Source organism: Oryza brachyantha, chromosome 6 (assembly GCF_000231095.2).
Source record: "Oryza brachyantha chromosome 6, ObraRS2, whole genome shotgun sequence".
NCBI lineage: Eukaryota > Viridiplantae > Streptophyta > Magnoliopsida > Poales > Poaceae > Oryza > Oryza brachyantha.
In genome coordinates this window covers 11,920,411-12,064,589 of record NC_023168.2, presented here as the reverse complement: position 1 = coordinate 12,064,589, position 144,179 = coordinate 11,920,411, and the positions used below count along the sequence as shown (strand labels likewise).

Below are 144,179 nucleotides of genomic sequence, written 5' to 3'. Positions count from 1 at the left end.
GTGCATGTGAGCAAGAATCGGCTCCGGCCCCCACGTTGCACTATCCTCGACTTCATCAAACAGTACAAAGAGATCACCAGGTGGACAACATCCTTGGTGATATGAGAAAAGGGGTAACGACTCGATCCCGAATTGGAAGTTTTTATGAAAATTACTCATTTGTCTCATCTTTGGAACTAGTGAAAGTGGAAGACGTGCTTGGAGACCCGGATTGGGTAATGGCTATGCAAGAAGAGCTAAACAACTTCAAGAGAAATGAAGTGTGGTCACTCGTGGAAAGGCCCAAGCAAAATGTCATCGGGACCAAGTGGGTTTTCCAAAACAAGCAAGATGAGCATGGGGTCATCACAAGAAATAAAACACGGTTAGTGGCCCAAGGTTTCACTCAAGTCGAAGGACTTGACTTCAGTGAAACCTTTGCGCCAATTACTCGCCTTGAGTCCATACGCATTCTATTAGCTTATGCCGCTAACCATGATTTTAAGTTATACCAAATGGACGTCAAGAGCGCCTTTCTCAATGGACCAATCTCCGAATTGGTATACATGGAGTAACCGCCAGGCTTCAAGGATCCAAAGCACCCCACCACGTCTACAAACTACACAAGGCTTTGTATGGGCTCAAGCAAGCACCAAGGGCATGGTATGAGTGTCTTTGCGATTTCCTAACCAAAAACGGTTTCGAAATCGGGAAGGCCGACACTACTCTCTTCACCAAGAAATTTAAAGATGATTTGTTTGTGTGCCAAATTTATGTCGACGACATAATATTTGGCTCGACTAATATTTCATTTAGTGAAGAGTTTAGTAGGATCATGACCAAAAGGTTCGAGATGTCCATGATGGGAGAATTGAAGTTCTTCCTCGGCTTGCAAGTAAGGCAACTCAAGGATGGCACGTTTATTTCACAAACAAAGTACCTGAAAGATGTTCTTAAGAAGTTTGACATGGACGGCGCCAAACCCATCAAGACGCAAATGCCGATAAACGGACACCTCGACCTTGATGTAAATGGTAAGGAGGTAGGCACCAAGGTATATCGCTCAATCATCGGCTCCCTCCTTTACCTTTGCACATCTAGGCCCGACATAATGCTTAGTGTATGCATGTGTGCTCGCTTTCAAGCTGCTCCAAAAGAGTGTCACTTGGTGGCCGTTAAGAGAATCCTAAGGTATTTAGTGCACACTCCAAACCTAGGGCTTTGGTATCCAAAAGGGTGCAATTTTGTGTTGGTAGGCTACTCCGACTCGGATTACGCCGGGTGCAAGGTTGATAGAAAAAGTACCACAGGGACTTGTCAATTCCTTGGACAGTCTCTAGTCTCATGGTCATCAAAGAAACAAAACTCCATAGTCTTATCCACCGCCGAAGCCGAATACATAGTTGCCGGTGCGTGTTGTGCCCAACTCCTATGGATGAAACAAACTCTTCAAGATTTTGGATACACCATGACTAGGATCCCCTTCCTTTATGACAATGAGAGTGCTATCAAAATAGCCAACAACCTAGTCCAACACTCAAGAACTAAACATATCGATATACGACACCATTTCTTGAGGGACCATGAAACCAAAGGAAACATTTCCCTAACCCATGTGTGAACCGAACACCAACTAGCTGACATCTTCACCAAGCCCTTAGATGAGAAAATGTTTTGTGATTTGAGAAATGAACTAAATATCTTGGATTCTCGCAACATTGCATGAAAATCGGCTTAACTTTTCAATAGTTAAGTCAATTTCATACACATGTTAGAACAACATGAGTCTTCGTATTTCTAGAGGTCAATTCTTAAATAGGATTGGTCTTAAATACCAGGAGTAGGCTCAAATATTCCCAAACAAAATTTCAAAATTCTTGTTTTTCTAACTTGGTTGCGAAAATTGTTGAGTGCTTTGCGAAAACTTGATTTCTAGTTTATGAAAATGGTTGTTGACTTGAGAATCATAGTTTTGTTTTGATTGCTTGATCTTATTCTCAGGTTAAATAGCCAAAATTTCTTAGAATCGCTTTCGCTTCAGCCTTTTTTTTACTTCCACCCGAGTCCAGTCTGGACCGGACAGTCTGCCCCCAGCCGGACTGTCTGACCAGACCCCTCGGCCTGTTCCTCCAAGTCCCAGCCGGACGGTCCAGCCCCTCCCGGACGGTCCGGCCGACGACTTCCTTAACTGCTCCCAGGCTGAGCAGAGAGAGGAAATCTCTCTCATTTCCTCTCTCCCTCAAACACTAACTCCCTCTCTCCCCCATAGAGGCGATTTTGGGTTTGCACCGTCGAAAAGGCTTCGGATTCCATGTTTTTCACTACATTGGTGGTGAGGAACTCGCCCGCGAACGCGGATTCGACGTTCCCCAACTCCAAGTATTGGTTGCAATCTCTTTCTAGGGTTTTCACCTTGTTTTAGCCCGATCTCTAAATCTGTTAGGTTCTAGCATCTTTCGACCATAGAAAATAACTTAGTTAGATGTGTAGTTTACCGATCTACTGGCTAAAAACACATGCACAACCACCTGTTCTAACCCGGACAGTCCGGCCGGACCTCTCAGTCTGGCAGAGAACTTGGACTGGACGGTCCGGCCCCCTAGCCAAATGGTCCTGGTCAGCTTCTCTAAACAGACAGTGAGCTTCAACTGGACTTCATGTATATGACCGGACTATCCGACCGACAGCCTGTCATTGTATCCTTTGGCTCTACCTTCCACCATAAAATCATTTCTTTCATGATTTTTTGATTCTTGCACTTTGTCCTTAGTCATGGCTTCAGAGAAGAGACAGAAGGCTCGCCAGGAGCTCTCAACAGAAACAGCCAGTGAGTAATCCCCTCCGGTTGAGTTGCCAAGAGGGAAAACGACAAAAGGAAAGAAAGTGGCAACTAAGGGAGGAGGCAAGCGGGCTGCTATCCGCAAACGTTCCATGGGGATTGTGATTGAATCTCCATCACCTCCCCGCACTCGTAGTCAGGCTGGGCGAGAGACCGCTTCCCCTGTCTCTTCCCCACTTAAAACACTTCCTAGAGAGATTAATCGGTGGATCATATCTTAGAGAGAGTGTTTAGGCTAGTAAGTGATTGAGTGATTGTTCCTAGGCGTCGATGGATGCATGCGAAGTAGGTCGCCTATTACTCTGGAGATTGATCTCCTAGATAGATAGGCGTCGCCCGCGAGCCTCTGATTCGTGTGGATCGCCCGGGAGCAAGTTTGTGAAGGTTGTTGCCTAACCTCCGCAAGGAAATAGGTAAGATTGATAGTGGATTCTTGTGCTTTCACATAGAAGGGTGCAGGGTAGAGCGAATTGCAACCTAGGGTTGGGCAAGCCGCCTTGATCTTGACCTTGGTGGTCGATCAAAGGGGTTGCTAGTCCTTAGGTGTGAATTCGGAGACTTGTGTTGACCTTGTGGGAGGAAGCCAAGAGAGGGAAAGGATCGAGAGAGATCCCGTCGTAGGAGCGCCTCAACGGAGAGTAGGATCGAAAGATCTGAACTTCGGGATAAATCTCCCGTGTCATTGTTCTTGTGATTTCCGTGTTCGGTTTGTTCCTGCGATCTTTCTGCCTTTATATTCCACACAAGTTCACATCACGTTCCCAGGAACATCACAAAAAAGGAGATTGTCAAGTCTGCATTTTTCACTAACCGGACGGTCCGGTGTTCTAACCAGGACGGTCCGGCCAGAGCTCTCGGTGCAACCGGAGAGTGCCGACCGGACGGTCTGGCCATAGGCTCGGACGGTCCGGTCCCTGTACTAACCGCTACAATTTGGAAGAATTTTTTAGGACCCCTATTCACCCCACTCTAGGCTGTCTCTCTAGGACTTCAGGCGTGCGGTCTTCTCGCTAGCACCGCCTCCATCTCCTCGCCACCTCACCTCAATGTCGTCCCACCCACCTCGCCAGATGGCTGTCACACCCGGAGTTTCGTCCTAAGCCTAAATTGTAAAAAGAAATCCGTAAATAACAATTGGCTTAATTAACTCAGGAAAAATCCCTCTAAAAGGAATTAATTCAATTAAATCGAGGCTCGCAAATCGACTAACAGGATTTAAATTCAAATTGCAGAAGTATAAAATTTGGCCAAACAAATTCATTTAAAACTCGGCAAAAGTGGGGTTTTCCCTTTTTCCCTCCTTTTTCCTTTCTTTTTCCCTTCCTTCTCAAATTAGGCCGAAGTCCAATTTTCCTCCCTCTCTTTTTCCTTTCCTTCCCGGGCCGGCCCAGCCGAGCCGGCCCATCCTCCTCCTCGGCCGGCCCAGCCGAGCCGGCCTCCCTCCGCCCGCCAGCGCGCCCCCGCCTGGGCCGCGGCTTCGGCCTAGCTCGCCGCTCGCCCGCGCCGCGAGTCCGCGCCGCCTCCCTCCTCTCTCTCGCGCCACTGACAGGTGGGGCCCACCTGTCAGCGACTGCTTCGCCCGCTCGCCCGCGCCGCGCCGTGTCCGAGCCGGACTCCGCGCCGTCGCCGCAACCGCCGCCGCCGCATCCGCCGCCGCCGAGACCGCATCGTCGCCGAATCGGTCTCCAACCTCCGCCCGCCCTAGCCGGTTGCCGCCACCCTATAAATCCCCTCCGCCGCCGCGCCGTCGCGCACTTTCCGCCGTCGCTCGTGTCGCCGCCGCGCTGCTGCCTCTCGCCGCCGCCGCGCAACTTCGCCGTCGGACGCCTTCGCCGCTGCCCAGCCGCGTCATCACCTCCGCGCCGCTGTCGCCGACCGGTCGCCATCCTCGTCGTCGCCGGTGAGCGTCCCCGCGCCGCGCATTCCTCCGTCGCGTCATCGCCGTCGCGCCCGGTCACCTCGCCGCCGCCGATCGATCTCCGCCGCCACCGCCGATCTCTCGCACCCGCCCGCGTCGCCACCTTCGCCTCGGTCTCGCCGACCCGTCCACGCCCTCGCCGCCGCCGGTGAGCCTCCGCACCCTCCTCCCCTCTTTCTCCCCCTTTCCGGCCGACCGCCGCCGAGTCGCGCGCCGTCGCCGGACGAGGCCGAAGCCCGCCGCTCCCGCCAGCCACCGTGGTCGTCGTCGCCTCCGCATCGCCGACGTCTGGCCGCCGCCGTTGCTTGCGCCCGCGCGTGCCGCGCCGTCGCCGCTTGCCAGTCGTCGCCGCCGCTGTCCTTCCACCGTCTCCGTGCATCGCCGCCTCGGCCGTCGTCGCCGTCGCGCCGTCGCCGCCCGCCGGTCGTCGCCGTCGCGCCGTCGCCGTCGCGTCGCCGTCGCCGTGCGCCGCCGCCGCCGCGTCGCCCGCCGCTCCCACCGGTCGCCGCCGTCCGCCCGAGCCGCGCTCCTCTCTGTCCTCTCTCGCTGACGAGTGGGACCCACTCGTCAGTCGCTCCCCGCGCCCGCCTTCTCTCTCCTCCCGGGCCCAGCTGTCAGCGCCTCTCTCCCTCTCTCTCTCACCGACAGGTGGTCCCCACCAGTCAGCCGTCAGTACCCTCTCTCCTCGCTGACGTCAGCAGCCCCATTTATTGCGCAATAATTGATTTAGGACTTTTCTGTTTAGTTAAAAACCCAGAAAACTTCTAAAATTCATAAGTAATTCATCTAGTCTCCGTTTAGGTCCATTCAAATTTCATTAAATTCATAAAATTGTCAAGAATCCATTAAAAATAGTTTCTTTTGCTGTTTCAGTAGAGTTTGTGCCTGTTTATTTACTTTTGTGCTTTGTCGCTTAGATTCGAACCCCGCCGAAGAGCCGGTTTACTTCGAGATCGTCGCCGAAGTTCCCCAAGGGCCAGAGCAAGGCAAGTGACACTCATCCTTGAACATATTGAACCCATTATTGCAAATTCCCCACTTTATTACTTCAAATATGCATTGTTTTAATTAAAGTACTTACTTTATGCTATTTTCGGGTAAACCTTATTGGTATGCCGTTGTTTATCCAACTTTGTTCGTTGCTGGACCAGGGGTAACTTGATTAGGGTCAGGCCTAGGTTAATGCTTAGCCATGCTTAGAACAAATAGCTCATGGGATCACATATAATTATGCTTAGTTCTGAATAGCCGAGATAATGATTCACTACCCGGTTCGGGTTAATGTCAACTAAAATATTGATAATGGTGGGCTATGGGTGCATGGTTTTGAGAGTCGCACCCATGGCGATTAAGGACCGGTTCACGGGAAACCTTGGAAGTCATTAAGTGCTAACCACATGCCGAAATGGGTAAGGTGGGATTTGGAGCATGACTTCGAACTATTTGACGTACCCAGGCAAGGGTAGGCGTGATGGAGTATGGACGGGCAATCGTGGTGTAACGAAAGCTTCTCCCGCTTCCGGATCTACCAAGGCACAAGAGGGGACTGCCCGACTTGGTGTAAAGGAGGGGGTGAAACCTGAAGTGTGGTACGATTAAATAGGGAGGGTTGTGTAACGGGTCCTATCACGGTCTCCTTTCCGATATGCCGTGGTGGTATGTCGGCGCACGTTCAAGTGTAGTGGAGTCGTGTCTTGTGGGTACAGTAGTACACCTCTGATCAGAGTATAAACTATTCGAATAGCCGTGCCCACGGTTACGGGCGAGCTCCCAGCTTCACTGTGATTAGTGAACCTCTAATAACCTGAGTAAATTGGTTATCACTCGGGACTACTGCAACGTGGTGTAACGTTGAGTAGTGGTTGGGCCTGTTGCAACGTGGTGTAACGTTGGACAGTGTTGTGGTACTTTACAACTGCTTATTTTATTTGTGCTTCACTGCTCTTAATTACCTTTGTTCTTTAAGCTCTGTTATTTATTTAAACCGTTGCTTTATCGCAACTAACCCTAGCCTGTCCTTGTTAATCCCTATGCATCATTTATTTCCCCCTTGTCCGTGTTACTTGTTGAGTACGGTGGTTTGTACTCAGCGTTGCTTAACTTTCCCAACCCAGAGCTAGAAGCAGAGTCCGATGGAGGTGCCCCTCAGGAGTGACCTGTTCCGCCGTCGAAGTGTTGCCTGTGGACTGGAGCCGTACCCGCTGGAGCTAGTCTACCCCTTCGTTTCTCTTTCCGCTGCATTTCCGCTAGAACAAGTGTAATTTTCAGTTGTTTCTAAGAACGATGGTTATGTAATCAACATTGTCTTTTTGTGTACCCTGGCTGGTCCTGGACAGAGATTTAATACACAATTAAGTTCAGAAATTCGTGTGAGGAATTTCTGGGCGTGACAGCCTAGGCATGCGTCCCCGCTGCTGCCGCCCCGCCCGGCTGGGACCCATAGATGGAGTCGGCGCGTGCTTGTCACACCCCAAGTTTCTATCCCAAGCCATAATTCATTAAAGAAAATGTTAAATAATAATTGGCCTAATTAAAGCTCAGGAGAAATACCCTCTAAAGAATTAATTTAAATAAATCGAAGTCCGCTAAATCATTAACTGGATTTAAAGTTGAAATTATAAAAGTCGCCCCAAAAATTTAAATTAAAAATTTGCAAGTTGAGGCTCCCTTTTTCTTTTCTCTTTTGTTTTCCTCCTTTTTCTTTTTTTTTGATTTGGGCTGCAGCCCAAATCTTCCCTTTTCCTTTCTTTGTTTCTTTCTCTTTTTCTTTTCTTCCCTGGACCGGCTCGAACGCCACCGCGACCCAGCTCGGCCTCCTCCCTCCCGCGGGCGCGCGCGCCTCCACTGGGTCACCGACCCAACTCCTCCCCGTGCCGCGCCAAGTCCATCCGGCCTCCCTCCTCCGCCCACGAGCAACCAACACGCGGGCCACGCCTGTCAGGCCGCCTTCCCCCGAGTCTAGCTCGGCGCCGCTGCCGCTAATGCTGCCACCTGCCGTGATTTGCGCCGCCGCTTTCCAAATTCGTGCCACTTTCCATCCTCGCGCCACCTTCCATCCCCGGCGACCCCTTCCCCACTATAAAACCCCCACCACCGCCTTCGGTCGTCGTTTTCCCACCACCGCCCGAACGCCGCCACTCAAGCCGCTCCCAATCTCTGCCGTTCACCGACGAACGCCGCTACCGGACCCCATCATCATCATCGCCTCCTCCTCGCCGATGCACCGACGCCCCCGCCGCCGTCGCTAAGCCCCCGCATCGCCCTCCCCTCTCCCTTCTCCTCCTCGGCCGATCGTCGTCGCCCGTGTCACCGTCGCTAGCCGGGTGCGCCGCTCGCCGTCGCCGCCCCTCCCCACCATCGACGTCACCTCCGTGACGCCGTCCTCGAGCCGCGCCGGCCGCGCCCGAGCGCGCGACGGTCGTCCTCGCTGCCGCGCCGCCTCTCTCCCCTCTCGGTCGCCGCTGCACTGCCTCCTTCCTGCGTCGTTGTGTCACCGTCGTCATCATGGCGCCATCGTCGCCGCTATCGCCGCCACCACTGGACCACCGCCGTCGTGCCACCGGTCGCTCCCTACCCGAGCCGGTCACCGCCGCTGGTCATTCCCCGCCCTCTCCCCTGCTCCCTCTCTCTGGTTGGTGGGTCCCACTCGCCAGCCTCTCCCTCTCTCCCGCTCGGCCGGGTCCACTAGTTAGCCACCCCGCCGCCTCCTCCCTCTCTCTCCCCTCGGGTCCCCACCCGTTAGTCTCCCTCGGCCTCCAACTCTCACCGACAGGTGGGGTCCACCTATCGGCACTGGCCTCTCCTCTGGCTGACGTTAGCGAGCCTCTTTATTGCGCAATAAATCAATTTAGAACTTTTCTGTTCTTTAAAAACCTAGAAATTTTCTAAAACTCATAACTAATTCATCTAGTCTCCGTTAGGTCCATTCAAATTTCATTAAATCCAGAAAAATGCCAAGAATCTAGTAAAAATAATTTGTTTTGCTGTTTCAGTAGAGTTTGTGCCTGTTTATTTATTTTTGTGTTTTGTCGTTTAGATTCGAACCCCGCCGAAGCGCCCGCCCGTGTACTACGAGATCGTCGTGGAGATCCCTCCTGAAGCTGAGCAAGGCAAGTGGCACCCCTTTTGACCATATTGATCCTATTTATTGTCAAATTCTCGCTTATTTAATTCAAACATGCATTATTTACTTATAGTATTTTCTGTACTTTACTTTATGTTATTTCCTAGGTTCAACCTATTGTATTATGCCATTGTATATTCATTCTTTATTCCCGTTGCACTTGGGGTAACTGAAGTAGTATTAGGTCTAGGCCATGCTTAGCCATGCTTAGAACAAGTAGCACATGAGAAACTATAATCACTTGTAGACTGATTTAGTTTAATGATTCATTACCTGGTCAGGGTTAATTCCAAACTAAAATACTAATAACGGTGGGTCGTGGGTGCATGGTTTTTAGAGTCGCACCCATGATAATTAAGAACCGGTTCACGGGAAACCTTGAAAGTAATTTAGTGCTAAGCACGTGCCGAAATGGGTAAGGTGGGATTTGAAGCAGGGCTTCGAACTATTTGACATACCAAGGCAAGGGTGGGCGTGATGGAGTATGCATGGGCAATCGTGGTGTAGCGATGGCCTCTACTGCCTTCGGATTCACCAAGGCATAAGAGGGGACTGCCCGACTTGGTGTAAAGGAGTGGGTGAAACCTGAAGTGCGGTGCGATTAAATAGGGAGGGTTATGTAACGGGTCCTATCACGGTCTCCTATCCGATATGTCGCGGTGACATGTCGGCGCACATTCAAGTGCAGTGGAGTCATGTCTTGTGAGTACAGTAGTACACCTCTGATCAGAGTATAATCTATCCGAATAGCCGTACCCACGGTTACGGGCGGACTCCTAGATTCACTGTGATTAGTGAACTCTTAGTAACTTGGGTAAACTGGCTTTCACTTGGGAGTACTGCAACGTGGTGTAACGTTGAGTAGTGGTTGGGCCTGTTGCAACGTGGTGTAACGTTGGACAGTGTGGAAAAGCTTTATTTAAATGCTTTATTCTTTTATTTAAATACTGTTATTGTACTTATAATCTATGTTTTACTCAAATGCTGCTTTCGTGCAACTAACCCTAGCCTATCCTTGTGTTTACCTGCATTCATTTATTACTCTCTTTCCGTGCTGCTTGGTGAGTACGTGGTCGTACTCAGCCTTGCGTATTTTTCCCCTTCAGAGGTAGAGTACTGTTCTGATGGAGGCGATTCTGAGGTTTGACGCTTGTCCGCCTTCAAGGTGTTTCCTGTGGTTTGGAGCCAGAAGCCCTTATTTTATTTTCCGCTGCAGGTCGTTAGACTTTAATTGTCTTTTATTGTTGTTTTTAAGAACGATGGTGATGTAATCAACTTTGTCTATTGGTGTACCCTGGCTGGTCCTTGACGGGGATTTTATTACACAATAAGGTTTAGAAATTTGTGCGAGGAATTTCTAGGCGTGACAGTACAGCTGTCGCCCGTAGCTAGAGTTGACGCTGATGCCTACTCGTGCGGTCCCTGTCTAGGCGTACACCGACGCCGCTGCTAGTCCCCAGGGTCTTCGGGGGCCATTCCAGGTAAATCCACCGATCTATCACCATAGTCTGTGACATTGTTTCGGGGTCTTCGCGAACCCGATTGGGGCCGGGGATCCGCCGGGTCAGGGACAGGGATTGAATTCACCCCAGGTTCTTGTTTGGGGCCGGGGCCGGGGATGTATTTCGAGGTTGGGGCCAGGGTCATTCTTGCCATACCAGACCCCACCCGCCCCGTTGCCAACCCTAGCTCGTACTTTATCAAAGAATTTAGGTCCTGCACTTTAGCGACACAAAGACTCCCATGTCTTCGTGTATGACACGTCACAAGTTAGTTTTTCTCGTCAACAAGGGTCGATATAGTCTTTAATGAAATTTTAACTCTCCATTTCGAGCAGATATTATAAAATAATATCGGTGGGGTCCAATAGCTAATTACCATTTTTTTATAGTGCCCTGTAGCGAAAACGTGTTCTTGGGATATTCCATAGTAAAGAGTGCAAACTTTTAATGTCATGTAGCAAATTTTCCTATATTTTAGTAGGAAAAAATGTTTGTATGTTGCACCGGAGCAAATTAATTTTAATTGTGAAGATTAAAAATAAGTTTTGAAAAACAAATCGTGTGTTGAGTTAGGAATAGTAAATATGGTCAATATATAATTGCGCGCTCACTTTACCGATTGTAAATTTATATTGGACATAAAAGTCATAAACAATCACAATTATATTGGCAAGTAAAAGACAAAAAAAGAAATTTAATTTGACTTTGCTAGAATTTGAACCTAACACATCTAAATCAATTACCAATACCTTAACCATTGGGCTACGAAACTTTACTTTACCATTGCTTTGGACGGACAACTACTTAAAAAGAAAAGAGAAAAAAAACATAAAACATGCTACCCGCAAGGACCAAACTTGCGAGCTTTTGCTTACAAAGCAAACGCACAGCCACAGAGCTACATGCCACAATCCACTAAATGTAGAGCACTCTAACAAACGGAAGGCTTGCAAAGTGCGTGTGATGTGGGCGGCATGGCCTGACCGACCCAACTCGGGCAAGACGAACGGACGATGGATGGTGGAAACACTATTAGAGTTTTTATAGCAGTAGAGACAATAGAGATTTGGATTATAAAACATATATAAAGAAAGCAAATATTAAATGTCTATGCTTTGCACCGGGTTAAGTTAAATTTAGTTATGCAAATTAAAATAAGTTTTAAAAATAAATTTTACGTCAAGTAAGAATAGTAAATTGTGATCAACATATAATTGATTTTGGAAGCATATGTTTAATCGAGATGATTATAGTTGAGAATGGTAAATTGTGCTCAACGTTATAAACAAATTAAATAAGATGGTGGTCTTAAGATAGAGGCACACAAAAACATGTTATGTCATTTTCAACAAGTTATCTGAGTCTTACTCCCTTTGTTTTTTTCTATTTGATACAAATATTCAATTTTAAACCGTGCACAGTGACTGCAACTAAGAACTTTTAATTTTTAATTTCTTTCCTGATATGCCCCTAAATGCTAAGTTGGACAACTCAATGTGTGCCAACAACTCAACTACTGAAGAGGGCCAATCCGTTGCACCATTGAGAGGACCTATCACACGTAGCCGTGCAAAGAAATTACAACAAGAGGTAAACTCGCTCCTAGCTGAAACATATTTCAATAATGATGAGAATTATATACTGCCTAAGTCGAGTACTCTACTATTACTTAGGTTTACACATGAGGGTAGTATTTGGATTCATGGAGGACATGAAGAGTTCCTTGAGAAACAATAAGACTATTATCCAATATGAAAAGAGTCACACACGCAAGAATCCAGGTTACGCTGCAAGACCCTCAACTTCAAGCACAAGTCTGTACAAACCTGTCACGTTCTAGGGTGCATAATACATATAGTTGGAAAGCTAAACAAATCTACTTTCCAACGCAACAAACGGAACATCATTTGGACTTTTCAATCAAAAGTTATGGTTCAATTACTAAAGGCTGCGCACAAGACTAGAGCACGCGCGAGAATTCAAGAGTCATTTTGTAATACTTTACCACTTGGCCTTCCAACTTCCAACGTGGTGACTGCAGTTCATACTCATCTAGGAGGGTTGTTCCTAGTATAAGTATCATCTAAATACTACTTATGAAAGGATCTTTTGACCATTTGATGAATTAAGAACCTATATGGTTTTGCAGCCTAGTTGTTGAGTGCCTTGCACACCTTTGTTCTTCCCTGTTCTTCAAGGACTTGTGAAGAGATCCCTCTAGGATCCCCTAATTCGTGCTCTTGGCTTTCGGGTCTTTTGTGTGGATTAGTCTCGGATTGTGGTTCTGCGGTCGTTCGGAGATCGAGTCAAAGTCCTCAAGGTTTCGGTGTCTTTCTCCCCGTCGCTTGGTCGCATCCAACCTTGGTCAGGTATAAAGCAAGTTATTCCCGCTGAATTTTCAGCTAGCTGTCCTTCCCAAGTACCTACTGTCGTGAAGATTGGGCCATCCCCGGGTTTTTCCTCTATCATTTCCTTTCTCATTATTTTCTCTATTCTTATTTTTAATTTCTATTCGTTTTCGTTTTCTTTCTTTTTCTCCTTCCTTTCTTCTTCATTTTCCATTTCTTATTTTCCTATCTCTTCTTTACTCTTTATTCTGTCTCGTGCAAGCCCTTCTTCCCCCTAAACGTGAATATCACATCCTATTCAACCAAAACATTTGCTTGCCTTTTTCCTAGAAAAAAAGGTAGAAAAGAAATCATTGCGTTATTGCGATCCCGGTGTTATTGCTAATTGTATTTCTAGTTGGACTTTTTTTAAAAAAAACTAAAGATAAATTGCATTTTCACTTTACTGATTCCATTTGGGTGTCACCTATGTGAATGGTGCATGAACACTTCAACATATTATGCATATCTTATGGTGGAAGATTAACTTTGATCAAATATGTGCTCTCTGCTATGCCAGCTTCTTACATGTGTTCTTTGCAATTACCAAAGACAGTCATCTTAGCCATAGACTCTGCAAGAAGAAACTGCCTTTGGAGAGGTTCAGATTTGACACAGAAAAAGAAGCCTTTGGCATCTTGGAAAAAAAGTATGTTCACCGAAGAAGAGGGAAGGTCTTGGAGTGATCAATTTGAATATATAGAACATGGCACTTTTACTCAAGCATCTACAAAAGTTTTACACCTCCACTAATCTGCCTTGAGTTAGATTGATTTAGAGCACATATTACAATAGCAAAGTTCCTCATCTTGTTCAGGATAAAGATTCTTTTTTGTGGAGGGACATTATTGGTCTTGTTGATACCTTTAGAGCAATTGCTCAATGTTCTGTAAATTGTGGAAAATCAGTTACCTTCTGGGAAGATATCTTGAATGGACAAATTAAGTGCCAACAGTTTGGAGAGCTCTATACTCTACCAGTTAATAAATCTGACTCGGTTCAGGTTATGATGCGCAGAAATTGGCAAAAGTTGCTACAAGGCATCGAAAAAATACGTAATTAGCCGGTGTACACCGCAAGCTCATGAATTTGCTGCAGGGAACCATAAAAATGTGTTAATTAGCTATAAGGCACTCCAGCCATTTTTTTATTATTTTTGGAGTCTAAAATTCTAAAAATGACGAGATTGTCCTCGGTGGCCAACCCGTTATGTCGACTGGGTCCAGTCGAATCAAACCCAGTTGGTCTCGGTGTCATACCACACCCAAACCCTAGCCTACAGGGTGAGTGAGCAGGCGGCGACAGCGACGAGGGCGCATAACGGGTTGGCCACCGAGGGCAATCTCGTCATTTTTAAAACTTTTGACTCCGAAAATAATAAAAAATTGGCCGGAGTGCCCGGTAGCTAATTACAATATTTTTGTGGTGCCCTGCAGCAAATTCGTGATCTTACGGTGTCCACAAACTAATTACATGTTTTTTCGATGGTCTGTAGCAAATTTTGCCGCAGAAATTTGGAGGATTGCTTTCAGTTACCTTTGATAGTCAAAGCTTATCAGGAGTTTTTGATCTTGGAAGATGAGCTAAATAATCTACCCGCTTTAAATGACAATGGAGATAGCTGGTCTTTTATGTGGAATAGTTCTAAATACTCCTCCGAGAAGTTTTATGCTCTCAATTTCGTTGAGTCTTGCCCCTCCTAAGACTTTTTCTTGGGTTTGGAAATCTAAATGTGTTAATAAGTGTGGAATACCTCTACTAGGGGTATCCGTAGACTATACATATACATATAGCAGGGGCTTTACTGAATAGGAAAGCAATTACATATGTATGGTATCAACCGAAGTTTGGTAACCGTCGGATTGTATGCTGCATGTACCAGATCCAAGTTCTAACCGAATTAGGATAGATTCTAGTCTTATCAGATTAGGACTCTACCATAGATATAAGCCCTATCCGCTACTATACAAAGGGACAGATGCACCCCTCATGGGAGGACGAACAGACATACGACATATTCAGATCGGCTATTCTCTAGTTGATCTGCCTACAATCAAATACAATAGCCAAGCAAGAGTAGAGTATTTTCTCGTATACCGAGAGCCTGAATCTGGATAAATCGTCTTCTTCTTCATCCTAACCATCGAGTTTCTAGCTTGATAGCCATCCCATAGTTTTATTGCCGATCCAAATCATCGACAATAAGATAAGGGTTTTCATGTGGCTTTTATTGTGTGACCGGCTTAATACAAGGGATATGCTAGATAGAAGAAGGTGTGCACGAGAAAATAGCGATCTGTCCTGTGCTATCTGCAGAAGAAATTTGAGAGAAACAAGTAACACCTTTTCTTTGTTTGCCCCTTCAATGTGGCATGTTGGAACAGAATTGGCTTTCAGTGGAACAACAATGTCGAGGTACACCAGATGTTGATATTGTCTAGGATTTCTTTTGGCAGAAAAGGCTTTATGGAAATTGTGTCAATTGCGTGCTGGACTATTTGGAAACAGAGAAATGCTCTCATCTTTAAAAACATTCCTATCATGGTGGATAATTGGTTTGGGTGCTTTAAGCAAGAAGTTCTCCTGCATCTCTGTAGGATGAAAGGTCTCCTCAAAGATTGTGTTGCTTCCTGGTTACAAACTTTGTAATTTTAATTTTGGTCATCTTTTCTCTGTAAATATTGTTCTTTCCCTCTTTTATAAAATTTATACTACTGGGTAAACCTGGTAGTCTTTACACTTCAAAAAAAAAACATATTATGCATATTAGTTGTTTGAGTGCTTGCCAAAGCTAGTTCAAAATTTCACGCATGCAATTTTTTGTGTCATTTTGATAGTGTAATTTGAGGCTTTTGTTAACTTGCCCTACTGAATATAAAAAATCTTTCCACTTTATTGTAAAAAATGTGGAGAAGAAAAATGTAATTTTTATCATTTAATATCAAAACCTTCTCAACATTTTTTTAGATTAAGTTCTCTTTTTATATAAAAATAAACTTAAAATTTTCAACCATCTACTTGAAATTATATGTATGAAAAATAATTTCCATTGGTAAACTTTGTACATAAACAAAATATTTCTATTAATAAACATGATACATTAATAAATTATTTCCATTCATAATTTTTTCACATAAATATACATAAACTTTACACATAGATAAAACATTTCTTGTTATGAACTTTATGCATATGTATTCATAAACTTTAAACACAAATAAATTATTTCCATTCATATGCTTTATACACAAATAAAATATTTATATGTAGAAATATGTTTGCTCGTTAACTTTGTATAACAACGAAAATAATCTACCCTAAAATCACAATAATAATTATTTAATTTGAGAATTTATTTAGGTGAAAAATTTTTGATGTTAAATTTGCAATTTATTGTTTGATATATTTAACAATAAAAATATAACAAACAAATGGATTAGAATCCAAAAATAATTTGCTAATAAACGGACTAAAATCCAAAAAAAATTGCTCTGGGCCAGCTTGCTGCCAAAAAGAATTTACACATGCCTCTCCCGGAAGTCAAATACGGAACTTCCGGTGCATACAAGAGGACCTTGTCCACCGTGTCCGTCACCACCGTCGACCCTCACCATATCCATCGTCGCCACCGGAGTAGAGACCTCATCATAACGTTGACGGCCTTCACTATCAACAAGTGATGATTTCATCCTAATCACATCGTCCGTCATTGTTCAGTAGGCATGACATCTCCACATCAGCCACCTTCGTCACCGTTGAGTGGCGACATCGTCGCCACATCGGCCGTATCTGTTGCAGACTTCTAATGTCGTACATACATACAATTTCCTTCGCCACTATCAAGTGGGTATCTACTGCCTCCGTCGGACATTCACCGTCCCACAATCATTTGCCTTTGATGCTACCGTTAGACATCCACCGCCCCACAGTCAACTATCACCGCCGCCATCAAATTTTGTCGTCTCAATGGGCGATCGTCTTTGCCATTGCCGAGTGTGACCATGTTCTCACATCGGTCACATCTACCGCTACCGCCAAGTGGTAACCTCATCTCTACTAAAGGATGCATCCGCCACCAGTGGTGGCCTCGATGCCACATCGGCCCCATCCATCGTCGCCATCGAGTAGTTGCCTCGTCCCCCATGTCAACTATATTTTCATCATTTAAACAATGGTTGTCATCGCTGAGTAGGAACATCGTCCCTACGTCGACCGCATTCATCATCACCATATTGACCACATCCTCACATTAGCTATCAACGCCACAGTCGAGTACTGACCTTGTCTCTACGCAGGCCACACTCATCATCACCATGTTGGTTGCATCCTCACATCAGTCAGACGGTCACTGACATCGTCGTCAAGTGGTGACCTCGACCTCACATTGGTCGTCGTCGTTGCCGCCAAGAGGTGACTCGGCAAGCACTGAGCAACCAAGTCTTCATTTCTTCTTACCCGAATAATATAATTTTATTTTTCCTCTACTTTAATACCTCAATTGGTTCTCCATTAAGTAGTGAGTCGGGGGTTGCACATGTCATATCATGTTTTTATAAATCTTTTCAACCGTATCTTTCGATAACTAGTAAACTATTTGAATGAAACAAATTCTGACTATTAAGCTTAGCTCCACATTGAGTGTGTATCTAGTTATTCTCTTTTTTGCTTTTGTTGTAACAACTGTTTTTGCAAAAATGAGTCTTAGTCATATTTACCTTTTGTACACCCTTATGCATTCTTCTTGCATTGCATTATTGGTGGTTTGTTGAGTACAGTGGTTGTACTCAGTCTTGTTTCTCCCCCTTTCCTCAAAAGTGAAAGTTGCCTCCAACAAAGAATTGTTCAAAAAATAGGCGAGTTGCTACGCTCAAGTGCTGCCTATGGGTCTATGCCGATGTCATCGCTTCTCTGGAAAGTTGCATTAGTTTTCGTTTTTCCGCTGTGTTGTTAAGACTCTATTTGTTTATTTATTTATTTATTTATATGATGGATCTATACTGAATTGTCATAGTGTGTACTCAGGTTGGTCCTGAACCAAGAATAAATGTATACTAATGCTCAAAAATTGATGTAAATTTCTTAGGCATGACAATATATGTGCTAATAAATCTATATGCATATACAAAACATATACATTCATACATGGATGAATGTAGTCAAACCAAAAAATCTTATAATATGGAATGAATGAAGCACTTGGTAGTACTAACGCTAGATATTACTACTGCCTACTACCTCTATCCTACAATATTTGTCTTTCTTGAATCCAAAATTTGTTTCAAAATATTTATTACCATATAATACTACTAGTTACACCAATCATGTACCCCCATAATGCACAAACTTCCCATAATACACAAACTTATTTTATTCATCGAACAAATCTAACTCAAATTATCTATATCAAATCAGATGGTCAAGTTTTATCTACCCTCTTTCCCTTTACTGCCTCCTAGAAATCATGCACACTTTTCATCTACCTCTCACAATCTGCTGAATGTAGGCCATCCATCCATTGAACATCAACATATGGTTGCAGTAGCTCCACCAACTTGATTAATTAGCAACTAACCAGACAATGAACATATGTTTTTCTGGTGGCAAAATTTGTAGAAACAATATTTCAACAAACTAAATATGTGTTTCTCTGTGTATTGTTCCAGTAGAACAATATTAGTAAAAACCTTGATATATTATCTAATTTATAATACACAAACTCTCTTTCATTGAGTTCATATCCCAAACCATGGCCCTCTCTGTCGTGTCTCTTTGGGATCATGCCCCAAATCATGTGCCCTCATCTATTTGAGGTCGACTATCGCATGATGTCGTTGTCTATCTCACCGATGCCATCACCTTGACACCCACATGCAGGTAGGAGAGTGTTTATATCTACGATCCCGTTGTCTCCTTCAAACGCTATTTCCCTCCCTTTCAAGTTCAAGAGAAAACAATTCCGAACACGTCTAAGTTTCACAATGATAATAAACAAATTACAGGGACAAACCATCCCAACTGTCGAGATATATCTTCCACAACTTGTCTTCTAGCATGGTGTTGACGCTAAAAATTGAAAGTGCATCTAGCCCCTAAACGAAGTTTTGGATGATTAATGACAATACTAGACAAGCATGTCTTCGCTAATGAGTTGTGATTGCAGGGAAGTTTAAGGGATCAATTCGATTGAAGAAATACGCGACTAACTTGATGCTTATGTGACCCAGAGCGATTGGTTCTACGAAGATGAAGGGGATCGAAGAAGATTCTATTCTTTCGTTTTTGAGTCGTAGGAACTCCGTACTATTAAGAGTAGTCACCAGAAGCTAAACATGCATCCAAGAGTGGTTAGGGTTGAGTCTAAGTCGAGCGGAGGCTCGCTGCTGTTTTTCACAAGAAGTAGGGATCGGACGGTCCGGACTCCTGGCCGGACAGTCTGGTGGCAGGACGGTCCGGACCTTGGTCCGGTCCCTGCTCGGAGTGAGTAAGTTAAGTGTCGGCCGGACGGTCTGGCCCCCTAGCCAGACAGTCCGGTTAGGTTTCTTTTTCAACGGCTAAGTGACGTCTGCCAGCCTATAAAAGGGGCTCTTGAGATCTAGCTGTTGGTGAGGCTTCCCATTCGAGTTCTCTGGTTGCTAGGGCAAGTTTAGCACCTCTCAAGCCTCCCCACTAACCCAAAACACTTCCTAGAGAGATTAATCGCTGGATCATGTCTTAGGGAGAGTGTTTAGGTTAGTGAGTGATAGAGTGTTTTTTCTCGGGCGTTGATGGATGCATGTGGAGTCAAGGTGGCCTATTTCTTGATGAAGAGGGAATCAAGCACGAGTTCTCCGCTCCATATGATCCCCTCAAAATGGGATTGTGGAGAGGAAGAACCGAACACTTATTGAGATGGCTCGGACAATGCTTGATGAGTACAAAACTTCGGACGTCTTTTGTGCCGAAGCCGTCAACACCGCGTGCCACTCCCTCAACCGTCTATACCTCCATAAGCTTCTCAAGAAAACTGCATACAAACTTCTAATCGGTAAAAAGCCAAACGTATCCTACTTTCGTGTATTTGGGTGCAAATGCTTTATTCTTAGCAAACGGCCTAGATCATCTAAATTTGCATCCAAGGTAGATGAAGGTTTTCTATTAGAATATGAGGCAAATGCACGCGCCTATCGAATCTTCAACAAAACCACCGGTATTGTTGAAGTCTCAAGGGATGTGACGTTTGATGAAACTAATGGCTCTCAAGTAGAGCAAGTTGAAGTAAATGATGCAGTAATTGGAATTTCACGGGAGGATATAGACAAAGGTTGTTGGTGATGTGAGACCCCAGGAGGTTGAGGGGGAGCAAGAACAAGAACATGGCGTTCAACAAGAACCCTCAACCCAAGATGATCCCATACTAGTTGATGATGATGGTGGCAATAAAAACCTTGGGGATGGGATTGATGCCGTGGGCGCATGTGAGCAAGAATCGGCTCCGGCCCCCATGGTGCACTATCCTCGAATTCATCAAATAGTACAAAGGGATCATCCGGTGGACAACATCCTTGGTGATATGAGAAAAGGGGTAACGACTCAATCCCGAATTGCAAGTTTTTGTGAAAATTACTCGTTTGTCTCATCTTTGAAACCAGTGAAAGTGGAAGACGCGCTTGGAGACCTGGATTGGGTAATGGCCATGCAAGAAGAGCTCAACAACTTCAAGAGAAATGAAGTGTGGTCTCTCGTGGAAAGGCCCAAGCAAAATGTCATCAGGACCAAGTGGGTCCTCCGGAACAAGCATGATGAGCATGGGGTTGTCACAAGAAATAAAGCACGGTTAGTGACCCAAGGCTTCACTCAAGTCGAAGGACTTGACTTCGGTGAAACCTTTGCGCCGGTTGCCCGCCTTGAGTCCATTCGCATTCTATTAGCTTATGCCGCTAACCATGATTTTAAGTTATACCAAATGGACATCAAGAGCGCCTTTCTCAATGGACCAATCTCCGAATTGGTATACATGGAGTAACCGCCAGGCCTCAAGGATCCAAAGCACCCCTACCACGTCTATAAGCTACACAAGGCTTTGTATGGGCTCAAGCAAGCATCAAGGGTATGGGATGAGTGTCTTCGCGATTTCCTAACCAAGAACGGTTTCGAAATTGGGAAGGCCTACACTACTCTCTTCACCAAGAAATTTAAAGATGATTTGTTTGTGTGCCAAATTTATGTCGACGACATAATATTTGGCTCAACTAATATTTCATTTAGTGAAGAGTTTAGTAGGATCATGACCAAAAGGTCTGAGATGTCCATGATGGGAGAATTAAAGTTCTTTCTCGGCTTGCAAGTAAGGCAACTCAAGGATGGTACGTTCATTTCGTAAACAAAGTACCTGAAAGATGTCCTTAAGAAGTTTGACATGGACAGCGCCAAACCCATCAAGACGCCAATGCAAATAAATGAACACCTTGACCTTGATGTAAATGGTAAGGAGGTAGACACCAAGGTATATCGCTCAATCATAGGCTCCCTCCTTTACCTTTGCGCATCTAGGCCCGACATAACGCTTAGTGTATGCATGTGTGCTCGCTTTGAAGCTGCTCCAAAAGAGTGTCATTTGGTGGCCGTTAAGAGAATCCTAAGGTATTTGGTTCACACTCCAAACCTAGGGCTTTGGTATCCAAAAGGGTGCAATTTTGAGTTGGTAGGCTACTCCGACTCGGATTACGCCGGGTGTAAGGTTGATAGAAAAAGTACCACAGGGACTTGCCAATTCCTTGGGCGGTCTCTAGTCTTATGGTCATCCAAAAAAAATTCCATAGCCTTATCCACCACCGAAGCCGAATACACAGCAGTCGGTGCGTATTGTGCCCAACTCCTATGGATGAAGCAAACCCTCCAAGATTTGGATACACCATGACTAGGATCCCCTCCTTTGTGACAATGAGAGTGCTATCAAAATAGCCAACAACTCAGTCCAACACTCAAGAACCAAACATATCGATATCCGACACCATTTCTTGAGGGACCATGAAACCAAAGGAGACATTTCCCTAACCCATGTGAGAACCAAATACCAACTAGCCGACATCTTCACCAAACCCTTAGATGAGAAAAGGTTTTGTGAGGTTTGAAATAAACTAAATATCTTGGATTCTCGCAACATTGCATGAAAATCGGCTTAACTTTTCAAATAGTTAAGTCAATTTCATACACATGTTAGAACAACATGAGTCTCCGTATTTCTAGAGGTCAATTCATAAATAGGATTGGTCTTAAATACCAGGAGTAAGGCTCAAACATTCCCAAACAAAATTTCAAAATTTTTGTTTTTCAAACTTGATTGCGAAAATTGTTGAGTGCTTTGTGAAAATTTGATTTCTAGATTGCGAAAATGGTTGTTAACTTGAGAATCATAGTGTTTTATTGATTGCTTGATCTGATTCTCAGGTTGAATAGCCAACACTTTCTTAGAGTCGGTTTAGCTTCAGCCTCTTTTACTTCCACTAGAGTCCAGTTTGGACCGGACCAGCGCCCTTGGCTTGTTTCACCAAGTCCCAGCCGGACGGTCCGGCCGTCGACTCCCTTAACTGCCCCCAGGCCGAGCAGAGAGAGGAAATCTCTCTCATTTCCTCTCTCCCTCAAACCTTAACTCCCTCTCACCCCATAGAGGTGACTTTGGGTTTGGACCGTCGAAAAGGCTTCGGATTCCACATTTTTCACTGCATTGGTGGTGAGGAACTCGCCCACGAACGCGGATTTGACGTTCCCCAACTCTAGGTATTGATTTCAATCTCTTTCTAGGGTTTTCACCTTGTTTTAGCCCAATCTCTAAATCTGTTAGGTTCTAGCATCTTTCGACCATAAAAAACCACTTAGTTAGATGTCTAGTTTACCGATTTACTGGCTAAAATCACATGCACAACCATCTGTTCTTACCCGGACAGTCCGTTGTTCTAAGCCGGACGGTCCGGCTGGCCCTCTCGGTCAGGCAGAGAACTTGGACCGGACGGTCCGACCCCTTGGCCGGACGGTCCGGGTCAGCTTCTCTGGCCCGACAGTGAGCTCCGACTGAACTCTCCTATGTATGACCGTACTGTCCGGCCCACAGCCAGTCCGATTAATTCTTTGGCTCCACCTTCCACCATACTTCAATTCTTTCATGCTTCTCGATTCTTGCACTTTATGTCCTAAGTCATGACTTCAGAAAAGCGTCAGAAGGCTCGTCAGGAGCTATCTACAGAGACAGACAGTGAGGAATCCCCTCCGGTTGAGTTGCCAAGAGGGAAAATGACAAAGGGAAAGAAGGTGGCAACTAAGGGTGGGGGCAAGCGAGCTGCTATCCGTAAGTGCTCCATGGGGATTGTGATTGAGTCTCCTCCACATCCCCGTACTCACAGTCAGACAGGGCGAGAGACCGCTTCACCTGTCTCTCCCTCATCCCCTCCTGCCAAGAGCAAGAAAGCCAAGAAAGCTAAAAAGTCCAAGAAATCCAAGAAGCAGAAGGGGAAGCAACCAGTTGGTGGTAGCTCCTCTCGACCTTCCTATCATGAGTCGAGCGGCCGCCCCCTTAAGCTATGGAAAAGAAGGGTTGTGGTGCACTGTAACCAGTTTGAGACTCCAAGGAAGAGCATTGACTACATGAGGTGCATGGGAAAGACCAGAGTTGATCGCTTGAAGGCTCCAGAACAGCAGTACCTGTGTGAAGCGGATTACCATTTCAAAACCCAGGTGCAAGTGGATTGGTACAATTCAGTGTTCCTCGGCAGGACCAATTCCCTCACAGAGATGAAATGGGTGGATTGGGACTACTTGCAGGCTTCTACCAATCCGATAGCTAAGCAAGTGATCAAGATATGCATCGACAAAGATGTCAGTGGCATCATATGCTTGGAGAAGGATTGGAATGAGGAGTTGATTCGACAGTTCTTTGCAACTATATTCTTTGAAGAATCAGAGGATGGGACAGAACAACAGATGCGGTGGCTAACTGAAGGAGAGGAATACACTATGACAATGTCTCAGTTTGCTACTATCTTGGGACTTGATGCGCTTGACCTGAACAAGCCCAGCATACACGCAGAGTCCCCAATGTCTTCAGAGGTGGTTCGCACTTTGTATGCGGATCGGATGCCGGTTGGGGCACTTGGCTCGACCAAGGGTCTCGTTCCACATTACGATCTTCTCCTTAAGTTGCTGCAGACCACTATCTCGCCCAAGAGCGGCGACAAGACTACAGTCACTTCTAGGCACCATACCTTGCTGTTGTGCATGAGGGAGAATGCGCCTCCTTTTAGTATCATGAAGTATATTTGGTATGAGTTGCAGCAGATCATCTTGGATGCTTCTCATGGCTTGGCTTATGCTCCTTTTCTGCATCTGATGATTGAGATTGTTACTGGCCTGAGGTTTGTGGCTGACTGTGCTCATCGGAGTTATAAGCCCATTCTCCCCAAAGTCAGCAAAGCGAAAGGAAAATCCAGTGCCTCAGCTCGCCCATCCACCTCGTAGATTCCCGAGCGCCCATCTTCAGGATCACTTTCTCCTTTCAAGAAAGCACTCTCTGCTATCTTTGGGATCTGTAAGAAGACAGCAGTGAAAGTAAAATCCAACGAAAGAAAGATCAATCAGCTTCTGCGTGAGTCTGGTCATGAGATCCCCTCTAAGTCCGAGGATGAAGTTTATGAGGATCCTTTTGCTACCTATGAAGCGGCCCGTACCATCGTCGGTGACGCCGGTGCATCCTCTTCTCGCCCTGCTCCTGTTGACAACCGAGGAGTAGGAGTATGTGAAGGAGGGTGATGAGGAGTCTAAGGTACCTGCTGCCGAATCGTAAGAGGAGGCAGAGTCTGATGAGGCCGAGGCAACAGAGGATGAGGAGGTAGAAGCTCAGGCAGAGGGGGAGCCAGAGCCACAGGCAGAACAGCTGCTAGACCAGCCGACTGAGCAGGAGGCCCCCGAGCCTCTAGTTTCAAGTGGCCACACTACTTAGCAGGAGTTTGTGTTTGGTGCGCCTCAGATAGAAGAACCAGCTCAGCCAAAGGTTACTGCAGAGGCGGAGGCCACTGAAAGTGATGGGATCCAGACAGAGGACGACACTACGAATGTCAACTCTGGTGCAGCTGAGATTATCGTGTCAGATGATGATTGACCATCTCATTCCCCTGCTTGCTCTCTTTTCTGGTGTATTGATGCCAAAGGGGAGAAGTTGTAGAATTGAGAGGGGTCAAAATGTTTCTGAGTCTGTGTCGGCCAGACCGTCCGTCCTGAAGCCGGATAGTCCGACCCCTCTATCCTGTTTCCTGAACTTTTATGTCACTGGGATGTACTGATTGTACGATAGATCATACTTTTAATTCCCTACTCTTTAGTGTGTTTTGATTGTATGAACCTTGTTGCTTTTATGTTGCTTTTGGCTTAAGTTTCATGCATATTCATGTATCGTTGTTGGCATACATCTAGGGGAAGTTAGATTTATTGTATCTCTGCATATATTCTGTTTTATTGTCATGCGTTGACTAATATTGTCATCAATCACCAAAAAGGGGAGATTGAAAGTGTATCTAGCCCCTAAACGAAGTTTTGGATGATTAATGACAATACTAGACAAGCATGTGTGCGCTAATGAGTTGTGATTGCAGAGAAGTTTAAGGGATCAACTCGATTGAAGAAATACCCGACTAACTTGATGCTTATGTGACCCGGAGCGATGGTTCTATGAAGACGAAGGGGATCAAAGAAGATTTTATTTTTTCGTTTTTGAGTCGTAGGAACTCCGTACTATTAAGATGGGTCACCAGAAGTTAAACATGCATCCAAGAGTGGTTAGGGTTGAGTCTAAGTCGAGCAGAGGCTCGCTACTGTTTTTCGCAAGCAGCAGGGACCGGACGGTCCGGACTCCTGGCCGGATAGTCCGATGGCAGGATGGTCCGGACCTTGGTCCGGCCCCTGCTCGAAGTGAGTAAGCTAAGTGTCGGCCGGACAGTCCGGCCCCCTAGCCAGACAGTCCGGTTAGGTTTCTTTTTCAACGGCTAAGTGACGTCTGCCAGCCTATAAAAGGGGCTCTTGAGATCTAGCTGTTGGTGAGGCTTCCCATTCGAGTTCTCTGGTTGCTAGGGCAAGTTTAGCACCTCTCAAGCCTCCCCACTAACCCAAAACACTTTCTAGAGAGATTAATCGCTGGATCATGTCTTAGGGAGAGTGTTTAGGTTAGTGAGTGATAGAGTGTTCATTCTCGGAAGTTGATGGATGCATGTGGAGTCAAGGTGGCCTATTACTCTTGGAGATTGATCTCCTATATGATAGGCGTCGCCCATGAGCTTTCGATTCGTGTGGATCGCCCGGGAGCAAGTTGTGAAGGTTGGTGTCTAACCTCCGCATGGAAATAGGTAAGATTGATAGCGTATTCTTGTGCTTTCTCATAGAAGGCTGCAGGGTAGAGCGGATTGCAATCTAGGGCTGGGCAAGCCGCCTTGATCTTGACCTTGGTGGTCGATCGAAGGGGCTGCTAGTCCTTAGATGTGAATCCAGAGACCCGTCTTGGCCTTGTGGGAGGAAGCCAAGAGAGGGAAAGGATCGAGAGAGATCCCGCACGCAGGAGCGCTTCAATGGAGAGTAGGATCGAAAGATCTGAACTTCGGGATAAATCTCTCGTGTCATTGTTATTGTGATTTCCGTGTTCTGTTTGTTCCTACGATCTTTCTACTGCTATATTTCACACACGATCACACCACGTTCCCAGGAACATCACCGAAAAAGGAGACTGTCAAGTCTGTTTTTTCACTGATCGGACGGTCCGATGTTCTAACTAGGACGGTCCGACCAGAGCTCTCGGGCCAACCCGAGAGCGCCGACCAGACGGACCGGCCTTAGGCCCGGACGGTCCGGCCCTTACTGACCGCTGCAATTTGAAAGAATTTTCAGGACACCTATTCACCCTCCCTCTAAGCTATCTCTCTGGGACTTCAAAAATAATTAACAACATGTCATCCACGAATGCCTGGGAATCACTTCTCAGAACGACGTTCCAGTGCAGGACCTAAATTCTTAGAAAACCGGGCATGCCGGTTAGTTTAATCCTGTAACTAACAAGATATAAACATGGAAAAGAAGTTGAACCTAAACCTCTATTGGCCGGATAGCCGATACCGCTTCAGGACCCTAGTCAATGCGCTAAAGAGATGTCTTTACAAAAATTTCATGATAATGTGTAGAAAAATGCCCTATCGGCTGAATTATGAGTAAGATAACCACCAAATAGCTCAATCAACTAACTAATCTTAAAAGATCGGACTTAACCAAGACAGTTTTAAGGTTAATCAGTCGATCGAACCAATCTGGTTCTTATCGCACAAACATTTGGTAGCTGATAGGAGACTAAACATGGAATTCGAAGTAAAATTAGATTGCTATGCTAATTATTGACACAAAACAATAGCAACTAAACACATACGTACTCACGCTAGACCTAGAAGATCGAACCAAACCAAAACAATTTAGATCTAAACATAACAACGCATGAGATCAGTATAACATTGCAATACGTGAGTAATTAAATACCAAACTAGTGTAATCTATCAATCTATCTATTAATATTAGTCAATCGGATAAGCCCTATAGTCAGATCGGACCAAACCGAGACTGTATGCAGTCGGGCTCGATATAACTATAGAAAACGTGAAGATCGATAAGCTTAATAAATAAAACGATGAATTGCTTGAGACAATGCTAGCTAGAATCTCCAGCGATAAGCCCTCACGAGTACTTAATCCAATCCGATAGTACAAACCCATCTAGGGGTGGACAGAAAGCTCGTGACTCGTTAGTTCGCTCGACTCGTGACAAACTTGGCTTGGCTCAACTCGGCTCGTTTTATTTCTCTAACAAGTCGAGCTAGCATTTTAGCTCGTTAGAGATAATGAGCCAACTCGAGCTAGTTTGTGAGCTACTCGCGAACCTAATGAGCTAGACCAAAGACACGTGATCTGCCGGCGTTTATTGATTCCACCCTAGAATGCATGTGTTCAGTACTTCATAGGTTCACCATGTGATACGTTGGTTCAAACTTTAATATTTAGATAAAATTTCATATGATTTTCATGTTTGAACTGAAATTTTGCTTGTATAATCTATTGAAAAATTGTTTAGATTCACTTTTCATGCATGGCTCACGAGCCTAACGAGACAACTCGAGCTTTGTAACGAGCCGAGTTGAGTTGGGTTTTTAGCTCGTTATGATAACGAGCCGATAGACCGAGCCGAGCCAAGCTGGCTCATTATCCACCCCTAAACCCATCCAACTAGATTGATCGGACTAAACTGAGGCAAAATCAAGTTGAATAGATCTATATTGACAAATCGAACAAAGAACTCGCAATGACTTGATCGAGAACCTATCACTACTTCAACCAAGAATAGATTAAAGCAACAACAAGCCTTAGACAGATCATTGACCAGCTAGGAAGGAGATCGAACCAAATCGAGACAGTCTTGTTCTAGCCGATCGTCACTTTGACGAAGACAAACTATATTGCAAAGCTAACAAACGTCACGCCGAGACCTCGCTCTGTCAAAAAGGTTGGCGATGCGCCGAAGATGTATTGGATGAACTGATTGTTGTCCTTTACAAAGCCATGTGATACCCTATTTATATCCTAGAATCTAACTAACCTAACCGGATACGAATCCGTATTAGCAACTAACCTATTAGACACGGACCTTAATTAGATATAAAATCCTAAACAAACTCTGGTTACAGATAACTCTAAGTTACATGGACTCTTGATTAGTCCTAAATCTATCTCTAACCCTCTGGGCCCAATCGGACTCCAATCCTTATCCGATTCAGACCCTATCGGTTGAACCCGTATTGCCTTCGGTTTATCCCTCCGTCCGATTGCCCTTTTCTTATCTGATTCAGTCTCTAATCGTGCATTAATCCATAACGGCTATTTGCCAAAATCTGGCGTTAACACATGGACAACTTTACATTGCATTTTCTAGAGGCGTGTCAAGGGAAATAAAAACGATTTTGGCCAAACCAAAGAAAACAAATAGACCTCACTAGAAGAGCATAAAGAATATTGTGTATAAAAACATTCTCGACCAGTAGGTGAGGAATGATTTTGTAATTATTTATGTGTTGTGTAGAATATGAAGTCCATTGAAACAACAAGGTAGAATATAAATTGTTAATGCAAAAATTGTTTATAATTTAGAAATAACGACTATCATTTATATTTTTAAAGAAAAGACTGAGCAAATGGTACGAACATGGATAACTTATATTGCATTTTCAAGGGGCGTGTCAAGGGAAACAAAAACGATTTTGGCCAAACCAAAGAAAACAAATAGACCTCACTACAAGAGCACAAAGAATATTGTGTATAATGACATTCTCGACCGGTAGGTGAGGAATGCTTTGTAATTATTTATGTATTGCGTAGAATATGAAGTCCATTGAAACAACGAGGTAGAATATAAATTTTTAATGCAAATAATTGTTTATATTTTAGAAATAACGACTATCATTTACACTTTTTAAGAAAAGAACTGAGCAAATAGTAGATATCATGTGATGATAGCTAACATATCAAATATGGTAAAGGGCAGTATCGCACGTACCTACTTCTAGCACATCTAAGTATATATTGTTTTGTAACAAATGGATGATAACTATCATATTTTTATGATCACGTCTGAATCGCTATTTGTGTCATTCTTGCTAAAGTTACTCATGCTAAATTATATTTATCAAATATATTAGTGCAATTTAGCGTTAGCATCAATATATATTACTGATATACGTGTCTACTTGGACAGTCGTATAAAAGCAGGTTTCATGATCGGAATCGGGACGTAATGCGGAACGGGAACTCTCTCGTCCACCCCACCGACCGTGTGGGCCCCGGTTATCTCCTAGAGAGCCGTCGGGACACGCCATCATGGTAAGCCCATCGCATCCGTCCATCTCCCTCCAACCCTAGATCCGACGGCCAGAAAACCCCCTCCGATTCTCGCCGTCCGCTTCCACCCCCACTATATACGCCCAGCCGCAGCCCAGAGAAACCGCATACCGCACCGCCACCGCTCCCAATCTCGATCGAAACGCGAGGGTTTCGCATCTCTCGCCGCCTAGCTTAGGAGGAGGGGGAGGAGGATCCGCGCCCGCTAGCCATGCCGAAGAACAAGGGTAAGGGAGGGAAGAACCGCAAGAGGGGGAAGAACGAGGCGGACGACGACAAGCGCGAGCTGGTGTTCAAGGAGGACGGGCAGGAGTACGCGCAGGTGACGCGGATGCTCGGCAACGGCCGCTGCGAGGCCATCTGCGTCGACGGCACCAAGCGCCTCTGCCACATCCGCGGCAAGATGCACAAGAAGGTCTGGATCGCCGCCGGGGACATCATCCTCGTCGGCCTCCGCGACTACCAGGACGACAAGGCCGACGTCATCCTCAAGTACATGAACGACGAGGCCCGCCTCCTCAAGGCCTATGGCGAGCTCCCCGACACGCTCAGGCTCAACGAGGGCGTCGACGTCGACGGGCCCGAGGACGGCGGCGACCACGACGACTACATCCAGTTCGAGGACGAGGATATCGACAAGATCTAAGCTTTTTATTTTTTTCTCCGCATCTACTATTATGTTCTACTTAATAGTTATGTGGTACTATGTGGGCTGGCTGTTATGGATTGCTGGTTGCCGCTTTCATTATGGTTATGGTTTGAGGTGGTTAAATAATTGTTGGATTTCGTAATTATTCCAGTACACATGCATACATGCTGCTGCTGCTGATGGTTGTGCTATAATTGGGGTGACTTCTGGTTCTCCGACTGGTTGATTTCGCATACTTGAAGCCTTGAATGGTACGATTGATCGATTTCGACTGTAAACTGTCTATAATTGTTGGTTGGCCTTGAAGTTCTTTTTGTGCAAATGGTTGCTATTTAGACCTGATAGATTTTCTTTTAACAAACGGGGTGATTACAGTCGTTAGACATACATTTGATCCTATTAGAAACCACTCATCTTTTATTTTTCTATTGCTGGTAGAAATACATATGATCTAAATAGAAATCATTCAAAATTTCATGACTTCAATTTCAGGTCAGTCAATATTTGCTGATTATATATTCAGATTACAATGATACTATAGTGATGGGCATTACTTCCCTATTTGTGTGACACTTCCATGTTTGGATTACCATTCATCTTCCTGCAAGCATCAGCATCAAATAGGTTGTGGTGTAGAGGGATGCTGTTTGATGCTTATCTCCTTCACAGTGTGCTTTGTAATTTTTTGACACACAGGCTTGTTGTTTCTCTGGTTCTACTAAAATGTGTGATATGGCGGAAGATGTTGTAAATACATCAGTTTATTAATATGTTTACCCTAAGCTCCTTCAATGTAGCATATGTCGCTGTAACTTGCAATTAATGTTGTAATTTGTCTTAGTTTTGTTGGTTTTTGCTTTCAGGGCCAAACTGGGTTGTCTATAATCTGAGATTTAGCTCTTTCTGAGATATTGGGGACTTGGTCTACTATGAACTTTATGTGGTGCTACTGGCCCTGTGTTCTGTGCTTCCTACTTCTGGACTAAGAGTAGGGTGTGCTATTTGTTCAAAGAGTTAAGACAGGAAATAAATTGTAAATCTTACACGGATGCCTACTGAATCTGTTTCCAGTTTTGACGCAATACAAGATTTAGGTGGCTGAATATCTATCGTGCTTGTGCAGTTGTGTAATTAGTCATGTATTTTTTCTTCGTGGTTGATTACTGGTTGATTCACTGTCAAGGACTTGTGTTTATCATGCTTGCTTCACCTTTAGGACTGCCTGACCTACCTACCATATTTGGATTTGGTAGCTGGCAATGCTAATGGTTTATCATCAAGACTGATATTACCTTTACCTTCACTTCATGTTATATAGTAAGGTTTATCTTTATTGAGGTTAAGCTACTCGTGCTTCTAGTATGGTGGTAAGGGTTTGAAGATGGGATTTTTTTTTTTCTCTACGCTGCAAAGGATGGTGTACCTATTTCTTTGTGTTCTTGTGTTTTTTACTTGTGCATGCAGATGATCTAACTGTTGCCAACTTTGCCATATAACCACATTAAAATAAACTGTTATTTTTGTGAGAACTGGATCCAATTTTGTTTTTCACTCAAGTTGGCAAGCTCGGGATGAATTTTTTTTTCATCTTTACCTGTCTGTTTATCAACACCTTATTCAGGGTATCATGCTGTAAAATGTAAAAATTCGGATTGAAATAGTCAATAGGCGACATGGAAGTGTAATGATTTACAGGTACCTTTTGCGATATTACTCTTATCTGTTTTATATTATGTAAGCGTGCAGATATGAATTAATGTATATATGTTTATATATGTATCCATATAAATCTCAAAAAATTAGAACACCTTGTTATAATTGTAAAACAGGGGTATAGTGATAATCTGTATACATGGAATGAGTTGCAAGTGGTACATTTGAAAATGGGGGTACCTTAACATTGCTATCTCTTTTCATAATCTCTCATAGCGGAATAGGAGACTTCCTGATCCTGATTGGCTGTCAATTTCAGCTGCTTACTGGTTAATACACACGGTTCCTAATATTGATTTGCAAAACCAAGTCAAGGGACAGATTGACTCTCCGTTGCAGTGTATCGGTTGATATCAACAGCTACGGCATGCCACAGTTTGCTGGCCCACATGCAGTAAAACTTAATTTGCTCACGGTACCACAACAAATAAAGCAATGTTTACTATCCATCTAAATAGGCCCTAAATGAGTCACGGTTAAGTGTATACTTTGGTGCCCAATGTAAAAAAAAACAATGTTCTTTAGATGCAGGATGAAATAAGTTGACGAGCCAATGTCTATGTCTAGCGTTTAAACAGTATACGCAACGTTTTAGATGCATTAGACGAATTAGACACATTAGATGCCGTCTAAATGATATGCACTACGGATATATACATAAAATTACATGATAAATGGTAGCACCGATCAGATTTTTTAGTTCTCAAGTCAATCAGGAGTGACAAACATAAAAGCAATCGAAATAAATAGATAATATACCGATAATCGCATGTCCATGATGCCTTGATTAAATATAGCGGTTAATCATATTTTTATGTTGACTCAAACATGATGAAAAAGATCTCAAGCTCACCATGCCAAAATTCATGTATCATCAAGAAACAGGTCTAGACGCATATTACACCGACTAAACACACCCCGTGCTCGTCTAGAACACTCGTCTAGACTGTTTTTGACCGTCTGCAACCATCTAGACACGATTTATGTCTAGAGGTAACTAGGGCACTAGGGCTTAAACTAAACATTAGCCCGGCAGCCCGGCATCTTGCGTCTAAGACGCTAGATGACATGTGTCTGATAAATATTGCAAAGGAAAACCAAAAAGAAAAGAACAAATGTTTAATAATGTATCTCCGTTTCAACATATAAAGTATATTTTATTTCATTACGAGAAGAATTTTACCAACAATTATTCTATCATAATATAACTTTTGTGATGCAAAATTATTTTCTTTTGATTATACTTTTATCACATAAACGATATATAAATAAAGTGATTATTGATCAAAGTACTATATCTCTTAAATGAGATTGTCTGGTGGTCGGCATGGATAGGTTGGATACATGTTGGCAAGATAGCAGCTTTCAGGCACAAAATGACTTTCAAGTTCCGAATCAACAATAAAAGAACAATATATACTATTAAATATCCCTACCTATCTATTGAGCATCTGCTCGCAGCATAAATGAGAAACAAAGTCTATAACCTAAAACATGGTTAAGAACTACACAATTACTAGTGCTTTTACACCTCGGCCAAATAAGCAGTATCAGCGCTACAAGGTAGGGTGATTGCAAGAAACTGCATGCCTGTTTTAGAACTTGAACAAAATACATGTTGGCAACTTGATGGTAGAATTTCACAGCTTGGATAGATGGTCAAAGCATACCATAAATGAACATTTTTCCCATGAATAATCTAAATCAGCCAGAATTCATGCTAACAGAGGTTAAAATACCTCACACGAACTTCGATGCATTACACCCTACTGAACATACAGCGTACGACTCGTGCCTCCAATTTAGCCTGAAGGAATGTCATCTTGGACTGCACAATAGAAAGTGGGAAAGTCTTACATCGTTTCCATTCTGACAATATGAAAAAGGAACAAGAATGAGAGAAATAAACTCACTGCTAAGAATAAATCCCTGAAGCAGGCTCTGAGCTTTGTCAGCCTGCTCAGGGGTACCAGATATTCGAACAACCTTTTCCGTGACTTCGGGCCTTTCATCAGCAAGTGTGACAGTGGCACCAGACATCTGTGACCAACAAACAGTTTAGAGGGTAATAATAGGCTGTCTGCCCTTTGCGCAACTAAAAAAAGACAGAATATACAGAACCTCGCTTATTTGAGCAAGCTTGCTTCCAGCTCTCATAGTGAGGCTTGCAACAGCACTCTTTGGTATGACAACTTCTAATGTGCTTCTTGTCACTAGAGGAACAGCAAATCTGACGGAAAAAGAAAATAAGGTGGTCATGTAAAAACCAAACAGAATAAGATGGTAAAGATTCAAACCTACCGTTTTGCAGAACTTTGCCTCATATCGTCATTAATGTTGCTCCCTTGCTCAAATGACATATTTGCACCGCCTCCGCTGTCCTGAGATATCAAAAATGGCATATATTAAGTCCAACTCTAAAGGCTCCAAACAATGGCTAACTTTATGCAATTACAAGAGCAATATGCATCAAAGTTCAAATATTTAACATCCTACAGCACAAACTTTTTTGCATATATTCCAACCCTTTACGTCACTGCCAAGTTTTGTCATGCACTTTATGAAAGGAAACTTGAGGCCAAAACTGAATGGCCCACAAAGATAAGAGGCCAGGGGTAAAAGTTAGAGAAAATTTTCATACATATCACAAAAGTTTTGTCAGTACCAACAAATAATAAGATTTTATATAAATGTTTTTTTTCTGTATGGACTGGAAAGGAAATTGAAGTACTAAAGAGATACCTTCGAATTCCATGAAGCTGGGACATGGGCTTGTTGGTAGGGTGGCATTGAAATATCATTTCCCTGGTATAGTCCTTGAGGTGAGCCTTTTGCTGGAGAAATGGAGCCATGAACCGGCATGCTAAGTTGGTTTGGACCAGGAATCTCGCGGTACAAGTAACTTCGTAATTTCGAAGTTACTTGCACAAGAGCATTCCGTGCAGCTCTAATCTCTCCTACAATCTGCAAGAACAATAATGAGCTAAACCACAGAAATATGGGAAACGAATTTTAAAAAATCATTTATGTGTGCAACCAAGAATATAGCAGTAAAAAGAAGATAGCATGCCTTGATTTGAACACAAATTCAAGTCAGAAGATAGTTCAACTCTAGCTTGGCTCAATAAGAAAAGAAGCAAACACATTCTAAATTGCAAATATATGGTGGGTCTCTGCCATATAGTTAAATCCTTAAGACAGCAAAAATGAAGATTCTTCTGGGAGTGAAGACAGACCTGTATAAGCTCATCAGACTCTAGTGCACAAGATGGAAGAGCTCCCCTTGGTAATATCTGTACATTTGCATTAGTCTGTCTCTGTATATCAGATAATGATCCATCCCTTCCCTCGAAACAAGAAATTTCACTTGAAGGGACAAGTAACCTTGTTGTGATAATGTTGTCTTTATCAGGACCAAGGTCTACAATATGAGTTTGGATGTGTAGCAATGCTTCCTGAGCAGGGAAAAGCTCATGGTCTGGGCCCTATAACAAAATTGAAACATGTCAGCAAAAGGGCAAAAGGGAGAGGGGAGGGGTAGCGAACCCAAATTGCAGTGGCAACAATGATGGTTGATACAAATAGTAGCAAAATCCCAACAAAAAGAATAACACAAAGGTTCAAATAAAAACATCATAATTGAGGCCAAACTGAGGTTACATGCAAGTAGGCACCGCTCTAAGCCTTCTCTAAATAAAGCCTAAGATCTGAATATTGACTATGGTATAGGTATTGGATAATCCAACTAGCTAAAATTTTCCTGTTTCATTCACGTAGGTTAGACAATCAACTTACTTTACTACTTAAAAAATTGGACTGCCCAATCTAGCTATGCAACTTTAGATTATTGAATCAATGAGTAGATCAGTAGTATCTCTTACGGGAAAAGGACTAGCCATCTGGCAAAGATAACTTTGTATCTATATCTATATTACTCTAAAAAGGAGTAGTAGTTCTGATAAAAAAAAGAGTTGTGGTGGTGGTGAATCTGCCACCACCCCAACACCAACTCCCATTTTTTAAGGCGGTGGCAATATATACATGAATTAATATAAAATACATGCAAAATGGTAGTAATAATGGGTTAACGATCATTTTCTTTAATTAAAAACCAGTTGAAACACACAGGCAATATGCTAGTACAACAAAATGCTGCACATCGTAGCATTGTTTGTTAAAGCGGCAATTGTACCTTCGAAAAACCAACAGAAACTGTAACCCCCACCCCCTCACCCCTCGCAGGGGCGCACGCTATAACTTACAATTTTTCACATAACAGCAGTAGTATGGAGAGTGTTACACTAAAAGGCATAAGTGAGTCTGTATTACCTCTCTCGATGTGATGATTATGATCCTTTCGTCAGAGCCATCAATAGAATCAGTAAGCCTAACATCAACACCAACATCTTCCTGTAGCATATCTATTACTCCATCACGTGTTCCAACTAAACTGTTAACCTTGTCATTTGGGCAAAGAATTCGAAATATGATGTCATCGTACGGAATTTCAGGATGGTCATTGATCTTGCTGCCATTGGAATCAAACTCATACCCTGGTGGCTCCATGCTAGTATTATTTCTAATTTGATCAGGTCGGCCATAAGGTTCTTCATATGCAGGCATCTGCTGTGCACCGAAGTATTCGTCATCTTGAGGAAATCGATGCTCTGGTGAATTCATCCGTCCACGAAAGGGACCACGATCACGGTGTAAGCTTTCTTTTAGGCGATCAGTGATTATCGCTACAGCCTTTTTAACACAATTACCCTCACCAACAACCTGTAACATCATGTCATGACAATAATACACAACAGTGAGAAGTGTGTCACAGTTAAACAGGACTCTCAAAGGGGATGCCATTTATCCTTTCATGCATCTATAATCACAATTGCAATATATGTTAAGAGATATAACTTTATCACGTACTCTCTCCATGTTTTAATAGATCATGTTTTAATAGATCACGCCGTTGACTTTTTGTTATACCTTTGATCATTCGTCTTATTAAAAAATATGTAACAATTTAAGTTATAATTAAAATATGAATCCAATCACAACAAAATGAATGATGATTACATAAGTTTCTTGAATAAAACAAATAATTAAACGGTGTCATCTATTAAAATACAGAGGTAGTATCACTTATAACCTAGCTCATTTCAGATCATCAGAGCAGTTTTCAAACAGCAATCTAAAGCTCTTTTTTCAGTCCTATTTAAAGTTGACATGAGAGAGTTTCATCCATTCTGGAAGACAAATCTGGAACTGTCAATCTTTAGTGTACACATTCAACCAGTAATATTTGAATATAGCCTCAAATAATAAGTCGTTCCATATACATCAGTGAGATCAATAAACCATATACGTTCAGCATAGATTATTGTTATATTTATTTTGATGCAAGCACTCAGCATTAAGCAAACATAACATTGATAAATCCTCATAAACCAAGCAAAGACTAATTTCACAAAGTGGTATTAAGTCAGTTCCATAGAGGAACCAAAATCATTAACCTATCAAAAACTGGCTAGTTTAAATTAAATATGTTTGTAAACAAAGTTGAAGCTAAATACCGCTGACCAGATTTCATGTAGAAAGTGTAAATCAGTTTCGCTGTGTTGCTTGCAACCAACTACACAGTTAATGAACTAACATTGTGACATTAAGGGCCATTTTGGTTTTATGCCCTACCATGGTTTGGCACTACGAATATTTTGGTATAGTATTAATTCATCTAGTATAGATTTGGCAAGTATTAGCTTCGATCCAAGAATTAAGAATATACTATTAAAGTGACCAAATAATTGGTAGGGCAAAATTTGGCTTTAAACCAAAGCAGCCCTTAATCAGATTATAACGCCAAACTCAGTCTCAAAAGAAGCTAAAGATATGAACAGTAAAGAGATTAATGGTAAGCAACATCATATAAACAAGTTAACGAGACAACGGTCTAGAACCAGTTCACGTGTACTAGCAGTTCTTGAGGACATCTTGGAATGACGGCCATAGGTCACCATAATTGTGAGAGCTAGTAGGAAAGGTAGTAACTGGAACTTGGAACATTTCCTACAATTTTCAGATATATTTGGAAAAATAATATCAAATTGTAACGCAATATTTTCTACCACTTATGCCCAGTAAATAAATGTTGCTATGAGAGATTAGTTCTGTGCAACCAGCAGTCGCAACAACTTGCAAGCTGTTTCTGATCTGATCCTAACACCCCCCCCCCCCCCCCCCCCCCCAACAAAGCCTGCTCTGGTCCAGGAACCATGGCAGCATGTCCAATAGCATGCACATTGTCATTCCCAAGTCAATGGAAAACAGAAGGGATGGAGTATGCCCAGCCTACGTGCCTGGCAACAGCACCATGGTTGGGTAGATGCCATCACCCCCATGACACACACACAATCAGGCCGTCTCATATCCCTTCCGTAAAATGTGTTTGCCTTCCATTGCATCAGTTGCCATCTGAATTTGTTGCCACATATTGACTTTCTTGAGCTATTGACATCCAGAAAGCAGCTTTCACCAAAAACTGGCCATGGCGACAGTGCTACCATCCAAAAATCTTTGGCGTAGGTAAGCTGCATACGTGATTAATTTAACCAATGAGTTCAGTTTCGTCAGCCAAGAGTGGCATGGTTCGCCCCCTCCAGCCAACCCCCCCCCCCCCCCCCCCCCTCAACAAAAAGCAAACAAAAAACAAAGAAAGCAAACCTTGATGGCATAGTAACACAGACTGCCTGCAAACTTGTGGAACTTTAGGTGATATTAAAGTAAACCAAGAAAGGTAGGTAATATATTACTAATGCAGGTATCTTTCAATGCTATAAAACCATTTTTTGTTATATATGCTTATGTAGATTTTTGCCTTGTCCCGCTTTTAGCTTTCCTGCTTGATTTGTGGTTGTTCTTAAGCCATTTTTTTTTTACCGTTTGCATCTGGCTGGGAATATCCAGGTTCGTTCTGGAAATTATCCTCATACATACACATTTTAGTGAAACAAATTTGCTCAATAACCCAAAGCAAAGTGACTAATCATCACCATATCAAGAAATTTCATAAGGAAGAACTTTACAAACTCTTCAACACAGCAGTACTCGAATGCTGAATTCTAGCATCCCAAGTATTGTCCAACATATAGCATAATCAGTGTTCACATAGACAGTAGTCGCTAGTAGGAGCCTAGGAGGGGTACCTACTGACTAGCGACTAGCGATCAAGCAGGAACTAGGCGGCGACTAGACTGTGGCATGTTGCTGGCGACTAGCAATTAGTCACCACCTAAGAGCATAATCTGTTTAGCTAAGTTTTGCTTCCCCCCTTTATGTGTACACTAATATAACTATCAAACCATGTGATTATACCCATAATTCCAAGTTATTGTACATTGTCAAGTAACAAATGAATCTTTTACCAGATTATTACAAGCAGCAGCATACCTGTACAACCTCCTCCGATAATGATACACACCGCGGCGTGTGCTGGTCGCGCGGCAGGATCCTGATGTGCGTTTTGGTCTCGACCCTCATCTGCTCAATGATCTTGCCACCCTTGCCAAGGAGGCACCCAACATGGAGCCGCGGCACAATGAGCCGTGTGGTCACCTTTCCTCGGTCACGGGCATCCTTTGCCCTGGGCCCATACTCCCCATCCTCATCGCCGTCGTCGGGTTCCGTCTCCAGGATCCGCCGGTGCACCATAAGGAGCGCCTCCTGCGCCGGCGAGAACGTCGGCGGCCGCCCATCCGCCTCACGCCGCGCGCCGTCGGCCGTCTCGATGACGCGGACCGCGTCCCCCGGGTAGGGCGGGTGGACGGTGACGAGCGCGTTGCTGTCGTCCCGCACCTTGGCGATGAAGCTAGGAGGGAAGCCGTAGGCCTTGGACTGCGGGCACTGGATGCGGAAGGAGGTGGTGAGGCCGGGGCCCCCGCCACCCGCCGCCGCGGAAGAGGAGAGCGAAGAAGGCGGCGGCGGTGGGGGCGGGGGCGGCGCGGAGTCGGGATTCAGGAAGCCGCCGCGCCGGTCGCCTCCGCCGCCGCCGGGGGGCCCGCGGCGGTTGTAGCTGGTGTTAGGGTTCGGGCCGCCGCGGCGTTCGAAGCGGGGCTTGGAGCGGGGCGGCGGCGAGTCCTGGTCGTAGTGGTAGCCGCGTTTGGAGGAGCGCGGGCGATCCATCGCCGGATCCCGAGAGCTCTCGATTCGTTTTCCTCGTTCGATTTTGGTCCAAATTCCGGTTGATTTGGTTTGATTCCTCGGTTCGGATTAGGGTTTAGAGCGCCATGGATCGGAGGCACCACCCAGGCAGAAGCCGGCAAGTGGAGGAGGGAGCGGTATATGTGTGCTATTCCCGATTGTGCGATGCCGATGCGCTCAGGTCCGAGTCGAGCTCTCAACCAGAGAGCGTATAGGTTGGTCTCTTCGTAGATACAGATATTATTTTAACGTTTCTGTGCGCATGTTTTTTGAACTTTTAGATGGTATATTCTTTTGATGAAAAGTTTAGAGCGATGCTATACTATAACAATTTTCATACTATGATGGCGGTTCAACATATGCGTATGCTCAGCGCACCGTGAGTCTTACGCCGTCCGTGCCAGTGCCGTGTGGGCCATTTGATTCATACATGGATTGTACGAACATGTTATACGCGAAGCTATTTTCAAAAGTTTATATAGATGTTTATCATCTCATAATTTATAAGTAGATAATCTCATTTTATCATAGCCATAATGGGGTGTTTAATGTTTTCAAGACCGAGTATAATAAGTGACATAAAGTGGGTTCAAAAATTATCACATCATATTTATACCAAGAAAGAAATTGGAAGAGAATAAAAACAGATTGTAGATTTGAAGCTATCAAATTCTAACATAGTGTGGGTACGTGAGATAGACCATATATTAATAATACATAAGTAATATAAGGCCACCTCCCATGAATCTCTATAAGATATATTATATATTTTTTAATTTTTAATAGAAGAGAGATAAAAGCTGAGATAGTTTCTTACACATATTTTAATGTCAAGTGAAAATGAATTGTAGTGTCATTTGTATTATGAGTTATTTGCTAAGAGCTAGACTATTGAGAATAAGTTGTCTTTTAGAATATTTAGAGATATTATGTTATCATTATTGTTAAAGGTGGCCTAAATCGATCATATACTAGTTCTTAATAGTTCTTAATAAGATAAACATATTTTGGAGTTAGTAGGTAGGTTTTTTTTATTAACCTTCCTTGAACAACAACTTCTGTTCGAGTAGCTCTGGCTGAATTTTGTCATGTCAACTTGTTGAACTTCTTTTTAATACACTCTCCCGTTCTAAAAAAACATACCTATACAAACCATAGAAACTAAACACCTCCGCTCTTCCAGATCATAATGTATTCGTTCCTTATTTTCTTTAAAAATCCCAACGTATTTGTCCCCTACTTTATTAAACTCTAATGCAATAATTGTTTAAAAATAAAGTCTTTTTACAAATAGAAGGAGCTAAAATGAACTTTTTTAGATGGTGGTAGTACTATGGCCCCGTTCGGCAACCCACATAAGCTATCTAGATTCTCTCATTTTCCACGCGTATGCTTCCCGAACCGTTAAACGGTATACTTTTTGCGAAAATTTTGTATAGGAAAGTTGTTTTAAAATATCATATTAATCTATTTTTAATTTTTTATAATTAATTAATCATGTACTAATCTATACTATGTTTTTCGCACCAGATAACTTACCTCAAACCCCCATCAGAACGAACGTGGCCTATAAAGTGTTACTTGTTGTATTTATAACTACTATATACTATGGGATGAAAACGGTTCGGAATCTTTCCGGATTCCGGACCAATTTTCGGAAATGGAAATTGTCAGTCAGAAATTTTTTGAAATTTATCGGAAACGGAAACAGATTCGGAATTTTTTTCTCGGAGACGGAAACGGATACGGTAAGGGCACTATCCGTCGGAAATCGGAATGGGTCGGAATTTTTCTCGAAAACTTTCCGGAATTTTTTTTGGACTTTTTCTGCAGGCCTATATGACATAAATTCATAATATCAACCAAATGGTCCAGTCCACTTCAGCAAGTTAGCCTTAAGTCCTTAATCAAAAAACATATAAAATCACTTTACTTTGTATCAACTTGTATGACACATATTTTATTTTATAATATCATATGTGAACTTTTATAATATGATATGTGAGCTTTTATAATAATATGTGTGATTTGTATTTACTATAATAATTTGTAAATTATAGCTTTTATTTGGTATTTAGACAATCATTAACAAGTTGACTTAGGAACTTGGTTGCAATGGTAAAAATGTTGTGGTTAGTTGCTAATGTTTGAAATTTGATCCATTGTTTTAGAAAAAAATTGAAACATCGGTTTGAGAGTTTTTATAATACGATAAATATCCGTTACCGTATCCGCTCCGATACGAATTCGAGCCGTTTTCGTATTTGATAATATTTGATTCCGTTTTCGTATCCGAGGTTTCCGATTTCGATTTTGATTCCGAAAAATATGGAAACGGAAACGGTAAAGGTGGCTTCCGACCGTTTCCGATCCGTTTTCATCCCTAGTCTATATATACATGTGTTTCACATTATAAAATATCTTGTTCCTTCTTAAATTTATATGGATATGAATGAATCTGGACACATGACATATTCATTGATCATGACCAAAGATTTCATAACATGGAACCGCTGGAGTACCTTTGCCCTAACTGATTTTTTAGCTATCGTATTTATATAAATGCAAAACCATAAAAGTAAAATATCTTCTAAATTACATTGCAACAAGATTTTAATTAAAGATAAGTATTGTTAACATATCATTTACATTATTTATGCAGATTACTAATATGTAGGCCCTTTGGTCCCATCATATTCTTTTTCTTTGAGATAAAGTAGAGAGTTTACGGTGAAGTTGTGGTAGATTCACCACCCGCACCAAAGTATATATTTTTCCATTCGTTTTAAAAATATAGCTAGTCCTAGCATTTAAATTTGCTAAAAAATTAGAGAAAAGCTGGAGAACGGGATACCGTCCCACCGCCGGGTTGGTATAGCCGCATGTGCAATGCACCAACGCCAGCGCGCATGCAAGGCATTAAAAAAACTAATTAGTACTACGCTAATCAATCATATGACTGATTAACAAGTAGGCAATAGTTAGCTAGCTCTAGGACGAACAATGCTTGGCACGTCTTTTTACCCTTCTTATTACTTTATTTGCTAGAGCCATTGCTCCTTCTCATGGTTACTACTGCAATTTGTTCATTGGCCAGAGTAGAGATTGTCCCTATACAACTGATTTCATTTCTCCATCGGTAATATACCCTGGCCACCAAAAGCTTGCCTCCTACTTATTGATGCTGCTAGCTGGCTATACACCTTAATTACATACTAGTTAACTACCACTACGGCATCCAACAGATGATATGCTGATTATACCATATATCATTGGAAATATTATACTACGGGATCATGTTTCAACAGGATCCGACTACGCACCGATGGCAATGACCTGCCCTTGTTTCTCTCTGTCCCTGAACACATGCCAGAGGCCACACAGCCTGCATGCGACGGGCTTCGCCTGGAGCGGCTTCACTGTGGTGCCCGGGAGGTAAGCTCCCTCGACCTCTGCTGTCCTCCCCTTCCGCTAGCTGCGGCGGCGACGACGACGACTACGACAACAATGACGGCAGCAGGTTGGAGCAGCTAGCGGCGGTCGACGACAGCTACGGTGTCGGCGACGACTACGACAGCTGTTGTCACGCCCAAAAATTTCTCAGACGAATTTCTAAACTTAATTGTGTATTAAAATTCCTATCCAGAACCAGCCAGGGTAAAAAAAGACAATGTTGATTACATAACTATCGTTCTTAGAAACAACCGAAAATAACACTTAATCTAACGGAAATGCAGCGGAAAGAAAAGTAGACTAGCTCCAACGGGTATGGCTCTAGTTCACAGGCAAAGCTTCGACGGTAGACCAGCTCACTCCTGAGAGTCTTCTCCACCAGACTCAACTTCTAACTCTGAAGGGGAAAAGGGGCAAGGCTGAGTACAAACCACCGTACTCAACAAGTAGCACGGAAAAGAGGGGAATAAATGATGCATAGGGACCACTAAGGACAAGCTAAGGTTAGTTGCAATAAAGCAGCAGTTAAACAAATAACAGAGATTAAAATGAATAAATGTGATTGAATAAATTAAAGGATAAGTAAATAACAGTTGTAACATACCACAACACTGTCCAACGTTACACCACGTTGCAACAGGCCCAACCACTACTCAACGTTACACCATGTTGCAGTAGTCCCGAGTGAAAACCAGTTTACTCAAGTTATTAAAGGTTCACTAATCACAGTGAAGCTGGGAGTTCGCCCGTAACCATGGGCACGGCTATTCGAATAGGTTATACTCTGATCAGAGGTGTACTACTGTACCCACAAGACACGACTCCACTACATTGAACGTGCGCCGACATACCACCATGGTATATCGGAAAGGAGATCGTGATAGGACCCGTCACATAACCCTCCCTATTTAATCGCACCGCACTCCAGGTTTCACACCCTCCTTTACACCAAGTCGGGCAGTCCCCTCTTGTGCCTTGGTAGATCCGGAAGCAGCAGAGGCTTTCGTTACACCACGATTGCCCGTCCATACTCCATCACGCCTACCCTTGCCTTGGTACGTCAAATAGTTCGAAGCCATGCTTCAAATCCCACCTTACCCATTTCGGCATGTGGTTAGCACTAAATTACTTCTAGGGTTTCATGTGAACCGGTCCTTAATTGCCATGGGTGTGACTCTCAAAACCATGCACCCACAGCCCACCATTATCAATATTTTAGTTGACATTAACCCGAACCGGGTGATAAATCATTATTACAGCTATTCAGAACTAAGCATGATTAAATGTGATCCCATGAGCTACTTGTTCTAAGAACGGCTAAGCATTATCCTAGGCCTAACTCTAATCAAGTTACCCCTGGTCCACCATGAATAAAGTTAGATAGTCAACGGCATAATAATAAGGATTTCCCAAAAATAAATACAGTAAATACTTTAATTAAAACAATGCATGTTTGAATAAATAAAGCGGGGAATTTTCAATAATAGGTTCAATATGATCAAAGATGAGTGCCACTTGCCTTGCTCTGGCCCTGGGGTACTTCGGCGACGATCTCGAAGTAAACTGGCTCTTCGGTGGGGTCCGAATCTAAGCGACAAAGCACGAAAATAAATAAAACAGGCACAAATTCTACTGAAACAGCAAAAGAAAGTATTTTTAATGGATTCTTGACAATTTTATGAATTTAATGAAATTTGAATGGACCTAAACGGAGACTAGATGAATTACTTATGAATTTTAGAAGTTTTTTGGGTTTTTAAACTAAACAGAAAAGTCCTAAATTAATTATTACGCAATTAATGGGGCTGCTGACGTCAGCGAGGAGAGAGGAGGCGCTGATGGGTGGGGACCACCTGTCGGTGAGGGAGAGGGGGAAGGAGGGGCTGACACGCGGGCCCGGGGAGGAGAGAGAGGAAGGAAGGGGCGGTCGACGGCTGACGAGTGGGACCCACTCGTCAGTGGCCCAGAGCAGAGGAGGAGGGGGGAGGCGGCCTCGGCCTAGAGGAGAAGGCGACGTCGGCGACGAGCGAGCAGCGGTGGCGGGCAGCGACGGCGCGGCTCGGCGACGACCACGACGCGATGAGCGCGGCGGCGATGGCGCGACCGACGGCGACGACGGAGATGGCGGCCGCACTAAGAGGAGGGCAACGGAGGACGGCGCCGGCTCGGGGAGGAGGATGGCGCCGCCTCGGCAACACATGGAACACGTCATGGATTCCGGCCATGTTAGCAGGGAGTTCTAACTGATACGCAACTTCTCCCCTGCGTTCCACTATTCGGTATGGTCCCACGAACCGTGGTGCCAACTTTCCTTTGGTCTGAAACCGGTGTACTCCTCGCAAAGGTGTGACGCGGAGGTACACATAGTCACCTGCTTCGAAGGCTAAATCCCTTCGACGATTATCTGCATAACTTTTCTGTCTAGTTTGGACTGTTTTCAACCTTTCACGGATTATTCTGACTTTTTCTTCCGCCTGACCTAAAACTTCAGTCCCAAAAACTTGACGTTCTCGGGTTTGATCCCAGAAGAGGGGTGTACGACACTTCCGGCCATACAGAGCTACAAAAGGCGCCATCTGCAAACTGTCTTGATAACTGTTGTTGTATGAGAACTCTGCATACGACAAATTCTTATCCCAAGTTCCACCAAAGTCGAGTGCGCAAGCTCTGAGCATGTCTTCAAGAATTTGGTTTACCTTTCCGTCTGACCATCTGTCTACGGATGATAAGTTGTACTGAAATTCAGTTGGGTCCCCAATTCTTTCTGTACCTTCTGCCAAAATTTCGAAGTAAACTGACTTCCTCGGTCGGAAACGATCTTTTTAGGTACTCCATATAGACACATGATCCTAGCCAAGTAAATCTCAGCTAGTCTTTTCCCTGAGTAGGTAGTGTGAACTGGTATGAAATGGACGACCTTCGTCAATCGATCAACGATTACCCAAATCGAGTCGTGACCGGCAACGGTCCTCGGTAAACCAGTGATGAAATCCATCCCGATTTCTTCCCATTTCCATTCTGGAATCTGAAGAGGCTACAACAGTCCTGCTGGCCTTTGGTGTTCTGCTTTGACTCGTTGACAAACATCGCACAAGACGACATATTCTGCAATTTCTCTCTTCATACTGACCCACCAAAACTTTTTCTTGAGGTCCTGATACATTTTGGTACTCCCGGGATGAATAGAGTACTGGGTTTGATGAGCCTCTTGAAGTATCAACTCCTTTAGCTCCTTGTTATCCGGTACACACAACCTGTTTCCCATCCAGATTGTTCCATGTTCGTCTTCTGAAAAATCTCGAGCTTTACCAACTCGCATATTTTTCTTTAGTTCAGCTATCTCCGGGTCAATTGCTTGAAATTGGCGAACTTGATCCACCAATGTGGGTTGCGCTTCTAGGGCTGCCACAAAACCTTCTTCGACTATACCCAAATTTAGTCGTTCAAAGTCCTGCTGTATCTGTTCACAAACTTCCGTTGATACAACGGCATTACAGCAATTCTTCCGGCTTAAAGCATCTGCAACTACATTTGCTTTGCCCAGATGATAATGGATACTTAAATCATAGTCCTTGATCAATTCCAACCATCTTCGCTGGCGAAGGTTCAAATTCGGCTGTGTAAAGATATACTTTAAGCTCTTATGGTCCGTATACACTTCACACTTGTTACCAATTAGGTAGTGTCGCAAGATTTTTAGGGCATGCACTACAGCTGCTAGTTCCAAATCATGAGTCGGGTAGTTACCCTCATGTGGTCTCAACTGACGAGAGGCATAGGTAACCACCTTTCCTTCTTGCATCAGCACACATCCAAGCCCTGATCTGGATGCATCACAGTAAACCTAGAAGTCTTTCGTTTGATCTGGCAAAATCAACACGGGTGCTGACACCAATCTTTGCTTGAGCTCTTCAAAACTCTTATCGCACTCAATTGACCATCTAAACTTTTCTTCCTTCTTCAACAGCTGAGTTATCGGCTTGGCTATCTTTGAGAAATTCTCAATGAACCGGCGGTAATAGCCCGCAAGTCCTAAGAAACTCCTGAACTAGGAAACCGTCTTAGGCGGGGTCTACTTTGTTACTGACTCCACATTGCTAGGGTCCACTGCTACACCCTGAGCATTGATCACATGACCAAGGAACTTCACTTCACGCAGCCAGAAATCACACTTGCTGAACTTGGCATACAACTGGTGTTCTCTTAGCTTCTCTAGCACGATCCGCAAATGTTGCTCGTGCTCTTCTTCTGACTTGGAGTAGATAAGAATGTCATCAATGAAGACAACCACAAACTTACCTAGGTATTCCATAAACACCTTATTCATGAGATTCATGAAGAATGCCGGGGCATTAGTAAGTCCAAACGACATTACCGTACATTCATACAAGCCGTAGCGAGTAGTGAATGCCGTCTTGAGAATATCTTCTTCCTGAATTCTCAACTGGTGATATCCTGATCTCAAATCGATCTTGGAGAAAAATTTGGCTCCTTTCAATTGATCAAACAGATCATCAATCCTTGGCAGAGGATACTTATTTTTGATGGTGACATCGTTCAAAGCACGATAGTCTACACACATTCTCTTAGTTTTGTCCTTCTTCTCAACAAAGATAACCGGGGCACCCCAAGGCGAGGTACTCGGTCGGATGTAACCTTTCTGAAGCTGCTCATCCACTTGCTTCTTCACTTCTGCCATCTGATTAGTTGCCATCCTGTAGGGTCTCTTATAGATCAGTGCAGTTCTTGGTACCAAGTCGATACGGAACTCGATCTCCCTTTCTGGCGGCATCGTTGTGATATCATCTGGGAATACCTCCGGATACTCACAAACCACTGGTATGTCTTCCAACTTCTTCGGATCTTTGACTGTTTCCGAGGGTTGCTCTTCAGCTTCCATTTGATTCAAACAAGTCCTAATTATTATTGACTCCAGTGACTGGTATGTTACAACTTCACCACCTTTACTAGTTAGGGTAGACGCTACGCTTGGCACAATCGATCACTCCTTGATATTTGGTAAGCCAGTCCATTCCCAAAATGACATCTAGGTCGTTGGATTCAAGAAGGATGAGATTGGCTAGGAAGGATATCCCTTGGATTTCTATGGGCACATTAGGGCTATAAAGGTCCGAAAACATACTACGCCCTGGAGTACTAACCCGCATCGGGTTTCTTAACTTTTCCCTTCTTAACCCAAGCAATCCCACAAACTTCCTTAAAATAAAAGAGTGCGTAGCACCAGAATCAAAAAGTACTATAGCAGGTACGGAGTTGACAGGAAACGTACCTAGTATTACTTCTGGTGCAGCCTGTGCTTCTTCTGCGGTGACGTGGTTCACGCGAGCTTGCACGAACCTCTGCCCGCTACACTTCGGCTTCGGGCACTTGTCGGCGAAGTGGCCTGGGTCGCCACAGTTGTAACACACTCCAGGCTTTGCACCTGCATCCTTCCTAGTTGGAGGAGGTTGAGCTGTTGGTGGAAGAGCGTTCTGTTGTCGGGGAGCTGGTGCTGGAAGAGCACGCTGAGGTGGAGCATGTTGGGACGAGCCACCACTGTAGAAGTTGTTGGGGTTGTAGGGACGATGTTGGCGGACAATAAAGGTCGATTGCCCGTGCTGCTGATTCTGAGGATGGGGGCCGGTGTGGAACCGGGGCTTCTGCGAGTGCGGCTGGTTGGTCCTGAACTAGGAGGCCTTTCTTTTCTTATCCATCTGGAGGTGCTGGTCCTCCTGACGGATGGCCTTGTCGACCAGCCTCTCAAAATCAGCATAGTCGCCCAAGAGCAACTGCTTCTTCAACTCGTCGTCCAAACCTTCGAGGAATTTTTCTTGCCTTTCGGCGTCAGTGCGAACATCCTCGGGGGCATATCGCGCTAGGCGATTGAACTCATGAAGGTACTCTGTCACTGTCTTGGTACCTTGCTGCAAAGCGCGGAACACACGCTTATTCTGTGTGACTATCCCATCAGGGATATGAGCTTTGCGGAAGTTAAGACAGAACTCCGCCCATGTCACTTCTGTGGTAGCGGTGCGGGTAACCAGGAAATTATCCCACCAAGCAGAGGCGGGACCCATCAGTTGATGTGCAGCGAAGGAGACTTTCTCCTGGTCAGTGCACTACAGTAAGTTGAGCTTCTTCTCAATAGCATGGAGCCAATCATTGCCTCCATGGGGTTGGTAGTGCTTGAGAAGGTCGGGGGATGAACACGGAGAAACTCTGGCAACTTGGACTGCACTGGGGTGGTCCATGCTGCTGTTGGTTGTTCTGGTTCTGGTTTAAGAGCTGTTGTACCACTTGCTGGTGTTGCTGCTGCTGTTGTTGCATCTGCTGCATCATGAGGATGAGCATCTGTGTCTGGCTAGCGAGGATTTGAGCAAGCGACGGGTTCTCTGGTGGAGGAGGTGGGGGAGGTCCTCCGGTGATGGACTGGTCGGTGTCGCGGTTACCGTTGCAAGTGTTCACCATCTGCAGGGGCGGGAGGGAACAGAAAGAGAAAGGAGAAAAAAGAAGCGGCTAAGCAAACAGGGGCTTTATTTAATTAATGAACTGTAATTGTCTTGCTTAAGAAACACACTTAAAACCACACAACTCCTGGCGGTACAACCATAACCCCACTACTGCTATGGTTCACCACTAGCCCCAAGCGAAGCAAGCCTAACACACCAAAACTAGCACACAACGACTAAGAACGAAGCTAAAGGTGATGTCTAGGGCACGGAAGGAGAGCGACGATCGACGGCAGGAGACAGGTCTTCTTCCTCGTCTTCGGATCGACACCTAGAGTTGTTGGGGAGACCGTCTTCATCTTCACCTGAGGCGGACTCACTGCTGCTAGAGACAGTGAGTGCTCCATTGCGGTTTCTTGCAGCGTTGAAAGGGGAGACACCTTCCTCGGGCACATGGGTCGGGGAGGTTGGTATCATCTGCATCAGTGGTCTTGGTTCATCCGGGGCACCGGGGTAAGACTGAACTCTTGGTGGCCCACGGGTTCGCTTCCTTGCCATGGTGCGAAGCCTTGCACCACCAGGTTCCGGGAGTCCTTTAAGTCTAGCGTTCTCCTTCTTGAGGCGATCAATCTCATCTTGCAGACGGACGATCTGGGTGAGCTTGGCGTTGTTCAAGGCCTTGGACGCTTCGTGGAGGTTATGATGCATCTGGTCGAGGCCTTGCAGCACTATGCATATCCTACCGAAGGTAGGGTCTTGCTCACTCCGGGCAGACCGAAACCTACTGACCATGGAATTGGGTCCACGACCAGGGTGATACCGGTAAGCCGAATGCCGAAATGTCAGGTCATGCCTGGCCCTGAGCGTTGTCATCAGACTGTAGGCGGCCTTCTGGCAGGCATGCTCATGCGAGCCTCCGGCTCCTTCTGCTTCCAAGTTAGGTAGGTAACCGGGGATTCCGTGTAGCTCCAACCTGACTCGATAGGGAAACTCGCCTTCGAGAGGGTGGATTGTGGTGTACTCCGGCTCATAGGGGTATGCTGCCGTGAAGGAGACTCTTGCCAACTCTGCCACAAATCCAGCCATTCCAAATCCACGATGGTACAAGAGGTGGTTGGCCATCTAAAGAACACAAGGATTTGGAATCAATGGATGCAAAATTTTGTTTCAAGATAAATAAACCATAAAAGAAACAAAGTAAATAAAGTTTTACCCGTAAATCAATTTACTCACGCTTTTCAACCAAAGGGATTTTGTCTTTTTAAATGACTCCCGCTTTTAAAAAACACTAACCCATTTTAAAAGCACTCTAACTTTCACAAACAATGCACAAACATGAAAAGCAGAGGGCTCTTAGGGTTTCCATTGGGCTGATCCTACGGTCAAAGGAGGCTCTGATACCAACTTGTCATGCCCAGAAATTCCTCACACGAATTTCTGAACTTAATTGTGTATTAAAATCCCTGTCTAGGACCAGCCAGGGTACACAAAAAGACAATGTTGATTACATAACCATCGTTCTTAGAAACAACTGAAAATAACACTTAATCTAACGGAAATGCAGCGAAAAAAAAGTAGACTAGCTCCAGCGGTGTCACGCCCGGAGTTTCATCCCAAGCCTAAAATTGTAAAAGAAATTCGTAAATAACAATTGGCTTAATTAACTCAGGAAAAATCCCTCTAAAAGAACCTAATTTAACTAAATCGAGGCTCGCAAATCGACTGACAGGATTTAAATTTAAATTGCAGAAGTATAAAATTTGGCCAAACAAATTAATTTAAAACTCGGCAAAAGTGGGGTTTTCCTTTTTCCCTCCTTTTTTTCCTCTCTTTTTCCCTTCCTTCTCAAATTGGGCCAAAGTCCAATTTTCCTCCCTCTTTTTTTTCTTTTTCTTTTTCTTTTTCTTTTTCTTCCCGGGCCGGCCCAGCCGAGCCGGCCCACTCCTCCTCGGCCAGCCCAGCTGAGCCGGCCTCCCTCCGCCCGCCAGCGCGCGCCCCGCCTGGGCCGCCACTCGGCCCAGCTCGCCGCGTCGCCCGCTCGCCAGCGCCGCGAGTCCGCGCCACCTCCCTCCTCCCGTCGCGCCACTGACAGGTGGGGCCCACCTGTCAGTGACCAGGTTTCGCCAGCGCCCGCGCCCGCGCAGCGCCGCGCCGGCTGAGTCCGCCCCGCCCCGACTTCTCCGCGCCACCGCCCCGCCGCAACCCCCCGCCGCCGCAACTCCCGCCACCGAGTTCGCCGCGTCGTCGACTCGGTCTCCACCGGCCGCTCCACCCTAGCCGGCGTCACCACCCTATAAAATCCCCGCGCCGCCGCCCCGCCGCAACTTTCCCCCTCTCCGCCCGAAGCTCCCCTCCGTCGCCGTCAGCCGCTGATCTCCTCGTCAGCCGTCGGACGTCGCCGCCCACCGGCGTCACCACCGCCGCCGCTACCTCGCTGACCTCCCGCCGGCCTCCGTCGCGGTCGGTGTGCACCCGAGCGTCGTCGCCGCCCCTTCGTCCCTCCCGCCGCCGTGCCCGTCGTCTTGACGCCGTCGGCCGATCTCGTCACCGCGCGTCGCCAGCCGCCGCGTGTCTGCGTCATCACCTCCGCCTCGCCCTCGCCGACGCGCCGCCTTCTTTGTCGCCGCCGGTGAGCGTTTCCCCTCTCCCTCTCCCGTTTCCTCCAACATCGCCTCCGAGCTCACCCCCTCCCGCCATCGTCGTCGGACTCCGCCGGTCGCCGGCGGCCCCTGCCAGACCGTCGCCCAGCTCCGCCGTCGTCACGCTGTCCTCGCACCACCCGCGCCTTCCTGCATGGCCGCTTCCCGCGCCCGCCCGCCGTCGCCGTGCCAGCCGTCGCCGCTGTTTTACCGGTTGCGCCCGTGCTCTCGCCGCCTCCGCCGTCGTCGCCGTCGCGCCGTCGTCGCTCGCCGGTCGTCGCCGTCGCGCCGTCGCCGTCATCCCGCCGTCGCTGTGCGCCGCCGCCGCCGCGTCGCCCGCCGCTCCCGCCGGTCGCCGCCGTCCGCCGGACCGCGCGCTCTGTCCCCACCTCTCTGTTCCCCTCTCGCTGACGAGTAGGCCCCACCCGTCAGCCGTCCCCGCGCCCGCCTCCTCTCTCCCCTCCCCGGGCCCGCGTGTCAGTCTCTCCCTCTCCCCTTCTCTCACCGACAGGTGGTCCCCACCTGTCAGCCGTCAGTTTCCTCTCTCCTCGCTGACGTCAGCAGCCCCATTAATTGCGCAATAATTGATTTAGGACTTTTCTGTTTAGCTAAAAAACCCAGAAAACTTCTAAAATTCATAAGTAACTCATCTAGTCTCCGTTTAGGTCCATTCAAGTTTCATTAAATCCAGGAAAATGCCAAGAATCCATTAAAAATAGTTTCTTTCTCTGTTTCAGTAGTTTTATAGCCTATTTTGTTGGTTTTGCCTTGTTTGTCGTAGGTTTTGACCCCGTCGCAGCACCGTTCGTTCTCGAAGTCGTCGCCGAAGTTCCTCGTGGGTCTAAGCAAGGCAAGTGGCACCCTTCTTTGATCATATTGAACCTATGTTTATAAAATCCCCCGCTTTTACATTCAAACATACATTGTATTCAAATCTATTTACTTTATTTATCTATTGGGCAATTACCAATATATCCGTTGATTCCCATTCATTATTATTGTCATCCCAGGGTTAATTTGACTAGACTTAGGGTTAGTCAATGCTTAGCCATGCTTAGTTCAACCAGCTCACCAATTATCATTTAATTACTGTTACACTTTGATAGACCTTTAATGGTTGTAATCATTATTAATATCCCGTTGTGGATTAATAACGACTAAAATATTGCTTATGGTGGGCTGTGGGTGCATGGTTTTGAGAGTCGTGCCCATGGCAATTAAGGACCGGTTCTCAGGAAACCCTGAAGGTCTTACACGTACTAACCACAAGCCAGAATGGGCAACGGTGAGACTCGTAATCTAGCTTGTCCCTATTCGACGTACCCAGGCAAGGGTAGGCGTGATGGAGTATGGACGGGCAATCGTGGTGTAACGAAAGCTTCTCCTGCTTCCGGATCTACCAAGGCACAAGAGGGGACTGCCCGACTTGGTGTAAAGGAGGGGGTGAAACCTGAAGTGTGGTGCGATTGTCTAGGGAGGGTTAGGTGAAAGGTCTTATCATGGTTTTCGTACTGAGGTATCGTGGTGATACGTTGGGGCATGGTAACATGCTTGGCAGCCATGTCTTGTGGGTAAAGTTGTACACCTCTGCAGAGTAAAACTACTCGAATAGCCGTGCCCGCGGTTATTGGGCGAACCGACAGACTCACTGGGATTAGTTGAACCTCTTTAATAATTTTATTAATCTTGGAACTGGTTTGACCCTGCGCAATGTGGTGTAACGTTGGCAGTGGTTTGGGTCTGTCGCAACGTGGTTTAACGTTGGACAGAGGGTTGACCCTATCGCTACGTGGTGTAACGTTCGACAGCGGTCTGGGCCTGTTGCAACGTGGTGTAACGTTGGACAGTGGATGATTATTTCAAATGTTACTTTGCTTTTACTTCAGTCCATTTTTATCTACTGTTTTGCTAAATTACTGCTGCTTTTGTGCAAGTTAACCTTAGCCTATCTTTGATACCCTGTTGCATTCATTATTCTCCCCTCTTGGGTGTTACTTGTTGAGTACGGTGGTTTGTACTCAGCCTTGCTTAATTTTCCCCCACCAGAGCAAGTGCCAGAGCCTGTGTCAGAAGAAGGTTGTTCCGAAGGTTGAAGTAAGGTTCAGTCCGCCGTCGAGAGTGCCTGTGGTGTGGAGCCGTCTTCACCAGCTGAAGCTGAAGGTTAGATGGTTTAGTTTGTTTTCCTTTTCCGCTGCATTTCGATAGATAATTGTTTTTATTTGTTTTTAAGTCGTGGAACTGTGTATCAATTTGTCATAGTGTGTACTCGGGCTAATGCCTGGACCGAGATTTAATACATGCTATTGTTCAGAAATTTGGTGTAAATTTCTGGGCGTGACAAGCGGGTACGGCTCCAGTCCACAGGCAAAGCTTCGACGGTAGACCAGCTCACTCCTGAGAGTCTTCTCCACCAGACTCAACTTCTAACTCTGAAGGGGAAAAGGGGCAAGGCTGAGTACAAACCACCGTACTCAACAAGTAGCACAGAAAAGAGGGGAATAAATGATGCATAGGGATCAACTAGGACAGGCTACGGTTAGTTTCAATAAAGCAGAAGTTAAACAAATAACAGAGATTAAAATGAATAAAGGTGATTGAATAAATTAAAGGATAAGTAAATAACAGTTGTAACATACCACAACACTGTCCAACGTTACACCACGTTGCAACAGGCCCAACCACTACTCAACATTACACCACGTTGCAGTAGTCCCGAGTGAAAACCAGTTTACTCAAGTTATTAAAGGTTCACTAATCACAGTGAAGCTGGGAGTTCGCCCGTAACCGTGGGCACGGCTATTCGAATAGGTTATACTCTAATCAGAGGTGTACTACTGTACCCACAAGACACGACTCCACTACACTTGAACGTGCGCCGACATACCACCGTGGTATACCGGAAAGGAGACCGTGATAGGACCCGTCACATAACCCTCCCTATTTAATTGCACCGCACTTTAGGTTTCACCCCCTCCTTTACACCAAGTCGGGCAGTCCCCTCTTGTACCTTGGTAGATCCGGAAGCAGCAGAGGCTTTCGTTACACCATGATTGCCCGTCCATACTCCATCACGCCTACCCTTGCCTTGGTACGTCAAATAGTTCGAAGCCATACTTCAAATCCCACCTTACCCATTTCGGCATGTGGTTAGCACTAAATTACTTCCAGGGTTTCCTATGAACCGGTCCTTAATTGTCATGGGTGCGGCTCTCTAAACCATGCACCCACAGCCCACCATTATCAATATTTTAGTTGACATTAACCCGAACCGGGTGATGAATCATTATTACAGCTATTCAGAACTAAGCATGATTAAATGTGATCCCATGAGCTACTTGTTCTAAGCACGGCTAAGCATTATGCTAGGCCTAACTCTAATCAAGTTACCCCTGGTCCACCATGAATAAAGTTAGATAGTCAACGGCATAATAATATGGATTACCCGAAAAATAAATACAGTAAATACTTTAATTAAAACAATGCATGTTTGAATAAATAAAGCGGGGAATTTTCAATAATAGGTTCAATATGATCAAAGATGATGGTCACTTGCCTTGCTCTGGCCCCTGGGGTACTTCGGCAACGATCTCGAAGTAAACCGGCTCTTCGGTGAGGTCCAAATCTAAGCGACAAAGCACGAAAATAAATAAAACAGGCACAAACTCTACTGCAACAGCAAAAGAAAGTATTTTTAATGGATTCTTGACAATTTTATGAATTTAATGAAATTTGAATGGACCTAAACGAAGACTAGATGAATTACTTATGAATTTTAGAAGTTTTCTGGGTTTTTAAACTAAACAGAAAAGTCCTAAATCAATTATTGCGCAATTAATGGGGCTGCTGACGTCAGCGAGGAGAGAGGAGGCGCTGACGGGTGGGGACCACCTGTAGGTGAGGGAGAGGGGGAAGGAGGGGCTGACACGCGGGCCCGGGGAGGAGAGAGAGGAAGGAAGGGGCGGTCGACGGCTGACGAGTGGGACCCACTCGTCAGTGGCCCAGAGCAGAGGAGGAGGGGGGAGGCGGCCTCGGCCTAGAGGAGAAGGCGACGCCAGCGACGAGCGAGCGGCGGTGGTGGGCGGCGACGGCGCGGCTCGGCGACAACCACGACGCGATGAGCGCGGCAGCGATGGCGCGACCGGCGGCGACGACGGAGATGGCGGCCGCACCAAGAGGAGGGCAATGGAGGACGGCGCCGGCTCGGGGAGGAGGCGGCGACAACGCGCTGGGCCTGGCGGCGCTCCGGCGGCGGCGGGGCCACCACGGCGATGGTGAGGCGACGAAGACGGCGGGGGGAGGGGCAATGGCGACGCCCAAGGCGCCCACGCGCGCGGCGGCGACGGCGGCCTCAGCGACATCCTGCGGAGAGGAGAAGACGAGGAGAGGGGAGTGGCGGCAGCTCACCGGCGATGGGAACGACGGCGACGGGTCGACGAGGTGGCAGGACAGGTGGTGACGTCCGTCGGCGCGGACGGCGACGACCGAGCGATGGGATCGGGGGTGGCGGCGAACGGGTGTCGAGAGGGAGCGAGGGCGCTGGGGATGCCTGCCGGCAACGACAGGGGCGGCAGCAAGTCGACGACGGTGAGGCGGAGGTGGTGACGTGGCTGGACGGCGACGAAGGACGTCCGGCAGCGAGATCGAACGGCGGCGACGACGGGGCAGCGTGCCGGCGGCTCGGGCGGGTGGAGGAAAAGGGTGAGTGACGGCACAAGGCGGCGGGGATTTTATAGGGGAGGATTGCCGACTAGGGCGGGCGGCGGTAGTTGGAGACCGAGTCGGCGACGCGGCGGATTCGGCGGCGGCCGTTGCGGCGGCGGCGGTTGCGGGCACAGGGGTGGCGACGCGGCGGACTCGGACTCGGCCGGCGCGGGCGCAGGCGTGGTCGCTGACAGGCGGGGCCCGCCTGTCAGCGGCGCAAGGGAGGAGGGAGGTGGCGGCGGACTTCGCGAGCGGGCGCGGGCGCGCTGGGCCGGCCAGCTGGGCCGAGCGGCTGGCGGCCCAGGCGGAGGGGAGTGCGCGCGCGGGAGAGGGCGGCTCGACTGGGCTGGCCTGGAGGGAGAGGTGGGCCGGCCCGGGAAGGGAGAGGGGAAAAGAGAAATGAAAAAGAAAAGGAGGGAGGAGGAAAATTGGACTTCGGCCCAATTTGAGAAGGAAGGGAAAAAGAAAGGAAAAAGGAGGGAAAAAGGAAAGCCCCACTTTTGCCGAGTTTTAAATTAATTTGTTTGGCCAAATTTTATACTTCTTTAATTTGAGTTTAAATCCAGTTAATCGATTTGCGAACCTTGATTTAATTAAATTAATTTCTTTTAGAGGGGTTTTTCCTGAGTTAATTAAGCCAATTGTTATTTACGGATTTCTTTTTTTACGATTTTAGGCTTGGGACAAAACTCCAGGTGTGACAGCTGTGATGGTGGCGACGACGACGACCACGACGAGGATTCACCATCTTTTTTGGGTGTGACTAACTGATTATCAGTTGTTACCGCTCTGGTATCACTTGGTACTGGTACGGTATCAGATCTGATACCGAGAGGGAATCACCCTGTTCTAGTATCAGATCTGGTACCAATGAGGTAGCATGTCTGATACCTCGTCAGAATCATCTCGTTTCCAGTATAAGATCTGATATCGACGAGGTACTGTGTTTGATATCTCGTCGGAATCATCTCGTTTTCATTATCAAATCTCATACCGACGAGGTATCGTGTTTGATACCTCATCAGAATCATCCCGTTTCAAAATGAAATCCCGTACGGTAGCAATCCCCCTAAAAAATAATTCTACTTTCCACCTAATCCATTCTCTCAACAAATCACAATCTTCACCTATTTAATTTCTTTACCAACTTTATGATATTAACCAGTCAAAACACTATGTGTTTCAACCTTGATCCTAAGAAAAAGCATAAATTTATATGAATATAGTATGTTATAATCATAAACTATATATTTTGGTATGTTTTATACTATGCTTGTACTATTTTTTTCCTACATTCAACAAAATGAATCATTGCACACAATTCTTTCCAGGTACTAGTAGGTGGGTCTAACAAAAGAAGTTAAAGTATTGTTGGTGATGGGTGAAGTACTAGTAGGTGAAAATCCAGACAAAGATATATTAACATTATGATTATAATTTTTTTTGACGTGAATTGATTAGCATAATTACACCGATCCCATGACACATGTTTTTTTTAAATGAACCACTGGAAACTTCTCAAAACTTAAAAAAAAAGGAATAACATATTCTGTAAAGGTAGTTTTTAGAAAACGATCTTTTCTTAGAGAGTTCTATTTCAAAATATTACGCAAAACAAATTCCCATAACATGTTTTTTTTAGAAAAATATGTCCCAATTCATCTTGATATTCATAAAGATATATTCATGAAGTATAGAAATAAATTTTATATTTTCATGTCACAAACAATAAATATATGTATTGGATTATACGTCAACTGACGATAAGAAACATACTTTACATAACACAAGAAACGAAATGTAGCCATATGACTTTCTTATAAGTTGAGAACTTGGGTCAGCATGCATGTTGGTTTGGTTGGTTGCATTTCGACATGACAACATTAATAATTGGTACATTAACAACATTGTGGACACAACTAAAAAGAGATAATTGCATCGAGAGTGAGAGGTTATTATTTAGGTCATTCTTAATGCAAGTTTAATGGGAGTTTTGATCTTATGGCATGTTACATAGACAAAAACAATCATATGACAGAATCTATGATGACAGAGGGGAGTTGGTTTTTTTCATGGGGATGAAATCTGGTGTAGACAATTAACTAGTCATTAAACTAGACTAAAATCTCCATTGAGAGCAATTCATTTTATCTTTATGCATTTAATCAACTCTTATTGGCAACTTGGATGTAATATTTAAGTGATATGCTAGCTTAGCAATAAAAGTTTTGCATTAATAGAACTTGTTTTATTCATCCATTCAAATATGTTTTGGTGACACAATACTATTAGAAACGGTACAAGGAACCTTGCACTGAGAATGGTCTTATATGCACATGCGTTGTACATGTAAGTAGAAAGTTAGATATTCATTAACGATGATAATGGTAATATCTTCTATGTGGTATTTTGTAAGAACAAGAATGACTAGGTTTGGCTCATATATGGAGTTGGAAACTCATTTGACAAGTTCATAACATTGATGAATTCCTAGGGTTCTAAGTGGAGCATGCTCGAACATTTTAAAACTTAGGTTAACTGATCCAATTAAAGGATATGCTAAGAATATTGAATAGTTATGCGTTTATTGTTATGTAGGACCTTTTGAACTCTCATCCTTTGCTTTAGCACGACTTACTAGCCCAATCGGTCCTAGAATTGTCATGCTGAATTATTGCCTAAATTTGACCGAACCGATCTAACATTTTACTTTTATCTATGATAATTAATTTGCAAGTCGTTTGTTTGCCCTCAATGTTAATAAGAACTCATGTGCAAAACAACAGAGATTTTTATTGTCTGTGCTTATTATAGTCTAAAAGACTATTTACCGCAAGTTGATTTTATTTACATTAGATTTCTAGTGATTTATGATTTTTATGCTATAAGAGAATTCATTTCAAGGTGAAGATTGTTAGGCATATGATCCGAATTATTATATATAATATATTTGAATTATATGATTAGTTTTCTAATATGACTACTAGCCTTTTTCTTTTAGGACTCGTAGAATTTTCTAATAAGACTCGTAGTCTCTTGCTTAGTTGATTTTCTAAGAGACTACTCGTAGTCCCTTATATATATATCTTGTAAGCTGTGCAGGAAGCGTGCGACGGTCCGATATATTTATCACAATGGTTATTGTCGGTTGACATCCGTGGTTCTTTTTTTCTACAAGTGTTTCCATGATAAATTTTGTGTCTTTGCTGGGATCAATTTCTCTAACACTTTCAATCATCCCACACATATTAAAACAAAAGGACTAAACCATACGTCACTTTCTCAAATTCCAATTTCCATTTATCAAATTCTAACAAACATATCCATTTCTTTTTAAACTCCAATGAATTGGCTACTTAAAAAACAAAATATTTATGGGATAGATAAAGTTAAGATAAAGCCTTTTTATCAAGATGAAGGCTGCGTTTGTTATGCCAGATTTTTCCTATATATTTTTCTTGGTTTTTGATGCATGCTTTCTGAACTGTTAAATAAGATGTTTTTAATAAAAAGTTTATATACAAAAGTTCATTATCTAAGTTTCCTAAAATAAACTTTCAATTTTATAGTAATTAGTTTCATTATTTATGCTATTAAAATATATTAGGAAAATCGGATAATCTTGGGTCCTTTTCGTCCTGTCTCGTAAGTTGTGCAGTTTCAGCATCTCCAAGAGATGTCTAAAATTGATCCCTAAAATAATTTGGGAATTGAGCAAGAAAATATATTTTTAACATGTTTCTAACGTTTCTAATACTTACACATGCCTAAAATTAAATCACTTGTGTCCTAAATTTAGTGCAAGAATACTTGTTACTAGTACAAGTTATTCATTTTTAGATTTCTATTGAAGAAAAACATAAATTTTATGTCTAATATTTTTTATATGAACCTAATATAAATTTTTAAAAAGCACAATATTAACATTGTGCTCGTCAAATTCTGACCGGTCGACTCGACCCCGGTCGAGTTGCCTGGTGGAGTCGAGTGTTTCGACGGCGTGTGCTGCCGCCGCCCTATGAGCATTACTAAAATACAGCTGCGGAGATGCTGGTTTCCCCCTCCTCCATCCGCGCCCTCGCCTTCCATCGCCGCCCCCACCCTCTCACCCGCTTCCCCCAGCCGCGGCCGCCTCCACGCCCCAGCCCTGCTCCCCCCGCGTGCTCTGCCATGGCCTTCTCCGCGGAGCCGGCGCGCGAGGAGGCCGACGAGGAAGCTCTCCCGGCCGTCACCGGCTCCGGCGGCGGCGACGAGGTGGCCCCGGAGGAGTGGAGGCGATGGGGCACCTCCTCGCCGCTCCCGGCCATGGTGGCCAACGTCGTCCGCGAGCTTCTCGAGATGGAGGCCGAGGCCGGCGAGAAGATGCGCTTCGGCGGCGTCGGCTCCAAGATTAAGGTGACGCCTTCTCTGGCATCTTCTGCTCGATCCCCCTTCAGGCCTGGACGCTGTATGCGGATTCCGTGCAGTGCATTCCGAAGCTAATGCAGCATTGCAAGAATTGAGATGATTTGGGATGGCAATTGATTCAGGGTTTGGTCGTCCTCATTACTTGCAGGGTGATTTCAAAGACATGGAGGACAAGAAGCACAGAGCTGTCTACGAGACGCTCGCCGACTCGGACAAGAAGCTGCAGTACTTCTCTGCGCGCCAGATTGCTTGCCGCTTGCTAGGGAGTAGAGGATATCTGTGCCAGAAGGTGATGCGACGGTCTCAGCTGTCAAGCACTTGTTGCAGTGCTTAATTAATACACGATGCAGCAATCATGGTTTAATTCGTTGTTCAACTGAACTTGCTTTTTGCTAGCATTGATGTGCCCTTTCTTTGCTCTTCCTCATTTCCCACAGTTTGCCTGATCTGCCTACCTCTTACACTACAGTGTTGGCTACCAATGGAAGATTGTATGTGTGCAAAGCTTGGTTCTTGCAATCTATGGCATGGCATTAGATTCTGGCTATATATGCATCCAAAGGTCTCTTCAGAGGGGTTTATGTTAGAGTTTATTCTTTTGTTCTTTCATCAGGGTGTCCCAATGTCTCTAATTCTGTATTGCTGCAGGATTTTTTGCGCCAAAACAACACTGGAAAGTTACTCTGGCAAATATTTGGCATCCAAGCTGCACCCTTGTGTCTCTTTGGCATCCAAGAGCATGAAGACATCATGTGGGATTCATTCCAGCGTTCAGGTTGTCACAAAAATCAATACCAATTCTCATTTGTTAAACATTGAAATCAGTTACTATATGAGATGGTTTCAGGAGTTTTTTTTTTCTGGATAGTAGTTTAAATTAGCTTCACTTGCCAAGTTGCCATGCTTGCTCAACAATATTTTATTTTAAACTTATTTCACAAATAAGCTCTCCTGATATGTTCAAAATTTAAAACCTAGTTATTATGATATGGAAACTCAACAGGCTTTTAGACTCTCGTCTTCTGTTGTGATTACGTGCAAGGGGGATATGGAAAAGGTGCAAACTAAACAAATTTCAGTAGTGATTATACTATATCTGAAAGTTGATATATCATACATAGTAGTATTAAGCAAATAAGTAGTTTGCTTCTTTGGAGTTCTGTGTGCTAGTGTTTAGATGAGTGTATTCCAGTCCCAACCCTCAATTTGCAGTGTTATTTTTAATATAAAAGGAGCATGAAAATGTTCACAATTACCACCAATCTAACAAACTGGGGACATTGTCTTTGTGATTTCATTAGTGCATTGCTTATACTGAAAAACTGAAAATCCTTGCACAATTGATTATCATTTTCTTTTTCCATTATGTTCTTTTGTTTCAATTATTGCGTGGATTAATCAACTGTTGCATCTAGGAAATTGTTTTCATGGCTGCTGGATTTGAACATCAGAAGAAATCGGACCACAAGTACACATATGTGAATTGATTTTAAAATAAGACCCTTGAATGGATGCCTTGAATTATTTTCTTGTGCCCCACAGATGATTATTTCATTAACCCGTCATTTAGTGCTTTATTTTTCCTATATTTAGGAAGGATACATTTGTTTTTGTGCACTTCATGTTTAAATACTGTATATTTACATTCTGACATGGTTTTCTCCAGGAAAGGGAAAGGTTTCGTTTCTGTATCCAAACAAGAGTACAACCCCCATGTCTGTCAAAGATCTTAAATTCAATGGTTTGACCTTGAGTTGTGACCATCAGGAGGAGGCATGCTTTATGTTCTTTAAGTTGTATATTATAACTTGCAGTGTTGCACACCCATCTTTAATATTGAAAATTTGGTAGGGTAAACAGTTTTGCCATCTTATTTAACTACTTTGGTGATCTTTTTTTCGATTAGCTCCTTTTACCCAACATGATAAGTATCAATGACATTTGTGAGCAACTAGTTTCATGAGCTAATGCAGCAAGAACAAATATTTTCTAGTAGAAGTAACATGGATGGTAGTATGGTACTGCCAGCATTCTTTCTTTCTTTCTTGTAACTTTAGACATTGATGAGATCTCCATTACAGACACCCCCTTTGATCATTTCATTTTTCTAGTTATATGTTATCAAAGATTAAAAACATCAATAGTATCATCTGTACATGTCATATCCAAATATTTTCTGTATTTGCTGGTCAAAATTTTGAAATATTTCCTGTTCATTCTAGAACACCATGTAAATAAGTATGGAGAAAATAATGGACTATCTTTTGAAATGCAGGATGTGAAAGATGGGCCCTTTAACTTTGTTTTGCTTGATGGTACATGGAGTAATTCTGCTGCATTGTACAGAAGGTTGAAGGTATAGTTCAGTGTGTTTCACATTCAATATAATGTGCTCCCCTTTTGTCTGGATTTCTGTTTACATCTAAAAATGCTTTGTTCAAGTGATATTGAATTATTGAGGCTAATAAAACAAATGAAGTTCTAGTGAGCTTTAAGTTTGGATGGTACACCCTTCGTCCCAAAATATAGCTACCTTTAGTATTCAAAATTTGTCCCAAAATATAGCTACCTTTCTTGTCTCAACCGATCACAGTCATCTTCTGCTTAATTTCTCCACATACTTCCTCAGCTCAACCAATTACAGACATCCTTAATACCTGTGCACAACTCAAAAAGTCCTTATATTTTGGGACGGAGGGAGTACTCTACAACTTCTTGACATTATTGCCCTTGCATGATCTCCATGATGCAACTTTGACCATTACCTTTTAAGTTTGTCTTATATATTAATAAAACTATGATTATGAAGTGGAATGGCATATTCTCCAATTCCTAAGCCTGCATGGCATGAATGTAGCAACTCAATCTAATCCATGGAGAGCGTCAAGGGAGGAAGGTCTTCTCCTCTAGGATTCTCAGGCTGAAATTGTGACCTGTAATTTCGAGTATTAATGGTAACAGCACATTATCATTATGATATATAAAGGACATGAGCATAATATTTTCAAATAAGAAAGCCAATGGCAAACTGGCAATTAAAGAAAACGAATTACTCTTTACATAGTGGTCAGAAAAGAACAGCTTGCAGAATAGAGAAAATATTCGGTGATTTTAATTTCCTACATATGCTGTCATAATTCTGCACAAATTTGCATGAGTAGAATTTTACATAGGGATACAATGATATATATGTATTCTCAAAATGTCTAGAAAATATACCTTTATTGGGACAAAATGAAACTAAACGTGAATCATATCTAATACATATTAATATTATTGTAATTTTCACCTAATTAGTAATCCTTAATTAACATCAATGTTTGAATATTTGCTGTAACTCTTCGATATCACATATATTTCAAAAATATTCTTGATCAGATCACGAAATTCTGGAAACTGCACGAATGCACAATCACTCCAAATCTTAAAAAAAAAATCAGAATCCTATTCACAGTTATCCATGTGAATGGCTGAGTGTAGAACAGGGTTGGTCTTGAAGCATCTTGGCCACATAGATATTGCAAGGGTTGAAGTTTGAACGACTGCTACTCCTAAGCGGGTGTGGGCACATTGACAATTTGATATGCTAGGGGATGGGCTCTGAGGGAGTGGGACCAGTGGCAAGGGCCTTATTGGGGTGTGTTCTAAACTGGATTTTCCCTTAAACAATAAGCTGCTGCAATATTTTGAATTTTGATATTAGAGGTTTGTTTTTTTAAAAGCCCAATCAACAGTCATATATTGCAGTTCTATTATAAATCAACTTTTTGCCTCTTGTCCTGTCTAACACTTGTGTCCCTTCGGCAGTAAAGTTGGTCCTTTGCACACTTGTGTGATGTAGAACTGTCCTACCTTTCCTCTCTGCCCTATGATCATTTTTCCACAAAACCTTGTCCCTCCCTCCCCCCCCCCCCCCCAAAAAAAAAAAAGAAAAAGGAAAAAAAACTAAAATTGGACTTTAGATGATTTCGCACACCTCGCTAATGACTGAAAGAATGACTGCTCTGTGGCAGCCAGTTAGATCTAGATGAAGGGAGGTGTTTCTGGTCATTTCATTTCTTGGAGAAGTGCTGTAAGAACTAGTTCCTCCTTTTCTTTTTTGCCTTTTTGTCCAATTTGTAGAAGATTGGGATGTAATGGCCTCTTATGTGGTGACTTGCAAATACTACCTCCGTTTCATAATGAAGACTTCTTTCACACTGTCTAGATTCATATGGATGCTAATGAATCTAGATGTGTATACGGATAATATGCATTGATCAAATATTAAACGTAGGGAGTATTTCTTAATTGATCTGGTAAAATTGTGCTGGCGGAATTGGCCATGATCCTTCAAATAAAAGAAAAATTATTGGGTATGCGTGACTTTTATGGTGCTTCTTCCATTTGTTCTGTTATTCAGGCTGAAGGCATAGACCAGACCATCCAGCATAATTCTTTGCTGATTTGTTTGCAATTTGGAGATGAAATTAAATTATATATGTTGTAGTTTTGAGATTGATTTTACACCTTTGATATTTCAATCCATAATTTTGTTGCAAATAAAAACATTTCATGCAATAAAAACAACTCATCATCAAATTCCTGCCTCAAGTGAATTACAAAAGAAAAATGCCACTTCCGATATTAATCTTTTAAACTAGCTGGCCCAGAAAAATGGTGCTGTGGCAAAAGATTGGTTCAATTCAAAGCTTGCTTCTCAGCCTAGCCACTTCTAAGGGCAGACAGCCAAAAGAAGCTTCCAAGGAATCACCAGACACCCCCAAACCAGTCCATAGGTGGACTATTTGATTGTGCCATCAGAGATTCAGAGCACCATGTATCAGCCAGGTTTATTTTGGCCCTGATACTTGACTCTGATTTCCATTGCTAAGTCCAAACCAGTTATCATAATATATTTAAACAATGATAATTCGAGTTATTTCAGCAATTGGGAACTCTGTATTCCTCAAAGCAACAATGTTTATGCCACAAGTATATAAAACTACACACATAAACTCCATACAGTTTGTTTAGCTAACCAAATCCTAACATTGAGGTTTTATATAGGAGAGATGGACTGCAATATGGGGAGAGGAAGACATACCTTGCATCTCACTGTCTACACTTCGTGCCTCAGTGATGCATAAACTAAGGTGAGGTGACATAATTTTTTTCCTACATTCTTTGTTTTTACACTCTGGGTGTCTGCAACTCACTCCTGCTGATATGTTCTCATATTAGACCGCAACCAGCGTGGGATCGTACATGCACTGCAGCAGCAGCTGCTGGCCTCCTCTGGGAGTTGGACATGCGGTCTGAGCTCAGTGCCTTTGAGTTGGGAAATCAAGCTGAGGCTGTGGAGTGTTCATTGGATGTTTTACTTGATGCTCTCACAGCTCGGCGTCTTCGACTGGGACGATCTATAACTCGAAAACAGAGGCATAACAGGAACTGCATATAGTGTCGTGCCTAAAGCCCTAGGTTCATCTTTGTAGAATAGGAAAGCTGACTACATAGTTGCAGCGTTTTCCTTTCCTTTTTTCGGGGTCACTGGTAAGTGCTTAAGTATGAAAAACATTCCTTTTGCATGAAATTAATCTGGAGAATGCCTTCTATGTTTTCAGCTGTGTGATATTAACAACAGACTGAAACGGCAAACTAAGGCTGAAGATTATTCCTTTTTGGCAGGAAATTAATCTGGAGAAATCCTCCTTTGTTTTCAGCTGTGGCAATGCTAACAGACTGAAACGGCAAATTAGTTGCATATTTGTAAAACATGTGTTTTGTATCTTTAGGATAAACTGTACGATGTTATTGTGCTGAAAAGAATCGGAAATATACAAAATTTCCTACAATGTTCTTTAATATTGCAATCGGTCAAAATATGTTATCGTTTTGTTTCCATGAACTTCGTAATCTATACTGCTTTCGTTTTATGTTATGTTACTTTCTCGATAATACCGCTGACTTTTTGTTACATTGCTTAACCATTCATTTCATTCAAAATTTTTGTGCATTATATATGAAAATGCAAATTATAATCAAAATACTTTGTGATAATTTCAATCATAACAAAATAAATGGTGCTATCTCTAAAATAAATGGTATTATCTTTGTTTCATAAGGCTTTCTAGCATTATCTAATTTATATGAATACTAATAAATTTAGACATAAATAACATACATAGATGAATATAAACATAGCTAAAACAGCTTGTAATATTATAATATGAAACAATAATATAAAATAAAAGGAGTACCTATATATCTTTTTATTTGAATAAGATGAACGATCAAACACACAAAATCAATATAGTTTTGTAAAAAAATGTGTCCAGGATTGCTGGGCGACGAACCGACGACCACCCCGAACATAGCAGTTCAATACCGTTTAGACAATTCCACCGTAATTTTTGTATAAAACAGAGTAAATTTCATGGAACATATCCGAAAATGGGCAACGTTTTCAGGATCAACAAAAATACTAGAAACAGTTCTTCAGTTTAAAAACAGAAGTAACTCCATAATTGTGAGTCTCATTCGGCATCTGCTTAACTGAAAAGGAGAAACGTGAAGGTAATGAACAGAGTTTACCCCACATTATATTCATATTCAGGTAACAGAGTAAACGCATCTAAACTATAATATCATAATATGTAATGGCAAATATCAGCAGTGTGTATATTTACAGTTGCATAAGTACTCGGCTTACTTTGCATAAAGAGAAGCAGTAAAACCAGGGAAGTAAAAGCTATATATACAGACAAGAAAAAAAAAATTACCCGCGGCGCTTGCTGAGGCGCCATGAGTTTGGCTCGTGGTATCTATCATACAGAGGCTCAATCCTTTCTTGGCGCTTCCGCTTACTGATGTTCGTTGGGTCTACAGATCTGTAGAAGCTCGGTGCCAGTTCAACAAGCCATCTTGGGTCAATGGCTGTCAACTCCCTCATGTACTCTTTCGTGGTCATGACGATTTCATGATAGATAACCCACTCAGGCTGCTGCTGGAAGAGTGCACTGGCTGGGTGGATATAAACCTGCTGATGATCAGCAATGGTCCTGTATCCTCCCTGTGGATCCTTCCTGGCAGCCTGGAAGAAGAAACCAGCAGTGATGGCTTTCCTCACCTTGGTCAGATCGTTCCCGGCAGAGACAACGTCAAGTTTGTACTTGTCCATGATCTCAAGGAGCTGTTTCCTCACATCCTGTGCTCTCCTTAGGGATGTTAACTGAACAAAATTCTCATAGCACCATGGACCTGAAAATTGCTTTGCTTTCCATGCTTCATACACAGTGAGCAGCGTGATATGATCCCCTTCTGGCTGGAAAAAGTTGCCCTTTTTCCGATCTGCTTGAGCTTGTTTTTCCTTTGGCCGATAGAATATGTTCCCAGTTTGAATCATTGCAATGATGGTCAGTATTTCATCACTGCATCTGAGGTCCACACTAGCAAGGAGCATCTTTGAAAGTGGTGGTTCTTGTGGAAACTCAGCCATCCTTCTCCCTACTGTAGTAAGGAGACCCTCCTCGTCTAAGGCACCAAGGTTGTACAGTTGTTGCATGGCAGTTATGAGTGCTTGAGGTGCTGGGGGGTCCATGAAGTCAAATGACATTAGATCGTTTATTCCCATTGCCTTCATATTGAGGACCATCCATCCCAAGTTGATCCTCTGAATTTCTGGAGTAGTTGTCGGGGGCATTTCATTGCGATAGGCACTCTCAGTATATAGACGATAACACTTTCCTGGGCCTGTGCGTCCAGCACGCCCTGCCCTCTGTTTAGCAGATGCTTGAGATATTGGTGTGATGATCAGTGAATCCAGCCCTTGTTTTGGGTTATACACATTGAGTTTTGCAAATCCTGGGTCAACTACATAATATATCCCATCTATTGTAATAGATGCTTCTGCTATGTTAGTGGCCACAACCACTTTCCTCTTCCCAGGAGGAGTAGGTTCAAAGATCCTTGACTGCATTTCAGTTGGCTGAGCACTGTACACTGCATATATCAACAATTCTGGTACATCCTTACCCAAAGCCTTCATCCTCCCATAGAGACACTGACAGGCATGATCAATCTCTTCCTGGCCTGTTAAGAACAAGAGGATATCACCTTCAGGTTCAGTCAGATGGATCTGTAATACTGTGAGCAGCGCTGCATCCATGTAATCACTCTCTGGTTGTTTTGCATAGAGTATCTCCACAGGATATGTTCTCCCAGGAATGGTAAAAATATTACAATCAAAGAAATAACCGGAGAACTTTTCTGCATCAAGAGTGGCAGAAGTAACTATTAACTTGAGATCAGTTCTACGCCTAATTAGTTTCTTGAGTAAGCCAAATAGAATGTCTGTGAAGATAGTCCTCTCATGTGCCTCATCAAGCATGACCACTGAGTAAGAAGAGAGGTCACTGTCCAGCAAAATTTCACGAAGGAGCATGCCATCTGTCATGTACTTAATGACAGTATCTGGTCCAGTGTGATCATCAAAGCGTATGGAGTAACCAACTTCCTCTCCCAATCGGCAACCAAACTCTTCTGATACTCGCTTTGCAACTGATTCTGCAGCGACCCTGCGAGGCTGAGTACATGCAATTTTCCCCCTCGTAGTATAGCCTGCTTCAGCAAGGTACTGAGTAACCTGGGTTGTTTTCCCTGAACCAGTCTCACCAATAACGACCAGAACTTGGTTGTCACCAACAGCTTTGATAAGCTCATTCTTCAGCCTGTATATTGGAAGACTCTGCCTCTGCTCCTGGATTGAAAGCCTTGACATCTGACCAAACCTTACATTTTTCCCATAAGACTCTTTCTTCCACTCTGGCATGCTTTCCGCTGATAATCCAACACCCCGCAGCTCTTGTGCAAGATACCGCCCACCCACCTCAGGCACAGGATCCTCCCATGGCCGATTCAGATCCTTTGGGATGGAATCAACCATTGCTCGTTGCTCCTGGCTCCTGATATCCCGCCGCTCCTTGACAAGCGCGCTCTGCAGTGCCGCTGCTTGGCTCAGCGATCCATCAGGGTTCTTGGAAATCCTCACTGGAGACATATCAATTGAGGAACGATCCTGTCCCCGTAAGAATGCTGGCTCATCTTCATTAAGCTCAATCTCAAGCTCCTCCTCCACACCTTCCTCCTGGTAATTCATCCCCTCACCATCCTCATCATCGAACACTGGGTAGTCCTTCGCATCCAGCACCCCTGAAGCAATCAGCTGCTTCATTTCCCACCTCTCCGGTGAGCTCATCCGCTTGATTGGCCGCCGCGAAGCTGTGTCACTCTGGTTGTCCTGGGCTATCACAATTCCTGACACCCCTATCCTATTCCCAGTGGTGGCGGCTCGACGAGCGGACGGATTCGCCGTCGGCCTCGGCGCATCATCCTCCCTAGCACACTGCAACGGCAGGAGGTCCCTCCCGGTGTCCTGGTCGACGTCCCGCATCGACAATCCCAGCTTGTGGCCCTGTACGGTCACGATCTTGACGAACACCTCCTGCCCGCGCTTGACGGCGATGCGGCGACCGGGCATCTCGGAGACATGGACGAGCCCCTCGCGGCCGCGCGCGTCGTCGAGGCGGACGAAGCACCCGGCGTCCGCCACCCCGGTGACCCTCCCGCGGCACACCTGGTACAGCCCAGGTTCCCCAGCTTTCGCCACCTCCTTGGCTTCCTCGCAGCTCCGGGCATCGGAACCGCGAGAGGTAGGGTTCCGTGGGGCGGGGCCGTCGGCGGCGTTGGGAGGGATGGCGTGGATGACGGTGTGGAGGGTGCGCGCCAGGTAGTCCGGCAGCTCGGCCCCGTGGGCCCTGAGGCTGGCGTCGAAGTCGGCGACGGAAGGGGACGCGCGGCCCAGGTCGACGATGAACTCGGCGAGGACGCGGTCGCCGACGCCAAGATGCGTCTCGAGCTCCGAGCAGACCTTCGAGACGAGCGAGAGCTGCGTCAGCCGCCGGAGCCCGTCGCTGACCGCGCGGCCGGCCGTGCTCGACGCCGCCGCCATGGTGTTGGTTTTGGCGTGCCACAGCCGTGTGGGACGCGGAACAAGATGATCTCTACCATTCCACAGTGCCTAAAATTAAGTCAGCCGGCCCGGCACATAGTCGGTTTGGGTTCGAATCGGTTGACAAGAGCACAATACGAGGCACTATGCTAAATGCGTGCCCCGGGAATTTTCCATGATAGAACCGTAGTTTGATACATTATATATATATATATATAATTGCTAAATTACAAATATTTCTCTTGACTCAATGGTTAATGTCACTTCAAATTCTCTTAGTAGCATATTTTTTTGGCAAAAATAGGAATAATAATGCTCTAATGGAGATTAGATCTCTGGTCTTCTTGTAAATAGAAGAGGGGGATGATGATCACTAAGACAAGAGAGTGTTTATGATTAAAATATATATAGATCAAAACGTGGTCAATTGCAAAAAGTTCCCGGAGGTGGCGTAGCAATTTTACATTTACCCCCTTGCCATCATTACAGAGGGCAGAAAGGGGCTAAATGTAAAAAGGTCTGACGGCCGTTACCGGCCGTCTCTCCTAGCCGGATGGCTGTTTGCCACGTCAGCATTCCGTCCTCCTATAGGACGGCAGGAGGTTACTTCTGTGAATTTTTAAATATAAAATTAAATTTGTAAAATATTTAATAAATAAAATTCAAAAAAGTCCTTCTTTTTTATCAGCTAAGATTGGAGAAATAGTTTATACTGTATAATCTTTAGAGAGACGCCACTTGTTTTCGCGTATCATTCAAATCATTATACTCAATCTCTCTCAAAGTAATTTTATTTTTTATACGATCTTTGACTCTTTGTTTTATTCGTATTTTTTTAATATTTTTATTGTTATTAGATGATGATATATGAATAATACTTTACACGTGCCTAATTCTTTCAAGTTTTTTAAAATTTTTAAATAATATAGATGGTCAAATGCTGGGCACAAAAACCAAAAAATGAAGTTTTTCTAGAACGGGGTGATAAAAGTTAAAAAATTGATATGATAAATTAATAATATAAATAAATCACTCCACAACGTGCATATATAAAATCGATAAAAAACAAATTAAACTCAGGTTTTAAATTTTTTATTATTAATCTATGTTATTATTTTTTATAACTTTGTAAATAAAAGGATACCATTCCCCGCAAAAAATAAAAGGATACCCTAAATGGCTGATGAGAATAGTCTCCCCTAGAGCTAGCCGGCCTCAACCTATATATATCTCGTCTGAGCCGGAGAACTCATGTGCAGGAATGCACGTTTAGCCTCGAAACGGTCGTCTAAACGGCAAGAGTGGAACTGATCGAGGCCTTCTTGTTTAGTTCTCAAAAAAATTTTCCAAGAACATTATGTCGAAATTTTGGATATTTAAATAGAGCATTAAATATAGATGAATCAAAAAACTAATTGCACAATTATAGAAGAAATCTTTAGACGAATTTTTTAAGCCTAATTAAAACATGATTAGCCATAAGTGCTACAGTAACCAATATGTGCTAATGATGGATTAATTAGGCTCAACAAATTCGTCTCGCGGTTTCCAGCCGGAATTTGAAATTTATTTTTTCATTTGTGTCTAAAAACCCCTTCTAATATTTAATTAAACATTCAATGTGATATTTTTACTAAAATAGTTTTGGTAACTAAACACACCACCTGAGCATTACGTCGGTCGTAACCTCCCTCGCCTGCTGCACGCGCCAAGCTGTGTCAGGCGAAGAAATTGCCGCTGCACTCCAGCCGCGCGAACGTCCACCATCACCGCGCCACGCGGAGAGCCCTGCAAGGGCCAGCGTCCCAGCCTCCATCCCTGGCTTCGTCGTAGCTCGCTCTCATCTGTTATCTGAAAATTTTTGGTCACGATAAATGTTCGATCCAATAAAGAGATTTTAGACATGAATAAAAAAATAAATTTTACGGCTAGTCTAGAAATTACGAGACGAATCTTTTGAGCTTAATTAATCTGTCATTAGCATATACTGGTTACTGTAGCACTTATGGCTAATCATAGACTAATTAGGCTCAAAAGATTCGTCTCAATATTTCTTTTGTAAATATGTAATTAGTTTTTTTATCTATATTTAATATTTTATTTAGGTGTCAAAAAATTAGATGTGATGTTTTTTTAAAAAAATAGCCGCCACGCGCGTCGAGCGAAATACCCACTTCGATTCCTTCTCCGTCGCGGGAAACTTCCTTCCACGCAGGCTGCTGAAAACTCCAGGAATGGTACTCAGCGCATCAACCAAATATGCCACGTGGCTTTTCACCGATAAGTGCATCCCAACAGCTTATCTATCCTATCTTTATCTAAAAATAAAAGATAAAGACTTCAAATTGAGTTTCAACAGAATGGCTATCCTATCATCTATTTTTTTCTAAAAACATCATATCGAATTTTTGGACATCTAAATAAAGCATTAAATATAGATGAATCAAAACTAATTGCACAGTTACGAAAGAAATCTTAAGACGAATCTTTTGAGCCTAATTAGAACGTGATTAGCCGTAAGTGCTACAGTAACCAACATGTGCTAATGACAGATTAATTAGGCTCAAAAGATTCGTCTCGCGGTTTCTAGGCTAACCGTGAAATTCGTTTTTTCATTCGTGTCCGAAAACCCCTTCCGACATCCGGTCAAATATTTGACGTGACATTTCTCCCAAAAAATTTCTCAATCTACATACCACACCACCTAGCTAAAAACTTGCTCAAACAATTTTCCCAGTCAACTATGCAAAAATTGATAATAGCCACTTCTCGTTCTCGCTCCCTAGAAATCAGGGCACCGCGTAGGCTGCTCCCAGTCGCGTGTGGAGGAGGGAACGACTTCTATTCATGTTTGGAATATAATATTTTCTTTTTTTTACTGTGAGTGCCACAATTCACAACTTAAAAAAATACTATTAGAGACAACACGAGAATCTTAGGACAGATTTTTATGACAACTACTCCTATCACCGTAGAAACTCGCTTCCAATAACATTGAGTGTATATATATCGAAATTTAGAGGTATGTATATCCTCTGTAACTATACAAATAAAGTTCGATCAGTTTTATAGAAAAAAAATTGTAACCAATTATGGCAACTTTGACAAAATTTTGACATGGTAAAAGGGATAGTTGTTGCAAATCACACTTTCCCACAGTTTTCTATCCCACAGTTGTCGCAAGATTTTTTGCTAGCAAATTAGGTCCCACGTATTAGTGATTTCAAAAAACAGAAAGTCTAGAGAACGGAATACCGTTCTCAACGGAATCATTAAATAAATTGATCATGTGTGCTCCGCTTCTCTGCTTTACTGCTTGCGTTTTAAACGGTTGCCCTTTGCTACTTAGTATCCCGCTGCTGTAGCGACGTCTTGTACTGTAGCAGTTCTCGTTCAAAAAATGTGGCAAGATTTGGTTAGGTTTACCATGAGATTGTTAAGAGTTTAATAATCTCAATCAGATAAGTGGTAATTTTTGTTGGTACATGAGAGTAAAATGCGGCGGGCAAACAGCCCTAATTTTTTGCCCAATGGTGCTGACAGCTGAGAAGAAATTTCGGCAGCTAGGACTTGATTAATAATTTATTCCGCCAGAAAATGCGAGGTATATATGTTTATCTAGCCGTTAATCAATATTCCGTAGTATCAAACACCCGGCACTTCTCTTGTACAAACTAAAGATTGTGTTCTAACTTTTGAGCAGCATCGGAATAGCAACCACAAACATTTTTGTCACGTTCATCCTACACAGTTGAACGAGAAATTTAACTATTTGTTTTGTCACTTATTAAATGTCCCTATTAGGTTTTTCTTAATAATTTACCAGAAAGAGGTTATTTCTTAATTATTTGCTACTTTTGTCTGCGTAGCGAGCCACCGTAGCACGTCCGCATGAAAAGCGACGTGAACCCTGCCCATGAGCCCCTCCCCTCTCCTTTCTTCACCTCCGGCCGCCGTATCTCCACCTCGGCGTACTGCGCCACCGCCGCCCCGGCGACGAGCGCGAGCAGCAGCAGCAGTGCCGCCGCGGCGACGCGCCTCACGATCCACATCCTGAGATCCGCTGCGACGTGCTTGGCAGCTGGGACGACGCCGTGCGCGCGTTGCGGTCGTGCGACGGCGTCGGCGTGCTCCCGCTCGCCGAGGAGCTCCTCGTCGTGCTGCGCTGCATCGACGCTCTGGCGAGCAAGGCCTGCGCGGCCGTCTCGGCCGGCAAGGCCGACATCAATTTTCTTTTCTAAAGTAAAGAGAAGATGGAAACGAGGATTCAATAATGTTCATACTTTTCCAAGACCGACATCAATTTTCTTTTAGCACCTGCACGAGGCCGACGAGCACGCTCCTGCAGTTGGCGACGAGCACTTGCACGAGGCCGACGAGCACCTGCGCGAGGCTGACGAGCGGGAGCACGCCGCCACCACCGCACAACCACAGCGCGCGCACGACGTCATCCCAGCTACAGAGCACATCGCGGCGAATCTCGGGATGTGGATCGTGAGGCGCGTCGCCGTGGCGGCACTGCTGCTGCTGCTCGTGCTTGTCGCCGGGGCGGCGGCGGCGCAGGACGCGGAGGTGGAGGAGATACGGCGGCCAGAGGTGGAGAAGAAGGAGAGAGGAGAGGTTGACGGGTAAGGTCCATGGCACTTTCCACGAGGACACCCATGGTAGTTCGCCACGTAGGCAAAAGTGACAAATAGCTAAAGAAATAATCTCTCCAGTAGCAAATTATTAAGCACAAACCTAAGAGGAGTATTTAGACAAATGACAAATCTAAAAGTGGCAAATAGTTAAATTTCCCCACATGGAACCATTAGATGCGAAGAACCTTCAACTTCTTTGACTTACTGGGCATTTAGATAACGAGATAAGCATGGCAAATAGTTAATTATTCTGATAAAATGGTGACAAATAGTTAATTATTTCGATAAAATGGGCCGAGAGAATAGATGACCAGGATTAAGAGGGTTTGGCAAGGCTTAGAAATTTCAAATCCTTGTCCTGAGGAGGCAGAGCTGAACTAATCACAAAGTGATGAGAAAAAAACTAAATGGAGTAGGGTTTGAGACAGTTTTTTGATTGATCATCAAACATTAAGTACGGAGGATTATTTATTTTTTATAGTTATTTAATAGTATAAACGATAAAAGTTAACTATTATAAAATTAAAAATATACTATATAAATGTGAGATGATGAACTTTAATATATTAACATTTTGCCAAAAATGTTCCTATTTAGTAGTTCGAGAAATGTGCGTATAAAAGTTAATAAATAATTTAGTCTAAAAGAACACAAAGCACAACTGAAAACATGGAGCAACTTTAATTCTACTCCACGACTCTGCTCCAATCTCACCTTGCAGTAAACTTTTTGTAGTGAAGTTTACTAGACTATGTAAACATTCTTCCCACGTAGACTAAAATTTTGCGGAGAGGATTGTCACACCCGGGGTTTTATCCTAGCCTTAATTCGTAAAAAAATTCGTAAATAATAATTGGCTTAATTAACTCAGGAAAAATCCCTTTAAAAGAAATTAATTTAATTAAATCAAGGTTCGCAAATCGATTAACTGGATTTAAACTCAAATTGAAGAAGTATAAAATTTGGCCAAACAAATTAATTTAAAATTCGACAAGAGTGAGGCTTTCCTTTTTTCCCTCATTTTTCTTTCTTTTTCCTTTCCTTCCCAAATTGGGCCGAAGTCCAATTATCCTCCTCTCTCTTTTTCTTTTTCCTTTTATCTTTTTCCCCTCTTCCTTCCCGGGCCGGCCCAGCCGAACCGGCCCATCTCTCCGCCCCTCCAGGCCGGCCCAACCGAGCCGGCCTTTTCCCGCGCGTGTGCCCCTACCTGGGCCGCCAGCCGCCTCGGCCCAGCTCGCCCGCTCGCCCACGCACCAAGTCTGCCGCCACCTCCCTCCTCCCTCGCGCCACAGACAGGTGGGGCCCGCCTGTCAGCGACCGCACCCCGCAACGGCGGCCGCGCCCGAGTCCACCTCCGCCCCGACTTCGCCGCGCCGCCGCATCGTGGCCGAACCCGCCGCCGCCTTTGTCGCGCCGTGGCCGGTGCGGACTCCGCAACCGTCGCCCCGCCCTAACCGGCGCCGCCACCCTATAAGGCCCCCACCTCTCCGCCCCACCGCCACTTTTTGCCTCACCCGTGCGCCGCCGCTTCATCGCCACCGCTGACTGATCTCGCCGCTGGCTGTCGGACGTCACCGCCTATCCGCGTCGCCACCGCCGCCTCGACCTCGCCGACATTCCGCCGGCTTCTGTCGCCGCCGGTGGACGTCCGAGCACCCTCGCCGCCTCCTCGCCCTTTTCGCCGTCGCGCCCGACTTCGTCGTCCGCGCGTCGCCGTCCGCGCTCGGGTCGTCGCCGTCGCTGTTCCGTTCGCCATCACCCGTTCCTCCTCGCCGACTAACCGCCGTCCTCGCTTTGCCAGTGAGCATCACCCCTCCCTTCTCCTCCCCTCTTTTCTCTCGAGTGTCGTCGCCGACCCCATGCGCCGCCGCCACGCGCTCGCGTCGCCGGTTGCCATCGACGTGCCCGCGCCGGCACGTCCGCCTTCGCCACGCCGTCACCGCCTTCTCCCCGAGCCGACCGGCGTTCCCCGCCGCGTCGTCGCCGTCGTCCCGACCGTCGCCGGGTGCTGTCCCCTTCGTCGCCGCCGCCGAGTCGCGTTGTCGCCGCCCTCGCCGTTCCCCTTGTGGTCGGCCGAGCCGCCCTACTCCTCCTCCTCCTTTGTTGCGAGTCGCTGACGAGCGGGTTCCACTCGTCAGCCGACCGTCCCTCCCATCCTCTCTCCCCTCTCCCTCTGGCCGGTGGGCCCAGCCCGCCAGCCACTGCCAGCCCTCTCCCTCTCTCCTCCTGTGGGGCCTAGCTGTCAGCCCCCTTTCCTTCTCTCACCCACCGACAGGTGGTCCCCACCCGTCAGCGCCTCCTCTCTCCTCGCTGATGTCAGTAGCCCTATTAATTGCGCAATAATTGATTTAGGACTTTTCTGTTTAGTTAAAAACCCAGAAAACTTCTAAAATCCATATCTAATTCATCTAGTCTCCGTTTAGGTCCATTCAAATTTCATTAAATTCATAAAATTGTCAAGAATCCATTAAAAATACTTTCTTTTACTGTTTTAGTAGAGTTTGTGCCTATTTTATTTATTTTTGTGCTTTGTCGTTTAGATTCGGACCCCGCCAAAGAGTCGGTTTACTTCGAGATCATCGCCGAAGTTCCCCAGGGGCCAGAGAAAGGCAAGTGACACTCATCTTTGATCATATTGAACCTATTATTGCAAATTCCCTGCTTTATTTAATCAAATATGCATTGTTTTAATTAAAGTATTTGCTATATTTATTTTTGGGTAATCCTTATTATTATGCCGTTGTTTATCTAACTTTATTCATGCTAGACCAGGGGTAACTTGATTAGAGTTAGGCCTAGGTTAATGCTTAGCCGTGCTTAGATCAAGTAGCTCTGGGATCGTTTAATAATCATGATTAGCTCTGAATAGCTGTAATAATGATTCATTGCCCGGTTCGGGTTAATGCCAACTAAAATATTGCTAATGGTGGGTCGTGGGTGCTTGGTTTTGAGAGTTGCACCCATGATAATTAAGGACCGGTTCGCAGAAAACCCTGAAATTTATTTCCGTACTAACCACAAGCGAGAATGGGCAACGGTGAGATTTGGAGTGTAGTTGCTTACTATTCGACGTACCCAGGCAAGGGTGAGCGTGATGGAGTATGGATGGAAGTCGTGGTGTAACGATGGCCTATGCTGCTTCCGGATTCACCTGGGCACAAGAGGAAGCTGAAGTGTGGTGCGATTGAATAGGGAGGGTTATGCGACGGGTCCTATCATAGTTCCTTTTCCGGTATGCCATGGTGGTATGTCGCAAGTGTAGTGGGACTATGTCTTGTGGGTACAGTAGCACACCTCTGATCAGAGTAAATCTATTCAAATAGCCGTGCCCACGGTTAAGGGCGAGCTGCCAGCTTCACTGTGATTAGTTGAACCTTTAATGACTAGGTAAACTGGCTTTCCCTTGAGACTATTGCAACGTGGTGTAACGTTGAGTAGTGGTGGGGCCTGTCGCAATGTGATGTAACGTTGGACAGTGTTGTGGTATTTTACAACTGTTATTTACTTATCCTTTTATTTATAATTACCTTTATTCAATTTAATCTCTGTTATTTATTCAAATGCTGCTTTATTGCAATTAACCCTATCCTGTCCTTGATGATCCTTATGCATCATTTACTGCCCTCTTTTCCATGCTACTTGTTGAGTACGGTGGTTTGTACTCAGCCTTGCCCAATTCCCCCTCCCCTCCAGAGTGAGAAGTGGAGTCCGATGGAGGAGACGCTCAGGAGTGAGCTGGTCTACCGTCGTCGAAGCTTTGCCTGTGGACTGGAGTCGTACCCGCCGCTGTATTTTCGTTAGAATAAGTGTTATTTTCAGTTGTTTCTAAGAACGATGGTTATGTAATCAACATTGTCTTTTTGTGTATCCTAGCTGGTCCTGGACAGGGATTTTAATACATAATTAAGTTCAGAAATTCGTGTGAGAAATTTCTGGGCATGACAAGGATCCTCCGTGATGTAGATCTAGATTAGCAAATTATAGATACCGAGGCCCACAGTAACATCCAATCTCCTTCGTACCTCACTGCGCCATAGACCAGCCAGGATCCGGTGAAAATTCACCATGCCACCTTTGGACGTAGTACCTCTTTGTTGTTGTTGGATGATATAATATGAATAACACTTTATGTGTAACTATTTTTTTATATAAAATTTTTAAATAAGACGGACGGTCACGCCATCACGGTGCGGGAATGTGACGAGTGGTCTCACCACATCACGTTCACCGCTGGTCACCTGTGGAGAGAGAGAAACGGTGGGGTGAGTAGCCTTACTAGGCTGCTCGTGTCTTCTGCGGGACGCAATGCCCTCGGCAGGTGATGGCGCTTGGACACGGGTAGGCTATACGATACAGGGGCCATGCCTTTGCCGCCTTATACCCTAGCATGGGCCTACCATCGTCCATGACCGGAGAAAGGAGAAAGCGGCGACGATGACTTAGAAGGGAGATTTACCACGTCGTCACCCACCTCGATCCCACCGGACATGGGTGGGGAAGCCTCGGACCACCCAGATCTGCACGGCGCCGCTTGCGCTCCATGCCGCCGAAGCTTCCTTGAGCGTCGTGCCACTCGGGCCTCATGCCGGTCGTGCTTTCTCTGAGCTCTAGGCTGCCGGAGTCGCACTACGCCACCTGAGCTGCATGTCACCGTCACATGATCTACGCCGCTCGATGGGTGTTGTCGTCACCCGATTTTGAGGAGTATCGGAGGAGAGGAGAGGCGCCATAGGTGAAGAGGGATGAGTTGGTCAATTGGTCAAGGAGGTTATATTTTATAGAATTTTGTGATTTTGAGGGGTTTTTTTGTAACATTTTGGATTTCTATGTAATTTGAAAGGCTGAGAGGATTAAAATACAGAATAGGAAGGGCTGATTTGCAAACTAAAGCCACTTCTTGAGAGCTCTTGCATTGTGGAGGACAATCATTTAAACCTGCGGTCTCATTCCACGTGGAAAACTGAGGCCACTTGATGGGGGACTTTTAAGGTTAGTCTCAATATATAGTTTTATGATATAGTTACCAAGACGGTAAACTAGGTAACCAAGCCAGATGAGTTTTATGGTGATGAAACTTCTCTCTCATTTTATGAAACTCTCATTTAATGCCCCTGCCAAATGATACTCTATTTAATATGTATAACACCCTATAAAGCATGCATTAAGACTAACCTAATGTAATGTGATTTCCCTTAAATATGGACGGAGGTAGTAGCTGACAAAGTTACACAAATTGCTTTCACTTCTAGGACAGAATTTTGGACTTAAATATGTGGAGGGTAGAATACTTAATTCAGCTGAGAAGATCCAAGAACTGAATGTTACTTCCTCCTATATAAAACAAGTTTATCTTGAGTTCAAAATTGAGCTAAAAGATAGACTTATTTTTAGGAGGGAGTAGAAGTTCCAATTTACGCACAATCTATGTAATTTAAAAAGTTGAGAGGATTAAAATGTAAAATACGAAGGACTAATTTGCAAACTGAAGCCACTTCTTGAGAGCTCTCGCACTGTGGAGGACTTGATAGGGAGACATGTAATGTGAATATGTGATTGCCCTTAAATATGGGCGAAGGCAGTAGCTGACAAAGTTACACAAATTGCTCACTTCCAGGACAGAACCTTGGCCTTACATATGTCGAGGGTAGAATACTTAATTCATCTGAGAATATCCAAGAACTGAATGTTACTTCCTCCTCTCTAAAACAAGTTTATCTTTTGAATTGAAAATTGAACTAAGATAAGACTTATTTTTAGACGGAGGGAGTAGAAGTTTGCTTGAGGACATGTACCTGCAATTGACAACAAACAACTGTGATGTTTCGTAAGTTCTGTCTTCTACTTTTCTCCTGTACATATTATACATGTTTTGATAGAAGATTTATCTTAGAGACCTCCCCAATTGTTTAACAGAAATGAAACACTACGAGCAGTGGAGCTATCAGACCACCAAGAATTGAAAAGGTTTAGTTTCTAACAGGAAGAAACCTGATGACCACATATTTGGGGCCATATAATTTTCTTCTGAACCTAAAAGCTTATCATACACATACTACTCTGCCTTATGCAGTGGGATTTAGAAACATAAATGCACGATTAACTACAATATTTTGTGGATCCATCCTGATTCATGGGAAGACAAATGCAAAGGCAAAGAACCACGCTGAGGAAGAACTTCAAGTTAGAACCTGGCTGGAATGTGCCATGGCAACATTGTCCTCCTCCATGTTCTTGAGAAATTCACCGAACGCGACGCACGATGAGCCCCCTTCCTTCCACGCCGCCGCGGCGCTCTCCTTCGCCGCCATGACCTTCTCCAGGACTCCCTGCCGCTCCTCCGGCTCCATGATCCGTCTCACGGTGGCATCGATGATGTCGGCGCGGACAAGCACCCCGGGTTTGTACCCTCTGACCTCGATGCCAACCTTCATCTCCTCCACGATGAACACCTTGTTCATCCACTGCTCTGCGTCAAGCGGCCAGCACACCATCGGCACGCCGGCTGCGACGGCTTCCAGCGTCGAGTTCCATCCGCAGTGCGTGCTGAACGCGCCCGTCGACGCGTGCTGCAGCACTGCCACCTGCGGCGCCCAGGACGCGGTCACCACGAACACCCTGTCCGCGGTGCGGGCCAAGAATCCGTCGGGAAGAAGAGCCAGCGCCGCGTCCGGCTCAGTGGCGCTGGCGCCGGCGGGAGCGCGCAGCACCCACAAGAATCTCTGCCCGGACCTCTCGATTGCCGTGGCCATCTCCCTGACCTGCTCCGGAGAGAGCGCGCCGCGGCTCCCGAAGCAGAGGAACACGACGCTGCGCTCCGGCTGCGCGTCCAGCCACGCGAGGCACTGGTGCCTCTCCTCCTCCGCGTCGCCGTTGGCAATCAGTGGCCCGACGCAGTAGACCGGAGGCGTGGCGCGGTTGGGCAGGCAGCGGCCGCTTCTCAGCGCAGCCACGCCGGTGCTCTCCAGCGCCTCGAAGGTGTTCACCAGAATGCCGCGCGCGTCCGCCATTCGGTCGAACGCGTCCAGCATTGCGGCGCTTATGTCCGTCCCCCGGTCGAGCACCTCATCGGGAAAGTGCGACGCCGGCAGCGGGCGCAGGCCGGGAAACGACACGGGCTTGTCGCCGAGCTCCCTCAAGCTCCCGCCGCTGCCGGAGCAAAGATGTGGCAAACGGAGGAAAACGGCGAGGTTGGCGGCTCCGGTGCAGAACAGGAGGTACCCCGGGACACCGACCTCGGCGGCGACGTCGATGGCGTAGACGGAGAACATGTCGGCGACGAGCGCCTGAGCGGCATGGGGGCCACGCAGCAGGTCCCGGAGGGCGGCGGACGCGAGGGCTCGGAGGACGGCGAGCATACGGACGAGCGGGTGAGCGTCGGGGGACAGGAGGTGGTGTGCAGGAGGAGGAGGTAGGAAGTGGACGGAGAGGGAGGGGAGGCGGGACGCGTACTCGCGGAGGGTGGCGGAGAAGGCGGGGGCGGTGATGGCCGGGTCAGGGACGGCGACTGTGACGGCGAGGCCGTGGCGGATGCAGACCGCGGCGAGCTCCAGCATGGGGGTGAGATGGCCCACGCCAAGGCTGGGGAACAAGACCACTCTTCTGGCAGCCGCCATTGGACTGGGCTGGAGGATCTCTCTGCTCACCCGATCACTTGCCTCTTCTTCTCGCCAAGGATAGAGACGATAACAATCTGACGGGTCTTCAGTCCTTTTCACCCTTTTTTTTATAGTATTTTTTTATCTTTCGTGTGGACTAGTGTGGCGTGCTATTCTTTCCGCTTCTAGTCCTATTTATAATCATCATTGTTAATTATAGTACACATATAGCTGTATCAGTACAACCAACCGTTTTAATACTAGCATGATTAAAATACCCTTTACATGATATAGCACGGTTAATAACCACTTATATTTGAACAGATAATATATGTATGTAAACTTTTTAATTCAGGATAAACTAGTAGCAATGTAACCATGTAACCCTCGTATTTGAGAGGCTAAATATGTTAAAAAAAACTACATTACTAAATTCAAGATATCATAATCTATACCATTTTCACATGATTATTCCATGTTTTTCTAGACCAATGTTGTATTTTTAAGGTAACTTTGCTAATATTTATCTTTTATTTTTCTATAATTATAATAAAAATAAGACTATAATATCAAGGAAATTTTGTTACAAAAGACTTAAAGTTTGTTCAATTTCCTATTATAGTCAAAAAGTGATTTGACCGAAGGACAACTCAAAAACTTGTAATTTGTGTTGGACAACGTAAATACCATTTTATTATTTTTAGCTTAAATGGAGATGTTCAATGGTGGGTGTACTTTCCGTTGCTGATGTGATCATTCTGGACGTGGTCCACAGGAGAAGTTCGGCTGACGGCGCTGGCGCAAGTCGGAGTGACGAAGGTGGACATTCACCGGCGATTGTTTGGCTGTTTTGAAAAACCAAACGACATTTTTATAAATAAAAAATAATTTATGAATAAAAATTTTATCATTATATTCTTAACGATCCAAAAGTCAAAGCTAAAATTAAACTTCGATGAAAAACCCTAAAATACACTAAATTTAAGTTTAAAAGTTTAAATTTTGTTATAAGTATAACCATAAGCGAAAAGATGAAGGTGTCAGCTAACGGCGCTGGTGCAAGCTGTAGTCATGGCAGCACCACTTGTAGTGGAGGGCAACATAGGTTCTACTAATATAAGATGTGCTAACGATTGCTGGCTAGACGCCAATGTAGTTCTAAGCACTGGGGTCACATGGTCCTTGTTAGCGGTGCCACCTCAAGCTGCTATTAAGGGAATACACAATGCTTCTACAACATGATGAATGACCTCAACTCGTCACGTAGGAGCCATGCATTTTGTGGAGGAGAGAGTATGGGGAGAATGGTTTAGGCAAGGTGGACATATCCTACTGACCGATACGTTTGAAAAATTTTTTAGATACCTATTTACCCTCTCTTAGGCTGTCTCCCTGGAATTTTAAGAATTATATTGGTTCCTTATTAACCAAATTTAAGGTGAGTTTGAGCCAAGCAAGAGGACAATAATATAAACGGGAAAGTAACATGTGACGTTGAGTTTAATGGTTTGCAAACATTGATCCAAAGGGAATATAGTTCACCATATTATGTTTATTGTTTTGCTCATTAACTTCAACTAGTAATTCTGACACTAGTAATGAAACATAAAGGTGTTAGTAATTTCTTTAGCATGATTTCTACCTTATTAAATGTTGTGGGTGGATCATCAAAAGAGAGATATGGTTAGAGATATTAATCATGATGAAGTGACTAAGGCATTAGGACCTGTGCTACTTCAAATTCGGATAGGGTTAAATGAATAGCAGAGTATTCAAAGGACCGGAGATACTCGTTGGAGTTCTTGTTACAAAACAGTAAGAATTTTAGTTGACATGTTTCTAACAATTGTTAAAGTGTTAGAATATGTGTCAAATGATGAAAGGGATGGGTCACGTAGAGATCAAGCATATGGTCCGGGAGTGTTTATTTCTATCATTTGACTTCGTATTTTATTTGAATCTCGTGTTGACAACATTGATAATCCCAAACACATTGTCATTAGCATTGCAAAGGACGAATCAAGATATTGTGAATGCTATAAGATGTGTGAAATCCACTAGGTCTCTATTGAGTAGGCATAGAACATATGCGTGGGAAAAATTGTTATCCAATGTGTATGACTTGTGTGACAAGCATGATACCATCAAGCTGTAAATGGAAGAAGCAAACATTGATCCTCAAAGGTCAAGGAAGAAAACTAGAATAACAAATATGTAACATTAACGTGTGGATTGCTTTAATGCTATTATTGATTGGTTACTTCAAGAGATTGACAACCGTTTCAATGAGACAACCTCTGAACTATTAGTTTGTTCTGGTGTATTCAGTCCTAGAGATTCATTTCAGGATTTTAATGTGGATAGTTTGGTGAAACTAGCAAAAATATATCCTATTGATTTTACTCCTTCGCAAATAAGAGAAATTAGCCATCATCTTTCACTTTACATTGCTGATGTGAGACAAGATGATAGGTTCTCCAATTTACGGACTATTGGTGAGCTTTCACAAAAAAAAAAAGAAAAATGGTTGAGACGAGGAAATATCTTCTGTGGAATACATGTACTAGGGGTATCTGTAGACTATACATGTAGGTATGGTAGGGGGTTACCGGATAGAAAAGCAATTATATCTGTACCGGGTTGGTATAGGTATGGTAGGAGGTTACCGAATAGAAAAACAATTATATCTGTACCGGGTTGGTTAGGGTAGGGGTTGCATGCCGTCTACACCGGGCCTAATCGTATCTATAGGATAGATTCTAGTCTTATTAGATTAGAACTCTATCATATCTGTAAGCTCTATCCCCCACTATATAAGGGGGACAAGGGCACCCCTCATGGGGGCAGGAGATATTCAGATCGACTATCTTCTAGTTGATCTGTCCATAATCGAATACAATCGTCAAGTAGGAGTAGGATATTATCTTGCATACCGAGAGCCTGAACCTGTTAACCCTATGTCTTCATCCTAACCATTGATCTTTGCGTCTCGCTAGCCACCCCATATATTACTGCCGATCCAAATCATCGACATCTTCCTTACTCTTTGGTTTAACTGGCTTTTGAAGCTACTCTTGGTGCCTTTTGTTGCTACTATTATAGTTGAGAGGTGTTTTTCAGTTATAAAGATTGTGAAAACATACTTGTCCAATCGCATTGGTGATGAATACTTGAGTCCCAGATTGATTTGCTATGTGGAGAAAGAAGAAATGAAAAAAAAACAACTATTGCAGTGATACTTGATCGGTTTTTGAATATGACCACCCACGAATACAATGAACAATAGGTAAATATTTTTATTTACGTTAAATCATTGAATGACTTATTTTTTGTTGGGAATTCAACTATGTTTCTATCTCTTTTACATGTTTAATTTGTAATGTTTTGCAAAAGGAGATTTGTAGAAATGTCATCTATGTTTGACACATTATCATTTATCAATACTATAAATATTATTAGTTGGTTTCTCTATTCTGGTACACAATTTCTAACTTTATACACATTCATTTAGTAAATTTTGGTATAAAATTATATATGCACTATACACAAAAAAAAAGTTAGGCAACCCCTTGGTTTGCTCTAGCTCCACCACTGTGTTCAGCTCAACCATTTTGTCATCGATGGTCCCAATTATTGGCAATTTCCCTCACAATAATCCATGACATTCAGGCTCCTTACTGGCTATATAAGTCCTATTACATCGTCTCCATGTTTCTTTTACGGTTTTGCCTATTCGAGCTCCCACGCACCATATCCTCCCCTCTACTTCACCCTTAGTCTATTGTGCCTAGGCTTGGCAATATCCCCATAGGGGGTGGGGACCGACCCCAATGGGCCGGGGTCAGGGGCAAAATTTCTCCCACGAGGCTTCAAGGTTGGGCCCCTGAATTTTTTGGGGCCAGGGACAGGGGAGGAACTTCACCTACGAGAAACACACGGCCCCCCGGGATTTGTGAATAATATAAAAAGATAGAAAATCATGGGCCACTGCCCATTGCCCATTTAAATAGTAAAGCCTAGCTTCTCTTGACTATCTATCTCTGATGGAGTCGTTCTCTCAGACTCCTGTGTGGCCATGTGGGCGTGCAACCACACCGCCTCCAACTCTTAGCCGCTGCCACCACCACTCCATACGGTTGTGGCCCGTGGCTAGAGTCGATGCCGGTGCCTACTCACGCGGCTGCCACCTGGGCGCCCGTCATAGCCCGCCCCACGTGTGTGCGCCATTAGGCCATCCAAGACTCCAATTCTCCAATGTAAATCCATTGTGATTTTTGATATTGTTTCGGGACCTTCCGGGCCCCATTTAGGGCTAGGGATCCACCGCTGATGGGAACACGGATTGCATTCAACCGAGGTTCATGTTCAGGGCCCGGTGATGTATTTTGGGGCTGGGGTCAAGGCCGTTCTAGCCATACCCGACCCCCCCTTCCCGATTGGTGAAGATAACTTTTGATTTGGTGGAAAGTTGACACATGTGATCCAACTTCCGATCAAAACGATCCAAACCGTGCAACCGTAGCTCAATGTCTCCTCTAGTTACCAACTGAGCCAAAACCCGATTGACTTCGCTGAGAAGGCTAATCCTTGCATGCAAATAGAAGAACATAAGCAAGAAGATGAAAGACAACAGCTGAATTGTAGATGAATGATTAATGAAGAACTCGAAGATGAGGTTTCACAAACCGATCTATTAGCAAAACTGCGATGACAGATTAATCTAAGCAAAACCCAAAAACCTAACATGGGGTATAACAACTAATTATAGTGTTTAGGACGTGATTCCTCCTGGACGTGCCCCCTAATAGGCTCTAAGATGTTACACGACCCAACTACCCAAACTATGGTAGCACAGAACCTTGGCATATTGTGAACACTCATTTATTTCGACGATTCCCATTGACTCCGACATGATTTTAGTGTCAAATCAAAGCCATCGGATAGATTATAAACTTTTATTTCCATGCATATGTGGATCATCCGGAGTCCATATACACCCTGGGCATCCGTTTTAGTGCATGCTTGTCCTGGATGCCGAGGCAGACTGGAACTCAGGTTGGACTAGGAGTCTTGTTTTGTTTGGATGTCCCTGAAGGTCTTATCTAACTCAAGAACTCTCTCCATGTACTTTTTTTTTTATCTTTTGTGATATTCGTAAGCATGATAACATCGTTAGGTTGCAATCTATTTTTAAAACTATAAAAAGAACTACTTAGAAACGAAATCACCTATAAATACAATTGATGGACACGAGCTTTAGTGATTGATCCTTGGATAGTAACTTGAGGAGTGTTGTTATTATTCAAAGTAGTGATGTCCTGATCACTGTTGCCAACCTTGTTATTATCCAAAATTTATTTAACTTTTATACACATATTCTTAGCAATCTAAATACAAAGCTAGAAAATAAACTTTGGTGGAAAAACCTCAAAATCAACTTCAAATTTATGGTTGGAAATTCAAATTTTGGCTTATAAGTATAAGCATAAATAAAAAGATGATGTGATACAACTTTTGAAGGTGTAAGTTACCATGACGGAATCATGGTCAAATTAGCGGGTTACACCATTTTGGACGGTATACGTAAGGTTGCTTCAATTAATGGCAACTTGAGCATAGATTGTAATAGGTATGGATTCACATAGCGTGATTTAAAGTACATAATGAATGTTTATATCCTTCTAATTAAATTATGGCGCCTGCATATTTTCTATAAGCAGTTTTTTATTTCATGTTTGTACTATAGAATGTATATCTCTTATTTACTTTTGTCTGTGTAACTTATATACATTTCATATAGAAATTTTGCCTTAAAAATTGTTCCATTGTTCATATGAAATTTCCGTGCAGCAACATCTACAACAATAAATAAATTTTATTAAATCCATAGTTGATGTGTGGTGTTAGAAACAGGGTTACGGATCTCGCGGTTACCGCGGGGTCCGCGGGGGCACGGCTTCGGTAAGCTACGGTAACCGAGTTTAAATTTGAGGAGAATTTAAAATTTTTAAGGAAATTTAATGAAAAAAATATATGTCATATAGGTTGATATATAATGTAGTTTTGTCAAAGAAATTCATGAAAAAGTGTATTTTCGGCGTAATTAAAAATCATAAATGAGAATTTCAGGGAACAAAATTAAAAATAGTCTATTGCAAATAATATTTTATAGGAAGATGGTTAAGAATATTTTGTTGTTGAGTCATTATTAATTTGTAATAGACACTAGGGTAAATAATGTTGAAATACAAATATACGACGATGGATATATGAAAAATATGTATAGAGAAAAAATATATGAGCATGTTAGTAATAATGGGTAGTAGGTATAGTTGTCACGTAGCAATCAAATGAAGTTGTTATTTTTTATTGGTGTGGTGTATGTTTATGTTGCAATATCAAAGAATTTAGAAAATGTCATATGAAAATTTTCATGTTTTCCCTAAAACATATTATATTTTCCTATTTTTCCAATGTCACAACTCACAAATATAGTCACAAAATATTTTTCTATTTTTCATGTATTTTTTAAGATTTTTTAATATTTTTTTCGCATTTGACAGCACACCCACGGTCTTCTCGCGGTAACTGCGGTTTTGGCCGCAAAAATCGCGCGGGAAACCACGGTTACCGCGGTTTTCATGCGTTGTTTTAGCACCGCGCGGTTTTGAATTCAAATTTTTTGTTTTCAAATTTGTTGCGATTTTTGCGGTTACCTTGCGGGATCCGCGGGAGCGCGGCACCGCGGTTTTCGCGGGAAGAACGGTAAGGGGAACCCTGGTTAGAAATATTGCTATTTGTTCTGTAAAATTGGTTATTTCTCTTAAAATAAATTCCAACAAAACAAAAACACCTTGTATTCTAAAACTGAAATGGGGTATTTAGGTAATAGATACTATTATTGTGGAAGGTAAATTCTTTCACAACCATACTGCAACAGCACCCATAGCAAGTGCTCCTTTCTTTTTACTAGACACTAGATACTATTCATATACAAACTTTTACTATTCATTTTTTTCTAAATGTTGTATATATATTTCAAAAGACGCCATGTTATAAACATATCTATACTACTTGCATTTGTAAGAAAATCATAATTAAAAGTTTTTATTGGTCAAAGATAAAATCAGGCTCGTGTCAATTCCAAAGGTAGCACACATAAAATGTCCTCACTAGAACCAATAGTGATGGTATGTTGGCATCTTCTTACATCGCACCATGTTCACCCCGCACACACAATCTCAAATGCAACTTCCGTTATTACAGTGTTGATCCACACATCATTGTTACACACCATATGGTAGAAATCTTCACTCTAGGAGTCAGGATCAAGCTTAGCCATGTCGAAGGAAAAGGCAGTCTCAGTGCCAAAATTACCTATACCCAGAAATGGGTCAAGTGAGTCCCGCTCAGAAGCAGACACGCCTGAAGCACCAGATGTCGGTGTGGTGTGCCCTGCCACGTTATGGCTACCTAAAAGAGCACCTGAAAAAATTGCCACGTTATCACTATTGTTTGGAAATGAAGCAACATTGAATGATCCTACTTTTGTTCCTGCAATAGCCACACTGACATCGGTTATGCTGGACACTGAGACCTCCTGCAATTCCCCATAAAACTGATTGAAAACAATTTCTTGATGTTCTCTGATGGCGGTGGCCTTCTGCACCGAATGATCTCTGGACATCTCATTTGCTGCATGCTTCTTCGAAGTATTGTCTTCCACAAAAGCATCCGTTGGAGCATCCTCAGTAGAGAGTAGCCAGTCATTGACTTCCTCTCCAGAATTTTCGGTAGCTCGGTGTGTACATGCAGCGTGGAGATCCTTAGATCTCCCAGAATCAATTAGTTTATTTTCTGAAGCAATTGACAAGGGTCCTAGATCACCACGAATTGCTCCTTTTAGAGCAATTTTTGGATAAAACCATACACAATGTTCCCGAGGATGTACAAGGACATCCAAAGCCAGCAAAGCACGTGAACAAAATTTTGCAAGCTCGGTGCCAGTTTCTAGCCTCCCTGCTATGGCCAGAAAAGATAAATACTATATCAAACAAAACTAATACTTTTTGAGAATCAAATGGCTGTAAGTAAATTAAATGCTAAATGAAATACATGATGTATTTAACTAGCTTAACAGTTTTTCATGTGTATGGCCCATAGACTCCATGGGAAACCTGAGACCTCTAGCCAATGAGTCACTTTAGCTTTATCTTAACCTTTTTAAGTTTGACCAGGTTTATAAAAAATATATACCAACATCCATAACATCAAATTAATATCATTAAACTGACCATGGAATATATTTTCATAGTATATTTATTTTATATTGAAATTGTTATTATATTTTCTATAAACTTGTTAAAGTTGAAAAAATTTGACTTCGACAAAACTAAAGTAACTTATAATATAAAAGGGAGTATATGTTACATAACTCTACATCTTACCTCTAGCCAGTGTGTTAGCAAATCTGGAATGCATTACGCATGTGGAAGTAGATGATAAATATAGCAAATATTCATTAGCTCACAACATGGTAGACGGTATTACCTCTGTTGAAGAGCTCAAGACCTGGTTCTAAATAAGGAGACACAAGAGGAGAGGAGAGATAGGATGCCAATAGAGCTTTCAATAAGGCTAACTGGAAGTCTGATAAAGTTGGATTTTGCGTTGATAGTGGTTTTAGTTCATACATCTCCATCATATAGAAAGACTCTCTTGCAACATTAATAATAAGGTCTAGTTGTGTCCTCCAGTAGCACGCACTGAATAAACCACCCTGCTCATGTTGAGATCCATAACCAATTTCAATAGAAGATATGCAAGATTAACTTTCTATTACTATTTACATGCTAAAAACAAGAGTTGCACAGTAAACAAGATAATTGTACTCTGCAGTGTTTATATTTGTACTAATGACCAACTATTAAATCGTTCTTATAAGGAATGCCACAGTGAAAATAAGACGGTAACAGCAATTCAAATAACTCACCAAAAAAATGGCATTCCATATCAAAATGGATATAAAGAAACTGTACGATAAAGGAATTTACACTATGCACAAGTTCAACTTCAATACCACCGAAAGCCTCAGTAATCATGCAAAACCAACAATTAGAAGTTGTGGTGGACTGAAAATACTAATTTGGAGAGCCACCTCATACGCTGCCTGCAGATGGTTGTAATGAATATAAGTCGATGCATAAAGGCGGAGTTGAGGTGTTGTCTGAAAAGGAGTGGATATGATGGGATTACAGTCGCTGACAATGGAAGATGGGATGTTGTGAATCCGCACAATGTCGTCAAATAAGGCACGGGCCACCAATATCATCGTGAAGGGGTGGCCAGGGGCAATGAAATGCACATACTTGGAGATAAAAGTGCATCTAGACCCCCTAATTGTTTTGGTGGTTAGTACCAACAAATTAGGGATGACTAATGACTATTTGAGTATTGTGAAGGAAAACAATAGCCCTCATGAAGGTGATTTCATAGTGACACTTTGAAAAAGAGAAGAAAGATGGCAAAAGTGAACTATGGAAAATAGTTTTACTTTTCTTGTGTTCACAAAAATGCCATATTATTACGAGAGGTGTTGCAATAAAGCCTAGGACTGAGTCCGGTCTTCAGAAGTTGCGAAATGATTCGGAAGTTCCGAGACAATCGGCCAAGTCAAGTTATGTTTAGGATGTTCTTCAGAAGTTCTGTAGGTAGGTCCAAAAGTTCCGAAGAGGTGATTGGACTTGGGAGTGCTCTTGTTGGTTCTTCGGAAATTTTAGTGAGTGGCTTCTTAAGTTCCGAAGGCTTGAGTTTCGTTCTGTGAATTTTCGAAAGTTCTACAAGGGAACTTGGAAAGTTCCAAAGAATTTCTATCATTGGGGTTGTTTATTGTGTTTTCTTCAATATTTCCTGTTAGGATATTTGAATTTCAAAGTGTTGGAGGTGCTGGAATTTTTCATTGTTCGGAAGTTTTGAAAATCACTCCGGAACTTCCGAATAGAGCATCTTTAGCCCCTGTGGGCAGATTTGGAGGTGTGGGTCTAAATACCCCTCACCCACTTCAATTAGGGTTGTGGATTTACTTTAGTACTCTTGTGTCCTTGGTTTGTTTTCTTGAGATTCATTTTCACCCTTGTTTTCTCACTTCTCCCTCTCCAGCAATCTACAAGCTTGGATATTGTGTGTGAGTGGTTGATTTGAGTTCGTTTAAGTGCTTGGTGTCGACTTCATGAGAGATATTTTGAACATTAGCTTTATCCTTGCGGAGTTCATTGGAAGACTTGCTACTCTTAGTGGTTTAGGACACCTAACTGTCATCCCTTGAGCCACCAATAAAAGGAAAGAGCCTTTGTTAGGGAGAAGTTTGTGAAGGTTGGGTTGTCTCTAAAAGGAAAGAGACACCTCTAGAGAAGGGGATTGCATTTGTGCAATTGCAAGGAAAGAGTTAGAACAAATTGGGCTCATTTTGAGCTCCTTCCCAGAGAGTACGATCTCCTCAAGGATCCAGACTTCAAGAAAATATAGTCTTGTCTTGCAAGAATCCCAGTGATATCACTTCTTTACTTTGTTGTTGCTTTGCTAGTGGAACTACTACTAGGATAGTTGGTGTTTGCGCATCGTAACTCCACATGTCACCATCTCTGTATGCGTGCCTTGCTAGCTCGCTTGTGCACCTGCTTGTAGTGCCACTCGTAGGATAGTTGTTTATGCATCATAACTCTTCTTGTGCCACCATCCAAGTAGGCGTGCCTTACTAGCTCACTTGTGCCTCTACTCTTAGAAGTTTTGAACACCACTTGGGATGTTCCAAAGGTTACAACTTCCTCATTTAACTATTAGTGTTTTTAAGCGCATATTCAGCACCCATCTAGGCCTTGATTCACTCTTTTACATCTAGCCCCTAGGTGGGTTTTGGGATAATTAATGACAATCAATTAAGAGACTAATGTGCTTAACAGTGGATTCGCAAGAGATTAGTTGAATGAAGATATCGAAGATGGAATATAATAAGGTATCATTGTGATGCAATACAATGGTTACATGAGATGGCGAAATAGGGTGAAGGGTTAGTAAGATTGGTTGCTCAAAGGACCATGCATGGAGAAGCGCACATGAGGGCTTGTGATTAGGAGCAAGTGCTTGGCGCAACTATAATTAACCACTCAAGCCCATAAGGACAAGTTGAGTATCAATTTCTTGTTGAAGTGGAAACGGGCGAAACAAAGTTTAGAAAGGAGTTCAAGTTGCCTTGAGATCACAATGATCTAGATTGTCTAGTATGTGACCAGCCAGTCCTGGTGTGTTACCTAACTATCTGGGTGAAGAAGATCAAGGAGCTATTGATGGATCAGTGTGAGTGTGGTGCCAAACTGTCTGGGTGAAGGTGATCAAGATCGCACTTGGTGGAGTGGTTTGTCTCATGCTTGTTAGACAAAATCACATCGATAGTCTGAGGCAATACTAGACTGATCAACCAAGTCATTGAGCAGCCAAACGATTGCACAACCAGCCAAAAGAGAAGAGTACACTAGACTGTTCGAGCCATTGTCAAATTGTCCGACCATGTCCTGAAGTGTTCGGACAATTGCAAAGTCGGGCAAAGGAAAAGGGCATGATAGTTTGGTTCATGTAGGATCGAACAGCCCTACGTGGTGTCAAACTGTCCAAATCTTTATAGCTCAATGGCTAGAAGTGACCGTTGCAAAAGTTATGTACGGTCCGATAGTCCTATGTGGAGTCAGACTATACAACTATCATTTGAGAAAAAATTTAGCCTTGAGTGTCTTCTTAATGAGAAGATTAGATGGCTAGTTGATCTCTCATCATCTCAAGGAGTGTTCTAGAGTGTGTGAGTGCTGCTAGAGAGAGTAGTGTGGAGTGTGTATCCATCAAATTAGTTAACTCAAGCAATTGTAATATGAGAAGGAGAAGCTCGTGAGCAACCAAGGGTATGTGGTGTGCCCGAGAGAAGATTGTGAATGTTCTAACTCACCTCCACAAGAGGTAAACTGAGTGATATCTATGGTTTGCCTTAGTGGGAGCATGGTAGAGCAAGGAAGACTGATCAAGGAGTTGCGTGGTGTTCGAGCTTGGGACTAAGGTGGTTGCTTGCATAGGAATGGAGATTAGGAACGGTTGGTTCCAAACTATGGTAAAAACAAATTGGTGCCTCCTCTCTTTACCTTGCATTTATTGATGTATCTCTTGACCTATTTGGTGATCTTTATCTCTCCAGCTTATCTCTCTTGATCACCACATTGCCAAGTGCTTATGTCCCTAGGATTTGCTTGTCTTTCTATAGGACCAGATAGTTCGCCCTTAGTCTGGATGTCTAGTCCTATGTACCTGTTAGGCGTATCACATTTTTTTGTGTGAAGGATAGATAGGTCAGAACCTATTGGACTATCCGGTTAGTGCTAATTCTGCTGCAAGATTTTCCAATTTCAGGAATTGCCGATTCTTCCCCATCTAAGAGACATAAATGGTCCTCAATGTGCTTTCAATTGTTACTACAGTCTAATATCTACATAGGCTTTACTGCTTGAAGTGATCAAGATGTTGAGAAACAATGAGACGAACCCAATGAATTCTATGCACTTCACTCAAGGTGAAATGTTCCTAGAACTTCTTTTAGTAGTTGGTTCAAAATATTCAGCTTGGAGACACATAGGGCATCAAATTATGCAAATATGATGCTATAGTTGGAGTTATACTTGTGATTTGGTGTCATCTTCGGTTATTAAAACTAACAAAAAATACAAAGGATGCGAGGTGTTGTTAATTTTTTTTCAATTCCTATCATTTTTTTAGCAACCTCAATCTGTCAAATTTTGGTCATGACCGAAACCAAATTCTTTTGCCAAAATGTTCTAATGAATGGTAGGCCAATAATGATTTTTTTTTGCAAAAAAAAAAACACAAAACCTCACCTCCCCTCACCAAGCTGTCCAGATTCATAGTACAAGGTGGTACCTAATCATAGCACTCAATTACTACATTTTGGAATGGAGGGAGTTGTTGATGAGCCAGACAAGCTGACTTTGGAATTAGAGAGCTATGCGGTACTTGCACATGTAACATGTTGAACTACAATGTATTAGTGAAAGAAACCTACCTTTTACACAAAGTTGAGACAACAGGCAAGAGAACAGCAAGAGATCGAAGAATTTAATCGCATGAGAAAGTGATTCCTTAAGCAAATGAATGTGTAAAAATGCGCATACCATGTTTAGAAGTACTTCAAATGTCTCCAGTGCTGCTATTTTGACATAGAGTGAAGGCACTGATTTTCTATTGAATGTAGGTTCAGGACTCCCTGCAATTGAGCTTTGTCCATGAAATGATTGATTGTTGCTAGAAGATCTTTCTGATGAAGATTGGTTTGTGTCTCCTATTGGATCTGTACTAAAAATGAATACGGTACCTCCAGAGTTATCATCCAGATCAGCAGAAATATTGCTAACTATCACTTGAAGCAAGTGCATACCCATCCCTGGTCAATTAGTGACAAGAAATTTAGTAACTTTAACAGAAAAAGGTACGTTACAAGTGAAATTAGGACATCTATCACCTATACTGGGAACCTTTTGAACTTTTCAGAAACAAAGACAATACAAAACATGAAAATACATTGCCAGTGTCGTCGTGTTAGTATGAAATATCTGTGCATATCTGGACTTGATAATTGTGGTAACGTGTATGGAAATTTCCTACAGCACATGACATTTTACTAATGCTGGTGAGTGACCATGCAAATCCCTGAGGAAATTAAAAATGCAGCATTCATAACAAAGTAATTAAACAAAAGAATCTATATCTGTTAAAAAAGCAGAAACCGAAGCATAGAAAGTTCCATTCAGCATTATCATTTTGATGTCTAGGCTTGCCAACCATCATTTCTGAAGAACTGTAGGATCAATAATTTCTCAAGTGTTTAACTCACAATTTGGTGGCTAATTTTGATGATCCAAATTTCAAGAGTACCCAACTAATGTCTAAAACTTGTAAAACTTTAAATGAAAACATATTATTGGTTGGCATGCCAGATTAAGAAGGCTATGGAGCTCTGTGTAGTTTTTGACATTTTTTTTTTCCAAAACAGTAAAAAATTATTATTTTCTTACACCCCTGACTTCAACATGCATATATGACATGTCTAGATAAAGGACAATGGCCAGGCCAAGTGTCCGTCTTGGACTGGTTAACCATCTAGTGTGTCAGACAGGCTTACATGTTGAGAGTGAACAAATAAGTGTTTTCAGTGCTCCAAAACAACAAAACTTTTGGAGGGTGATTGTAATATAGAGTATTTTTTACTAGTAGCTATTGCTCAATTTGGAAATTTTGGTGTGGTACCCTTTCTCCAATACCCACACACATATATTTCTATTCATGAGTGTACAAACAGGTCTAAGAGATCAACAAATTACATCAACAGTAGCAAATTGTAAGCATCAGAAAATAAGTATTTGGACCACCAGTGAATTATTATCACTTACAGATGGTCAAGGACCAAGCAAGCAGGGGATTCCTTGAGAATGCAATGTGGAGAACAGAGGAAGTATTTCACACAGGCACACTTCCTGTTGTTTACTGCCTTACTTTTGGTATATCAGTACATTGTTAAGCAAGGAGGCAGAAATGACAGAAATCATTTGTCTGCTAAATGCGATTAAAAAACTCCTTACGAAAGTGGTCAAAACAGAATTGCAAGAGTATAAAAAGGTGATAAAATCCAACTAAATGGAGGGATCGTAAAGTTAGATTTCCAGAAGGAATATGACAAAGTAGAGTGACCTTTCATACGACAATCTTAAACTTTGAAATATTTTTCACATATATGGTGTTCTTGGATATAGCATTTTTAACAAGGGGAGTATTAGAATATCTTTTGTAGATATTGTATAGACTTCTATATACGTACTTACCATGTCTATCCCCTCTATTTGAGGATCTGTTGTAACTACCATATCATTGGCTTTATATTTATATATCAACTACCCCCTGTCCTATGGATGTGGCTTAATTCTATACATGGTATCAGAATAATCCATGGTCTAGCCACCACGTCGCGCCCTCCTCTTCGCCACCATGATCCATCTACCTTCCTTGCGCCACACCATCATCGCTGCCCACTATGCCACCACCATCTCACTGTTGGGCCTCCCCTTTCACCAAACCACTCTGCCATGCCCCGCACTGCCGCAGCTTCACCGCCACACCATGTCGACAAACTTGACTTAGTCATCGACCACCTCTACCATGGCTGGTGACACTAGCTCCGTCTCCATCACCTCTGCCACTCCGGTCTAAATCAACCACTATGCGATTGTCCCCGTCAAATCTCATGTCCCCTTCACCTTGGAGCTCAAGAATCCAAACTTAAACAAGTGTAAGGTCTTCTTCACATCAATGTGCGACAAGTTTGGTCTCCTTGACCACATTGACAGCACCACACCTCCTTGTCACGGCGAATCCACATGGGAACAAACTGACTATTGTGTCCTCAATTGACTATTTGGGTCTATCGACGACAATGTCCTCGAGCATAAGCAGACACCCCAGGACCTCTGGCTCACCATCGACTCTGTTTTCCAGGTGAACAAGGAGCGTCGTGCTATCTTCGTTAGCCATGAGTTGCACTCCATGCAATACGATGATCTCCCAATCGCCGACTACTGTCAGAAGGTCAAGGTCCCTAATGATGCTCTTCGTGATGTCGGCCACCAAGTCTCGGAATCATGGTTGGTTCTCAACCTTCCACGTGACCTCCCCTGCTTCTCCAGCACTGCCAACAACATCGCTAGTGCCCTCGTGCTGCCCTCCTTAGCACGCGGCACCTTGGTGCTGAAGGAACTCCGCATCTCCAACGAAGCCAAGGTGCACACTACCATGGCCATGGTGGCGACTTGGCTCCACTGTGCCAGCTTGCTCTTCCGGCTTCTGTGCCCACACTGTCACCACCACTATCAACAGGCAATCCCATCGCAACACCAACACCAACATGCGCAATAATTATCGGAGTAACAATGACCGCAATGACCACCAGAATTAGAACAGCGGCACTAGTGGTGGAGGCGACGGCTTTTTCCCGCAGGGTGGCCAACCCTTGACCGGCCCTTGGGGTCCTAGGGTGTGTTTCACACCTTGGCCCAAGCCGCAACGGGCCTGGTGCACCCCTGGAGAAGGCCTGCACGGGCCATTTCTGCAAGCCAACACTGAGTGTTTTGGACCCTACTACTCCCACTCTATGACCGGCTCATTTGCTACTTCAACAACCCTACCCAATTTGGATCAAGTTGGTCTAATTGCTGCTCTCAACCAACTATCGGTGCATAACCCAAATCCTTGGGTCCTTGATACAAGTGCCACCTCCCACATGTTTTGCACCAATGATATCCTAGTTACTCGTCTTTCCAACTCTCACTTATATTACTGTCGGTAATGGTCATAAATTCTAGTCATGTGTCATGGCACTTATTTTCTTCCCATCGGAACGACCAAATTTCCTCTTAAACATGTCTCGGTCGCCCTTCTTTAGTTCGTAACTTATTATCTAATCCGTTAGTTTACTCGTGATAATCACTATAATATTGAGTTTGACGAGTTTGGTTTTTCTGTTAAGTACTTTTAGACACGACGCGTGATCCTCAACTACAATAGTTGCAGCAATCTCTACACCTTAACCACTGTCGTGCTACCCGCTACATCCTCGCCGCATCATCCTCCTTATGGCATTGTCGCGTTGGTCACCTAAGTCCTGCAACTCTTTAGACTCTTCATATAGTGTCCTCTATTTCTTGTAACAAAACAAATCATAAGTTGTGTCATGCATGTTAGATAGGCAAACACGCACAACTACCTTTTTCCTGTTCTTTGTCTAACACATCGTCACCTTTTAAGCTTGTTAATTGCGATGTGTTGACCTCTCTGGTTTTGAGTACTTCGGTGCTTGATTATTTTACACACTTTGCCACAAATCCAACATCCACCAACATATCGTAGCATTTGTTGCGTATGTCAAAACCTAGTTCGGTTTACCTCTTTCGTGTTTACATGATGACAATGGTGCTGAGTTTGTTAGTCATGCCACATCCTCCTTCCTTTCTAGTTGAGATATCCAAGTTCACTTGTCGTGTCCATACACTAATGGATACTCCACACAATCAACAACTCCATCCGTACCCTCCTCATAAAGGCCTCTCTTCCTCCGTCCATTTGGGCTGAGGCTCTAGTCTGCACACCATGTGGTTCCTCGGCTACCCTAGCTCTCATAAGGGCTATCATAGGTGTTTTGACATCTCTACTCACTGAATTATTATTTCACGCCATGTTTTTATGAGAACAGTTTTCCCTAAGCATTTAGTTCGCTAGCAGATGCATCCTTTGATTTTCTTCTACAAGGCTCATATTCACCGACTGCGGTAGCTACACTCGTTTCGAGTGTTGAGCGACCATGCCATTCTTCGGCTCCCTCCTTCGTGGAGCTGTTGAGGCCTCATTGCTTGCTCGATGATAGCACACACGGGCCAGATGGCTACAGTGAACACCATCCCATGCTTGTCGCGGCACCACCTATAGGAGGATAGGCGAGTGGCTCGGCTTCTGAGCCCGAGCGCCAGACAACGCTCATCGAGCCATTCCCCTTCTACATGCAAAAGCGCCGGTCCTACCCTAACTCTGGCTCCTGTTGCGACTCCCGCAAGATCCGGTGACTCTGGCTCCTGCTATGAGTCCCCATGGTGACTTGTTCCTAGACCGACCTTCTCAGGCTAGTCCCCGATCGACTCTAACACCTACTAACTCGCCAAATCTTGTGAACTACCCAATGTGCTAGCTAATCCCAATTGGCTTGTTGCGATGGCAACAAGGCCTCGTTGACAACACCTCGGTGTGAATGTTGTGATGAGCAAGTGTATCTACAAACACAAGTTCCACTCCAATGGCACGTTTGCTTGTCACAATGCACGTTTGGTTGTTAGTGCTACTCTAAATTGCATGGTATTGACTACGATGATATGTACAATCCGGTTGTCAAACTGGAAACCATTTGGGTTGTCAACAGCATCACCGCCTCACGCTTGTGGCCAATTCATTAGCTTGACGTGAAGAATGTGCTGGAGATCTTCTAGTGCCAACTATTAGTATCTCATTGATGAGAGGATGACAGTCAAACTTGGGGCAATTTTCTGTTTACTTGTCACCAAATGTTTTGCCTTCCTAGGGGAAGGGTGGATACATATTTATAGCTGCATTCTAGCCTAAAGGATGATGACCTATAGCATCCTAACAACATGTCCTAGAGCATCCTAACCACCTGTCCTAGAGCATCCTAACAACCTGTCCTAGATGTTGTCCTAGTAACTGAAAGCTGAAAAAGCAAGGGTAAAACACCACAAAACCAAGATGAACCAGCCCAAGACTTATTCCTTCATTCTCCCCCTAAGTCTTGTGCGTCGTCTTGTGGGAAAGTTGAGCCATCCCGATCCGGGAGCAAAGCTCAAGGAACTTGATCCTCCCAAGGGGCTTGGTGAGCAAATCCGCAAGCTGGTCCTTGGTGTTGATGTAGCTCGCTTGATGCTCCCTTCCTCCAAGCAGCCTCGAATGAAGTGGTAACTCACCCGGATGTGCTTGCTCCATTCATGAAAAACGGGATTCTTTGCCAGAGCCAGAGCGGACTTGCTGTCCACCCTGAGCTCCACTGCTCCAGTGTCTCTGCCGAGGAGATCACCGAGCAGTCGAGCAAGCCAGAGCGCCTGGGTCGAAGTAATGGAAGCCGTGATGTACTCGGCCTCATAGCTGGATAGCGCCACCACCTACTTCTTGACCGACTACCAACTAAGGAGGCACTCACCGAGGAAGAAGAGAACCCCGCCCGTGCTCTTGCTAGTGTCGATGTCGCCGGCATGGTTGCCGTTGGTGTACCCGATGAAGTGTGCCTTTCCAGGGCACCTCGGGTAGTAGAGGGAGTGGTCGAGAGTCCCCGCAACGTAGCAGATGATCCCTTCACAGCCTGCTGGTGCTCCGTTGTCGGTCGCTGCATGAACCGACTAACGTAGCTAACAGAGAATGCCAAGTCTGGCCGTGTGTGGGTGAGGTAGCGAAGGCTCCCCACAAGACGTTGGTACTACGTAGTGTCCTTCGCCGTGCTGTCCCGACTCAGCTTCAACCTCTCCTCCATCGGAGTGAGGGCTGGGTTGCAATCGATGAGCCCAGCTAGCTCAACAACGCGCTTGGTGTAGGCTGTTGTTGACGCTGAAAATAACAATCAACGGTCACACACGTAGGCCTAGGAATCAATCTTAGACCATTCCAGTGCAGGACCTAAATCTTAGAATGCGCGAGCATGCCCGTCAGTTTGATCCTGCAACTGACAAGATAAACAGTAAAGCAAGCCGATAGGCTATCGAGCCGATAGGTACTAATAATCTAACCGATCGGGTGTTGATGCTGCAACGGTTAGTCGATAGGCAAAGCAATCAGCTGTAAAAAGCTTGCATCGGCTAGAAACTCGATAGAAATACCTTGAATTAAATATTATACCAACATAATCCGCAAAGTCACTTATTAATCTTAATCGATCGGACAAGCTCCTATAACCAGATCGAACTAAACATACAGAGATTGGACTTAACCAAGACAGCATGCAGTTAAGTACGATATGATTATAGGAAACATAAAGATCGATGAGGCTAAAAAATAAACCGACGAATTACTTGGAATAAACAATGAATCACATGTTACGATCGGCTAAACCCAATTTGCGTATGATTCTCATGAGCCGATGCAACATAAATAACTGCCGATTTAACTAAATCAAGCTGATTGGTATAAAAATAATGCATTAAGACAATCGGCTACTCAATTGATGTAAATATGATAAACATGTAGATCGACAACAATCATCCGCTATAGACGGCGGGCAAACAACCAAGATCTATAAAATATCTAGCCCAGATTGCTAAGAATAATCATAGAAGATTGGACCCAACCGAGACAGTTCAAGATTAAACCTAGCAATGTCAGGATAGATACTAAACAGATCTAGATTGCTATCAAGCCAATGAGTCGATGACTGATAACTTATCGACTGGTATTCCGATAAAACAATGAGCAAAATACATCGATCTGATATAAACCATCTAACAAATGCAATCTACTAGATCGGACCTAACCGAGACAACACTAGATTGAATATGTCAAATAGCGAAATATCAAACCAATATAAATCGCCCAAAGTGGTCGACCAGATCAACTCAAAACACGAAAGTGATCCAAGTTGAACTGATACGATAACATATCAATCGCGCAACTAAATTAGAAGATCAGACCGAACCGAGACAGTTCTAATCTAGCCAAACGATTACCGTGGCCAGGCGGAATGCAGCCCCACGTCAGGTGCCAAGTTCCAGAGTTGAAACCTCAGAAGAGGGTGGCGATGTGCCGAAATAAAGTGATCTAAATTATGAGGTAGATAGTTTATAATGACCCCGGGCGTACATATTTATACCCTCAGATGGATGCTAGTCCGTGTCGGACACGACTTCTAACAGATAAAAAGAAATAACAAACTCTATCTCTAACATGACACAGTTTCTAATAGATAAAATAAAACAAACAAGTCCTGATCGGACTCTAATCTCTTAAAGATAAAATCCTAACTAACTCTAACTACTAGATAAAATTATGCCGCCAAGCCTTGGTCTTCACGATTCCCTGTTGAATTCGAACTCTTCCAGACGGCGATTGCAACTTTTCTTATCCGAATCCAATACGGAAATTTACCAAATTTTGGTGTTAACACAAGGCCATGCTCTCCGTAGACCCGGCCGCCATCACGGGGAGCGCCGCCGCCGCGCGCGTGCTCTAGGCCGCCGCCGGCATGCCTGTACCCGTCTGGGCTACCGTTGCCACGCACGCCCCCGCCTGGAGCGCTATCGGCGAGTGCGCAGTCTCCTGGACCGCCGCCGCAATGGGGGTGGGCTGCTACCCACCATGTTGTCCGCTCCCGCGCCCTACCTCTCGCCAGGTCCTCAAGGTCCCTGTCGACGGTGATGTCGCCGGCGATGAAGCCATTGATGCTGTTGTGCAAGGTATCAACCTCCGCCTCCACCGCACGTGATGCATCTTCCGCCTCCGCCCTGATTGCGGCCAACTCCGCTGTCGCCAGCCTTGCCGCCCTCTCTGCTGCTGCTGCGGTCTGTGCCACTGCTCGCTTGCGATCTTGCGCCGCAGCGAGCTCGGCGTCCTACTGACGCCGTGTGCTCGAGGTGCCCAAACGCCGAGACTGTCCATCGAACATGACGCGCCTCCTGGGGGGCTGCTGCGCGGAGAAGGGAAAGGGAAAGGGAAGAAGGAGCAGCCAGCGCTCCTGCTGCTGCTGCTGGTGGCTGAGTGCTCACTCGAGCTTGGGAAGAGGAGGAGCAAGAGATGTTCAACCTACCGAAAAGTGTGGTTTTGATACCAGATTTTAGTGTCTCAATCGTTACTCTCATTGATGAGAGGATGACACTCAAACTTGGGGCAATTTTTTGTTTACTTATCACCAAATGTCATGCCTTCTCGAGGGAAGGGTGGATACATATTTATAGCTACATTCTAGCCTAAAGGATGTTGTCCTAGACCATCCTAACAACCTATCCTAGAGCATCCTAACAACCTGTTCTAGATGCTGTCCTAGTAACTGAAAGTTGAAAAAGCAAGGGTAGGACACCACAAGACCAAGACCAACCAGCTCAAGACTTATTCCTTCACCAACAGCCCTCCGATTTCATTGACCCTTCTTCCCCTAATGTTGTTTGTCTTATGCAACCTTCTATGGCTTGAAAGAGGCAACTCATGCATGGTACCAGTGGTTTGTTTCCTACAATCGCCGATTGGGCTTTATTGTGTCCATGTCTCTCTTTGTTTACAAAGATGGAGACCAAGCTACCTACCTTCTACTAGATGTCAACGACATCATCCTTATTGCTTCTTCCTTGGTGACTCTGCAACACATCACCGAGCGGCTATAGTCCATTTTCACCATGACGGACTTGGGTGTCTACACTTCTTCCACGGCTTCTTGGTCACTGCTCTTCAGATGGAGTTTTATCTCCCGGCATCAGTATGTTGTTGATCTCCTCGAGCATGCTAACATGTTCAAGTGTCATCTTGAGTTGGCCTAAATTGCTCAGCAAATGTGTCTCTTCATGCACGATACCCGCGAGCCCCATCTCACTTTGGTCAAGCGCATCTTGCACTATGTGAAGTGCACGCTATCCCCAAGTCTTCGCATCGGTTTTACTCTAGTCGACTCCCAGATGACTTACCCTGATGCGGATTGGGCAGGTTGTCCCGATTCACGTCAATCTATCTCTGGCTACTGCGTCTTCGGTTGTGACAACCTGGTCTCTTGGTCTTCCAAGTGCCAGACTACATTCTCCTGCTCTAGTGCAGAAGCAGAAAGTTGTGTTGTTGCCCATCTATCCGTTGAATGCTGCTAGCTACGTCATCTACTTCAGGAGCTTCACACCTCTATTGCTTTGGCCACTATCATCTATTGTGACAATGTTAGTATTGTATATATGACGGTTAAGTTGATCCATCATTGTCGCATGAAGCATATCTAGATTCACATTCACTTTGTTCGCGAGAAAGTTGCCCTATGACATGTTCACGTGCTCCATGTCCCATCTTCTCAAAATACAAGGACATTATGAAGAAAGGCTTACTTGTTGAGTTATTCACTAAGTTTTGGTCCAGTCTTTGTGTTTGTTCTCCTCCTGCTGTGACTGCACACGACTATTAGAGTACCTCTTTTGTAGACATTGTATAGCCTTCTATATATCTACTTACCATGTATATCACATGTATTTGAGGATTAGTTGTAACCATCATATTATTGGCTCTATATATTGACTACCCCTATCAGTGTTGCTTAATTCCAATCTCTCCATAGGGAGGAATGGGGGTAAAAATTTTGAACTAAGAAAGGGCTTAAATAGGGTGATCCATAGTCTCATAATCAACTATATTATTTTGATAGATGTGGGTATATTCGCAATTTCTTATTATAATATAATGTGAAATTATTAATAGTAGTGGAATCCGTAAGTTATAGTAGTCTAATATTTTGTTTTGTAGGGTTATTGTAGGGAATAAGTTAACAAGAATAAGTGGCTAGAGTTGTGCTGTCAAACTTAAGGACCAGCAAGATTACTTTGAGTGGCTCAATTGTGCATGCTTTGGTCCACTGGCCCATCTCTAATCCAACAACATTATTTATCTACTAGCGTATAGATGAAATGTATGAATGTGTTCTATCGACTACTAAGGCAAGTCGTGTGCTAACTTTATTTTTGATAAAATTGTGAATCACTTACCAAAACCCATCGAACTCAGCAATAACCGCACAATAGTATAGAGTTTTCTTCTTACTGCTGGCAGCTTTGCTCTTTTAAAGTACTCACTTATGAGCTTTACAAGAATACTAGCATGTGTTATGAGTGAACTGCAGGAGAAATTATAACTAAAAATTAATTCAGTTACCAACTTCAAATCACATGAAAATTGGTGGTCATCTAATATACCTTCACAATACTGTACCTAGCACCAACTACAATCGAAAAGGAGAGAAGAGGTATGAATCATTAGCATCATTCGTAGAATTTGTACTAATAGAAGCTGACATTATTTTCCTAAGGATGTCTAAATTTCAAAGCCTATATATTAATGATGTGCGTAGAACTATGTGCTATATTTCTCCATATGTTCTTTGAATTTATTGTATATCTTTGAAGATCGCACGTTATTCAACGATCCCAGTGAATGAACATGCCAGAAGTTTTGAAATAATATAGAAAAGGCTCAAGGATGCATGTTACCTGCACATTCCATTAATAATGGCACCAAGCAAATCCAAGAAAGAGCAATGCAGTGCCAGAATCTCAGAGAAAACAACTTCCTGATGCAAAGGGATGTCTGCTAGCAGCACTCGTTCTATGCAAGTTACCACCACAGGCACCGGAATATTCACCTTCAATGAAAATGAGAACACAAGAATATGTTTGTTACAATGCGAAAGATTATAAGCAAAAAAGACAGTTTCTAACAAACCTGAATTGGATAAGAACTAGTTAACATCACGGAGCAGCAGTGTACAAGTGCTGATATTGTAGGGATTACAAACGTGCAAAAATATTTTGATGAATGAAAGTTCCAATCTCTGTAGTTTTCCTGGCCTCCTAACTGTGGTGAAATTATTGGCATCATTATCTCATGTCCAGTATAGCCTGCAAAATGGACTTGCAGTTGAATATCGCGCTAAATTATAGAACTGAGAAGGTAATAAAAAGAGGCACCAAATTTCTTGCCTTCATCCAGTCCAACAAAAATACCATTTAACAAATTGTTGACCATAATCAATATCTTCTGGATCATCAGTGACAAACTATTATGAGATACTCTAACACAAGGCAACAGTGCTAAAGTGCTCGCAAGTTTCTAAAACATGAAAAAAATAAAAAAATCAATCACAAGTGGCACGCTGATAATAATGAAAATTCAATCAATGGTGGAATCAAATGAAAACCAAAATATTTCATTGCCTTTGAATGTTGTAGATTGTATTGACCACTCATAATCTTTGCAGCAAGGATGGATTCAACCTGCAATACTGATATAGTTAGCCCAGAAATCTCTCCTATGGACATGCTAACACCGATAAAACCAATATAAGACAGATGTGCACGTCATTCATCACTTTATAACACATGATCATTACCAAAAATAAATAAATGGTTAATTATAACGTGCCATAAACAGCTTGTAGATGAGTACTTTAGTGGCATATTTAGACCTATATAATGAAAGGGGCATGCTCTATCTACAAATTGCATCATCCAATTTTCAACTCTGCAAGACAGTGTGACATGTTTAAGAAGCGTACTCTATTTTACATATAGCACTAATTTTCATGCTTTTCCCTTGCAGAATTCGCAAGAGAAAACAATACACAATGAACAGTGAACTGTACACGAAAGTCTGTTGTTGACAAAAAATGCGTTCATTTAGCCTAAGTGTTATTGGAGTATTTTTGTTTTCTTAATTTTTCTTATACAAGATCAACTTTCAATCTCCCATCACATATCATCTTTAAAATACAACACTAGTTTCCTATGCTTTATCTCCTATAGAATTCACAACACCAATCAATACACAGTAAAATAAGTGGTAATGTACAGAAAAGTTTCTTTAATATCATCTTACAATTAGAATTGTTTCAATTTGGTACAAAGTTTCTTGGCCATTACAATGTTTGTGGTTTCCTTAATTTATTTGTATATACATCATTTTTTGTTCCAATATTGCAAATCCTGATATTTTAATCTAGTTTTTTAAATATTCATTAACAACACATTTAATGTAGTTTATGTTTTGTGCTATCTAGATCATTCTTAGGTTTTGTAAGAAATTTGATTTAACTTATGCACCAATTTTTATGGTCCTTTTGCTAGCCTTGGAAATTTTGAATTATGGCAATCAAATTCAACTGCCATTTATGCTCCCAGTTTTTGTACACAGCATCCAAACAATATGCAGTCCCAGAAATACATGGTTATAATGGAGTTCCATCACACTGTACACAAACATTTACCATATCCACTTATTACTTCATATTATGTATATGTACATCTGACATGAAATGTATTTCTGTAATAAAGTTCAATTGTACTACTTTATCAAAGACTCAAATATGTACTGCAAAGTACAAACTGTTAAACTTATACTCTTTTGTATAACTTACAAACAACTGTCAGCAAAATATGGTTGACTCCGCACATGAACAAAAGTGACCCTGAGTTGCACCATGATGATATAGATTTTTTGTTTCAATAATGACCACTTTAGGTATAATGAATTGTTATGCTGCTCCTTTTATGTTGTGTGTTTAAAACAAAGTTTGAATCACTTAAACATTAGCAGAAACAGGTCCAAACATCCCTAAAATCCATGTATCCAAAATAATAGGAAATTTGTGCAGCTCTTGGACTTCATTCTTAGGGGTCATTTGACAGGTTTTGAGCCTGAGCTGCTGAACATGATAACCATTTTCAAGAAATAGGACAGCTGCAATTTCTTGGTGTCAAACTACCTGTTTCAGTGGAACTGTCTGTTTTCATATAAGAAAATGCTCAATTTAGTTGCCTAAAAGCAGTAATATGAATGTCCAATAGTCATAGACAACGTTACAAGTTAGCATAGCTAATGCTGTCAAATCACTCCATTTTAATCAAACCACACAATTAATATGTAAAACAATAACCAGAAAGAAAAACACCAAATGTCTCACTCCATTAAGAAGTGGAAGCCATATATATGCTGTATGTAGAGAATGAATTTGTTTTCTTATTGGATCATTGACACTGGATTCCATACAATTATCTGATACCCTCCAAAATTGGAACCTTACCTTACGTACAGAAGAGGGCACAATAATTGTGAACACTTTCTTTATTGCTTCTTTTCTATATAATGTTTTAGATATATGTCTTACTTTATATTAGCGAGAAAGCGTTTTCCCACAAACAGTAGAGTAAACATAAACAGAAAAAACTGAACTCTAGTGAAATGCATTTCCAACTTCATTCATTTCTTGATAAACTTCTTACTGATAATTAGTTATCATGTTGCTTTTTTTTTTCCTCTGGAACACAAACTGCAAAAGGGAACCTCAAAATGGTGGGCTGGTACTCAAAAACAACAGAGTAAATCAAAAAGAAACTATAGCTCATACTTTATTGAAGTTTCGATATACTGATGATGGGAAGAGTTTAATGATTATACCAAGTAAATCAGCCGCTTTCTCCTGCACATATAAACAGCAGTATATTTTCTTAATTGAGAAATTCATGTTAGGAAATTGTCTTGCTTGAAGAGTAAAGAAGCCCATACTGCAACAGAATCATCCTCGTCAAACAGCCGCAGCAATGGTTGGACAACTTTTTGGGCAAAAAATGTTGCCTCATCCTTTAAATTGGAAAATTTAGCCAATCTGGTAAAAAAGGATGAATTTCATTGTTTTATACTAACTACACTTATGCTGTGAAATTGCAACAAATGATTAGATGGTAGTTCTTTTACGAGTGGTGCACATTGTCTTTCTTTTTCACTTGGGATACATTGATGTTGTTCCATCGAAAACTTCCAGAGAATTCTCCCATTGTTAAAGAATTTTATCACAGTTTATTTGACTCGATTACTTATGAGAAAACAACCAAGGTAAAAACTTATGTGAAACAACTAAGTTTAAGAACACATAATTAACATAGAACCCCAAGTTTTGATCATCTAGCACGGACCTTAATCATGCATTCTCAGATGTCACATGAGCAGTGCACCTACTGAATATGGAACTTTAGCTTTACGGTAGGGTGTGTTTGGTTACAAGGATGAGATAGGATGGAATAAAACCATTCCATCCTAGGTAGTGTTTATTTTATAGACCAGGTGGGTTGGGTTGGACCCAGTAGGGAATATTCCCTCAATATGCTGGGTGGGATGGTTCCACCAAAATGGCCGGACGGGGTGGGACGGGGGCAACCCAGGACGGGCTGGGACTGCGTCGGGGTTGGGGGGAGCTCGCTGTGCCGCGCCGGGGGTGGGGAGCTCGCCGTGCCGGGTGGAGGGGAGCTCGCTGCGGCCGTCGGGGGAGGGAGCTCACCGCGCCGCCTCAGGGGGAGGGGGGAGCTCGCCGCGCCGCGCCGGGGAGGGAGGGCGGAGCTCGCCGCGGCCGTCGAGAGAGGGGGGAGCTCGCCGCGCCGCGCCGTGGGGGAGGGGGAGCTCGCTGCGGCCGCCAGGGGAGCACGCCGCCGCAGCCGAGGACGAGGGGGGGGAGCTCGCTGCCTCTTCCTCCTGCTGCAATTTTTTTGTCTGTCTTATGGCTGTGGCTAATATGCTTCATAGAAATACATGTGTGCTTCTTATTGCACATAACCAAACAATATCAATATGCACTACATATATTTTTCTCTGAATTTGGGATTTTTCTTATTGCACATAACCAAACAATATCAATATGGTCATTCCACCTCCATCCCTTAAACCAAACAAGGAATGGGTTCACTCTATCCCATCTCATCCCTCCAACCAAACAAAAAACAGGGTTCAACTCATCCCACCAACCAAACAGAAAAATAGAGCCAACCCATTCTGGAGACCAGGGATGGAACCAACCCATTCCACCTAGTTCACGAACCAAACACACCCTTATACTACCTCCCATTTTATTTGTTTGACATTGGTTAACCAACATCATATATTTGCATAGTATATCGTAATTCTTTGAGTAAGTTCTGCAGCTACGACCTTTGTAAGTTATAACAAACTATCAAATTGCACATTTAAACTCATAGTTCAAACCACTACACTACACATTTTGCATAATGAAATAACAAGGAGTTATGATCTTTCACGGCCATAATGAAATAAGTTAGAACGCCACTAAAAATATGTATTTTTCAAGGTGTAACTCCATTTTCATTTTTTTTTCTTTCTTGACTGATTTTTTTCTCTTTCAAGGTAAGTTGTGTTTTCTTACCAGATTCTATGCATTTTCTCATATCAGGTTCTACAATTACTGCAGCCCTATAAAACTGATTAGTGTGAAAACTACAAAATATACATGTTGACCCACTGTTGAACAACAAAATTACAACCCATTTGCACATCCTTTACAATTAAAAAAATACAAATGTCCCACTGTAGGATAGTCATTTATGTCACATACCTCACAAAGAGAGTAGCCATAGCAGTACAAGTGGCCATGTTTACCATTTTGTTGCATGATGGTGCCTGCTCACAGTAGTATAGAGAATCTCAGTTTATATTCCAGAGAGAATAACCATGCCATGCATGACAGAATCTATATTCCATACTAATTGAACATAAACAATCACATTTTGGACATAAACAGAATAATGTGGATGATACCACTCTTTTGTTTTGTAGAGTGACAGATGCTAGACTAATAATAACACGGAACTGAATTGGGTTCAACTGTTACATTCTGAAGCACCTTATGCAGTCACAGACTGCAACGGTCTTATTCATTTGGTATGTCAGGTATCAGTAATACGAATAGAAAATAAAGGGAAAAACATCATGTAGTTTCAGAAAGTAGACCAAGCCTTAGGCCCACATAAAACTTGAAATAGAGTAAGGTTGTGATTTTATATTACTGTAAGACCGGAAACAACCCAGCGTCATCATAACAGTCAATATATTACTCCCCAGGTTTCAGGAAAATAACTAAGAAGGAACATAAGAATCCTAATAACTAAAAATATCATTTGTCCACAATAATTCAGATAGACCCTTGCTTGCAGTTTGTTTTTCAATTCCAAAAGGCACTTGAAGTTTGGAATGTCTTTTGTCTTACCACAAACCAATTGAATATGGTCGGATATTAACCTTGATATATCAGGTATTCAATTTTTTTCTATGTAGCAAATAGCCCATGTGTTGCAAAGGATCATTTTTTAAGATAAAAGCAAACTCATTTGAGTTTATAGGGTAGCAGGTCAATTTGATATAAAATAAACAAATTTCATGGTTCAAATCATGTCCAGAAGGTTAAAAACACCAGATCCTGAAAAAAAAAAACCAATTAACCCAAAAATCACAAAAACAATGGATACCATGGTTTATGGAACGAATATATATTAAAGTTTAACTTTTCAAATGAAACGTCGATTATAGGCAGAAATTGGCTTGCAATTCAGATAAATTATTTTTAATATTACATGTTAGTGGTGGTGATTATTTGCAAAAAAAATCTTGACGCGGCAAAAAAATTAAAAATGAACATAGTAAGGGATACAGGTAGGCAACATATTTCTTCGAAAATATGCCTTTTTTATTTTAGGTAATATTATGGTTTTTTCCCTTTTACTAGCTAAGGACCCGTGCTTTTGCTACAGACCAAAATAAATTATATGTGTGTTACTATTGCTGGGAATAGATTAGATGTCTTTGCATAAGAGATGAAATAAGATATAATCATGTGTAGTAGACTTTTGTAATATTAAATTATATGAAAGAGTAGTTGGTAAAAAGAACACTACCCAGTTGGTGGGATGGGTGGCAGATTTACTATCAACACCATTGCCTTCTTTTAAAAGGAGTTTATACACACACACACACACATTTGTGCCAATTTTGTTGTAATCACTTCACAAATGTGATCAGTTATGCTTCACGTAGTAACTTAAATGCCAAGCTTGCTCTTCCATCAGAACAATCAAAAAGTGACACAACATATAATTCACAACAGAATTGTGAGGAAAAATTAAGACATGCAACCTTCAAACATGAATAGATGTATTTAAGACTGCATCAAAATATGCATGTTACCTTAATTGTTTTTAGAATCTTCTCAGACCAGTCAGAGTACGACTTTGCAAAGCGGTCGTCACTACATTCTTCAAATGTCAAACCAAGAAAAGAAGTACCCACCCAACAACTGTGTTCCTTCAGGGCCAAAATTAAAGTTGGGCAGTATATTAGTGAAAGTGCAATGCTAGTACTGCAAATCAGTTGAGTTGCATTGTCACATAAAAAACAAAACGAGAAATCAGTACAAGGTTTGTTATCGTTGGAGTGTACAGCTGATGGCAAGGGAAGGGAGTCATGGTCCAGGCCCAGGACAAACCACAGTCCAGCGCCCGGGCAAAGCAATACTGTACATGCCAGAAATTCCTAGTCAAGTCTGAGTTAGAATAGTTTTCATGTACGACAGTTCCAGTGCCGGTCACGGCAAAGAATTGCAAGTCTGAGAGAGAAAAGTTTTCATGTACAAAATTCTTAGTCAAGTCAACTCCGAGAATCATGGTCCAGTCATCATTATTGTCAGCAATAAAAAATTAGAATTTGATCCAGGGAATACCTAGAAGCAACCTGAATCCTAAGTTGCTGTCGGCAACTAAGGAGAACCGTCTTCTATTTTCTCTGAAATCCCAGGTCCACTTTGTAGAGGGGGTGAATCTATAGTGAAATATCGACCCCCTCAAATCCATTCAAAAATAAATCCAATACTTGCTAGTCTAGAGATTTTAGTCACCCTCAAACAGAATTGCGCTAGTGAACTTGTAGGGAATTTCCTGGCTCATCACAAGCAAAATCAAAAAGAAAAGCAACAAAAGATGCATGCCCTGGAATTTGAGGTAGCAAAAAAGCTTTCAACTGAATTTAGTGAATTAGTGTGCAATGCAAGTTCTAAAAGAAGCTTAAAGGGAAGCATTCAGTCTCTCAAAAATGTAATGATGAATCCAACTCAACAATGAGCCCATGCTTGATGTGCTAGGTCAACGTTCATGGAAGAATCAAGCATGATTTGACAATAAAGAAGTCATAGCACTATTTAGCATTTCATTATTCTTTTATGCAACATTTAACCTTTTTTTAAATTTGACATAGCACTATTGCGAAGGCACTCTTGATCTTATCAACAATCGACAGTGCTGTCCTCATCACACACTGGTGTCTGGGCCTCAATCAAGACATCCATCTGGAGTTCCCAATATAGGCAGTCTTCATGCTATGTTAGGAACTACTAGCACGTAAACATACTCAGTAGCCCGGAAAAAAGAAAATGATGACATATATAGTATGAAGAGCATGAGTGATTCAAAGCATGAACTAAAGCAAAGCTTTCTGTAGCAGTACAACTATTGCAAAGGAGTAAAGCATGGTAGAACTATGAGAAAGAAACTCAACTTAAACTTTTAGATCAAGCATTTGCACAAGTTTTATGTTCAAGTGATTGTTCGAATTAGGCAAGTTTCAACGCACTAGATGAAACATGGTATGTTCATACAAGCTACTTAAGCACAAGAAAGCTAGACAGAAGATCAAACTAGCATATATGTAAGACATGCAAAGCATAGAGATGTATAGAAGATAACGGGCAAAGCTCACATGTAGATAGAAGGAGTAAATTACAATGCAACTAAAGTAAAAATGATGCGTCATGATACATATGCAAACAAAGTAGGAAAACGCCCCCTCGACTCAAGCCAAAAAGATGAAATAAGAAACAAAGACAATGTAGCAACCTGACCCACGTTAGTCACACATACACCTATAAGTCCGTCAACTTTCATCACAAAAGTACCAAAGCACAATTTGATTCTTCATTCTCTCATTGGCCCTAGCACACAACAGAAAGGTACTGAAGCCAAGATCCATCACACCTAGAATCCAGGGCACCATGCTGGAGAATGCCATGAAGCTTGAAGAACAGACTAAGCAGCTGGATATGCAGCACACTCAGCTCTTCACAATGAACATGTGTCAGGCAACACATTTGTGCACATTGAGAAGATGAATATTATGGTGATTCTAACAGTATCTTGTTGCCATGATTGACATAACACCGCTACAGCTCCAGCTTGCATGCAAAGACGACAAGGCATTAGGCCCCTACAATATCACAATCTCAAGTTCTCTGTAAGTCTGTATTTGATAAAAAGGATGATATGATGTTATCCCTCATTCCAGCTCAAATTCAAGACGTCTATGCAGGCAGAGATGTTATGGTTAAGTTATACTAGCTAGTGGCTCACATGTGTAGGCACACAATATGTGAATCAAGAAGAAGAGAGTGAATCAGAGTTGTCATCGGTTCGGTGTCAAATATTTGAATCCTCGTCTATCAGCAGAAACCTACCAAAAATGGTGGCCCAAATTTATTGAGAAATCAAGCAAGTTTCAATCTACCCCTCTTTTTCTTGTGTGCTCGTGAGGTGGTCCTTTGTGCTGTTGAGGCTTTCTTGTTCTGGCAGCCAGGGAGATCCTGCCTTAATTTTTCAATCTCCCAAGCACACAATAAAAGTACTAAGTTGTCTTTTCAAGAAAAAATAATTGCTTGAAAAATGAACTAGTAGTTTATAGATGATCAAGGACATGCAATTTCACTTTCATAATATATAAAATTGGTAACATTTTCTAGTGGTTATTTGGAGTGCTAGAGTGTTGATATCATGATGTGTTAGTCATGTACATTTTTTATAGCCACTGTCATAGCTTCAGCTAGTCAACTGCTAACTCTATATGTGACAGTCTCTTGGTGTATGATCAGCTGTGATAGTCCATTAACACTTGTTAGACCCTATTTGGAGTGCGAGAATTGTCCTTGGTCCTTGAGGGATTTTGATTGTTTGAACTGCTTATTGTGAAACATATACAAATCAGCATTCCTAAAGGGGCCTATAACTCTAATGTATCGCTTATATGCAGAGTTGTGGACTGACCTATTGAGTGTCCCATGTCTCATGATCTAAGGTATTAAACTGACAAATGTGATATAGATATATTCTTGGCCCAGTGCACAGCGACTGAACTTCCCAATTGCTCAATGATAATAATAAACAGAACAGATGACGAACACAAATAATTGCACAATGCCTTCAATGTACAGTTGAGGTTGCCTAGTTTCTATGCAACAGTGGGGCTTCCTTTCCTGATTTGCGACTTGCAGAAAACACCATATGCAATCCCTATATGATAGGTACAGTTGCCTTGATTGAAAGACAAAATCTAACAATGAGGTCATCAGGAGGAGAGGATGGGCGTCTAACATGTCGTATATATCAAATCAATCTATCAAAGAAAAATTCTGAATTTTGTACTAGGTCATCCAACATAAAACAAATATCAGACATGCTAAATTCCGCCCCATCAATAAACAACACATCGGAGTAGTCCGATTCACCGAAACTTCGATGAATCAAAAACAGGAGACGTGACCGCATCACAGGGGGATCCCCATCACATGAAGGAGGGCGTGGGGATAGGCGGATGTCCACGACGTACCCTATCACTGACGAGGAGCGCAAGGAGACGGTCGACCCAGGCGTCGACGGCGGCGCTCCACTCCTCGAGCAGCACCGGGTCTATGGCGCGCTCGGCGAGGAGGCCCTGCTCACGGACGGCGCCGAGCGCGCGGGCGAGATCGGCGGGGCGGCGGGTGGGCTCTAGGTCGGCGTCGGGATCCGGGAGCGGGAGGCACTCCATGAGCACCCGGCGGAGAAGGCGCGGGCGCAGGTGGATGTCGTGCATCCCGGCCCGGCGCGGATACACTCCTCCACGGCTGTGCCCGGCGTCCCCGTCCCCCGGCATTGCGTCGGGAGGAATCAAGGGAATCGGAGACGGCGATGGATTGGATTGAGCTTGAGGAGAGGGGAGAGGATGAGGTTTGTGGTGCGGCGTACTAGCCGTTACTCCAGAGGCGTCAGCCACGGCTGTCATACAGCTGTATAGCACTCTATCGTAACTTCTACTGTGAGGGGAATTTTAACTAGTAGTATTTGCCATTTTTAGCCGTAACCACTTTTACAAATAACCTTGCATATTTGTCATTAGTGAGCGAACAATTTTTATTTTTCACCACATCTGCATACGTGACGTGGCACCTCAACATGCCAACATGAAAAATAAACCGTGGTGAAAGAAACCTCGAAACTAACGCTAAATGTAAGGTTGAAAATCAATATTTTGGCGTATAAGCATAAGCAAAAAATGTGGTGCTGATTTATGGAGTCAAGAAAAGGGTAAAATAGATATTTCATCCTTGTGTTCCACGTTCACACATTTATGTGTCATGTCACGTGTGTATATGTGGCAGATAATTAGAAGACGTTCTCTCACTAATGGTAAATATATAAAGTCATTTGTGAAAGTGATATTTAGAGAGTTGTCACATGTAAAAGTGCAAATAGTTAGATTCCCCTCGATGTGAAGGAAGGAAATAGGCTTGGGCTAGGCTTGGCAATGGGGCAAGACCGGGTATGTCAAGAATGGCCCTAGCCTATCCCGAAATCGAATCTAGGGAGAATGTCCCCCTGACCCTATCCACGACAGATCCCTAGCCTCGAACGGGGGTCTGCTGTCCCTAGAAACATCGGTGGGAAACTTTCGTTGGCTACGGCTGACGGTGGTGCACGCCTGGGTAGGCTGTAGTGAGTAGGTGGTGGCGGTGTGTGTGCATGAGTGAGAGAGAGAAGAGAGTGTGAGAGGACATGGCTTACTATTAAAATGGGCTAAAGCCCCAATAAACTTAAATCAATGGTTTAATGGTAGTGGGCCAACGGTCCACCCTAGCCTGGGTCACGTCACTAGGCAGATCATGCCAAACAATTTTGGTAGCAGAGAAAATCGCCAAAAGAAAATCTAGTTAGGGTTTAAAGTTTAATTTAATCCCCTCTAAACAATTCAATTGTTCTATTGCACGCTAGAAACCACATGGAATAACGATAGAAATTTCTTGAGTTGCTACGCTTTGAACATAAAGATGACATGTCACTAGGCTTGGCAAATTCCCCATCGAGGGTGGGGGCCTGGCAGGGACCCACCCTATCGAGGCTGATGCCGAGGACCACTTTGGCCCTACGAGGAATTGGGGTTTGGCCCCCATTTTACTAGGGGACGTGGTCGAGGACAATAAATCCCCGAGGGGATCCTCACAGGACCCCTAATTTTTTTAAAAATAAAAGTAGTTGGGCTAGACCCAATAGAAATTAGCAAACCCTAGTATGCTATACATATGTAGTCTGTCACCCTCCCTCTTCACCACGGACAGTCCGACGCCCTCACTCTTCACTTAGCACTTGCGCCGCCTCCTTTAGTCCATCGCCTGCCCTCCGCTATCGCCCTCTGTCACGCCGAAAAAATACCATTTTCCAGAACACTGCATTAATCCTCGTTCCAGTAAGGCAAGGTACACAAAGACATATTTGGTTATTACAAGCCAAACTTTGCGAAAGTATAAACAGAGTACTTAAAATGGGCAACCTTAGGCTCTTACGACCAAAGATAAACAAATAAAACAACAGAAGGCTGAACAACGGCAGCCACATGCAATTGACGACGGAGCGAACTAGAAACCAATGCCATCACCTCCTTCTGGTCCATCGCAAGGGTGAATACAAACCACAGTACTTAGTTAAGTCGGTCATTTTGAGATAAATGCATAGTTGTCACGCCCAGAAATTTACACCAATTTTTAAACAATAGTATGCATTAATCTCGGTACTAGAATCAACCCGAGTACACACTATGACAAATTGAATGCATAGTTTCACATCTTTAAAACATATAAAAACAATTGTCTATCGAATACAACGAAAAAAGAAACAAACTCAAACTAGCTAATTTTGAGCTTGCGAAGACAGCTCCAAACCATAGGCATTCTTGACGGCGGACGAACCTCACCCCTACGAGTTACCTCCTTATGAATTAGGCTCTAGCTCTGGTGAAGGGAAAATGAAGCAGTGTTGAGTACAAACCACGGTACTCAACAAGTAGCACCCAAGAAAAGTATAATTGATGCATGGATAACAAGGATAGGCTAAGGTTAGTTTGCATAAAGTGGCAATATTTAGCAAAATAGTAAATGAAATAGAATGAAATAAAATGAAGTAAATATTTAAAATAATCATCCACTGTCCAAAGTTATACCACGTTCCAACAGAGACCAAACTACCAACTGAATCACAACGGTTCCAAATTAATCAAGTTATTAAAGGTGTGACTAATCCCATTGAGTCTGGCTAGTTCGCCCCATAACTGCGGGCTGACTATTCAAATAGTTTTACTTTGATCAGAGGTGTACAACTTTACCCACAAGATATGGTTTTACACACGTGTCGTGCACCGACATATCACAACAATACCACGGAATGAAAACCATGATAAGACATTTCACCTAACCCTCCCTATCTAATAGATATCGTACTTCAGGTTTCACCCCTCCTTTACACCAAGTCGTGCAGCCCCCTCTTATGCCTAGGCGAATCCAGAAATAGCATAGACCATCAGAGGGTCCATCCATACTCCATCACACATCACCCTTCCTAGATAGAGACAAGCTAAGCTATGAGTCCCACCGTTGCCCACACTAGCTTGTGGTTAGTACGTGTAAGACTTCGAGAAGTTCCCGAGTTCCAGTTCTTAATTGCCATGGGTGCGACTCGCAAAACCATGCACCCATAGCCCATAATTAAACAATATTTTAGTTGTCATTAACCCTCACCGGGTAATTAATCATGATCAGCAACAATCATTGGCTAGCATTTATTAAGTCAAGACCTATGAGCTAATTGAACTAAGCATGGTTAAGCATTACCTAAGTCTAATTCTAATCAAATTACCCCTGGTATAACATTAATAAAGAAAGGTAAACAACATATGAATAATAGGTAATTGCCTGATAAATAAATAAAGTAAAATAATTAAAAAAGATGCATGTTTGAATACAAAATAGGGAATTTATAAATATTGGATCAACATGTTCAAGGTCAGGATGTCACTTGCCTTGCTCTGACCCTCGAGGGACATCTGCGATGACTTCAAAAAAGATGGGCGTGTCAACCAGAACGAAACCTACATGACAAACAAAGCGAATAACAAAAAATAGACAATAAAATTACTGAAACAGAGAAATAAGCTATTATTATTGGATTCTTGGTATTTTTCTGGATTTAATAAAATTTGAATAGACTAAAATGGAGACCAGATGATTTTTTTTGAATTTTAGAAGTATTCCGAGGTTTTTAGCTAAACGGAAAAGGTCATAAATGCATTATTGTGCAATAAAAGAAGGCGCTGAAGGGGGGAGAGGCATTGATAGGCTGGCCCCATGGGTCAGTGGCTCCGGCCCTCGGGTCCACCGTGGGCGGGAAGGGCGTAATGCAAAATTCGTCGTGTCATCATTTCCAGGCGTTGCTCGTGACCGAGTGTGTCACGCCCAGAAATTCCTCACAGGAATTTCTGAACTTAATTGTGTATTAAAATCCTTGTCCAGTACCAGCCAGGGTAAAAAAAAGATAATGTTGATTGCATAACCATCGTTCTTAGAAACAACTGAAAATAACACTTATTCTAACGAAAAAAATGCAGCGGAAAGAAAGGTAGACTAGCTCTAGCGGGTACGGCTCCAGTCCACAGGCAAAGCTTCGACGGCAGACCAGCTCACTCCTAAGAGTCACCTCCATCGTATTCCACTTCTAACTCTGGAGGAGGAAATTGGGCAAGGCTGAGTAGAAACCACCGTACTCAACAAGTAGCACGGAAAAAAGGATAATAAATAATGCATAAGGATCATCAAGGACAGGCTTAGGGTTAGTTGCAATAAAGCAGCACTTAAATAAATTACAGAGATTAAACCGAATAAAGGTAATTAAATACATTAAAGGATAAGTAAATAATAGTTGTAAAATACCACAACACTGTCCAACGTTACACTACGTTGCAACAGGCCCAACCACTACTCAACGTTACACCACGTTGCAGTAGTCCCAAGCGAAAGCCAGTTCACCCAGGTCATTAAAGGTTTAACTAATCGCAGTGAAGCTGGCAGCTCGCCCTTAACCGTGGGCACGGCTATTCAAATAGATTTTACTCTGATCAGAGGTGTACTACTGTACCCACAAGACATAGTCCCACTACACTTGAATGTGCCGACATACCACCATGGCATACCGGAAAGAGAACTATAATAGGACCCATCGCATAACCCTCCCTATTCAATCGCACCACACTTCAGGTTTCGCCCCCTCCTTTAAACCAAATCGGGCAGCCCCCTCTTGTGCCTAGGTGAATCCGGAAGCAGCATAGGCCATCGTTACACCACGACTTCCATCCATACTCCATCACGCTCACCCTTGCCTGGGTACGTCGAATAGTTCGCAATTACACTCCAAATCCCACCGTTGCCCATTCTGGCTTCTGGTTAGCACGGAAATAACTTCCAGGGTTTCCTGCGAACCGGTCCTTAATTGTCATGGGTGCGACTCTCAAAATCAAGCACCCATGACCCACCATTAGCAATATTTTGGTTGGCATTATCCCGAACCGGGTAATGAATCATTATTACAGCTATTCAGAGCTAATCATGGTTATTAAATGATCCCATGAGCTACTTGATCTAAGCATGGCTAAGCATTAACCTAGGCCTAACTCTAGTCAAGTTACCGCTGGTCTAGCATGAATAAAGTTGGGTAAACAATGGCATAATAATAGGGATTACCCGGAAAATAAATATAGTAAATACTTTAATTAAAACAATGCATATTTGAATAAATAAAGTGGGGAATTTGCAATATTAGGTTCAATATGATCAAAGATGAGTGCCACTTGCATTGCTCTGGCCCCTGGGGTACTTCGGCGACGATCTCGAAATAAACCGGCTCTTCGGCGGAGTCCGAATCTAAGCGACAAAGCACAAAAATAAATAAAACAGGCACAAACTCTACTGAAACAGTAAAAGAAAGTATTTTTAATGGATTCTTGATAATTTTATGAATTTAATGAAATTTGAATGGGCCTAAACGGAGACTAGATGAACTACTTATGAATTTTAGAAGTTTTCTGGGTTTTTAAACTGAAGAGAAAAGTCCTAAATCAATTATTGCGCAATTAATGGGGCTGCTGACGTCAGCGGAGGAGAGAGGTGGCGGCGCCGACAGGTGGGGGCCACCTGTCGGTGGGAGAGAGGGGAGACGGGTGGATGACAGGTGGGACCATGGGGAAGGCGAGAGGAAGGGGAGGGCGGCGGCTGTCTTCTGGGCCCCGCGGGAGGAGAGAGGGTGAGAGGGCGGCCGGCGACTGACGGGTCGGGCCCACCGACTAGAGAGAGGGGAGAGGGAGAGGAGTTCAGCCGGGAGAGGAGGGAAGCGGCGGCCGGCCGAGCGGGCGATGGTGGGCGGCGACGGCGGAGAGCGGCGACGGCGACGGTGACGACCCGGCGGGCGGCAGCACGACAGCCGGCGACGGAGACGGCGACCGCGCCATCAGCTCGGGGAGGGCCACGTCGGTGGCGCGACAGGAGGGCGGTGGCGCTCCGGCGACGACAGGGTTGCGTCGGCGACGGCGAGGCGGGGGCGACGGCAAGCGGAGGGGCGATGGCAACGTCCAAGGCGCGCACGCGCACGGCGGCGGCGGCGGCCTCGGCGGCATCCCGCGGAGAGGAAAAGAGGGGAAGAGGGGAGCAGAGAGGCTCACTGGCGATGGGAACGACGGCGGCGGGACAGGTGGCGACGTCCGACGGCGCGGACGGCGACGACCGGGTGATGGGATCGGGTGTGGCGGCGGTGAGACCGGGTGCGGCGGTGAACGGGTGGCAAGAGGAAGCGAGGGCGCTGGGGATGCCCGCCGGCGACAACAGGGGCGACAGCAAGTCGGTGACGTCGGGCGGAGGTGGTGACGGCGCTCCGCGGTGGCGACCGGCGGCGAGGCGTGAGATTGGACGCGATGGCGACAGAGGTTGGGCGCGGCGGCGGGACGGGAACGAGTGCGGCGGCGCGCGGCCACTTGGCTTTATATGGGACACGGCACGGCTAGGGCGGAGGCGGCGGTTGGAGACCGAGTCGGCCCCGGCGGCAGATTCGGCGGTGGCGGTTGCAACGGCGGCGCGCGGAGTCCGGCTCGTCCACGGCGGCGGCGAGGTCGCAGGCGCGGTCGCTGACAAGCTTGGCCTGCCTGTCAGCGGCGCAAGGGAGGAGGGAGGTGGCAGCGGACTTGGCCAGCGGCGCGGGCGAAGCTAGGGCGAGGCGGAGGCGGGCGTTGGGCCGAACGGCGACCCAAGAGGAGGAGGGGGAGCGCGCGTGGAGGGAAGGTGGAGGCCGGCGGCGGCTGGGCCGGCCCGGGATGGGAGAGGGGAAAAAGAAAAAGGAAAAAGAAAAAGAGAGAGGAGGAAAATTAGACTCCGGCCCAATTTGAGAAGGATGGGAAAAAGAATGAAAAAGGAGGGAAAAGGAAAGCCCTACTTTTGCCGAATTTTAAATTAATTTGTTTGGCCAAATTTTATACTTCTATAATTTGAGTTTAAATCCAGTTAATCGATTTGCGAAACTCGATTTAATTAAATTAATCTCTTTAGAGGGATTTTTCCTGAGTTAATTAAGTCAATTATTATTTACGAATTTCTTTTACAAATTAAGGCTTAGGATTAAACTCCGGCTGTGACAGAGTGGCTGTTTGGCACGTCACCTTTCCACCTTTATAGAGAACGGCAGAAGATTAGTTTTATGATTTTTTGAAATACAAAATTAAATTTATAAATTATTTAATAAATAAAATTCAAAAAATTCCTAGCTACTCTACCAATCCCCGAATTGAAGGTATGCATCATGCATGGCCTCCGCAGCTCTCCATATCGATCGATCCAATACAAATCTACCATGACCGAATGTCGTACGTGTTATTGCTGTGGAACCCCTACTGCCGTCCCCTTGCGGCTTGCGCCACCAACACCTCATAGATTATTGATTTTGATCAAAATCCCTAAAGCACTAACATTAGAATAAAAATAAGTGAATAAGAAATTTTAACGGGGGAGTTTATATCAGTGGCATTGAATATAGTGACTACATATTTTTATATTGTAAAATAGCAATTGGGCTACGATGCAAATTTCATAAAAAAAATGTGTAACTGTTATAATTTGGAATATATAAGTTAAATACTAATAAATAGGTCATGTTAAACATGAAAAACATAAATCAAGAATAAAAAGTATATATTTTACTTTAAAGCATAAATTACAACTATTCTATTCTAGAGGAAAACATTAATCGTTCATAAATCGTGTTATTCATACAGGGAATTCTTATGAACGATTTATGAACAGAGATGTTTACTTGTAACCCCAAAAATATTGTCAATTCAAAAAGGCTACTGATAAACAAGTGTTGATGATGATAGATGTTTATTATTTAAAAACAGTATGTGGACAATGACGAATATGGAATAACCTCCATATAAATAATGCTATTAGAGATAGTGAAAGAATTCCAGTATTCTCAATATGGAGGGATGAACAGGAACAATTATACCAAAGATTCTTCATATCTGATTTATTGAATTGTTATGAGAATGAGCCATCACGTTTGCTTTCTGGATATACATAAATTAGAAATTACCATGCTAACTGGAATATTAGAGGTAAAATGTTTGATTATGTTGAGTCAGAATCAAAATTATATTAGCGTATATCTTACTACTTTGATTGTGTTCTTTTGCACTAGATTATTTCTTAATTTTCCATGTTTCTCGAACTGGTAAACAATTTTTTTTAAAAAAAAATTTCTATACAGGAATTCATCATCCTATATTTATAAATTAGAATTTTAACTTTGTAATAGTTAATTTTATTATTTATATTAATTATTAAATAACATATTAAAAATCAAAAAATCTTTAATCTTCATCAACTAGAAAGAATGCTACTAATAATACTAAAGTATATATACTATTAGATGAAAAAAAAATGTAATAATGCTTGCCACGTAATTTGGAAGGCCTGCCAACGCCAGTTTACAGTTCAGGATGGCCAAGGCGAAGTTGTTGCAACAGATACATGGCAGGGCACGAACTTTTATTATATTTGTGAAAATAGATATCTGTACATTTTAATTTCTAAATTTGAACCTTTTAGCCATACTAATATATACTATGTATAGCTAAATGACAATTTTGTGTTAGTCTGGATAGCTTTCCACAGTTATTTAGTTTCACCAATAGGATTAGCATCGCAGTTTTATTTGGCCATGTTTACAGACTACTCCGCCAACTGATTATGACATGGTAGTGACACGTACTGATTATGATATGGGAGTAGTGAAAAAAAGTTCAGATTTATTTAGAAAAAAGTTCTAGGTAGGTCTAGTTTAAGACTAAAAAAACAAAAATACAGAAGTAATAAAATCGATTGTAGGGTCTGCTGCAACTGTCAACCTTGCACGCATAGTTGAGGCTTATGCTGCACACCCATACTTTCCCTTCTACTTATAATCCAAAATTTATTTTTTTAGCTTTAAATTTAGATTTGATTTTAGATTTTTATTATCATAGCTAATTTTTTACCTTTTGGTTTTGTATCGTAAAAACAAATATATAAAATACTTATATGCAAACTATTTAATTTACAAATATATAGTTTGCTATTTTTTAAAGAAGGCAAAACAAGACCCTGGTGGCGTTGCGACACCCCGGCCTCGGCTCCCAGATGCGTCCTACGTGCCGGCGCGCGCGCCCATGCGGGCATGCCGCCACGCCACCATTTCCGCTTGCTTTCGCTCGCCCGGCCGGCCGCGGCCACCATGCCGTGCCGCCTGCTCGTCTCAGGTGCGTCTAGAATCTCTAGATCTACCTGACTGTGTTCTAAAAAATGTACAGAGAGAAAGAGAGAAACGTATAGAATTGATGCTATATATTAGAGTGAGAATGCTAAGCTAATTTTTTAACCACCCATTATTTATTTAGGCAACTAATTCTTAAATTAAAAAAATATTATATGGTGATGGCAACTTTCTACCTTAGTAAAGGGCGTATCTTAGTCTAACCAATATGAGTCTAAACATTAGAACACATTTAACTAAACTAACATCTTATGATATCTATCTTTAAAATTTACCAAAAAAAAATATACGTTCAGCTGATCATGGAGATGTGGGCTCGGAGAAGACGGCGACGGCGCGGGGCATGCAGTGTGCGCATGCTTTGCTTGCTCCGAGCAGCCTAGCCTGCCTCTGCCTGCCGGGCCGGTGGCCAACGTACGCGCGCCCGCCGGCGCGATTGCTTGCACGGTTGGTGTTCCGTTGCCGTGCGCGGCTTGCATGTAATTGGTCGAGGCTGTCCGGCCGTCCGGCCGGGCCCCTGCGTTCGCGCCGTCCAAAGATTGCCGTGTCAACTTTGAGGGTAAATCCACGGACGAAGCTTCACGCACGTGCGTGCGTATCATCGGAACGAAATCGGTTATCAGACTTAAAATGCCATCTCTATCGGACATGCCTCCCGTCGATCAGTGATCTGAGAAAATATCTCAATCGGACATTTGACTGTTACAAATGACACTCATCTCAATTGGGTCTAGATTATGACCCGTCACTGATGACTGTCATCTCTGACAGGCTAAAATTATGGCATATCACAGATCACTCTCATCTCTGAGGCCCTCACAGATGAGTATAATCCAAAACAAGTAAATTTTGGCCCGTCACAGATGACTCTCATCTCTGAGGCTCATCACAAATGAGCATAATCCAAAAAAAATAAATTTTGTCATGTGTGTCTCTTTGGTGGTCATTTTTTACGGACATTTGGTTAACCGCGTGTCTTTCTAGTAGGTCACCCATCAAAAAATTGCTCTAGACCAAGCACGCTTAACCTCATAGTTCTTTTGAATATTGCTTTCAAGAAAGAAATTATAATTTGTTAGTACGAGTATTCTATTAATCCTATTAACCCCTGGGTCAGGATATCACATCCTCCCTATTCATATACATTCATTCACAAACACAATCATTAATATATTTAACACAACCACATTCATACAAATTTTACTTTGATATTTTTGCTACTAGATAACATTGTTTTGAACAATTTGAATTTTAATTTAAAAATAAAACAACTTCAAACAATATTTTCAAATACTAAATAATTTCAACTGAAAAAGTCATTAACAATAAAGTTGTATAACTTATCATTATCTATAACTTTTATTTTGTTCATTTTTCTATACAATATTTTTTTAACAGTTTGAATTTAAATTTAAAAATATAACAACTTCAAACAATATTTTTAAATACTAAATGATTTCAACTTAAAAAAGTCATTACAACAAAGACGTATAACTCATCAAAATATATAACTTTTACTTTGGTATTTTTGCTATATAATATGTTTTGAACAACTTGAATTTAAATTTAAGAATATGATAACTTTAAACAATATTTTTCAAATACTAAATGATTTCAACTGAAAAGGTCATCAACAACAAAGTTGTATAACTCATCAATATATATAACTATTATTTTGTTTATTTTTCTATACAACATGTTTTTGAACAGTTTGAATTTGAATTTAAAAATATGACAACTTCAAACAACATTTTGAAATACTAAATGATTTTAATTGAAAAAATTATCAACAACAAAGATGAGGGTCATTAGTGACGGGCCACAATTATGGCCCGTCAGAGATGAGAGTCATCTATGACAGGCCATAATCTAGGCCCGATTGAGATGAGGGTTATCTCTAACGGGCTTAATAGTTTGGTCCAATTGAGATAATTGAGACAATCTCAATCCTGCATACATTTGTGCGTCATAGATAAATATCATCTCTGACGGGCCCTAAGCATATGCACCTTGATTCAGCTGTGCGACTACATCTATGACGGGCTCATTTTAGGCCCGATTGAGATGAATTCATTCTGACGGCCTAATAGTCCAGCCATGTGACGGGCCGTCACAAATGAGAGGATCTGTACTAGTGTATACACTTAGAACAATTGAATGGCTAAATTTTGACTCTCTAAATTAAAAATTAGTTATTTATTTTAGTTTTGGTAACATGAATTTAGAGCATCTCCAAGAGACTCTTTATCTCCACTCTCCAAATTCTAGCAAGGGAAGAATGACAAGGGGTCTCACCCACGTGAGATCCACGGATAGCAATTTTGCTAGTCGGGGAAGGGTTGTTAGATTTGGCCATTGAGAATTCAAGTTTAGTCATCTAAATACCATGACAAGTTAAATAGAAATTCTCTTAGAGGATATTTTTTTAATGCAGAATTGTTAAATTTGAGTATGGCAAGTAAAATGACCAGCTGTTGGAGATGTTGTTAGCCGGGGTGACCGGCAGGCAGGTTTTACTCCATCAATTTCATGGAGATACATGCGATGTATTCTCTCTTGTATAGAAGTACCGCTGATAAGCCTTCGGTAAATCTAACTATACTAAGGCCACGTTCGATAGGAGAGGAGGTAAGTTAACTTACCCAGCGCGGAAAATAAAGTAATATATTAGTACATGATTAATTAATTATTAATTATTAAAAAATATAAAATAAATTAATATAATTTTTTTAAACAACTTTTCTATAGAAATTTTTTTAGTTTGAAAAGTGTGTGCGCGAAAAATAAGGGACTAAGTTAACTTAGCTACGTGGGAACGCGTCCTAAGGGTGCGTTGGTATCTTTTGAAATAAACCAGCAAGGGCTGCCAACTACTTTTGATTAAGCAAGAGCGAAAACCTAGGCAAGTCATGTTACACAAAAAAGAAAAAAGAAAAAAAAACTTATCACCAGTAGTACCACAGAACACACGGGGCACCATTCGGACTCTCATTAGCATAAATTTATAATCTATTTCCCATTTCTCGATTAACCCTACATGTCCATGGTCTCCAATCGTTTATTTGAGGAGCGGTATAAAAGTTAGTTTTTTTTGCACCTCTTACCAAAAAAACCTATTTAAACTATGGGGTATTACATTCAAGTATTCAAGTGTCATGTGAAGCCATGTAGTGTTTAAGTTGATTTTCATTCATGCTCCTTGCAATAAGCGTAGGCCTCACTTTCTCGGCTTACCAGATGTTCATGTCTATCTAGGAGAGGAACTGCTATTTCATTGAACTTGGTTTTTATTCATGTCTGTCTAGGATGAAAACTACAGTTAAATTAAATTTTGAGTTTCTTTTCAAAGAAGAATTGATTCTTGGTTTTATCTTTTTTAAATATATAATATATGTTTTAGTTTCATATTGTACTTTATTTGGTTTTTAGGTACCAACTAACACCGACATGTATGAGTGGGAAGTAGCACCCTTTGACCTCCACACTTACACACATCTCTAGCTCAAATGTAGTTTCAATCTATTTTATCAAATAACCTTGTGATTAGATGATCTCATGTATGAATGAAGTTTGGAACCTAGAACGCCAAAAAATGCACCTAGAACTCTACTTCGTTAATTGTACGAGAAAGGCGGCCCGACCTCTCGACGTAGGACCCAAATACCGACCATCCGGTGCAGCAGACAAATAATATGCAAGCAGCTTCCATACCTTTTATATATCTCGCCGTCGCGAAAACATAAGACGTGGATGATAACAATCGAATTACTCAATCCATAGCAAAAAAGCATGCATAATCTTGATAGGATCGTCCTGTTCAGCTGTTCTCCTCTATGTGGTTGCGCCAAATAATAGGAATGAGTGGCGATCGAGACCCTTATAATACTGCAGCTAAAAGCTAATTTTAATCATAATGTTCAGTACGTCTTTCATGCCGTGATATTAACACGTACGCTCGTCTAGTTTATATTACAATCCTATGACCTCTAAAACAAGAAATAAACTTTATTAATTACATGACATGGACATGAGGAAAGAAACTCTAATGCATCGATCAGCAGTTGAATTGTTTCTTAGATTGGTGTCAAACCATAAAGAATTCAAAGATTGAACTAAAACCATGATGTGAGCCATGAAAATAGCTTTCCAGCCAGTACTCAGATATCAAAATGAAGTCCGTATATGAAATCCACAACCGTTTTCCATATGGCTTTCCAGTCTGTCCAAACCAAATTAGAACTGAATCAAAATTTCCTTATCATCAGAGTTATCCTTTGGAAACACTTGAATCCATTTATATGAGATATTTGTCAACTTAGGGCACATACAAAAATGTTTATTAGCTAACTTCCTCAATCATCAGTAAACAAATTTGGTTTAGGTTCCAATCTGATAATGTTGATTTAGGTTTTTGAGATAAGCTGATATTGATGGACTATCCATTTATTTATTTTATTATTATTAATTAAGAGTATAAAAATGACATAGCACAAACTTAAAAATTAGATACTCCTTTTAAAATATAGTGATAGTGGTGAGTGATTAATTTGTCACCTTTCCAACCCCAACTCTATTTTTATGAAAAGAAAAAAGGACAGAGCGAGACTAGCAGGTTTAAATGTAAACCACCCACATCCCTCTACTTTGGAGAAATTAAGGTGCTTCTAGTGCGTTGTAACTGGATATTGTTTGAAAATATCAATAAATATGTTATTAATATTTATCATATTTTAATTGCAATATAGAATTGTTATTGAACTGTGGGTCTCATGGTCTTTTCTTCTCATAACAAGTTCTCATAACAAGTAGAGATAGTGGGACAGGTTGATATATGAGATTCACATATTTTTTTTTACAAAAACAAAGTATAGATAAAAAAATAGTGAGTTATTTATGGTTAGGAATGGCAATGGGTCGGGTCGGATACGAGTAGAGCAGGACATACCTGACCCAATACCCACATTTACATAACCGACCCGTACCCGAATTGATTCACGGACAAAAGTTGTACCCGAACTCATACCCAACAGGCGCTCAAGTACACACCGGGTACCCGCCGCCGGCTGCTTGCTTCCCCATGATCGCGGCCACCCGCCCGCCCGTTCATCCGTGCCACCGCTGTCACTAGCTGCCCCGCCTCCGCCGTGTGGATGTCGCTGCCCCATGGACACCGCCGCCCGCCCGTGCTCCCCCATGGACGCTGCTCTCCCGTGGACACCGCCGCCCCATGGACGTCGCTCTCCCGCAGACGCCGCTGCCCGACCACGCTCCCCGTTGTATGCCGCCGCCCGCCCATGCTCCCCCGTGGACACAGCCGCCCACCCGATGGCCCATCGGATCTGGAAAAGAGGCAGAGAGAGAGAGATGCCGATGTCGTTGGCGACAACTGAAGATAGGGTGAGAGAGTGAGAGGGTAAGATGGATATAATCAGATAGGTTTTCTAGTATATATATATCATTTTTTATATTGGCCAATTGGGCTATAACAGAACAAGTCTGTTAAACATCCTCTATATAATTAATTTTTGGGTCGGGTATGGGTTACCCGTGGGTAAAATTTAAAACCCAACTGCTGCCCACGGGATAGTCGGGTTAAGGGTGGGCAAAAAAATGATGCACATACTCATACCCGTCTGGTCAGGTACCCACGGGTACCCGTGCCTACTTCCTGTGGACACAATTGTCATCCCTATCGATGATGGTGATAGATTGACTGCACCAGTCACCCGGCCACCACTATTAGGTGCACCACTATTAGGAATATTTATAGGAGTATAAAAAATGGTGGTGTGAGACGCTAACAAATATGTACAGCAACGAAGAAACGATAGATCTAAAATTTGGAAAATCATGATAATGATGGATTAATGATAAAATTTTAAGTAAAATTTCGTTAGGCTATATGCCTATATGCCCGTCATTATTTTTTGAAGCGTGTAATAAAAAAAACTCTAAAAACTAGAATAAGAAATGATCAGGGCGGTAGACAGGCAAGAGTTTACTCTACTGTGGTTGCTATACTCTACTTAATTAAAACACACTCACCGGCCTGTTTTTAGATTTACATAATAAAAAATTCACATTGCTACATCTTTATTATGGAGCAGTATATTTTTTAAGATGTTTCTTATTAAATCTTAAAATATTTAACCTCTAAAATGAACAAATAAATATTGTTTCCATTAGAGAATATTTCTTAGTGATCTAAAAGCTAAGACTGGAAAATAAAATTTCTAAAAAAATCCCCAAAATTAACTTCAAATTTATGGTTAAAAATTAAAATTTTGGTTTATAAGCATAAGCGAAAAGATGAGGATGCTTATAAGCTAAAATTTAAGGTCAAAACTTAATTCTCATTATAATTTATTTTATATCATTTTGCTTTTGAATTACTAAAGATATGTGTATATTTATAAGTTTTCTCAGAAATTATTTGTTGTTGGTAATAAACCAAACTATGGGTTTAAATATATTCGGAGTGTTGGACGTGGTAAGGTCCTTTTGAATCATAGCAATAAAAAACGGAGGAATAGGAAGAACATATGATTCTGACAGGAACGTAAGTATAAAACAGATGATTGCAAAACACATGAAAAACATAGGAATAACCGTTTGATTAGACCACAGGAAAAACATACAAATTTGAGGAGGGATAAAGACTCAAAAGGATTTTTTCCATGAGGCTCTGTCTTATTAAATATCTTCCAGAAACTTGTATAGGAATATGCATTCATAGGAATTTCATAGGATTCATTTATTTGATTTTAAAGGGCTTTGTCGGAGAAATTCTTATAGGAATAAAATCCTCTAAAATTCTTATGAATTTCCTTTGAATCAAAGGGGGCCTCATGAAAATGAAGGGAGTATACTACGACCGAGTTCGGCTCTAGTAGATTAGTAAATGATTAATTAATTATTAATTGTAATAAATATAAAATATATGATATTTTAAAATAACTTTTCTATAAAAAATTTTCGTAAAAATACATCGTTTAGCAGTTTAGGAAACATGTACACAAAAAACGAGAAAATCTGGATACGTTAACCGGTGTGCCGAATGAGGCCTACGTTGGTTGGGTTGCTAAAAGTTAAAAGATCATCTAAATTTTGCAATTCCTATAGATGATGGAATTAACTACTACAAAGTTAAATAATTATTTTGAAAGATAAAATAAAAAACATTTATAAAAATATTTTGTAAAATAATATTTTATTTAATAGCTCGATAAATGCGTGTGTAAAAGATAAATAAAAATATAAGGAAAATAAGGGAAAAAAAAGGAACTGAACCGTAGCTTGCAGGAGAAAAACACTCCAGCCCCCTGGCATGGCAGGAGGACAGGGCAGGACAGTTCTAGCTTGCATGGCACGCAGCAACAAATTCCAGGTCACCAACCTCAGGTAGACATTGAATGCGGCACACGATTTGGATACTGTAGCAGCAAGATCCGCTCAGCGGCCCAGCCCATACCCCCGTATACGCAGCAGCAGTAGAGTACTCCTCCGTATACCCCGAGGACCCAACAATGCACTCTGTAACCTAGTCTGCTGCTACTACGGGTGTGGAACGAGTGAGGATAAGACTTTCTTCCTAAGTTTTTTTTCAAAAACATCACATCGAATTTTTGGACACCTAAATAAAGCATTAAATATACATGAACATTAAAACTAATTACATAGTTACGGGGAAAATTGTGAGATGACTCTTTTGAGCCTAATTAGAACATGATTAGTCATAAGTACTACAGTAACCAACATGTGCTAATGACAGATTAATTAGACTCAAAAGATTCGTCTCGTGGTTTGCCGGCAGAATCTGAATTTTGTTTTTCCATTCGTATCTGAAAACCCCTTCCGACATCCGATCAAATGTTCGATGTGACCTCTTTAGCAAAAATTTTTGCCAACTAAACAACCAAAAAAACATACATCTCACGTGGTAATAATAGTGTACACATGCACTTGCATCGAGAGAGAGATCGATCCAGAGGAAATGCGCCTCCGCGTTCTGGAAGCGCCTTTTGCGCGCTGGAGTGGAGCCTCCGTCTCCGTCTCCGTTTGGTGTCGGTGTCAGTGGTGTAATCAGTGCAGCGAAAAGGCCACCTTTGCTCGTAATTTATCAGCGGTAGCATAGCAGTATTGGCATTTGCAACGCAACGCTACGCTGCAGGAGCAGGATGCGCAGGCATGCAACGCAACGCAACGCAAGCGTGGTTGCAATCATCAATCATGCATACTGTATATGCAGCGGCGTGTAGCTAGCTGGGGCTGGGATTATTCGAAGAAGGCAACAAAACGATTCAGGATTCTGGGAAGAAGGCAACAAAAGAATTCAACGAGCCTTTATTTTTCTTCTGATGAGTCGAGTAGTAGTACTACCAGTACAGCACTCCAGTATTTTCTTCTTTCTTTTTTTTTATTTCACTGCCTCCTGCCCAGAGTTGCCACAGTGATCCAACCCATGCGCCTGCTCCTGATCTTTCTCAATCTGCTTTGCTACGTACTGCTCCAGCTAGACGCCAAACGCATGGGCTCATCAAACCACAAAAAAAAAGGGAGAGAACATACAAGAGCTGTGAGAGAGAAGACGTAAAGAAAGAAGGATGCAGTAGTATGAGATGGAGAGAGAGGGAAAGAAGAGCAGTTGCCATGATGCACTAGTACTACCATCTCTGCGTATGATGTGATGGAATCTGGCGCATGATTATAGATTAATGGCTGGGATAGTATCTGAGGAGCAGAGATTTGGGCAGGCTTTTGCATCCCTAGATGGCAGATGGCCTCTCCTCAGAAACTACAGTGATGATCCCTTCTCCCTTCCCTTCTTCTCCTTTCTTGCAAACCACTATCTGTTCCCTGTCGATCTGCTAGGAGGACAGGAGTAACCTTCACCTTCTCACGCACGCTCTCGCGCTCTGAGCAACTGGCTGCTTCTCTGTTCTGATCTCTGCTCTCCCATGTCACACAAGCGTACAAGGCCCCAGCTCACCGCCATCATTATTACTCTCTCCGTATTATAGCGATTTTGATTTTCTGTTCGTCTTATTTAAAAAAGAATAAAAAAATTATTTATTATTTTCTTTATTATTAAAAGTAGTTTAAGTATTACTTATAAATTTTTATATTTGCACTAAATTTTCGAATAAGACGAATGATAAAAATAATAACTGAATAGTCTGAATCCCTTATAATGTGAGACCGAGGTACTACTATCATGGTGGCCCAACTATCACAATAACATTATTTGTATCTTTTTTAAAAAATAAATTTATCTTTAAGTTAATTATTGCATCTGAGTTTATCAAATACTAAACAAACGTATTGGAATTGGATAAATTAAAGAACAATTATATGGAGATTTACCAAAGCGTAGAGGCATTCTTGGTTTTTACATTTATATTGGTACATGCGGGAGGATGAAACAAAGCCATTTAGGATGCAATGAGTATTAATAAATAAAAAATAATTTATAGATAAAACTTTCTATACATATTCTTATTGATTTAAAGCCAAGTACTGAAAAATAAACTGTTTATTTTTCAGTACTTGGCTTTAAATCAATAAGAATATGTATAGAAAGTTTTATCTATAAGCTATTCCCCATATTCTCTCCTTTTCCATACGCACGCTTCCCGAACTGCTAAATGATGTATTTTTTACGAAAATTTTGTATATGAACGTTGCTTTAAAAAATCATATTAACTTATTTTATTTTTTTAACAATAATTAATTAATTATATACTAATCTAGTACTATATTTTCCACGCCGGATAACTAACACCCATTCCTACACTCCCGAACGCAGCCTATGTTTGTTTGATATAACTTAAAATTGATAGGAGTGATTGATTATGTGAATTTTTCATAGATATTTTAGGATATAAATGAATATAACAACTCCTGTAAAGTTGAAAAGTTGTTGTAGAAAAGTTTACAAGGAAATTTTATATAGAAATTGTTGCTAAAAGAATTTAAAATGTTCAAACAAAATTTGAAATCCAGAATCAGAAAAAAAAACAAGACCCTAATGAGTCGATGGACTCTACTTTTGTCTTTTCCATCAAGTATCTTAGGCTCGACCTTCTCAATGAACTCCAATTAATACGAATGGTTGGGTTTTGAAGTTGAAGTGAAGATACAAGGAGGGAGTAGGAGAAACATAAGAGCAAGTATAATAGTAGACTATAAGTTAGCTATAAGATGATGTGGAGGAAAAAGGTAAAAAAAGAAGTGGGGTTGTCTCTCATGCAAGAGCCAGCTATACACCAACTCTAAAAAAAATACATTAAATACAAAGCTAAGAGAAAGAGATAAGAGATAAAAATTATAGCCAACCTTATAGCCGATCTATTATATATGTTGACTATAATATAAGCTTATAACTAGTAAGTTGGCTTCACTATTAAACTTGCTCTAAGTAGAAAGTAGCGAGTTCTAGCATACAGAGAGGTCAGGGGAAGCCCAGAGGAGCAAAAGAGTGGTGAGCTAAATACGCAATGGGGTCACCAGAGACAGCGAAAGAGGGTTCGTAATACCATATACGTCATAATGAAGGTTTATAAGTATTTAATCTCTACAACATAGTATAAAAATATTCATAACTGAAGTTGAAGGGTATTTGGACCAGACTAGATGTGAGCCCGAGGCCCAATAACAATTCCTAACTCCCCTAACCCTAGGAGGCACCCCCACCTCGCCTAAACGTCATTACACGACCTGCACATCCCCTAGACGTCACCCTTTGCCCTTAATCGTTCTCCCAATGGCTCCCTACTATTGGAGGATCTAAGGAAGGAAGAAGAAGAAAGAAAGAGAATGTGTGATCGCCGGTGAAAGAAGAGGAGGATTTCTCCTCTTTATGGCATGTGGAGATCTAGGTACCCAACCCCATGATCTATTCACCCTGTTTGTCTTATGTTCTAGGATTTAGATCAAAAGTTGGGATGAAAAAGTTGGAGATCAACTGAGTTTACCCATGGCCTAAGGTTTCTTTGATCATAGCCTGCATAGTTCTAGTTGACTAGTAATTTTGGAGATCTAAATGGTCTTTGCTAAAAACATGTTCCATTCAAGATAACATTCAGATATACCTTTTGACCAAAGGTTGTGATTTTATCACGTATGGTTTAGGATTAATGAATTTGTGAAATTGGTTGTCTGAATATGTAATTTTTATGTGTAGTCAAAGTTGATGTAGGTTTTAGAGGGTCTTAATGATTGAATCATAGAATATATAATGAAAGTTGTAGATTACGTTGTGTTGCATCTACTACAGAAAAATGACTAGCTTTTATGTTATAGTTTGTTGTGTTAATCAAAATGGGCTAGGCCCAATTAAAATTGATTAAAATTTCACTAGCCCACAATGAATGGTAGAGACGATAATACCATCTTAGAGATTTAAAGTGGAGAAGCTCAACATAAATAGAGAGGTTAGTGAGACTCTCCGTTGACTGGTTGAGACGGTAGGAAGACCACCACACGCGCGGGCGCACCGGCCGGCCCGGGACACGGCGCGGCGCGGCACGGCGTCGGCTCATCTGGCCGCTTCCTTTTTGCAATGGCTAAGAATTGAAGGAAAGAATTTCGAATCCCCGCAATCGCGTAACGTTCGCAGCAGTAATCACGCAATTTCATTGCGCGTAACGTTCGTAGCAATAATTGCATGGTAATTACGCGATTTGACTGCGCGGGATCCGGGGACGCAGTTTCGGGGGTTTTCATATTCCTCCTTCTTCTTCCCGAGGTCAGAGGGTTCTTCTCCATAGCTTTTTCTTCTCTCTGGTTTTCCTCGAGTTCTTGCACCACCTATCTGTCTCCCCGGTTCTGTTCTCTTGCGCGCACGAGAGTTTGGAACGAGCAGGCCTCCGGAACCCCTCTCGCCAGAGTACCTGGTCGGGTAGACGGGTGCTAAGGTTTTTGGGGAGTGCATTCACACGGCTGCTCACTGCGCCATGTCATCTGATGGGAATGGAAGCGGCGGTGGCGGCGCGCACGATGACGGCAGCGGTGCGCACAGCGACAGCAAAGTCAACGTCAACGGGAACAACAACACCAACGGAAGCAGTACTGCCACAACCACCAGTGGAGGGCCATTTTCAGGGTATATCACACTCTCCTCTATTCTGTTTAATGTTTTCGAATGCCTGATCGCAATGGTTTCATTGCTATATCATGATCATATGGATGCTTGTGCTTACTATATATTAAGCATGCTATCAAATGCTCTTTTCATAATCGTTAGATTATTCTCTATGTTTGTCATGCCTATTGTCTTATTATTTTGGATTAAAATATGCCGAAATGTGACCATATTTCCAACATGTTGTTTGTTTTATGTCTATCTTTAGGCTATATAAATGAACGGATTACCCCCATGATGTCTGCATGAAAGTTGTAGATCTAATAGAAATGCTATTGCTTAATGTGTTATCTAATATGGAATTAAAGATAAATTTGCTAAACTAGTTGCTCTTTTTGGAAGATTATCGGTTTTCTCTGTTTTTGATTTTGCCATGGTTTTACGGGGGTAGGAAGCATGTATGTATGTGTGTGTGTATATATGATATACATGTCTTGTGTGTTTGGCTAAAATGACTCTTGTACATGTGGTTACACTTCGGGGCGCAACTAGATCCCATAGTCTTCGTTAGTAAAGGCAAGTGGATGTAGGGGTGTTGCTATCCCTTTAACTTATTATTGGTTACCTTCACTTAATTTATGAGAATGAGTAAGAGAATGGGAATGTTGGTCGAGTAAGCAGTGCAATAATCATTCATGTAGCATGTATTGCATATCATGCATTGGAATGTTAGCGGTGTCGTGACCATATTGGTATGACATTGGACGTTCCCGAGAAAGGGTACGGTGAGGAAGACCATGGCACGACATGTGCATTCATTCGAAAATTGTTGCTGTTTATGATGAAGTATGCGTTATAGTATTTGAGGGTGAACTATATAATTGTTGATCTAGTTGTATTTATTTGGATGATAATTTTACCACATTCCAATATTTTTTTAAAGAATTCACTCACTGAGATGATCCAATCACACCCCTTGTTTGTCTCTACCCAGGTTTATCTTGATGTGTTATCAAGCATGCACTTGTGCTCACCACACAATCAATGATGAAGTTATTACTTATTACTAATGTTAATTGAATGTTAAAACACCCAATTATTCATGTGACTTATTATGGTTATATACATGTCAAGATATCTTTTATTTTTTATGCATGATGCTTCCGCAATATACACAATTAATTACTTTCTGTTTATGTGAATGCCTCCACAGCATTTTTGGCTTATAAGAGATTACATTGAAACTTATTTGTTTGGGTAAAGATGTTGGCTTGTTTAGTGACGTGTGAGGATTATTATGATTTCTAGAATTTTATAAGGGTGGTCTGAAGATTATGACACTAGACGTGGGTCTTGAAATACTTATAGCTGTGATACTGGTTGATGTGAGCAGGTGCATGTCACGCATAGAAATTTATGCCAATTTATGAGCAATGCTATACATTAAATCTCGGTCTAGGACCAACTTGAGTACGCACTATCACAATTTAGTACAGACCCATCGTCTTAATTAAACAAATAAAATAAACATGGTCTCAATAATGCAATAGAAAAAGAACATCTAATTTAACTTTTTAGAGAAGCACAACAACAGCACAACCTTACAAGCAGTAGTTGAGCATAGCAACTCATTTAATCTTCACATGACTCCTCATCGGATGCAACTTCGGCTAGGTACAACCACTGTACTCAACGAGCCACCCAAAATACAATAGAAATAGATGCATATCAGTGTAAAAAGGAAAAAAAGGCTAGCTTATCTTTGCATAAAACAACAAATTTAGAACAATTACTTTAGCAAAAGCAAAAACAACAGCAATTGATCATTAATTAAACAATTAATCAACAGTATTAAACCAACCATTGGTTAGTGCTAAACCAAATCACACCAAGTCCAACTAATAATATGCTCAACCATACAATACCAGTGCCCCACTAATACCATGCTAAATCACACAGTGCTAGCTTAACAATCTTAGCAAATTTTACCATATTCATTTAATTATAAAAATAGTGAAACTAGTCACAACAAATCTCGATTGATCACCCATAACCACGGGCGCAGTTGTTTAAACGTTTTTACTCTGATCAAAGGTATACAACTTTATCAACAAGATAGTCCCACGTATGTATTCGTATGCCAACACGTCACTATGACATCCCACGAAGAGATTGTGACAAGACTCTTCACATAACCCACTCATAATCGTTCACACTACACTGAGGTTGCATCTCCCATAACCTCACCCGGGTTGGGCAGACTGCCCCTTATGGCATGGCAGGTCCGACAGCGGATCAATCCATCCCTAGACCGACCAACTCCTTCACTTTCACCCTCGCCTAGGTGGCTAGGAAAGGATAAAGCTGTATGTCAAGTCCAATCGTTGTCCACGCTGGCTTGTGGTGAGTACAGATAAGTCTTCTAATCTAATGGTTTCTTGTGAACCAGTCATTAATTTCCACGAGCACTTCCAGCAAAACCATACACCCACAGCCCAGCATTAGTCATGTTTTAGTTGTTTAGTGAAAAACCCTAAGCACAACTACTTTCATTGTGAGACAAAGTCTTGACTTATTAATGAGAATGAATATAGTGTCCCCAAACTCAAATTAAGTGAGTTTCACAACTAAGTAGGGCTAAACATATCAACTTAAACAAAAAGATAAAAACCCTACATTACATGGTAATAAGGTAGATACAACATAATGCTTAATAGTGAAGCATATGAAACTCCCGTAAGCATGCAATTGCGAAAAAAACATATTATAAAGTACGATGTGAAAATAATTTTAAAATATGAAACCAACATGCTCATGAATTTAGCAACAAATTCTAAGAAAGTGATTTGCATTGCGACTCTGAAATGGCCTGGGCTACCACATTGTAGTAGACCGGACCATGGGTTTCACCGAAATCTAGAACAAACAATTAAAAACACTTAAAATAGTACATTAGGCCACTGAAATAGTAAAAATCTATTTTTAGCAAATTCTTAACAAAATTATTGATCCAATGTAATTTGACTCGACTTAAACGGAGTTCAAATTGATGAGTTATGATTTTTAGAACTTCTGCTATGTTCTGGCTGAACTTGAAAATGAGTTACCTTTTAATGACAACCTGAACGAAAGAGGTAAGCGGACGGAAAAACTTTACCCCAAATTAACGACTTGCTAAACAAATCACACACAAATCACAAATTTGCATGACGAAACCTTTAACGACTAGATTGGAAAACACCTGACAAAACACATTCACACGATGGACAGAACATGCACGAATCAAGGATTCGCACGACGAAATAACACTGAAATATGAGTCATGAAACACATGGCAGGAACAACGTCAGGGTTAGTGACAATAAGACAACAACATTAACAACTAGTTAAAAATAGAATTTAGCAACCCATTAAACATAATTTAATGACTCTAAATAAATAAATTAATGACTGTTAAACGCTTTAATGAACGATCAACTTACACGTACAAAACTGAGAATACACACCATAGATTGACGATCCGCTAAAAAACTCATGCGAAACCTAAGCGGCAAAATGATCTACTGATCGGATTGGATTCACGCGGCGGGCGGCTATATGAAACAGCATTACGTGCGACAACAATCTATGAAACTACTAGCAGCAGCAAAACAACATCCTATGCACGCGAACCAGGCTTCGCAAGGCGGCAGGAGCAGCAAGGGCGCACGGACAATAGCTCGACGACCAGGCGACACGGGAAACAGCAAGGCGAGCTGCGACAGAGAGGAGCAGCACCGGCGAGCGGCGGCCCACGATTGGCAGCAAAGGACGGCAACGACTCTGGTGGCCGGCGAGCACGAAGGCGCGATTCGCAGGGGCGCGCAAGGGCGAAGGAGGGGGCTCGACTGTGCTAAGGATTTGAGGGAGCTGCTCTATCTATAGTGGATGAGTTAGAGATAAAATCTAAGGAACGATAAAATCCTATAGATATACAAAAGCAGAGGATAAAGGAAAAGGAGTCCATACGAATCTAGGATTCATATCGAGGGAGGAGGAGGAGGTGCGGCCAGCCTGGGGAAGGAGCATGGGCAGCGCACAGGGGAGGGCATGGCTGGCTCAGCTAGGGCTGGGCCCAAGACCACTAAACGCCCTTTCGGCCCGTGAACGACAACCTACAGCTAAAACAAAAAAGTGACGAACGGGTTGCCGACTTTTTCTTAAACTTTGAACAACTTTATTTAGTGAATTCTTAATCTGTTTTTCTTGAGATTTCAACTGTGCATCTTGTTAGTCGAATTTGACATGACAAAATACAAAAATATGTATTTACGGCCTTTGGGTCGAATTAATTAAAAAAATTCTTTTAGTTAATTAACTCTCAACTGAACCAGCACGATTTCTTTTATCTAATTTAAAAAAAATTCTTTAAGTACGCTGGGTGGTACCGAGCCTTGCGCTTTCCCGCCATTTCCCCAACAAGATGGCTATGAGTTGAAGAAAGTTCTGTTGGAAGGTTAAGGTTCTTCTTCGCTCAAGGAATGCATGTTGGTTGTTGTCCAAAATTAGTTTGTTTTAGTTTAGTTCTGCTACATTTTTTCAGACATTGTTGTTTTAATCATCTTGCAAGACAATGAATATTGTGATTCAAATGTCATAGTGTGTACCCGAACTGGTCCTGGATTGAGTTTTAATACATGATATTGTTCATGAATTGGATGAATTTCCAGGCGTGACTTTGGAGGAGAGTGGTGCTAATGGGTTGGGGATGTAGGATCTAGAATGGCTAGCATGCAGTGACGGAGGGAGCATCTTCGGCTCT

The 144,179-nt window shown here is 42.8% G+C and overlaps 6 protein-coding genes across 7 annotated transcripts; 2 read left to right on the top strand and 4 right to left on the bottom strand.

Annotated features, from left to right (window-relative positions):
* Nucleotides 1–29,781: 29,781 nt before the first annotated feature.
* On the top strand, nt 29,782–30,530 carry LOC102713000 (eukaryotic translation initiation factor 1A). Its single transcript, XM_006656000.3, has one exon. The coding sequence runs from the start codon at nt 29,900–29,902 to the stop codon at nt 30,332–30,334; it is 435 nt and encodes a 144-aa protein (XP_006656063.2). The 5' UTR covers nt 29,782–29,899; the 3' UTR covers nt 30,335–30,530.
* Nucleotides 30,531–33,333: 2,803 nt separating this feature from the next.
* LOC102712456 (RNA-binding KH domain-containing protein RCF3) lies at nt 33,334–40,394 on the bottom strand. Its single transcript, XM_040525450.1, has 8 exons — nt 39,497–40,394; nt 36,380–36,829; nt 35,287–35,535; nt 34,793–35,014; nt 34,352–34,431; nt 34,172–34,280; nt 33,964–34,090; nt 33,334–33,878 (listed from the first exon to the last, which is right to left on the bottom strand). Exons 1-8 carry the CDS (start codon nt 40,226–40,228, stop codon nt 33,853–33,855), a joined length of 1,995 nt encoding a protein of 664 aa, XP_040381384.1. The 5' UTR covers nt 40,229–40,394; the 3' UTR covers nt 33,334–33,852.
* A 21,082-nt stretch (nt 40,395–61,476) lies between these two features.
* LOC102712736 lies at nt 61,477–67,732 on the top strand. Its single transcript, XM_015838617.2, has 8 exons — nt 61,477–61,883; nt 62,044–62,184; nt 62,365–62,457; nt 62,544–62,670; nt 63,562–63,668; nt 64,171–64,251; nt 66,945–67,030; nt 67,119–67,732. Exons 1-8 carry the CDS (start codon nt 61,536–61,538, stop codon nt 67,336–67,338), a joined length of 1,203 nt encoding a protein of 400 aa, XP_015694103.2. The 5' UTR covers nt 61,477–61,535; the 3' UTR covers nt 67,339–67,732.
* Nucleotides 64,192–71,898, bottom strand: LOC102712732 (probable pre-mRNA-splicing factor ATP-dependent RNA helicase DEAH5). Of its 2 annotated transcripts, none has more exons than XM_006655999.3 (2): nt 68,660–71,898; nt 64,192–64,828 (listed from the first exon to the last, which is right to left on the bottom strand). In XM_006655999.3, exons 1-2 carry the CDS (start codon nt 71,884–71,886, stop codon nt 64,762–64,764), a joined length of 3,294 nt encoding a protein of 1,097 aa, XP_006656062.2. In that variant the 5' UTR covers nt 71,887–71,898; the 3' UTR covers nt 64,192–64,761. The 2 variants fall into 2 exon arrangements, with proteins under 2 accessions (XP_006656062.2, XP_015694102.1); XM_015838616.2 differs by lacking the exon at nt 64,192–64,828 and adding an exon at nt 68,285–68,432.
* Nucleotides 71,899–81,941: 10,043 nt separating this feature from the next.
* LOC102712452 (anthocyanidin 5,3-O-glucosyltransferase-like) lies at nt 81,942–84,204 on the bottom strand. Its single transcript, XM_006655998.3, has 2 exons — nt 82,715–84,204; nt 81,942–82,318 (listed from the first exon to the last, which is right to left on the bottom strand). Exons 1-2 carry the CDS (start codon nt 84,137–84,139, stop codon nt 82,280–82,282), a joined length of 1,464 nt encoding a protein of 487 aa, XP_006656061.1. The 5' UTR covers nt 84,140–84,204; the 3' UTR covers nt 81,942–82,279.
* A 7,036-nt stretch (nt 84,205–91,240) lies between these two features.
* On the bottom strand, nt 91,241–118,332 carry LOC102713004. The gene is made up of 14 exons (XM_040525328.1): nt 117,974–118,332; nt 114,515–114,631; nt 112,890–112,954; nt 111,056–111,155; nt 110,898–110,969; nt 108,709–108,768; nt 108,499–108,604; nt 108,218–108,393; nt 107,986–108,137; nt 107,485–107,612; nt 97,545–97,613; nt 97,345–97,436; nt 92,672–92,900; nt 91,241–92,140 (listed from the first exon to the last, which is right to left on the bottom strand). The coding sequence occupies exons 1-14, from the start codon at nt 118,277–118,279 to the stop codon at nt 91,437–91,439; spliced, it is 2,376 nt and encodes a 791-aa protein (XP_040381262.1). The 5' UTR covers nt 118,280–118,332; the 3' UTR covers nt 91,241–91,436.
* Nucleotides 118,333–144,179: the final 25,847 nt, after the last annotated feature.

Coding starts and splice junctions, on each gene's coding strand:
- LOC102712456 (XM_040525450.1), bottom strand. CDS start 40,228: ATGGATCGCCCGCGCTCCTCCAAACGCGGCTACCACTACGACCAGGAC. Junction 34,432..34,792: donor CAGCTTCATGGAATTCGAAG/GTATCTCTTTAG, acceptor TTGATATCTCAG/GACAGCGGAGGCGGTGCAAA. Junction 34,091..34,171: donor AGCTTGCTCAAATAAGCGAG/GTTCTGTATATT, acceptor TGTTGGTCACAG/ATGTCTGGTGCCACTGTCAC.
- LOC102712732 (XM_006655999.3), bottom strand. CDS start 71,886: ATGGCGGCGGCGTCGAGCACGGCCGGCCGCGCGGTCAGCGACGGGCTC. Junction 64,829..68,659: donor CGCCTCAGCAAGCGCCGCGG/GTAATTTTTTTT, acceptor TCGAAATTACAG/GTCACAATTTCAGCCTGAGA.
- LOC102713000 (XM_006656000.3), top strand. CDS start 29,900: ATGCCGAAGAACAAGGGTAAGGGAGGGAAGAACCGCAAGAGGGGGAAG.
- LOC102712736 (XM_015838617.2), top strand. CDS start 61,536: ATGCTGGTTTCCCCCTCCTCCATCCGCGCCCTCGCCTTCCATCGCCGC. Junction 62,185..62,364: donor GAGGATATCTGTGCCAGAAG/GTGATGCGACGG, acceptor CTTACACTACAG/TGTTGGCTACCAATGGAAGA. Junction 64,252..66,944: donor CATTGTACAGAAGGTTGAAG/GTATAGTTCAGT, acceptor GGTTTTATATAG/GAGAGATGGACTGCAATATG.
- LOC102713004 (XM_040525328.1), bottom strand. CDS start 118,279: ATGCCGGGGGACGGGGACGCCGGGCACAGCCGTGGAGGAGTGTATCCG. Junction 112,955..114,514: donor AGATTCTAAAAACAATTAAG/GTAACATGCATA, acceptor TACTGTGAGCAG/GCACCATCATGCAACAAAAT. Junction 97,437..97,544: donor TCTGGATGATAACTCTGGAG/GTACCGTATTCA, acceptor GCTCAATTGCAG/GGAGTCCTGAACCTACATTC.
- LOC102712452 (XM_006655998.3), bottom strand. CDS start 84,139: ATGGCGGCTGCCAGAAGAGTGGTCTTGTTCCCCAGCCTTGGCGTGGGC. Junction 82,319..82,714: donor CCATGGCACATTCCAGCCAG/GTTCTAACTTGA, acceptor TGTCAATTGCAG/GTACATGTCCTCAAGCAAAC.